At 39.5% G+C, this 144,179-nt stretch overlaps 2 protein-coding genes across 8 annotated transcripts in view; one reads left to right on the plus strand and one right to left on the minus strand.

Moving 5' to 3' along the window:
- Window positions 1–4,332: 4,332 nt before the first annotated feature.
- On the minus strand, window positions 4,333–63,376 carry KLHL7 (kelch like family member 7). 4 transcript variants are annotated; one of them, XM_008686383.2, is made up of 12 exons: window positions 63,023–63,155; window positions 46,674–46,804; window positions 42,021–42,123; window positions 41,019–41,112; window positions 40,621–40,745; window positions 34,722–34,897; window positions 31,585–31,759; window positions 27,539–27,681; window positions 11,559–11,799; window positions 8,534–8,735; window positions 6,554–6,651; window positions 4,333–5,655 (listed from the first exon to the last, which is right to left on the minus strand). In XM_008686383.2, the coding sequence occupies exons 3-12, from the start codon at window positions 42,097–42,099 to the stop codon at window positions 5,372–5,374; spliced, it is 1,617 nt and encodes a 538-aa protein (XP_008684605.1). In that variant the 5' UTR covers window positions 42,100–42,123; window positions 46,674–46,804; window positions 63,023–63,155; the 3' UTR covers window positions 4,333–5,371. The 4 variants fall into 4 exon arrangements, with proteins under 4 accessions (XP_008684605.1, XP_040500130.1, XP_008684604.1 ...); XM_040644196.1 differs by lacking the exons at window positions 46,674–46,804; window positions 63,023–63,155 and adding an exon at window positions 63,320–63,376; XM_008686382.2 differs by lacking the exon at window positions 46,674–46,804 and having other exon boundaries at window positions 63,023–63,312.
- A 62,372-nt stretch (window positions 63,377–125,748) lies between these two features.
- The window catches only part of FAM126A (family with sequence similarity 126 member A), a 108,476-nt gene continuing 90,045 nt past the window's right edge, over window positions 125,749–144,179 (plus strand). For all 4 annotated transcript variants that reach the window (XM_040644197.1, XM_040644198.1, XM_040644199.1 and 1 more), the window contains exon 1: window positions 125,749–125,957. The gene's annotated coding sequence lies outside the window, so the exon portion shown is untranslated. The remainder of the gene's footprint in view (window positions 125,958–144,179) is intronic.

The raw sequence follows: 144,179 nt of genomic DNA on the forward strand, positions 1-144,179 counted from the left end.
TTCTGTATATGTATTAGAAACTATGAGTTTACACTAATAACCTCTTATATCCCAACATCACAGAATTTATTTTATTTTCCGACTGTATTTCTAACTTCCTCCTTTGATAGTGAGAAACTTGGTTCCCATTATTCATACTTATTTTGAGCAATTCCCTTTTATTAGCCAGTTTCTCATAGTGGCCACTGACTTCTTGTCTATGCAAAGACCAACGTGTGTAAGGACTCTGTTGGGATCAAAGACCTAAAATAATGCCAGTGGTGGCTGAAGCTTAAATGAGAATGAGCATGGTGCTGTGTGAAGGTGGAGAAGTAGGCAAGGCCAGATCCCAGTTTAGATCATCTGGGTGGAGTGCTGATGAGACAATGGGAGACAATGGGAGCCTAGGGGAGGAATGCAGAATTCAGTAGTGATCAGTTAGAGCAGGGGTAGGTGGAAATCAGGAGTGGGGTCACAGGAAGGAAACTTCTAATTTCAAGATGGCAAAGTAAAAATAGTTCTGCTCTTGAAAATCATCTCAAAGTAAGAAAACAAGCAAAAACATCATCTTCGATTATACTAGGAGATAACCATAATCTCAAACTACAATTTGTGAGGACTGAGTGCACATGGAGGAATAGTCAGTTACTTAGAGGAGGAAGGTCACATTCCTAAAAGATGCACACTGATGTCCCTAGAGAAGGCTGAAAAGCCTCAAATTATGAGCCACCAGGTGCCATAGAAGGGTAGACTGAAAATCTCTATGTGGTGCAGTTAGAATCTAGCTCCATAAATCCACCCACTGAGGCAGCTATCCCTACCAGATGGGCAATAGGTTTTTTCCTTGAAAAATAAAGGGGGCTAGGGTGGGGACAAGAGAGGCTTCGAGTCCAGGACATCAAGTACAGAAGGGAAGTTATGGTACTGACAATGCAAGCTATGTTTATTCAGTGGTGAAGTACAGTCCTCTGCCTGAGCTCCAGAAATCCTGCAGCCAGCCTTACAGTCCCCCTTTTTCCCAACTTGCCCTCCGCACCCAAGGTGTAGGTGGTTTTGGAAGATTATTTCTTTGAGAATCAAACATCCCAGAAAAATATCTATAGATCTGTTGGATTCCCCAACAAAAGTAGGTGGCCATCCCTCATCATATGATCAAGCTCATTTGATAATTAGGCCCACGTTCACAAACAAAAATTACCAACTTATTCAAGTCTCACTTTAAATATAAGTGTGCAGCCAAGGACCAGAAAAGAGCAAAGCAAACAGAAAAGGTAAACAGAAACACACCAAGTGTATAGAAAATGTTAAAGAATCTTCAGAGAGGATAACATGAAACAGTAACAGAATGCTATATGAAATAATCATTTTTTAAAAAGTATTCTTAGAAACTAAACATGGGTAGTGGAAACAAATTTAACAGACAAGTTAGAAGATAAAATCAGAGAAATCCCCTACAAGAGTTGAACAAACCAAATCCTGAATCCATATTATAGCTGTTATGAGAAGAAGCTTAAAGCTGTGGGAAGTAAAAATCTTTCTAGTTAGTAACATTTCAGTTTCCCAGCATAAACTTTTAAATTTTTATTTCTCCCACAGTAGTTTGAATAGCCTTGCAAAAGAGGAAGTTAGGAAAATTAAATTCAAGCTTTTGAAAGTCTTGAAGCAAATGTAAGAAGACTACTTAAAGGATTTAGCACATGTTGAAGGGTGCAACCTGAAAATGTCTCTTTATATTACCAAGTTATTGGGACTTAGTTTGGTGCCATGTTGGAGTGGATTGAATTTTCTGACATTGTTGGTGTATGTTAATGGTGTCACCTTAAAAAGCGAAATTTCTGGGGCACCTGGGTGGCTCAGTCGGTTAAATGTCCAACTCTTGATTTTGGTTCAGGTCATCATCTCAGGGTGGTGGGATCGAGCCCCTAGTCAGGCTCTGAGCTAGGCATGGAGTCTGCTTAAGATTCTCTCCCTTGGGTGCCTGGGTGGCTCAGTCGGTGAAGTGTCTGCCTTCGGCTTGGGTCATGTCATGATCCTAGGGTCCTGGAATCAAGCCTGTGTTGGGCTCCCTGCTCCGTGGGGAGCCTGCTTCTCCCTCCTCTGCCTCGCTCTCTCACGAATAAATAAAATCTTAAAAAAAGATTCTCTCCCTCTGCCCCTCACCCACTTCTCTCCCTCTCTTAAAAAAAAAAGAAAAAAAAAAAGGCAACATTTCTTTCAAATACTCCTTTATCCTGGCCTAGGGAGCAAATCTCAATTTTTTTGCTCTTCATAGTATATAAGGCAAAAGGAATATAGACTGCTTGGCTAATTGTTTATTAAATGGCTCATTTTTGTGACTCAAAATTTCCCATTAAGATTGTATGTCAGGTGTTTGAAAGCTAGATCACAATTGTAATTAAGTACTGTTTTTTAGAGCAACATTTTTTTCAAGACATTAAACTTTCAAGTTGTGATTTTTAAAAGTATAAACTAAAAACTGCTTTGTCATCAAAATAGTGTCACTGCAAAGGATGGAACATTAATGTATCACATATTTTCTAAAAAGAAAGAACCCTTTATGGAAAGGACAGGAATTTTGTGGGGTAATAAAGGAATAGAAAAAATACTTGCTGGGGCATCTGAGTTTTGGTTTTGGCTTGGGTCACGATCTCGGAGTCTGGGGATAGAGCCCCGCCTCTGGCTGCATGCTCGGTGGAGGGTCTGCTTGAGGAGACTGTCCTTCTGCCCCTCCCCCCTCCTCTGTCGAATAAATAAATAAATCTTAAAGAATACTTGCCAATATATTGTGCCATTTCCCTGGCATTGACAATTTCATAGAATATTTCCAAGGTAGAAAGTAGGTACTAATTAGTAATTACTGAGATTACTAACACCACCTCCCCTAAAAACACCCACAAAACCCCCAAACCCAGGTTTAATCTATATCAAACCTGTCCACATACTTATCATAGTGTGTTCTAGTCAGTTGGTACAGGCTAAAGAATAGGCTAGTCCATTTAAAATATTAAAATATTTCAAACAGTGCTGCACATTCCATATGGGAGAGTATCATATTAAATTAATATGATAAATGGATGTTCTTCCCTCCAAAAAAACTGGACATTTTTTCCAGTGGAGTACAAAATTCAAAACCCAACACAAAAATGTTCAAGATAGGCAAATCTAGAGACAAAAATTTAATGGTTGTCTAGGTCTAGGGTATCTGGGGGATGTAACTGTGTTGGATAATGCCCCCCCGCCCCCCATTCATGTCCTCTTGGAACTTCAGAATGTGACCTTATCTGGAAACAGGTTCTTTGCAGATGTCCTTAGTTAAGATAAGGTCATGCTAGATTGGGAGGAGGGTCGGCTAAATCCAATGACTGCTGTCCTTATCACAGCATATGAAGACAAAAGAGACACACAGGAAACAAGGACATGTGAAGCCAGAGGCAGTGACTGAAGAAGGGGCACAGTTATAAGTCAATGAATGCCAAGGACTGCCAGCAACCACCAGAAGCTAGGGGGGAGGTGGGCAATTTTTGCCTCAGAACTCCAGGAAGCAACCCTGCCAACACCCTGATCTAGGACTTCTGGCTTCCTGAGCTGGGAAAGAATATGTTTCTGTTGTTTTAAGTCACTAAGTTTGTGGTAATTCATTACAGGAGCCACAGGAAACTAATATGGGGGAAAATGGGGAGTGACTGCTAATGAGTATGGGCTTCCTTCTGTGGTGATGAGAATGTTCCAAAATTGTGATGACGACTGCACAACTCTGTGAATAAAGACCACTGAATGATACACTTTAAATGGGCGAATTGTATAATGTGATTTATATTTCAATAAAGCTGTTACATGCATAAAAAACCCTAAATAAAAACATATTATGCTTTTCTAAAAAGATTTATTTTCTAGAGAGTGGACGTGTGTAAGCACAGGGGAAAGGGACAGAGGGAAAGGGAGAGAGTCTTAAGCAGCAGAGGAGCCCCACGAGGGGCTGATCGCACAACCCTGAGATCATGACCTGAGCCGAAACCAAGAGTCGGATGCTTAATCCAATTGCACAATGCAGGTGCCCCATCATTATGCTTTTTATAATCCCTTTTTCATTTAAACATTTTTAGGATTTAAGATTATAACCCCCACATAAATAAAGCAATGAAAATTAAAATAGAAACACAGCTTCACAAATACTAAAAACAACCCCTGCCTAACATTTAAAATGAAGGATTAATAAAACTTAGCAGTCTATTTTAAGTTAAAAAATATTTAATATTATTGGATAAAAACACTGATGGTGACAGCTTTACATGGCTCATTCCATACATTCTGTAATGTGAAAGGGCAAAACATTACTAGGAAAGAAATGAGTAGTTGGGTTTGTAGAAGATTTATTGACCAGATAAAAGCAATTAATACGAGATGACAAACATTTAACTCAAATCATTACAAAACTTTTAGGAGATAACTGGGTCAACTCTGTCTGATGTGTCCTGCTCAGGAAAATAAATCATGTATCTTTTTAATCCAGAAGAAGTTCAAAGTCAACATTGATATTGTATAACTATCAGTGCTATTCTAGTAACCTAGAAATTTGCTATAAATAGCTTTATCTTTTGCTAATCATTCTTACTATGATTTTATTTTATTTAACAGTGAGGACTGAAGAGGCATAATCATTTTTTAACCACTGGGTAAAACAGTACTACTATAAAGTAATGAGGGTGCTAAGCTTGACATTTTGTGTTTAAAAAGATGGAATATATTTAATTGGATTGAATATATTTCATGAAGACTTGGGTACATTTTTAAGCCCAAAATGTGTTTATGAAGTTCTGTGAGAGAATACGTGTATGCCTTGACTCACTCTGGCTTGCTCTTAAAATGAAATAAATTTGGCACTATATGGAACAAATGAAGACAAGCAAAATTAGGTGAGACTAAGATGTTTCATCACAGTTGCCTGTCTTGACTTACAATTCATACTATTTCTTAGTTCTTGACTGAACAGAAACAAATAGACCTAACTACGTAGCACTTCTATGATGTATGAAAATAGAATCTAGAGCTAAGATGAGACCGCTTCACTGATGAGCCAATCCCCCACTCTGCCATAATCATAATTACAAATGTGAAATTCATTCAAGAATTCGTATTTTCACCAAATGCTTATGATTTTTCAAGTTTTCTTGCTAGATTTGTCTTGGTTAAGTGGCCAGCTAAAATATGGTCTTTGAATTAAGTAAGGAAATTCATATAAAAGAAACACCTATTTTATAGCGATCTTACTTTACTTGAAATTTCCTTTAAAAAAACAAAACACCAAACTAAAACTTTGTAACCAAACTCTTGGAACAAAGCACTGGTGGCCATATTTTTGAGTCTCCGATAAATCTTGAAGTCCATTCACTTTTCATGTTTCAAGTGTTTCTTCATTTGCTCCACAAGTATCAACAACACAAATTAAACAACTTGTTACTGGAAAAGCTCGGACTTTGGAGTTGGCGACCCATTTGTCTGTCTCAGTATTATATTCAAGGATGTGCCCTAATCGACCCACACCTTGAAAACCAGCCAAGACATAAACTATAGAGCCAACTGCTGCACACTTCACTGTTACACCCTTCCATGGCATTGGCGAGACCATCTTCCATTCGTTTAATTTAATATCATAATATTCCACGTTGTCCAGACCACCTTCAAAAGAACAAAATAACACGAACAACTGTATTAACAATTCTAAGATCTCTTAAGGTAATAATTCTTTGCATCTTCCCAACATTTTATTATGAACATTTTCAAATATGCAGAACAGTTAAGAATCTTACAATGAATGCCTATATATCTACCATCTATTCTTATTTTTACTTTAACACAATAAAAATTTATTAATTTTTACCTGAATCCTAAATACATATAATTATTTTACAAAATTAAAAATGTTTTATCTGTTCTGGGAAAGTAAACAAATCAGTGGATTTTCTTTCTGAATAACTTTGACTATAATTACTAAAAGTCTTTTATCCTTCTGCCATTTATCTTTTAGCAGTTTATGGAAAACAGCAATGGCAAGAGACAGGAGGAGGGAAGACATTATACTTAAGTAATGCTTAAAGGTACTGACTAAAACGAGGTTTGTGGACTATAGACTCAGTCTAGATTCTCCGTTATTTAAAGAACTAATTTCAGATTTTTTTACTACAAACTATTTAAGAAAATAAGTCAAATTTACTCATTTAAAAAATAGTAATACTGATATTTTCATGCAATTCTTAAAAATGTTAAGGAAACTTGGCCATTCAGGGCCTGTCCTGTCTACAAGTCTTAAAAGTTGTATTTTAAAAGTTTTTAAAAATTCAAATGGAAATGTGTGAAGCTGAGACTGTCACAATGACTGGTGGCCATTACAGGAATGTTAAATGTACTGCAATATTTCATAAAATATATTAGTGCTCAGAAACTATAAAAGTAAGTATAATAATGTATGTGATAAATGCTTGTATTTAGACTTTAAGAAATGTTTAAAAAATTTATGAGAAGGAGGTATCAGCAAAGTCATTGGGAAAGCTGAACTCAGTGAATTAATGTCACATACCCAAGCCATTCTGACCACCGACAGCAAATATCTTGTCTTTTACAAATACCAGTCCATGATTCTTCCTGGCCTCAATCATTGGACACAGCTCAGTCCACCTGAAAAATAGAGAAAGCTTTGAGAGTACTTGTTCACAGGAGTAATGTACTCATACCACTTTATAAGAAAGGTGTGTTATCTCAGTTAAGTGCTCATTTAGTACTCACATGTGTTCACACCCACACCCCACACACACCTTAATGGCTAGAAAACAAAAGTTTAATGTGGTTTTGAGTAATTTATTTACAGGTGGGGTAAATGGGGATTTTATTCAACTCCAAGAGAATATGAGAAATAGAAAATATCTGGAGATTACTAACACATTTTTGGAAGAAATCCATTTCCTAGTTCAGAGTAACTTGTTAAAATAGTAACAAAAAAGAAAGGGATGATACTTAAGAAAATATAAAATACTAATATTGTCACATATGGTTTTAATTAATACTCATGTATGAGTCAAACACAAATTTAACATTGGGCTCTAGCGATCAGCAAATTAGTAGTATCTGTTACTATTCATATGTCTCCCTTCAAATGTATATTTAGAACTTTAGGCAGCACTAGTAACAAAAGTACTGTCATTCTGCAAATTTAATAACTTATTAGCATGTTGTTTTGTTCATGGTCACTAGTATAAAGAGACTGAGCAGTGCCTGGGTGGCTCAGTTGGTTAAGCGTCTCTTCCACTCAGGTCATGATCCCAGAGTCCTGGGATTGAGTGCCACACTGGGCTCCCTGCTCAGTGGTGGGGGGTGGGGGGGGGAAATCTTAAAAAAAAATTACAAGATTGAGAACATAAACGTTGACACAAGTGTTAAAGAATGCTAATTCACAGGTAGCAGCCTCATATACGCAGACAACTGTGTTATTTTTTTCTGTGAGCCTCAATCCCTTCTTTTGCATACAATCCCATATACACGACTAACGTCTGTGATTGTGAAGGTGGTACTGGCGCACAGCTTGTGTCCCAATAGCTAACATAAACCACAAGTATCCAAGCAACAACAAAAGGGTAATCTGACTTCAGTGTAACTCTTTAATATGGCTATTTGTATTTCTCTTTTAAACAATTTACTAAATTTAACTTTTCAAAATATAAGACATAATGATTAACTCTGAAATATTAACAACTGTTTTGTTGCCTTATATTCATAAAATTGTTTTCTTTTAAAAGTGGTTTGACAGTTGCCACGTTAATCTCTCAAATAAATACATCTTTAAAAACATCCAGGGAATGTCTGGGTGGCTCAGGTCATGATCCCAGAGTTCTGGGATGGAGCCCCACATTGGGCTCCCTGCTCAGCGGGGAGCCTGCTTCTCTCTCTCCCTGTCTCTCCCCTGGCTTGTGGTCACTCTCTCTCAAATAAATAAATAAAATCTTAAAAAAAAAAAAGGCAAATTTACTACTGACCATTAATTCTTCCCCCTCCTCCCATACATTTCCTGACCTCAAACAAGGATATTTTATGAATTTGATGAATTCGTCAGACTTGTCTGATTCATAGGCTTTTATTGCACAAACAGGAACAGAAAGAGAGGGGATTCCTCAGGGTACATAAAGTCAAGCCATTTCTTAAAGCACAGAGGAAGGGACATAAACATGAGTACACTGAAAAATGTGTACATATTCTTAACACAAGAACTAAATTCTTCTGTTGGCTTCCTTCTGCTTTTTGCCATCTTCGTCCTCTGAGCTTATAGAATACAATTAGCTATGAAATAAGACTTTTTTTGTTTTGTTTTTTGGTTTATACACAGTGTAGTTTTAATGAGTTATGCATAAGGTTATTCCCACACACTTCTACACGTAAGTTTACACTTATATCTAAATAAAGAAGGAAGTTACTTGAGAGACAAATTATACACAGCATAATGTCACTGAGTTAAGAACAGGTTTATTTCCATATGATTTTAAAGTAAGACTTTCAAATGCATACATACGTTTCTGTGGCAGGATCATAGACCTCACAGGAATTCAGCACTCGCCCAGAAACGTTGTTCCCTAAACTTCCACCACACACATAGATGAGGCCGTTGGCTTCCACCATGCCATGGCTGCAACGCTGAGTCAGCATGCTGGGCTTCGTGTGCCAGCTTTCGGTTCTCGTGTCATAACACTCAAACAAATACAGCGCTGAGTTTCCTGTAAGAGAAAAACACTCAGTGTATGTGTAGGTTTGCAGTGAGCTGACGGTACAGCTGGGTCACTAGTTACTGGAGGGAAGAATTTAAAGTTGTAATCTTTTTGGGGCTCCTGGGTGGCACAGTCGTTAGGCATCTGCCTTCGGCTCAGGGCGTGATCCCAGCGTTCTGGGATCGAGCCCCACATCGGGCTCCTCTGCTAGGAGCCTGCATCTTCCTCTCCCACTCCCCCTGCTTGTGTTCTCGCTCTCTCACTGGCTGTCTCTGTCAAATAAATAAATAAAATCTTTAAAAAAAAATAAAGTTGTAATCTTTTCAACACTTAATTAACAATAACAGCAAAATGGAGGACTAGCTTAAGAAAAAGCTAACCCTCTTTGTATGGACCTTAGAAAAAGATTTTTAAAAAGGATCTGCTGGAGGGACTTCTTTATTGGTAATAAACTTTAGCAAAAGAAATTGGTTTATTTCAGAAAAAAAAATTAAGTAATATCACGTATGTCTTCACACCCAGTTATGCATCATGGGAATTATTCAAACTTTAAATACTTATAGAGGAGAAAAGCATAGCTATTTATAGATGGTAAATCCATACCTTAAACTCTGAGAACTACTATCTGGTAATATTGTAAGGTTTATCATTTAACATTCTATAATAGTCACTGCACCATTAACTAAACTATTCTTCCTGACTACTCTCAGTGGCTTGTGAGTTACGCCCTGAAGTCATGCTGGCACATTCTTGACTATACTCTCAAAGTATCACTGTATGTCTCTGGTGTGCTTTGATTACACATTTTAGCAGCAAAACATACATCCTGTCTTGTAAATTCCGTACATTATAGGGGCTCAATAAAGAGTTTTAGAAATGATACTAATAAAGCAACAAGTGCTTTTTTTCCTACCCAAGAAAAAAGTTAAAATTTAACCAAATTGTATCTCATCTCCCACTCCTTCTGGACTTCTTGATAATACTTAAAAACAACAACGCCCTTAAAATTCTTAATCACAGTCAAGGTCTACAGAAAGCAAAATTCAGGGAGTAACAAATGGAAGAAGCAATGGTCCCGATTAACAATAACTTCTTTTTAACTTTTAAAACATTTTCAACTTGGTAGATTCAGTTGGTTGATACTAAGGGGAAATACACAGTGTATGGCAGACACGAGAAACTACTATTTAAGTAAAAAACTGACTTAGTAATTGCTGAAGATACAAAGTTACCTACTGTACTTTCTACAAAAAGTATTTCTATAGAACAGTTACTTTCTATTATCTTCAGGATTTGTTGTATTTGAAATATGTTGTATTAGACATTCTCTAAGAAAATGCTTTTAAGGGGGGGGAAGGTCATTTCTTGAGTCACATTTAAAAAAATATTTAATTTTTCTAATATTCATTTGACATCTTGTGGGGGAGTAAAAACTTAAAACAGATAAATATGCTCACCAAAAGTAAAACATTTTTTGGCCTAATAAAAAATCATCAAAGAAAATAATTAACATTTGAATTCTACACCTTAGGTTTACTTGGTCTTCCTAGTTTTCTTTATAAGCCCATTATTTAGCTAAAGAAATTATCTGAAAAGGTGAAAGCTATTATGTACCTAGTGTGCACCCAGAATATCCCTTTAGAAAAATTATTAATTTAGAAAAAGACCACCACCAACACTAACAAGTTACCCACCAATGAAAAAGATTTTTTTTTTTTTAAAGATTTATTTATTTATTTGACAGAGAGAGACAGACACAGAGATAATGAGAGAGGGAACACAAGCAGGGGGAGTGGGAGAGGGAGAAGCAGGCTTCCCGCAGAACAGGGAGCCCGATGCGGGGCTTGATCCCAAGACCCTGGGATCATGACCTGAGCTGAAGGCAGATGTTGTTAATGACTGAGCCACCCAGGTGACCCCGAAAAAGATTTTTTTAATAAAGATTTTATTTATTTATTTGACAGAAAGAGAGACAGCCAGTGAGAGAGGGAACACAAGCAGGGGGAGTGGGAGAGGAAGAAGCAGGCTCCCCGCAGAGCAGGGAGCCTGATGTGGGGCTCGATCCCAGGACTCCGGGATCACACCCTGAGCCAAAGGCAGACGCTTAATGACTGAGCCACCCAGGCACCCCCCTGAAAAAGATTTTTTACACACGAACCCATACCCTGTTCTGATCAATAAGCATAAAACACCACTACCAGCCATCATATTAAATGAAGAATAAAAGCAAATGAGAAAGATCATTCTTACTTTTTCTGATACAAAGAAAGAAAAGGTAGTAAGGTATAACAGATTTTAAAAGCGTGAATGTAATAAAGAGATTTTAAAGGGTCTATGAGTGAGCCAAACTCTGAAATCTTTAAAGCAAATAATATTATGTATCTAAAACTAATCTAGGGGCACCTAGGTGGCTCAGTTAGTGTCTGCCTTTGGCTCAGGTCATGATCCTAGGGTCCTGGGACTGAGCCCCACGTTGGGCTCCCTGCTTAGTCTGTTTCTCCCTCTCTCTCTCTGCACAACCCCCCCACTCATTCTCTCTCTCTCACAAATAAATAAAAATAAAATCTTAAAAAAAAAACACAAAAAACTAACCTAGATAGAACTAAAATCCAGATGGTGTGAGAAAAAAATGGGACAATTAACATAATCTAGGAAGCTGAAGTTCTTATAAAATGATTTATTAAAAAAAGGTAAACCTTCAGGGAAATGGGCTCTAAAATGTGACAGAGATGTATTTAAATTAGGTCAAAAAGACAACACCAATTGTTTATGTAAATATGAAGGCCAAGAGAAATACTTGGTAAAACACCTTCCCCAAACAAAAATACTGACCGACTTCAGAACCTCCAGACGTGTAAATTTTGCCTTCTGCGGCACAGGCGGCAAGGCTGTCTCGAGGTGTTGGAGGGCCCAGTTTGGAATACCAGCTATCCTTCACAACATTATAGCAATCCATTCGTTTTATGGGGAAGAGCTGAGAGCCACCCAAAATGTATACTACATTGTCCCAAAACACACATGCTGCGTCTCTTCGTTTCTCAAAGGGGCAGCGGATGTCTGTCCAGCTATAATCCTGTAACAGGAAAGGACAGGAAGCGGTCAGTAATGCAAAAATATAATTGATACAGATGAGGCAAAGATATAGTTGAGAGAATACAAAATACAAAAGTATGTTAATTTGCTAGAGTACATATAGTTTGGCTTGAGACATGATCTGATTCAATCCTGTGTGATTTCCTCAGAATGTTGGTTAGCTGGGGTAGACAGCAAGAGGAAGATGGTGACTGCTTTGGGAGTTTTCTGGCTCCCGATTAAACTCTAATGCATTTGGATGTATCACTACCACCAGTCTTCTATTCCTCTTATTAAAGATGATAATACAAGAAAATTCTAAAATAAGTAGTTTCGTTATTTAGAAAAACATTCAAATGTAAATAGGGGCACTTGGGTAGCTTAGCTGGTTGAGTGTCTGACTCTTGATTTCAGCTGTCATGATCTTGGTGTCGTAGGATGGAGCCCCATGTGGGGCTTTCTGCTGAGCGGGGAGTCTGCCTGAGATTCTCTCTCTCTCTGCCCCTCCCCCTGCTCGCACACACTCTCTCTAATAAATATTTAAAAACAACAACGGTCGCCTAAGTGGTTCAGTTGGTTGAGCGTCTGCCTTCGGCTCAGATCATGATCCCAAGGTCCTTGGATTGAGCCCTGCATCGGGCTCCCTGCTCACTGGGGAGCCTGCTTCTCCCTCTGCCTCTGCCCCTTCCCCTGCTCGTGCTCGCTCCCCCCCAAAATAAATAAATAAAATAAAAACAACAAAAAACCCCAAATGTAAACATACCTATCTCTTTCCTGCCAGATATACAGAGAGATACAAAGAATCATTGTAGGGGCACCTGGGTGGCTCAGTCGGTTAGGTGTGGACTCTAGATTTCAGCTCAGGTCATGATCTTGGGTTGGGGAATGGGCTGTAAGTCAAGCTCCACAGTTGGTGAGGAGATTGCTTGAGATTCTCTCTCGCCCTCTCCCTCTGCCCCTCCCCCAGCTCACACATATGTGCACTCTATCAAAAAATAAAATCTTAAAAAAAATCGTTGGATAATATGAAGCTTAAACTGATGTTAACCTACTGATGTCTAAAGCTAGAAGATATTTTGTAGACTTCTGTGATATTAAATTTTAAAAAAATATTCAGTTGAGCCAGTTTATTCAGCTGGACTCTTAAAGCTGTGATATTTACTATGAAATATTTGAGTAATCTGTTTTGACTAGTCTGGAAACTCACTTTTTTCTTCCCGATGATTAGTAATGAGCACGTATCAGTACTTCACAACAAGGGCTGTTCACGGGATCATTTAGTTTCCTCACTGTATTTGGTACATCCAAGGATACCTTCTTCTATGTAAATGTATGAGGTATCTTGGATCCTCCCCTTTTTTTGAACAAGGAAGCTACAGTGTTCCTGCTGCTTTCTGAAAATATCTGAAAATAGAGGCAGACAGAAATCCAAACAATTCCTGATCTCACTGAGCAAAGCAGTGTGTGTGTGATTATTAATGCTGAGTTCCCTCTGGGAAAATCTGATGGATATCTATCACACTAGTATCCAGTGTTCCAGGCATTCATCAGGCTAGATCGAAGCATCATATAACATAAGGAATTGTCTCAGGAAAAAAAAGAGCCCCTCATTTGGAACACCTCAAGGTGTCAATCCTAGTGATGATAAACATTCTGCTTTTCGGGTGGCCAGAAAAATAAGAGTCTTAATCCTTGTTTTATTCTCAAATTAGGATCTATGATCCCCTCAGTTACTCAGTGGTATACCTACTGGCAGGCACACAAAATTACAGGATAAATACAACATTTTTCCAAAGTTTTACTCAATGGACACTGAAAAACTGGGGAAAATTATTATTTTAAAATTTTATTTATTTGAAAAAGAGAGGGACAGGGAGAGAGAGAGCGCGCAAGTGAGCATAAGCCAGGGGGAGGGGCAGAGGGAGACGCAGACTCACCGCTGAGCAGGGAGCCTGATGCCGGGGTCCATCCCAGGACCCTGGGATCATGACCTGAGCTGAAGGCAGACACTTAACCAACTGAGCCACCCGGCCACCCTCTCAGGAAAATTATTTTTAAAAATCTGTTTTCTTAGAGTTGCATACTACAGAATGAAAAAAATGAGAGAAAATAGTGACCATACTAATGATTCTCTTACATATTCTGAAATCTACTCATAATTCCTACCTGATAAAGTTCATTAGCAGAGAAATACAATTTCATTAATAACATACGCTGTTAACTCAGTGAATTTCAAGTCTTGCCACTCTTATACCCAATTTATTTGATATTGATTATTAGAAAGCAATATGGGAACTTTTCTATACTTTCTAAAGATATCCACAAGAACATTTTCTTTCCCTGCTCCTAACTTCAGGATGAGAAAGTGGGTGATACATTCTTTTGAATGATCTCTAAGACACCCTACTCTTCAAATTAAAAATAACTGCCCATGTAGGAGCTGGGATTAAAAACACGAACAAAATGTTTTCTTTTAGCTAAATGACTTGAACATTTAGACCCTAGGACATGAAGTTCCAAAAAAAGGGGAAATAATTCCCAGGAGTTTGGTAACAGAATAGTTCTAATATTCTAGTACTACTCAAGGGTTTGAGTAAGGAATAAATAAGTGCTCATATGTACCTGTCATATAGGGCTTAGGCTTCAGATTTAAGAATTAGAAAAAACTGCTCTCTTGGAACTATAAGCCCAAAGGAAAAATGATTAGCCAGTGTGTGTGTGTGTGTGTGTGTGTGTGTGTGTGTCTGTGCGTCCATGCATGTGGAACAAGAAAGGCACATGCTTCTATCTACTTGTAATTTGGGCTCTGATTTCCTTAGATATCCTCAAGTTTTTAAATCTTTTTCAACTCTCCAGATACCGTCACTGGTCAAAGTACATGTCAGACACTAAGTTTGATCAATACTGACTACATTTAATATTCTGCCTAATAGTTTATCTTCCAGGCAGATGAAATGACCTTTGTAAGAATTTTACCTAGAATCCAAGTATGATTTCATTTCAGCTAAAATTTAATGTTTTACATTTGAGCTCATTAAATATACCTGTCAAGTGTTAAATGCACCTGTGTTTGAAAACACCTGGCTTTGGTTGTATCCATGTATAGAGGGGAGCTTTTTTTCCATGTGTGTGTATGGGTTGATCTCACTGGAAAGTCTAATTTTCCCAATCTCTACCTCATCCAAAACAGAATACTAAGAAGGTGATTTGATGTTTGCCCTTTAATAAGTTGTTATACTGCCTAGGAGATAACGTGTGTAGTTGAGGAAGCAAGCAGAAAAGGTAAAAATATAGATAAGTCAAACTTTAAATAGACTCCATAGGTATGAATGTCAGGTTTTATCTTAGTGATGGGACTACTCCCAAGCTGGGGCCTGCAGGTAGAGGAAGGCTTGCTTAAAGCTTCCTGAGCTCCTAGGCTACACGTCAAACTAGAGGGACATGCAGCTTTTCTGTCAGCAATAAGACAGACACATTGCAGTACAGTTACAGTGTATGTGTGTAGGCAGAGAATTGTTACTCTAAAAACATAATTTAATTAAGTTCTGAGTATCTATTTCAGGCAACGTTCTGTGCTCGGCTGAGGAGAAGATATGAAAATGGAAAAACTGGAAAGCCTGGAAAAGACAAAGGTAGAAGGAAGTTTTGACAGATCACCCATCTAGTCATCCACACACATACACCTTCATGTATAAAGTCCTGTCTTCCCTCGTCCTAGTTAGCCTTTCTTGTCTTTGCGGTGATACACCACATTCTAGACTTTTTTCAAGCTCAAGGTCAAGGCTCCTTTCCTTTTTGTAGGCTTCCCCGACTGCCTTGTTCTGAATTCCCACCTCATGAAAGTCTGGGCTTAATGACTGAGCGCTCCGGTACATCTCGTCCTGTGTGATTTTCCAGCACCAGGGCTATGCTACAGGACAGTGAAGTGCTTCTTGACATCAGCCTGCTATTTTCCTTGAAAGTAAGGACTGATTTTGTACTAACCTGCATTCTGAAAACACATGTATCTTCAAATAATAGAGATATGCCACAGATGTAGATTTCAATAATCAAGACAACCAAAATCCAAAATAAAAGAAATACTTTTTACTTGTAAGACTTGAGAATTTTATTTTGGATCATTTTGAGAGGAAACCAAGCAAAAATAGGGAAGACACATCTTGGAAAAAAAGGAAAGCAAAATTAACAAATATGTAAAACTTTTAAGATTTCTTGCAGAAACTTCAAGGAGTCAATCTAACCTGAGTTTAAGATGACCAAATTATAAGCACCTTCTGTTAAGCCATTATCTGACCAATTTTAGTTTCTTTTTTTTTTTTTTTTTAAGATTGTATTTATTTATTTGAGAGAGAGCAAGAGAGAGAGCAAGAGAGCAAGGGCGGAGCGGGAGCAGAGGCAGAGGGAGAAGCAGACTCCTCGCTGAGCAGGGAGCCTGCTGTGGGGCTCGATCCCAGGGTCCTGGGATCATGACCTGAGCCGAAGGCAGATGCTTAACAGACTGAGACATCTAAGCACTCCTAATTTTAGTTTCTAAGAGCTGTTTAAAAAATAATCATAGAACTATGGCAACAATCTATATAGAAAGCAGGTTTATGCCAGATGCAAGAACATCCCTAGAAGTAGTTTCATGAAAAATGCATAAAAACACTTCTGGCTTCGTCCATTTCACAAGGTCACAAAGAATGCAGCTCTAGGGAACTGGGAAACATGGGCACTGAGCTAGGCTGTGGAGAAGCTGTGGGGTGCATGGAGTCACTTCACCTTTCAGGGATCTTAGTCCCCCAACACCATGAAACAAAAAGACTGAACTAGATGATATTAGGGCCCCTCCCTTTCAGCCCTAAAATCTAATTATCTTAGGGTCCAAATGATTTAGAAAGTATCCCTGAACAAAGAGCTACTAATTTATTCATTATCAAGCATTTCCCTTTCCAGGAACTAGGCTGAAATATCTTAAAACATTATTTTATTTAATTTCCTCAATAATCTTATGAGGTAAGAACCTTACCTAATAGATAACAAAATCTTGAGAGTTAAGTACCACGTCAAAGGTTACAGAGTTAGAAAGTGGTGAACCCAAGTTTTAAGTCCAAATTTCTCAGACTCCAAAACTGCACTCTTAACTCCTACACTGCCCTGCTTCTCTAAAAATCTTCTTACAGAGCCTCCTAAAAAGAACACTGGATTCGGAATGGAGTAATCTGGGTTCTTCTTGTTCCTGTTTTAAGTCACTCTGGGATTCTGACTGGACATCAAAGGACCTGGACCAGCCTCATCTACAAATCAATCAAATCAGGATGTTGGCAGGATGGCCACTGAGGTCCTCCTGCACGGCCTCCATTTCTTATCACTTAGAAAAGCAATGCTTAAGCACTAAAACCCCAGCTACTCTGAAAACCAGGGTTTCCCCCCCTCTCTTTGTATGGTATTTGGCCTAGGGCTGAGCATATTGACGGGAATATTTCTATTGGGTGTTAGGCCACATTTGTGGAAAAGTATGTCTCATCCAGCTGAGCCACCTTCATTTTATACTTTCTAAAGGTCAAAGACTGCAGATCCTGCACACGGCTCCTAGTTTGAACCGGTTCCTCACTACAGAGCTGCCTTTTAATTACACTGACTCCAAGATGCATCTTGTCACTCTGGTCCCTGGTCATTTGGTAGCTGCACTACTGAGGGACAGGAAACCTGTGACCAATTCACAAACACTACCTAATGTTAGGAACCAGGCTTTTCTTTACTTTTTTGGTAAATCAAAATAGTTTCCATCTTTATCCTTTGCTAGAACAATTCTTCTCCCAGGAATTTCCCCTACAGAAAAAACTGGGACAGTGTACAAAGTTGGCATATACAAGACGTTTCACTGCAGGGGTATTTTAACAGGGAAAAATGGGAAATAGGCCAAATGTGCATGAAGAAGATAAGCATTAAACAAATCACGGTATATCCTTAGATTTATATAAATTATGCTATATCCTTATGTAGCCCTTCAAAAGATGATATTTTCACTGACATGAAAATACCTCCATATTATAAATGCTGAAAGAGTAAAAATAGTTTCTGCAAGACAGCACATATAGTATTAACTCATATATGGAAAATGAGAGGACTGGAATTATGTTCACTAGCTACTGATGACTGTCTTTTGATATTAGGAGTGTCCTGGCTTTTTCTTTTATATCTTGCTATATTTGAATTTTCTACAGTGAGCATGTTTTTTTTTTTTTTAAGATTTTATTTATTTGAGAGAGAGAGTGAGTGAACGAGAGAAAGAGAGAGAGAGAGTGAGAGCGAGAGAGCACAAGCCCTGGGGGGAGAGGCAGAGGGACAGGGAGAAGCAGATTCCCCACTGAGCAGGAAGCCCGATGCAGGGTTCGATCCCAGGACCCTGGGGTTGTGACCTGAGCCAAAGACAGACGCTTAACCAACTGAGCTACCCAGGTGCCCTGTTTTTTTTTTTTTTTGTTGTTGTTGTTTTTTTAAAGTTTTATTTATTTATTTGACAGAGATAGAGACAGCCAGCGAGAGAGGGAACACAAGCAGGGGGAATGGGAGAGGAAGAAGCAGGCTCCTAGCAGAGGAGCCTGATGTGGGGCTCGATCCCAGAACGCCGGGATCACGCCCTGAGCCGAAGGCAGACGCTCAACCGCTGTGCCACCCAGGCGCCCCTGTTGTTTTTTTTTAAACAGAAAAAGTAAATACAACAACCAGGCAAATGGTACCAAAAATACGGTACAAGGAAAACAACTTCTCAGAGCAAATGCTTGTAACAGCGCTAAATGTTTTAACAAAAAAGTGAAAGTAAAACTAATTTAAGGTTTAAAGAACTGAAAAACTTAACAGCTACTATACTACGAGGCTGCATTTCAAATACAGGACAGATCAAAACAGTCTCTGCCTTCCTTCCAAATGGCACACTTACTAGGGCACTCTCGTTTTCAGAAGTAAACACTTGATTGTGCCAAGTAATTTCACAGGTTGTACCCATTTTGAAATACACTCATTTTCAACAGGGTCACACAAATATTTCTGGAAATATATTAACCTCTTAGGTCCAGAAAGGGGTTTAATAATCAGGCCCTAAGAGAAACCACTCTTGTAATCTAAGTTCTTCAAGAAATACAGCATTGTAGGGATGCCTGGGTGGCTCAGTTGGTTGTGTCTGCCTTCGGCTCGGGTCACGATCCCACGGTCCTGGGATTGAGTTCCGCATCAGGCTCCTTGCTCAGTGGGGAGCCTGCTTCTCCCTCTGCCTACTGTTCCCCCTTCTTGTGCTCTCTCTCTCTCTCTCTGACAAATAAATAAAATCTTAAAAAAAAAAAGAAAAAAGAAATACAGCGTTGTAGTTAGAAAAAACGGCTTCCACAATGGGGGCTGGGTGGGGCTGGAGGGGCATGACTGTGCTGTTATAAACTGCTAGATAAAATTAGGAACAGTAAACTTATAAGCGGTCATTTCTCAGCTGTTAATGATTGCTAACATTAGCAAGGAGTCTGAAGTAAGGCCAGAGACCAGCTTAAAGGGAATTACTGATTCAGAATATGGCTGCTTTATAAAGTCACAAAGTGTTCTTCCTTTCCACTCTCAGATGAAAACCATCCCATCAAAAACCAAAAACTCAAACCTAAACTCAGAAATTTAAATATGAAATGAAAATCCAAAAGTGAAACCCGAGAAGGATATTATGTTCAATAATACCGCTTGTCCTCTGAGCAGAAAATAAATGAAATAGGAGGGAAATATCTCTGTGTTAGCACTCTGCCAGTTATCTCAACACAAGATTTGCTTTTAGATGAACCCTGATATGTTATTTTAAATCTTGGCACAGGAAGACATATTACCCTTTAAATGATTATCTCAAATCTCAAAATGCAGTAACATATTTAATGAACTGTCCTCGTCAATGGGACAAACATCTGCTCAGTTTCAGATGTGCAGAGTACAGGAGATAACGCTGAAGGGCACGAGTTAGGGAAGGTGAAGAGATAGATAAAATGAAGAAATGAAGGTGGTAAGCCTTTTTACATTTAAATATAGAAAATGAGGAATCCTAAAGATGCCAGGGAGAAACTGAGTGAACGAAGATCAAAGAAAAGATGGAGTCAAATGAACATAACTGATATTCACACAAATCCTGAGAAGATTTCAACTTTTTATTAACAGATCAGAAAACTGAAGTTTAGAAAGACTAGCTTATTTGCCTAAGCTCATATACCTAAACTTGAAATGCTCTTTCTACAAAAGAGTTGCTTTCCTTTACAAAAAAAAAAAAAAGGAAAAAAAGCCTCACAAAAGAAAAAAGACCAATGGCTTAGTCCTTCAGTTCTTCCACCTGTCTATTTTCTTTTTTAAGGCAGTAAGGTGTTAGAGTCCATTCAATTAAGTAATGCTTTGGAAGCTTATATGAAAAATTTTAATAACCATGCTTATCAAGCCAAAAAGATGCACTCATACTTAGGATTCAATATACCCTTGTCTTTTCTCTTTCTTCCTATCCAAACTCTACCAATAAGTTTTCCTCAAGAAAACCTCCATGAAGCTTCCATGGACAAATCCAGTTCAGGGGGAGCTCTTCAAATCAAGAAGGCTGTTACCGCCTGTCCCAAATTGGGACTTTTCCTTGTTTTTTTTTAAGTAGGCTCCAACCTGGGCGTGGAGCCCAACAAGGGGCTTGAACTCACAACCCTGAGATCAAGACCTGAGCTGAGATCAAGAGCTGGATGCTTAACCAACTGAATCACCCAGGCACCCCTCATATTGGGACTTCTAAATGGCTACTATGTTCAGCAGCCACCTCACTGACCTCAGCCTCTAACTACTTCATGCTTCTGTACATATTCTGTACAATGTGCTCTACTGTTTATAATGGCTGAGGATAATGATCTCTTATACCCGATTATCAATACTCAAGGAAAATAATCACACCAAACCTATTCAGCCACGTTTTCATACTCCTAGGATGACAGATCTTACTGTGCCTCTGGGTCATCATATGAACAAGGTAGCCAACAGAAATTTTCAAGTGACATGGTATAGTAAATCATGATAATGTATTTCCTTCTTTGTTGGTTACCCTCAGCCTGACCCTTACCCCTGTAGCCTGTGTTCATTGCCCACTACTCTCCAGCTAATTCCAGGATGGCTGGAGTCCTTTAAAATACCACCACACGCAGATACCATTTTTAGTTTCCTCATTCCTTCCCACTTACAGCCCTCGCTCAAACACCTACAGCTCTATTTCTGCTCTCTCCCAGCTTTTTTAGGGGACTGATCTGTTAATTTATGGTAATTATGGCTTAAAGAGAATGAGTCTGATGTCATCACTCCTGTGGTTAGTCATATTTCCCTGGGGTTTCTTGCAGATGCAGTGACAAAAGGAAACAGATCCCTGAAGCGGGAACTTCGTGGGATGCAAGGGGTTGTCAGGTTGATTTTATTTTATTTTATTTTTTCTTAAAAGTTATTTATTTATTTGACAGAGAGAGAGAGAGACAGCCAGCAAGAGAGGGAACACAAGCAGGGGGAGTGGGAGAGGAATAAGCAGGCTCCCAGCGGAGGAGCCTGATGTGGGGCTCGATCCCAGAACGCCGGGATCATGTCCTGAGCCGAAGGCAGACGCTTAACGACTGAGCCACCCAGGTGCCCCTGTCAGGTTGATTTTAGAACAAAATTATGAAACAGTGTGTGGTGGAGATGCTTGAAAAGAGAGGAACAGAGGCTCTCGATATCTGGGAAGACATTCTAGGAAGGCAGTGCACTCTGCTAAGAATTTACTTCAGAATGTGTTCCAGTCTCCTCCACCTGTTTAACCAAACTGTTTGCAAACAATCAAGCCTGAGGAACACTTTCGGTGCACAAGGTGCAGAGGACACTGTTACCACTGGGTGCCTATTATAATGACAACTAAGGAAGCTTAAGGGATACCCATGATGACCCACACTCGCATTCCAACAATGCCAGCCCCCGGGCATGTGGCTAAAGGGCGAACCCACCTGGGATGACTGCTGCCCATGTTGGATATTTTGTTCCTGTGGGTGCTCCAGATCATTTTAGCAGTGCTCACCCTTTTACCTCAGTGTACTGCTTCTATAGCACTCTTTCGCTGGTGGCAAGCACTACTGATACTCTCTTACAAAAAGGCTTGTTAATTTTTTAATTTAAGGTTTACACTTCTTTATGCACATACCTTTCAAAATCAAATGCAATGTATAACTGCCCATTTCCACCCTGATCACAGAGTAGGACCGTCTCCTCAGGAGAAGGCTGTGTTAAGAGGTAAGTGGCTATGATACTGTGAGGAAAAAGCACTGCAATACCCATATTAAACAATATTTCCAACAGGAAAATGTGTTCTGAGTTGAAGGTAACTTCATTTCTTTTGATTTAGGGCCCACCGATATTTAAAACCAGTCCTATAAAACTGACAAAATTGTTTGTGAAATGTTACATAAAGTTATACGGGTTTATTCATCCTTCTAACTTGAGCATCCGCACTGGGCCAGACACTAAGCTCAGTGATGGGTCTACTGAAGAGCTCTGAATAGGAAAATGTACTCGGGGTAAACCTTCTAAACCTGATGGTTCCCTGTGATATGCACCATATGGTTTTCTGCCTTTGTAATTTACAGGCTCTGGCCCTTACCCTACTGGTCTTAGTCCTTGTTTTTGGCAGGGAATATGCAGAATTCCTTTTTCTCTAGGGCACAGTCTCCTATATCTCCACCATATTAAAAGTGGTGAGCCAAGTCCTTTACAAAGTTCTAAGCCCCTTTAGAGCTCATTGTTTTACTGACAGGAAGCGACCAAATAAAAACTGGTCCGTCAAGTCAACTTTTATTTAAGCATCAATATCATAAGACATTCTCATTCTACAACTTGAGAATACCAATACTAAGAGAATAGAGCACTGGTTGCACATAAACAACTTTTTTAGTGATCACTAAGCACTTGAAAACTTTAAAAACAGGTACAGATGGGGTAGGGGGGCTCAAAAAGCTTTATAAGAGGACCATAACAAGAATGATATAATTTCAATTTGATACAGCAACCCAAGACTTCTTTTTCTACTAATACTCAGGAAAGAGAATTAAGATTTTCTTTATTATTTTTCAGTCAGCAATTAATATAAACATTTGCCTCTTCTCACCAGTGATATCCAAGGAAAATCTAAAGATAATAGTTTATAGGGATATTGTCTTAATTCTGGATAATTCAATTAAGTAATACTGCTTAAATTGCCCCCTTTGAAGGAGATCGATTCTGAAAATGATAAATTTTTGGCTAGTATAGGACACACACAAATGGGTCCCACTTAATGAAGGTCAAATCTAAATTTCTGAATTCTGAATTCCAATTTCTGAGAAGATTAAGTTCAAGAATTTTAAAATAATTCCTGTATAGAACTTTTCATTAAGCAATCTACTTGAATTGAATAATGAAATAATGTTCACTTAGGTGGATTCAAGATTAATAATAGTAACTTATAATGAAATCAGCCTTCCCAATTATTTTATTAGAATAATGACTAATCAATTTATATTATTATTTACAAAAAATAGTAATGGGTGAAAGTTCCTCAAGATAAAGTTTTATAGCAAAAAGAAGGGAGGGCCTAGTACTTCTAATAGACACATTTAATGAACACTGAGTGGGATTCTAATGGTGTTAGCTTCAGGACATAAGAGATAATTGATGGAAGGAGGATTTTTTTTGGTAGTTATTTCCTCAATTATTTGAATTTTTCCATTGAAAATCTAAAAATTTGTGGTTAACTATACAAAAGAGCAGTAAGTATGTATGGGCCAGTGATAAGAGCAAATAGCAATTCTGAAGTTACAGTCTCATTTCCAGGCTTGTGGAGAATACGTGTTTCTTTTTAACTGTCCAATAAAAAAAAAAAAATCAAGGAAAGTGTTAGAACTACAGACCAAAAATAAAGTGCTAAGAGTCATTCCATGTTTGCCATATACTAGAAACAATGCTTACTGTCTCCTAAATGAAATCAGGATTCTCCTGTCCCTCTGTATATCAAAATAGCCACCTCCTTTATTGTAATGTAAAATATTTTCTACCAAAATTTAGTTCAATTGTCTTTTTAAAAAGCTGAAGTATAGTTGACACACAATGTTACATTAGTTTCAGATGTACAACACAGTGATTTGACAAGTCTGTATGTTATGCTATGCCTGTAAGTATAGCTAGGTTTTTTGCTTTTAACTGTAAAAACCAATACCATAGTTTAGGCTTTGGAAAATAAGAGGGGATTATTATCAATACCTGAAAGCTATAGTTTATAAATTATAAACTCCTATGATTTCAATTTTTGCTTGAAAAAAACCACAATATTTATAAATTTCCTACTCTTGATTCAAAAGGATCCTGAAAAGTCAAACAATACTGAAATTAACTAGGCACTGGTATGTCAAGAGTCTTAACCTTACCTCGTGTGAAATAGATGGGTAGGTGTATCAATCTCTTAAGCACAATGCCACTGTGCTTATTGGATAGTACTGCATAGGCCATGAAGCCTTGTGGTACCTGCTGGACACCCAGTCTTTACTGAGAAAGGAAGCCAGATGTCTTTGTAAGAAAATCAGCTTATGTTCTGGAGATGGAGGAATGGGCCAGACACAGATGGATGAGCTGAGATCAGCCCAACAGGAACAGTCCAAATATGATGGTGTTTAACCAACCCAATTCTGATCCTCCATACTTGGAGAGGTCTTTTTGCTATCTGGCTGCATATCCGCTCTATGAGTCACGGTGTTAAGTATTACAGTAAGCAGGAGAAGCCTTCTTTGGTAAGACCTCCTTCTCTACCAAAATAGAGGAGGAACTGCTGCTTTGTAGAAACTGCCAAAACTGATGCCTCTAATTGTTGTGGCAGTGCCAGGTGTGGTCTTCTTCCTGGACCAGACTGAAACAACTACTAAAACTTGGCATATAGCTAACACTTTGGCTAATGTATATTTCTGTTACTGCCTACTCAGACAGTTAGATGCAATTTCTTTTCAGCTGGCAGGGAAAACAAAATAATTTCATGCTCTGACTTCAAGGATCTCTTGACTGTCTGTATGCTATAATCTAAGCTGCAGGAGACTCGATCCATCTCACTTTAACACAGGTAGTCACATACAGTCTCGTATGTTGATGCCCATAATACTGATCAGGTCTGGAGAACAGGACATGGTAAGACAAGTGCTTGACAGGACAGAAGTTTATCCTAGAATACAGTGGTGGTCACTACAAAGTTCCTAGATGTCCACAGGTCTAGAGCAGCGGTTGGCAAACTATGGCCTACAGACCAACTCTAGGACACTGCCTGTTTTTGTAAATAATGTTTTATTGGAACACAGCCATGCCTATTTGTTGAAGTATAAAAAAAATCTGAAAAAATATATTATCTGGTCTTTTACAGAAAAAAGTTTGTCAAGTTCTGAACTACAGCATGTTGGTATAGCTCCTTGGAAACAAAGGATATACCCTGCTGCCCCAAGTATCTCCTACATATTACAGATGGCATATCCGACAACTAAATGTGCCACTTAAATACTTTTACTGGGTAAAACAAAAAGTTGCCAGTTGCCAGTAAAGGCTAGAGCAGGAGACAGCTTTCTAAGTGGGACAGGCTACCGTAAAATGGCTTGGCCCAATCACAATTACTTTGTGATTCTGGGGCATCAGGATACTGACTAGGATGCTGCTTATAGCTTGGGCCATGTTCTAATATGACCACAGAGCATGATCCTGGGATTCTGGAGCTAGGCCAACCTCCTTTAAGCAGGCATCATTTTTTTTTTTTTTTTTTTTTCAGGAAATAGCTCCTGGCTGGCCACTAGGTCTTGAAAGACAGCAAATGTCTGACATCAAGGGAAACAAGGTAACCATACCATTAATACATTTTGAACAGTTTTACCTGATCTACCAAATCACAAATAGCATGCCTTTGACCAATAATTTGGTATTTAAGCATAACCCTGGGCTTACAGAGGACTCAAAGACAAAGAATACCCAAAGAACTAATCACAACCCTTTCCTAGGAGGTCTTCTTCCTCAACCAGGGTTATATCTTTATAGAGGTGGTCTCTATAAATCAGCTGATAAATTTGAGAGACCCGAACTTGGTTTATTTTTGATAGTATTAGCCAAGAGTAGACTGTTAAAGCATTATAGTCCCTTCAGAAATGGTACTGAGGGACAATTCAGAAGAAACCTTCTGATCTGGCAGAATCTTAAGTAGTCCTTTTATTTTCCATTATACCCTTCAGGAGGGAAAGGCTAAGGTCAGTTTTTATCAATTCTTGACAGTGGCTAATGGTTTACCTAGATGGATGTAGACCTGAAATAAGTAACAATGTAAGACTGTTGACAAAAAATCTGAGGAAGGATAATGTAGATGACCCTTTAGAAAGGACACAAATTTGCATCCCATATGAATTCTTACCAGAGCGCCCACAACTTCAGCAAAATCTCTTAATAAACACATGGATAGGACTGCATCTCTATCTTCCCTCTCCAATCTGAGGCTTGCTCAGTGGTTTTATGAGTGACCACAGCGACAGTGATAGAGGCTGCATAAGCCAGCAGCTATGGAAGCTAATGCACTTCCTCTCCCTAAGGCCAATGCGGCTACCCTCTACTGGACAGCACCCACTTTGTCAGGAATATGGACCGGTCCTAAGCCCTTGATTTGTTACCACACCTTGGGGAACCAGTTAGTTACCTAATGCCAAGCTAACTACACTAGGACTCGTGCATCGTTAAAGGGACAATGTCCTGCCCTCACTGGAATTGATACTGATTCTGGATTTGGATTGACCTTCACTCTGTTTTGCACTCTTGACAACATCATCATATGAGTTTTTATAAATGCTTTGTTCATCACTACTACAGTACTACACAGAACACCTCCAAAGAAATGAGTATCAGATACGTATCCTGATGTCAAGGTGATGCTCGACTCATCAGTATCTATCATCAACCAAAAATGGGCCAACAAAATGATGAAACAGACCATTATATGCTTAGATTCAATACCAGTTACAGGTGCTCTCTTTTACGACTGTGATATTTGCTTAGCCCCAGCAATGCATGTTGTACTAGCAAAATACGGTATTATCTCTTCCATAGCCAAAACACACAGGTCTAAGAAACAAGGGGTAGAAATGTGAGTGGACTCTCTCAAGGTTTTAACTAATAATCTCTTAAGAAAAATTGTGTTTCTAGACCTATGACTCAGGTTTTGCTGGCCCAAATGGCATAACATATACTGGAAAACACATTAAAACTGGTGATCATTTCTAAATGGTTGAGTTAAAGGTAACTTTACCTTTTTTCTTTATTTTCTAGGTTTTCCAAATTTTCTAGAATTACTATGTATTATTTTACATTAAAACATAATTACTAAAAAACCCCCCAAAAACCACATACAGGTCCAGAATATTTTCATTGAAAATGACACATAAGGAAAGCAATGAGTTGCTAACAAAATGAGATAAGATAGGAGAACTAATTTTCCATTTTCTCTGATAGTGGTTACTATGCAGCAATTATGGAAACATTTAAAATCTGACCAAGCCTCAATTTCCTTATTTGTTAAATAAAGAGAACTGTGTATCTCAAAAGATATGTGAAAGGACAAATAAACTGTAACTTCTCTAAAGGCATAAGATATTATTACTAATGGCAGGTGAGTGTTTATATGCTCAGGGCTTTCAAAAGCAAAAACAAAAATTAGTTACCTTTGGGTTAAAATATCTACAAGACTGTGGCTGGGAGCCTCCAAATAGGGCTATGCGATAGTCATGTTTCTTTCTTCTGGGCCTTGTGCCTTCTACCAATTCCTCTCGATCCTCCGGAGACAGCAGATGATACCTCATTCCACCTGTAGAAAAACACATGGCAACTTTTCAAGAACTTCAGGCACAATAATGCCTTAAAAAGGAAATAACTAAATTTAGTGCTTTTATTTCTGTAACTGTTCTTCTATTATCCCTCTACAGCATTTAAGCAAAGAGTCAGGGGGGAAAAAGGCAAGAAAATGTGTAAGGATCTGAGTCCTAACCAATTTATTATTCTCAGCAATCTTTATGCTAAGAACACCTCACCCACTTACTACATACCAGTGAATTATCTGGCTCTTCAAGCAATAGCTGCCAAAATAATAATAATTAAAATTCAGATCTCCTAACCTAGCAGTTCTCAATCTTAGACGTATATTAGAATCACCTAGGAAATCTCTGAAACTACCACAGACCCATCAAATAAAAAATTCTGTTGGTATGGACCAGGTACTAGTATTGCCACTTAAAATGTGGTTCAAAGGCCAGCAGCTTCAGCATCTGGGAGTTTGTTAGAACTACTGAATCTCAGAATCTACCAGGCTTAGTGAATCAGAATCTACATATTTAACAAAATCCCAAGGTAATTTAGATGCACATAAAACTTTGACAAGTAGATGCCTTAGATGATTTTTTGTAAAGATTTATTTGAGAGAGAGAGAGAGAGAGAGAGCAAGAGAGCTAGCGTGCACGAGTGTGGAGGAGTTAAGTGACTGACTCTTGGTTCTGGCTCAGGTCCTGAGCTCAGGGTTGTGAGATTGAGCCCAGCCAGCGTCAGACTCCATGCTCAGAAAGAGTCTGCTGGAGATTCTTTCTTCTTCTCCCTCTGGCCCTCCAGTTTGTGTTCTCTCTCCCTCTAAAATAAATAAATAAATCTTAAAAAAAAAAAAAAAAAAAAGAAGGCCCCAAATGGGAAAGCTAAGGCAAAAAACATAGAAGCCATGAAAAAAAAATTCAGACTTAACTACATAAAATTTTAAGTTAAATTGCTGCATGGCAGAAAGAAAAAAACGAAACAAAAAGACAATGACAAACTAGGAAAATATTTATTAATCATATAACAGACCAATTGGAAAGATACCCTATTAATAAGATTAAAACCAGTTATTAATAGAAAATTCCATTAAGTAACTGAACACAGTTCACCGAAAAGAACTACAAACAACTCTTAAACATATGAAAAGATGCTCAAGTGCTCTAGTTAGAGAAATACAAATTAAATCATACTTTTTCATTTATCATACTGGCCATGATCAAACTGTCTGAGACACAGGGTATAATATAGGTGCGGGGAAACACATACTGCTTCCTACACACTGCAGGTGGGGATGTGGACAGGTACAAACTATATGGAGGGCAATATACTATGATCTGCTCTAAATTACAAATGCACACATTCTTTACTCAGTAATTCTTCTAGGAGTTTATCAACCTAAAGTTCAGTCAGGGAAGTGGTTAAAAATTAATGTATATTCATACAATGGAATATTATATGTGGCTGTTAAGAAAAATGAAAAAGGGTAATATATACCCATGGAATGATCTCCAAAAGCTAATGTGGAGTGAAAAAGCAGTATGTAGCAGGATACACACTATGATACCATTTGTGTTTTAAAAATTTATATTTTATGCATAAAGTTATATAAATAATTTATACAAGTATATGTAAGTAAATGTGTATGCAGACTACCTATGGAAGGATATATAAGATAGTAATAGTAACCTCCAGCATGAGGGGATGAAAGGCGTAGGGAGCAGGGGTACTGAAGAGATTTACTTTTCACTATATACCCTTTTATATATTTTTGAACCATATATGATGTGTAGTATTATTGATCCAAAAATAATGTCAACAGTTCTTAACACATGCAAAATACTTTGTTCATGAGGCTGTGCTGGACCTTTATAAAAGAGAGACAGTTGGAGAAGCTTGCGAGTGAATGAAAATCAGTATCAATATTTAGCATCTCCTTCATTTTGGAGTTTGAGTAAAAGCACTTTGTATCAGAACAGCAGGCAACCTTTGCAGCTAAGGCTCTGGTGCATGCTCTAGGTCAGGGGTCAGCAAACTCTTTCTGGAAAGGGCCAGATAGTAAATACTTTAGGCTTTGCAGGCCACATACGGTTTCTGTCACATATTCTCCATTTGTTTGTTTTTATAATCCCTTATAAATGCAAAGACCACTTTTACCTCAGGGCTAGCTACAGCCTGTGGCATGTAGTTTGCTGACCTCCCCTTCAGCCCTCCCACTTCAGATCTAAGACAGCGATTCTGAAAGTGTGGTTCCCTGACCATCACCAGCAGCAGTGGCACCTGAAAACTTGTTAAAAATCCAGATTACTGTACAGTACCCCAGACTTTGGAGTCAGAAACACCAGGGTTTGAGAGCTACTGCCCTTAGGAGGGCTCCACACAGGCCACAAGTGTACTGTGGCTCCCAAAAAGAGAAGACCGGTAGCAAGGAAGGAGAGCGACAGGAGGGAACTGTTTCCAGGCAGCAGGCCACTGGATAAAAGTGGTGGACTGTAGCCAATGGTGTTGACCCCTGAAGGAAGCATAAGCTGGGGCTTCACTGATAGGCTTTTTCTCTCCAAGGACAGGGTTGGGGACAAACATTCTGACATCGTTCCCTGAGGAGCTCTTTGCTTCTTAGGCTTATTGCTTTGGGAGTTCTTCCTTTGAGAGTTAGGTATTGTCATTTGCAAATTTTAAGTAAGAAATCTGTTGAAAAGATAGAAAGTGCCCAATATAACTTCAAAAAAAAAAAAAAAAGGGCACACCAAGTTACATTATTGTGAACTTTCAAAACATCAAAACATCAGGGATATGAAAAAAAGCTTTTATTTATTTATTTTTTCCGCAGTGGGGGAGGGGTAGAGGGAAAGGATCTTCAAGCAGACTCCCTGCTGAGTGCAGAGCCTGAGGCCAGGCTTGATCTCAGGACCTAGAAGACCAGAACCTGAGCCAAAACCAAGAGTCAGACGCTTAACTGACTGAGCCACCCAGGAGCAACCCCCACCAAAAAAAAGATTTTAAATGCTTACAAAGAGGAATAAAAGAATAAAAGGATCAGACTGACATCAGATTTTTCAAAAATAACACTGGAAGCTAGTTAATAATGGAGCAATGCCTTCAAAATTCTAACTGAAAATGATTTTCAACATAATTCTATACCAAGTTTAAGAATCCTTCAACGTTTTATGGTAAAATAAAGATATGAGATTCATCAAGTCTCCAAATATTTACTATCATATACACTTTCTCAGGAACCTTGTAAGGAAACATTCCATTCAACAGAGAGAATTATGCAAAGGGAAGATCTGGGGTCTAGGAAGACAGTGGGTCTAACTTAGGAGAGTGAAAGGACATCCCAGGATGGTAGAGGAGGGAAGTCTAAGACAAATGTGCCTTACGGTTAGAGTACAAACAGTCCATATTGGAATATGTAGAAGGAAGGCTCTATGAAGGATTTTCCAAGAAATAAAAGAAAAGTAACAGACTGTCTAATTGTACAATTTTATTAAGGAGCACTTTACAGAGGGGTGGGGACGTAGGCTGCAAGTCAAGAAAAACTAAATAAATGAAAAAAATATGGCAGTTATTAGTTCCAGGCCAAAAAAAAAAAAAAAAAAAAGCGATCACGGTAGACTATTTGGTTGAATAAAATAAAAAAGGAAATACTAGAAACGAAGTGCATGAAAGCTGTCATACACAACCGGAGACAAGGTATAAGTAATTTTTACCTTCTATCACACACATCCCTATACGATAAGGGCTGGGGCTAAGTCTCCTCCAAGTAGACAGCTGAGAACCCTACTGCATTGTTTGAAAGAGTTAAGTCTTCAATGTTTCTCCCTGGTGCTGAGTCTGATCCATTCTAAAGGGTTTAAGCTCAAGAGAAACTGGCTACAGGCTCAGGTTATAAATGGACAGTAAGGCAACTTACTTATCACCATCTTAAGGCATTCAGGATTGTCTTGAATAAGTGGTTCCGCTTGTACCGTTTTACTTAAGAAATTCTTTGATATAAGAGGAAATCTGACTTTAGCAAGGATATCAACCATAAATGGCTGGCGATTAGGTTCATCGTATTTCAACCATCTGACAGCAGCATCATAAACCTAGGCGGGGGGGAACAGCATAGTAAGGTTCTTAGAAGGCAGCAACATTTCCAATTAGCTATATTTACTCTTATACTGAAAGTTGGGGGAGGATCTCATGAAGACACAACCACTTATTCCCAATATTTTATTCAGATATTTTCTTTCATTCCCAAACTTTTGCCTGTACTTCACAACAGTTTACCCACTGCTCTAATGATTCTTGTAGATAAGTATTTTTTACGATTACTATTATATAATGTAATCACAGGGAGGATACTGAATTTATGATTTTTTTAAAACAAAATATAACTTCTTTTCAGAAGGAGCTATGATGTACATTTCTACTGAAAGAAATCTACTTATCAATGATAGTTTCAATATATGTTCACTCAATACCAGGAAAAAAGGCTAATTTCCTAAAAGGGCTTCCATCCCAAGAGATATGAAGGTCAGCTATGATTTTATTTCAATATGATATTCCTGAATTTTGAATTGATAGACTTATCTACTTTCCAGAAACTTTATGATATAAAAATTCTATATTTAAAAAATACATTAAAGGATATTTATATAAGAATTGTTTTCAAAAGAGTACTGTAGCATTCATTTATCTTTACCAAACATGTCCAAGTTTATCAACACAATTTGAATATAAATAACTAGGTTTTTTTTTTTTTTTTTTTTTTAAAGTAGGCTCCATGCCCAGGGGCCCTGAGTGGCACAGTCAGTTAAGCATCTGACTCTTGGTTGTGAGATCACGCCCTGAGTTGGCTCTGTGTTCAGTGCAGAGTCTGTTTGAGATTCTCTGCTTCTGCCCCTCCTGCTTGTGCTCTCTCTCTCTCTCAAATAAATAAATCTTTTTTTAAAAAAAATAAAGGAGGCTCCATGCCCAACGTGGGGCTTGAGCTCATAGCCCTGAGATCAAGAGTCCCATGCTGTACCTGCTGAGCCAGCCAGGTGCCCCACAAATCATGAGTTTAGGCACACTGAAAACACACCTATTACTTCATAAACCATACACATCTGCCACATACATGTTTGAGCTACTTAAATTGGTTAATTTAGGGCTGGTGTTAATATGGCCTAGGTTCTGATCTCCATTATGAATTAATTTTTTTATGGGAATTGGCCTATTTTCTTTTTTTTTATTTTTATTTTTTTATTTTTTATTTTTTTAAAGATTTTATTTATTTATGTGACAGAGAGACAGCCAGCGAGAGAGGGAACACAGCAGGGGGAGTGGGAGAGGAAGAAGCAGACTCATAGCGGAGGAGCCTGATGTGGGACTCGATCCCGGAACGCCAGGATCACGCCCTGAGCCAAAGGCAGACGCTTTAACGACTGCGCCACCCAGGCGCCCCTATTTTCTTAAACAAATTTTTAATTTTGGACAAGTTTTAGATTTATAGAAAGGTTGCAAAGATAGTGCAGAGTCCTCATATACCCTACACCCAGTTGTTAAAATGTTACATTAGCATGATACTCTTATCACAATTAATGAATCAATTAACTAAAATCCACACTTCCAAAACTTTGGTTTTTTATCTAATTTTTTTCTCTGTCCCATAATCCTATAAAAGATACCACATCACATTTACTCATTATGTCACCTTAGGATCTTCAGGCCTATGAGAGTTTCTCAGACTTCCCTTGTTTCTGATCACTTTGACAGTTTTGAGTGCTGGTTAGGTATTTTGTAAAATGTCCTTCAATTTGGGTTTGTCTGATGTTTTTCTCATGATTAGACCAGGATTACAGTTTCTTAGGAGGAAGACCACAGAGGTGCCATGCCATTCTCCTTACATTATTTTAAGGGTGCATGATATCAACATGACTTATCACTGACAATATTAACCTATAAGTAGTGCTCATCAGGTTTGATGATCTGCAGGTAGCATTTGCCAGGTTTTCTTCAGTCTAAAGTTACTTTTTAATTCCCTTTCCATAATGCATTAAGTCAGTTAATTTTGATCAAAAAACTGAGGTGTTTTGTTCTGGTGTTTTTTTGTTGTTTTGTTTTTTTTTTTTGCATAGTCAGGTCCTCCAGGTCCAACTTGTCAACTTGTAGACAAATATAACTCATGACTCTGGGCCATTAAGACCAGACAAAAATGGCTCAGTACAAATCTTTTATCTTTAGAACAAAAGTAACTCAAAGCATATGCTCTTACAGTACCTCTGGTAGTTTTCTATTGCTGATGTAAAAAATTATCACAAATTTACTGGCTCAAAATACAGAGAAGGGTGTGGGACTGAAAACAGGGATTAACTGAATGTCTGCATATCAAAGTGTTACTGTTGGTCCATCTAGCTCCCGAATGCCTGCACCCAGCTTACACCTCTGACAGTTTATCTGATAGTTCTGGAGGTTGAGTCCAACATGGGTCACACTAGGTTAAAATCAATGTGTCAGCAGGGCTGCCTGAAGGCTCTAGAGAAGGCATTTCCTTGCCTTTTCCAGAATCTAGAATCTGCCTTCATTCCTTGGCTTGTGGCCTCTTCCTCCATCTTCAAAGCCAGCAATCCCTGGCCACATCACACATCACATCACTCTGACTTTTCTGCCTCCCTCCTCCACATTTAAGGACCCTCATGATTACAATGGGCCCACCTGGGTAATCTCATCTCAAAAATCTTTAACTTAACCACTTCTGCAAAATCCCACTTGCCATGTAAGGTAACATACTCATTAGTTCTGGGGAATAGGATGTGGACATCTTTGGAGGGGAAGCATTGCTCTTCCTACCATGGTATCCAACAGCTTTATTTCTACCAAATGGCCTATCTCTGAGATAGAAGGCCCTTACAAGCACCCAAGATTTACTTTTCCTATGAAACACATTTTGGAATACTCTGTTTAATGTAAAGAACACATTCTCTCCTAATAGGATTCTTTTCCTTGCCATGTATCCAAACATGAAATGTAAGAAGTCAATAAAGATATTTTTACTAAAAAAACGTGAGAAGACAATTTAGTCACCTGATCCTCTGCTCTCACAGTCAGAGTGTCCTGGTTGAGGAGATGTGTAACTCGCTTGACATCAAGTTGCAGAAATTCATCAGTTTTGTAAACTTCAGTAAAATGCTGATGAATAAAGTCATCCGCAGTTGCTTTCAATTCAGGACAATCCAGACACTCTGCTAGCACGCTTATACCTAAATACAGAATAAATGAATAGAAAATCACTTAAAAAAAACCCCCAAACATACACTGGAAGACCAAGTATGACTGCAGAAATATGAGGCTGAAAGAATTTCATAAATTTGGATCCTTTTCTGTTCTACTGATTTGTTTATTCTTATGCCAATACTACACTGACTTAAGTATGGCTGCTTTTGAAACTTTGTAGGAAAAGTTCCTTCAATGTTTTTTCACATTTTTCTTGGCTACTGTTAAATAAACATTTTCTCTTGCAAATAAAATTTAAAATAAGCTTATAACATTCTACTGTAAAAAATCCTGATACAATTTTCATTAGGATTGCACTGAATTTCCAGATTACTTTAGGGACAGTTGCCTGTTCCACAATACAGAAAAGCTCATCTTAGGAACATGACATGTATCTCCATTTATTCAGATTTTTTATGATCTTCAGTGTAATTACACAGATTTTTTTTTTTTTAAGATTTATTTATTTTTAGAGAGAAAGAGAGTGTGAGCAGGGGGATAGGCAGAGGGAGAGGGAGAGAATCTTGAGCAGACTCCCCATTGAGCACAGAGTCTGATGTGGGGCTTGATCCCACAACCCTGAGATCATGACCTGAGCCAAAATCAAGAGTTGGACGCTTGACTGACTAAGACACCCAGGCACCCCTACACAGTTTTCTTTTTTAAAATTTTTATTTAAATTCAATTTAATTAACATATACTGTATTATTAGTTTCAGAGGTAGAGTTTAGTGATTCATCAGTTGCATATAACACCCAGTGCTCATTATTTCAAGTGCCCTCCTTAATGCTTAATTAAGCCATCCCTCACCCACCTCCCTACACAGCTTTCTTTATATAAATTATACATTTCCCATTCAGCCTTTTCCTAGCTATTTTATTTTTTGTTTGAGAGGGAAGTGTCCCCCTAAGTGGTTACTAATATTCTCTATCAGGAATCTGAAAAGTACTGTCCATGGGCCAAATCCAGCCCACAGCAAGCTTTAGGATCAGCAGCTAAAGATACTTTTCATATTATTTAGGGTCATTAAAAAAAAAAAAAAAGTGGGGCAGAGGAAGAAGGAAAAGGAGGAGGAGTGAAAAGGACCACATGTGACATGTGCATGGCATACCAAAGTCTAAAATAGTTACTATCTGGTCCTTTACAGAAAAAGTTTGCCAACCCTTCTAAATAAAACCACTGATTTACTGTGTGTGATCCTGTTCCAAGCCTCCCTTCGGAGTCATAAACTGAATTTTTTTCAGTTCATTATTTGATTTTCCATGTTTCAACTTATGTTGTCTTCAGATAATGAGTTTTGATGCTTTTTTTTTTTTTTTTAAAGATTTCTTTATTCAAGAGAGAGCAAGAGAGAGAGTATATGAGCAAGGGGAGGGCAGAGGGAGAGGGAGAAGCAGGCTCCCCGCTGAGCAGGGAGCCCGACATAGGGCTTAATCCCAGGACCCTGGGATCATGACCTGAGCCAAAGGCAGACACTTAACCGACTGAGCCACCCAGGCGCCCGAGTTTTGATGCTTTTAGATTTATACCATAGAGGTTCTCATAATTGATGTCTGCTAATGAACTTGTGAGATTAACGGCCATTTTCTAATACTAATGCCATGGCATGCTAGATGTTCATGGCAAGCCATCTGCTGTATCTGTATACTTATGCTACCAGCAGGAGATGACATTTTCACCAAGAACCAGTATTCATTTATTAACTAATTTTTGGCAGCTGAATTTATTGTCATTATGCAACCCAATTAAATATCATGCAAATCACTGAAATATGAATGTAAAAAGAAAGTAGTTGTTTCTATGAAAACTAATCTTAAGGTTTCAGACAGACTTGAGAAAACTCAAATTAGGCATGACCAAAATAACGGATAAGATCTGAAAAAACTGCAAAATTTTAGGAGGATTCTTTTTTTTTTTTTTTTTAAGATTTTATTTGAGAAATAGTGCAAGCAAGAGAGCATGAGTTGGGGGGAGAACTGGGGGACAGGAGGGGGTGAGGACAAGCAGACTCCTCGCTGAGCAGGGAACCCAACACGGGGTTTGATCCTGGGACCCTGAGATCAAGACCTGAGCCGAAGTCAGACACTTTACTGACTGAGCCACCCAGGTGCCCCTCTAGGGTGATTCTATACTCAGACTGCTAAGTTCTCAATTCATTTCAAGGAAACTAAAAATTGAAAAAAAATAGCGTATGATATATTACTGGCATGATTTATGTAAGACAAACATGGATAAGCATTGAAATAATAGGTATGGCCTCACAAAGATTGGAAGATTAATATACTTATGTATTACATTAAAGTAACACTTTCACAACAAAGAATATTTAACCACGCACTGTTTTAATGACATTTTATGTATGTACATAGGCAGGTAGGCTCCATGCCCAGCACAGAGCCCAACATGGGGCTTGAACTCACAACCCTGAGATCAAGATCTGAACTAAGATTAAGAGTTGGATACTTAACTGAGCCACCCAGGCACCCCTAGTGACATTTTAATTTTCTAAAAGGTATGTATGTAGGTAGGTATGTATGTATGTATGTATGTATGTATTTATAGATAGATAGATATATAGATAGATAGATAGATAAATAGAGTGCAAGCAGGGGTAGGGGCAAAGGGAGAGGGAGAGAGACTCCCAAACACACTCTGTGCTGAGTGTGGAGCCCTACCTGGGGCTCCATCTCACGAGGTCATGACTTGAGCTGAAATCAAGAGTCAGCCACCTAGGGCGCCTGGGTGGCTCAGTCCGTTAAGCATCTGCCTTCAGCTCAGGTCATGATCCCGGGGGTCCTGGGATTGAGTCCTGCGTTGGGCTCCTGCTCAGCGAGGAGCCTGCTTCCCCCTCTCTTGCTCCCCCTGCTCGTGTTCTCTCTGTCAAATAAATAAATAAAATCTTAAAAAAAAAAAAAAAAAAAGAATTAGCCACCCAATAGGCTGACCAGGTACGCCCCCCAGTGACATTTTAAATTAGCCAACTAACTACTGTTCTGAGTATGCCTGATAAAGAAACTTTTACTGTTACCTTATTTATTTTTTCTTGACTGACTGTATAAATGGAAATCTCCAGCACAAAGTTGCACAGTAGCATGTTTCCATGTAAAGAATATTTGCTATTGGTTCAGACACTTACAGGTTAATTAGATATTCTATTTCTAGTTTAAGAGTTTTTTTTTTTTTTTAAACACAAAAGTGCCTTCAGCATCTGTTGCTATGACTATAGGTATTTCTTTTCTATAGCTTGTTAGTATAGTAAATTATGTTGGATTCTTAAACATTCAATCATCTGGTATTTCTGAAGTAAAACCTACTTGGTCACAAAGTATTATTATTTTAATTAACAAACTTTCAAGTTCCACAGTGATTTTAGGTTTACAGCACAATTTAGTAGAAACTACAGAGTTCCCACATACTCCTGTTCCACACATGAACAACATCTCCCGTTACCAACATCTTACTCCATGGTGGCAAAGTATTATTATTATTATTATTTATTTTTTTTTTTTGGTAAAGCTTTATTTTAAAAAATACATTCATTGATGGGTTCAATTTACTACTTTTTTTTTTTTTTTTTTTTTTACAGAATTTAAAATACAGGGTGCCTGGGTGGCTCATTTGGTTGAGTGTCCAACTCCTGATTTCGGCTCAGGTCATGATCTCAGGGTTGTGAGACTGAGCCCCACGTTGGGTTCCACACTTGGCATGGAGCCTGCTTGAGATTTTCCCTCTCCGTCTCCCTCTACCCCTCCTCCCACTCGTGCACCGCTCTCTCTCAATAAATAAAAAATCTTAAAAAAAAAAGGAATTTTAAAAAAATCATTGTTTCTAAGTGAAACTAAAATTTATGCACACATGTGTTCTTTGTCCAATGCTGGCATCATAGTAATCCTACCCTTGTAGAATGAGCTGGAAAGTTTTCTGTCCATGTTTATTGATTTTTTTTTTTTAAAGATTTTATTTATTTATTCGACAGAGATAGAGACAGCCAGCGAGAGAGGGAACACAAGCAGGGGGAGTGGGAGAGGAAGAAGCAGGCTCATAGCGGAAGAGCCTGATGTGGGGCTCGATCCCATAACACCGGGATCACGCCCTGAGCCAAAGGTAGACGCTTAACCACTGTGCCACCCAGGCGCCCCTGTCCATGTTTATTGATTTACAACAATTTCAATAATACAGAATTACTCTCCTTGAAGGCTTGGTAGAATTAACACATAAAACCTGGAGCAATTTACTGGGAACAGACCTTTACCTTTTCAACATTTCTGAGGTTACTAGTTTTAGGTTTCCAACTTTTAAAGACCATTTTGTCTTTTGTGTTCACACCTTGATGTTTCTTCTTTGATCTTTTCTAATTCTTGTTGTCCTTTATCTTTTTTTTTTTTTTTTTTTTTTTAAAGATTTCATTTATTTACTTGAGAGAGGGAGAGTAAGAGAGAGAGCATGGACAGGGAGAGGAGCAGAGAGGGAGAGGATGAGCAGGGAGCCCGATGCAGGGCTTGATCCTGGGACTCCGGGATCATGACCTGAGACAAAGGCAGATGCCTAACCCACTGAGCAAATCAGGCACCCCTCCTTTTTATTTATGAGAGAGAGTAAGACAGCACACACAGGAGGAGAAGCAGAGGGAGAGGGACAAGAAGACTGCACTGAGTGCTAAGCCTGACTGGAGACGGGGGAGGGGGGGTTCAATCCCAGGACCCTGAGATCATGACCTGAGGTGAAACCAAGAGCTGGATGCTCAACTGACTGAGCCACCCAGGCGCTCCTGATCTTTGCTTCTTGATTAGGCTTGTTAACTCTTTCCCTTTTTACAATAAATTTTGTGAGAATATTTATTTATATAAGGAGAAATAAGTAAAACCTCAGGAACATAAATCTTATTGATGAATGGAGCCCCAAACTATGACCCAGAGAAATAGAGGACTGATCCCAGAATGTCTCTGTTGCACAGGTGAGATTAGAGACTGGTCTTTTTAAAGATTGTATTTATTTATTTGAGAGAGAGAGAAACGCACGAGTGAGGGGAGGCGCAGAGGGAGAGAGACAAGCAGACTCTGTGCTAAGTGTGGAGCCCAACACGGCGCTCGATCTCAGGACCCCGAGATCATGACCTGAGCTGAAATCAAGAGTCGGATGCTTAACTAAGCCACCCAGGCATCCCCTATAGCAGTCCCTTAATTAGTATCTTAATTTATAGTCTAGGATTTTTAAGTCTTCTAGTATGCAATAGTTAGCATATCTGACAATGTGGAGAGGCAACATGGTATAGTAGTTAAAAACAAGATTATTTGAATTCCAACCTCAGCATCTCCACGTACTAACTATAAGACCTCAGGCAATATATACAACCTCAGTTTTCTCATTCAAGACAGACTGCAGCAATCTTAAGTACGTCAACAAAAGTCAAATTCATATTTATATCATATCACACCACCACCAGATGCAATCCTTACTTTTATTCTAGATACACAAAAACTCATTATTAAAGCTATTTTATATTTTAGAAAATGTTAATACAGTATTTAATGGGCTTCTTGCTGCCCAGGTTAATAGGCACCTCCTTAAGCATCTCTTAAAACATATTTTAAGTGTATTTTCTAGTGGACAATGTCTTTAAAATTAAATGAGGATACTTATAGCCACACTTTTAAAAATTAAAATACACATTAAAGTTGTTTTTATTTTACGTAGGAATCTGATTTCTTACCAAGACAATTTGAGGCATCAACTTGTTCTTTCAAAAAATCAACACACATTTTCTTCACAGGTTCAATCTGGTACTGGTTTGCTGCATCTAACAAAGACTGAACGTTGTTGCTATTCACAGAAATTCTGCAAAGAAGTTGAAGTGAATATTAATTTCCTACAATTTTTTATTATTTAAATAATGCTATTGTAAAATGTATCCTACTAGCCCCTGAAATTAAACAGAAAATTAAACTTTTCAGTCCTTGCATCAGTATGGCGTAGGTTCCTCAAACTTCCCCTTCCTTGCAGTTTTTCATGTTGAAGAATTTGGAGCACATCAATTTGTCAGCACAATCCTCTGCCATCGTAGATCCCAACCTTACTGCTCTACAACAGAAACAATCCTTCGTAACTTACCTAGCAGTATAAGCAAATTCCACAAGTTGTTCAATAATGTCAGGTTCAGCATCTTTGAGTTCAACTTCAAAGGATTTTGATTCAAGCATGTTAGCTAAAATGAAGAGAAGAAATATAAATGGTATGAGTACTATCACCAGTTTAACTGAGGACCAGATCATTCCAGGCCATGTTAAATATGGAAAAGAATAATAGGACAGAAATCCCTTTGGAAAAAAAACACCCAGAAAGCCAAACATTCCTATAATAAATGCAAATTAATTCTCCACACTTGAGATGTGCCTTAAATTAAAATAAGCCAAGAAATTAGTGAATTAGTGTGTTTCTTAAAAAAAAAAAAGGCCAAGTAAACATACATATAAAACTAGATTTAGTATTTCCTCAAGTCCTAAAATAATTTAGTAGCTCTCTTCTAAATTGCTATGAGCAAAACTACATCGGATGTAGCTGGCAAAAATCTACAAGAACAATGACAATTATATGTATAGTAATCTATAGCTAGCAAAGCTCTCATTCTTTACTAAAAACTTCACAGGTAGCCAGAGCACCAAAGAGAAAACTTGAGGCAGATATATTACATAACCTGATCAAGTTCATAAAACAGTACTAAGCAGAGGAACCAGGACTTGGACCCAGGTCTCAAATCTAAATCTACAGTTCTTTCTTCTGATATGCTATATTTCATATTTCATTTTTATTTAGTTTAATTGACTAAATAAATCATCCTAACATTTATTTTCATCTTTGCCTTTCCACCTAAGGTTAAGAAGAAAACTGGACATTCAAGTAGAAACTGTATCTTCACCCACAAAAGCCTTGGGCCTGTAGGGGTAATGAAAGGACATTTTTCTTTTGCTCAATCCTCATCATAACCACTTTTCAATCTCTTCATTGTTTTATGGCCTTAACTTCTTAAGTGCTTTAAAAGTAGGAAGATATTTTCATTTAGACTCCACCTCATCCTCATGGAAAAAATATTATGTTCTACTTTAAGATACTTACTTGTGAACATTAAGTTAAAAAAATGACTGGCTGCTGCAAGGACAACTCGATGAGCAGGTATCTTTCTTTCCTGGACCATAAGGATCACATCACACAATGTTTTCTAGTCAAGAGAGAAATAAATGAAATTAAAAGGGGCTCATTGGGCCTGGCTTAGCAAACATACAAAACTGGTGCTTGACAAATGCTTTATCTCTATTTTCTATTCAAATCCAGTCTTTGTGCAGCACCAAATTTATTCATAAGACACATTTAGAAAGGACTTACAGAGTTGCTATCATGATTTACTGTATCAAAATGTGGCACTGAGCTTCCCAGCAGTAAAAACAGGGGACAAAAGAAAAAATCTTTATCATCAGAAAAGGAGCATAGTAATCCTTTAGGGAAATCAATTTTTTTTCTGACACAAATTCTAAGGTATTTCTCATGGTGAGATTTTATGTGGACATTAAATGACATAAGAGCAATGTCCTTGATGGTTTTTCAAAGACAGCGATCTGGCTTTTTAAAAAATTATTTATTCTTGATAAGATCCAAAGTGCACACTGTATTTCCCAAGAGAGTAGCCTACACAGATTTAACTTGAAACAAAAACAATTCAGAATACAGAGTGGACAAACTGAATGACCATTTAGCGCTCTTTCCTCAGTAACACTTCTCTCAAATGTATGTCTGATAGGAGCTGGACAGCAATCACTTTTAAACTGTGAGTTCTGACCAGGGCCAAAATGGTGTCACTCTAGTTTGCTGAAAGAAGGCAGAGTTAGATTAAATTACTTACAATGCTGAAGAAATGAAATGTTAATGAAAAAATCTAAAGTTTACTGGAACTTAAGGATGAATTTCAGGGAGAAAGAATATCTTTTTTGCCAAACAAAATTTCTATTTCTTAATGAAGTTAAAGATATAATGCACAAGTTAATCTCAGAGAAAATTTGGAGCTTGTGATATGGTAGGCACTCTCAGTACTGGGAATATGAGGTAAACAATATTTTCAAAGTAAAAAAAAATCTATTACAAATCTAAATATTGGCTTAGTAGCTCAGAGGATATGGCATTTTGTAGATTTTAAGTATTTACTAAAACTATTAATACAGGGCACCTGGGTGGCTCAGTCCATTAAGTGTCTGCCTTCAGCTCAGGTCATGATCCTGGGGTCCTGGGATGGAGCCCTGCATCAGGCTCCCTGCTGAGCTTCTCCCTCTCCGTCTCCCCCCCCCCCATGCTCTTGCTCTCTCAGATAAATAAAATCTTTAAAAAAAATAAAACTATTAATACAAATTCTAATAGGAAAGTCACTATATTCTACTTTATTACTTCACGAATAAAAATCCAAATGAGATGGTAATGCTCAGTATAAGAAAGGAAATGGGCTTTGTTTTTATTTTATAGTGGGCTAAAAGATGAACAAAATTTCACTTTTACAGCTAGCTCTGTGAAGATTTTTTTTAATAAGGCCTATGGACTACTGCTTAGATATTACATGCAGATTACTTATAGTAAAAGCCATTGTTAATCCCAATAGTGTCTTGAATTTTTAAATTTTTATTTCCTTTGATTTTGTGGGGGAGGTTCAGAGTAGGCGTAGTTCTTAGATAATTTTGCCACGTACCATATCAAAAATACCAGGTAGCAAAACCAGGTCAACTATTTGGTTACCACCAAAACAAGCTGACCTAGTTGCTCAAGAGAAAGAAGAAAAAAAAGAAAGGTGGAAAAAAAAGAAGGAAAAGAGGGAGAAAAATAATTCAAACAGAAGAACAAGCAAGTCAGGTAAGGGAGGGGTCTATGGCTGCTGACAGAAGTTCCAGAAGATGTACAATTATACTGAAATACATCGAAAAACCTTTCCAAAATATATACTCAGCAATAGGGAGTTTTAGTGGCATGAATTTTTATAGGCACTTTAGGAAGTTAAAGAAATCAGAGAGATCTCTACACAGCAATTTAATCTTCTCTAAGAATAATCTCCAGCTGGATATTAACATTATGGAAGGAAGGGGAGGAACCTTTTGTATCCGAATGGTACAGCTGACTGTACTACAGCAGACTAACAGGTTTCAACAAGAGATGGGACTGACTTAAAGAGAGGGGTTCCGCTCGGGAAGAGTGTATCCACAGATAGAAAATGGGAAGAGACAGAGATCTGGGTTACACTGGAGAATATGAAAGGTCCTAAATGAATTGAAGAGAAACTTAAACAAAACTACCTTCTGAACAATACATGTTCAATATATGTTCACTGGATAAAACAAGAAAACCAAAATCAAAACCCTGGCAATTTCTGTTTATATCCTCCCATATTTGTTATATCTTTATATTTATTATTTTCATCTTTTGAATTTTTAGTCTCTTATACATTGCACAGATTTATATGACTTAACCTGAAATTCTCACCATCTAAAATTACTTTGAGTTGGATTTAGATCCTTCATATTTATTACTGATAACTAATGTTTCATCTTACATAGGCCATCTTCTTTTATACAATTTATTACGTTTCCTTGCTGTCTTCTTTTTTAACTACCAGGTGGTATTTTAGTCACATTTTCTTTGCACTTTTTCCTTCTTTTAGGGACTTACTAATAGCTCTGTCAAATATTTGCAAAGTGAATTCAGTAGGGCTATTCATCAAATACTGTTCTAGGAATGCAAGGAGGGTTCAAGAACAATAATTCTTTAATATAATTCAGCATATTCACAGGTTAAAAGAGAAAAACTTCACAGAGAAAAACTTCAATAGATGGCAAAATTAAAAATTCATTTCCTTTTAAACTCTTTAATAAAGAAAATGATGTATCTGTATGCTGAAGGTGATTCGACTCAAAAGCAAACATCACGTTTAATGGTGACACAAAAGAAGCATTCTCATTTAAGTTTGAAACAGAGACACATATGCTGTCACTACTATTATTCAAATATCGTTCTGGCAATTTTAGCCAAATTGAAAATTGCCTCTGCCTTGGCCCCTCTGGCCAACTTACCAGTCTTTAAGTTTAGCAAGCACCTTTAGCCCTCCTGATTAACTAAACCTTTCTTTGTATGGGAACCAAACCCTCTTGCATAACCTCTCCCCCCAACCCCCACTCCAGGGTACCAATACACAACTTTCAAGCACTGCTGTGTCCGTAGCTGGTACCACTGAGTCTGCACAGAATCAAGAAGTGTTATAGACCACTGTGCTCCCCTTTTACTGATTAACTGACCTAAAGTTCCTTTAAAAATCTTTGGGCCAGGCAAAAACCACAGAGTTGGTTTTTAAGACAAAAGTCTGCCTTCTCCCCAGGTGGCCGGCCTCCTGAATAAAGCTCATATTCCTTTCCAATCAAAATTCGTCTCTTAAGTATTGGCTTTTTGAGCAATGAGCAGCTGAACTTGGGTTTTTAGGTAACAAAATCAGTAAGAAAATAAAGATAAATAAACTTAACACTTATAGAACTAAATAAAAAGATGGCTAAACAGAAACAAGATAAATATGAAAAAGCAACTAGCTAACCTGTATGTGAGCAGTAAGCCATAAAGAAACACAAATGAGGAGGGGAAAAAAAAGACAGCAAACAACCCGGCATAGCAACAACAAAATAATTCAATGTTTAGAAATAAACCTAAGAAATGTGAGGGATCTACGTTAAGTAGGAATTTAATATGTGATAAAGATACTATTTCAAAAATGTGGTAAGAAGGTGGAGCACTGGCAATGTTTAGGGCAGTGAAACTATCTCCTGTGGTACTGTAACAGGATACATATGGAGTATACATCTGTCAACATCCACAGAATGTACAACACAGAGAATAAACCCTAATGTAAACCAGGGTTAATAATAATGTTAACAATATTGGCTCATCAACTTCAACAAATGTATCATACTTGTGTTAGCAAGATGTTAACAGGAGAAACTGGGAGGGGGAGAGGGAAAATGGAAACTCTGTACTTTCTGCTCAATTTTTTGGTAAACCTAAAACTACTCTAAAAAGCAAAGTCTATTAATTTAAAAAATGTGATGAGAGAATGGATAATTGAAAAAGCGGTATTAGTGTAACTATTACCCACTGAGGGAAAACATTAGATTTCTCTCTCATAATGTAGTGTCTCTTCTCTGGGGCAAGTTAAGTACCGCGAAGGAAGGTTTGGTCCTTTTCTCCACTGTCACTTGTGGAAGAGGTTCCACAGGATGAGCAAGAATAAAGTAGAGGTCACTGACCACACACTGCCAGGCCTTCTGGTTCATTTTCTTCTGTAAGTCTGCCCCAAAGTGGAACATAACTCATCTCAAATGTTTGGAACCAACAGTGGAAAAGGGCTGCTGAAATCCATATGCAGAGACATTCAATGCACTATAGACAGAGAGAAACTTAGGTGATGTTTTAGTGCCCGCAAATATTGGGGACTTCTGCAATAACAGTCCTTTGGTTAGGAAAGACTGGGCAAGCATTTCAGGCAGCTGTTGGTAGAAGGACCTTCTGCTCTCTTTACATGTTTGCCAGGTAAGACTGCAAAAGGCAGTAGGCTCCATGTAAGCTCCACAGCATTGTATGAGGTTCTAACTTTTAACAATATGTGCTGGCATTACTAGGAGGCATGCAATCAGTTAATTCTATTCCCAAATTCTATCCTTTATTGTATCCCAAGAAGAGGACTAAGGAATGACTAACCTTTGGATTTATGTAGCTTGTCAACAAGGTTCTGCAATCAGTCCCGCCCAGCGTGATTTCAAGTTGGCCCTGGGTATAAATCCCTGAGTAGACTGTAGATTCAACTATAGTTGGGTGGTGGATTTAAATCACTGAAAAGATAAAGGGAAATGGAGCCCTTATTATATGGGGGTAAATCATCTTGGATTGAGATACTAGAAAAGCCTCAACAAAGCCATAATAAACTCAAAAGCTAAGAGAAAAATTAAAAAGGCCTTAGGAATCTTATTTGCTCAGAAAAGCAAGAAAAATAGTACTGGATTTAAACACACATAATCACAATAAGGCAAGTGGGAAAGTGAAAGAAAAGCAAAGTTAGACACCCAGATTAATAGAGGAAAAAGCGTATTTCTTCCTTAAGGGAAACATAACGAGTTAGATAAACAGCTTTAAAAGGCAAAGGAGATACAGTCTGATATAACTGCTCTTTAAAAGATGAGACTAGGGAAAAAAAAGTTATTTTTGCTGTTACTTATCCAAGTAAGGTGATATAAGCCAAAGAGATATACAGAGGAAGAAAAGTAAAATTCAGCAGACTAAAACAGTTCTCAGAAAAAGCCTGGATGGAAGAAATTTTTGTTAAGAGCTCTCTTAAAGCTAAAGGTAAGAAATCAAACACATAATTAGATTGAGACAATTGTAACAGGTGATTACATTAAATTCAGATATGTAAAGTTTAGAAAAGGAAGATCAGCATTAAAGTAGTTCATCCATTATGTAATTTGCAAGGTGATATGGGTGGGAAGACAGGAATGCTACATACTATAGTGGAACACATCTGGGAAGTCTGTGGAAATAAGACGCTAAGGGAGAGTACTAGGTCACATTAAAGGGAAGCCAAATAACCCAGATATAATCTAAGCCTAAGTTAGATGCTGAACCTGTCCATAACTGGAATTACTTTAACTGAGGGTGGTGAAGATTGGCAGCAGCTGAATCAATCCTGAACACATGGACTCTTGATTTCCACTGTTACAGTGTCTATAAGAAAGGCACTAGAGGAAGAAGCAGCAAAACAAACATTTGGGCCCAAAATCAAAAGGAAAGGAAAAGTAAGGAAGGTATTCTGATCTAAACAATGCTAGTTCTATATTATGTAGAAAGGAAAGGATTCAACTTGAACAGGATAACAACTCAGCTGGGGATGCCTAAAAGGAACAGACAGACAACAGAGACACAGCCCATTCTGACACATACAGGTGAGAAAAAGGAGTATCTGCTACCACTGAGTTTCCAAAGCCTGGAAGACTCAAATAATGGGGAAAGGCAAGGTTTTGAGGAACACACTGTAAAGGCCATGTTGGTCCCTATGGGGACCACAGGCTTTAGAGGAATCAGTCAAAGGTCATTCTCCAGCTGAGATAAATCGAAAGGGAAAAAAGACCCCTCTAAGAGATAGGATTAGTAGTAGATACAAGGAATTTCACAGCAGGATAGGATCACAACATGGACACAGGGGTACAGAACAAGCTGGATCAGAACTGTAGAGAATGCAAGGCCACAAACTGCTATGCACGACTGCCTGCTACAAATGTGGATCATCCTTCTCTCAAAAGAAAATACTTTGTCCTTACACAGAACTCAACTATTTCAGCACTGGGTTGCCAAGAACATAAGGTTCAAAAAAGAAATAAAAATTAAGATTTAAATGTGCAGGACAGACAACAGGGAAAAAGGGGGACTCTAGAAGACCCGGCAGTGGGGTAAATCCCCTTGGCAAATTTTTCCAAGAACAAGGTATCCTATGTCAGTGAAGCATTATTACGCACAGATGAAACTCCTTCCCTATATGGTAAGTGTCCTATTAGCTTCTTGATAAGTGACTCCTCTCACCCGAGTTTAGAGTCTGCAAATTACAGCCAGCCAACACAGACTGGCAACCTGTGCAAGCAAAAAGCCCAGACATCCTTATGTTTTCTTTGATGATTCTCTGTTCCCTAGAAATCGAAGTTTCTGTTGTTTTAGTCTGGGAACAACAATGTGGGTTAGGACTTTATAGTAAATGTCAACATCTGCACTATTTATAGTACAGATGGGAGATATGCTTATATCTTTTCAGGTTTGTGGGGGTGGAGATGATGCTGTGCTAATCTTAAGAGTCCTAGGAACCCTTCAACATTCTGAAAACACGTGGCACCAACTACCTTGAAGTTGGAGAAATTCACCTTTCGAGGTGCTAAACTAACTTCATATATTCCAATGGAAGATAGCCGAGGCTGCAGCTGCTGAAGAAAGCTTCCCAGAATCTACCCAAACACTTAAGCGAATGCCTTCTGGCTGAGACTGAGCAGTGTAAGAAACCAAGGAGAGCGCATATTTGGAACGGCCTTTAATTTTAACTTAAAGGGAGATCACAGATGTGGGAATTTAATAATGAGTGGGTTCATAAGAGTCAAATTTGGGGGATTTTATGTTGCTAGTATGGAATTAGATGGGGTGTTTTAACCTGTCATTTGGTTGTTCACAGCAGATAATCTGGAGAGCTAGGAATGAAATCTTGGCTGAGAAAAATTTGAGATGGGAAATAGAAGTGAATTTCCAGTCTGGGGTTAACAGATTACCTATTTAAAAGCTTTCTGGAGTAAAAAATTTAAATAACCTTTCTAAGTGGTCTACAGAGGATGCACAGAACAGTTATTGATAGAGGATAGAACAAAATGCTCCCTGTGCAGGTAAAACAACAACAGCAACAAAAACCAAACAAAAAACCTTAAAAAAACAAACTTGGAAATAAATTCTTATTTATTTATTTGGTCCAGTTACCTTCTGTTGGGAGTTGGGATGGGGCTTTGGTGCCTGAATGCTACTATTCAGCCCTCTGAAATTCTCATCAGGGAGTTTACATAAAGAGTAATAGCCAAGCAAGACATAATAAAACATACTACTGGGGCGCCTGAGTGGCTCAGTTGGTTAATTGGGTAAAGTGTCTGCCTTCATATCAGGTCATGATCCCGGGGTCCTGGGAGCCCCGCATTGGGCTCCCTGCTCAGGGGGGAGCCTGCTTCTCCCTCAGGCCCTTCCCCTGGCTCAAGTGCATGCACGCACACTCTCTAAATAAAATCTTTTAAAAAAATATATAAGAAACCCACACTATTGATAGATGGGTGCATACTTGGTAATTCCTATCTACTCACACCTGTATACCCCAATAATCTAAATTTTGGAATTTGCATATTCATATGTCCTGTAGTGGGGAATAAAAGATGGCTGGGCCCAAATCCGGCTTACAGAGTCCACCATATGACATACCTTACCTATTCTCCTTAGCAGATGGAGATGTGAATCTCAAAAGAATAATCACACCATTAATAAAACAGCAATGTGTTAACTTCTAGCTTAATTAGGTTACAACTTCTTTCTCATTGGGCAAAACTTGTAGGAGAGAGAGAGATATGAGCTCAATACACCTCATTTCCTTTCCTTTGGGTGAGGTGAAGGTCAGACAGGTTTTCCCAGCCCCAGTCCCTTTGCCTGCTGGTCCCCACACCACAGACAGACAGACAGACAGACATTGTGTGTGTGTTCATTCTCCTTCTCCTTTCAGGGAAAAGCCTTATAACAGTGGTTTTCAAACTTTTTAAGCAGCAGAATCCATTTTCAAATGATGTGATTTCACATAATTTACAGAGAAAGGGGGCAGATGGTTTGCCTCAGATCATGATCTCCAGGTCCTGGGATCGAGTCCCACATCAGGCTCTTTGCTCAGTGGAGAGGCTGCTTTTCCTTCTCCCTCTGCCTCTCCCCCTGCTTGTGCTGTCTCTCTCTCTCTCTCTCTAATGAAATAAAAATCTTTAAAAAAAAAGTTTAAAAAAAATAAACATTTAAAAAAAAATTTACAGAGACAAAATGGTTTCTATAAAGTCAGACTTAGCCTGGCAACCAAGGGATGGAAGAAGCTCCTCTATTATGCTTAATGATTCACTCACAAATATTTTGCTTCTGATCTCAGCAATTAGTCTTTCTGGAGGTGGATTCTGCTAGTTTAAAGATATGAGAACCCAAAAGAAGAATGCTTCAACCAAGTGACAGAATAACGTCTTTACAGAATTAGAAGTTAAGAATACAACCCGGGCATTTTGGCATCCTCCTGGCACTGGGTAAAAAGAACAAAAGTTATTATATTTGGTTAGGTGCCTGAACTTGGCCATGAAGGGGGAAAAAAAAGGTTTCTGTTCTCTATGGGACAGAAGATAGCTGGAGCTCAGGGGATCCCCCTTGGGTACCTTCTTCTTGTTGGGAGAGAAGAGTCCTCTATGGTTCTCTGAATTCCTACATATCTTCCTAGACATGCCAAGAAGGCAAGGCCCTGACACTTTTTACCTGGGCCACCACTTCTCAGGGTTATGTTGGCAGCAAGCAACTATAAGGGATGAAATAGTCTTCCCCATAAGAATAAGGAGTAGGCTGCTTACTGTTTGCTACAAAATGGCAGATTCCTTAAGCTCAGTGTTCATTCCGTAGCTACAACACAAACCCACTGTTGTGCATAACATCCATCTGGGCCCCAGCAGGTCACCCTCATAGAACTTGTGGGGCAAGTGGAACTGACACATACATGTGGATGCTCATGATGCTGTGCTGTGAGTAATCAAGTCTGCTGTCTCTAACCCAGGAGTCTCATGTCTTCGCCAGCATCCATTAAACAGCAACAGGCTAACTAATCAGCTTATAAATACCATAAAATCAAATCCCAGGCCCATTGCCTCTACTGCTAAATCTAGTAATCAGTGTTAACAAAAGACTAAAGTGACCCTATACAGGCAAGACCAAAGGTTCAAGACACCTAGGAATGAAGGATTAGGTCACCCCATCAGATAAAGAACCTTAAGGAGTTGGCTAAAGACAAAGAATAGGAATAGGCAGTGAAGGGAGAAATCATGAATACAATGAGTAATATTAACAAATAAATAATAAACAATGAATGTGGCTTCTATTTTTATTTTCGTTCTTGCTCTTTTATTTGTATAAGTTTTAACTATGAAACTTTTCCCTCCACAATCATATAAAGAATCTATTAAGACTTAGACCTTAGAATCTTGAAATGACTATAGAAGGAATGGATATCACCAAGTAATCTTGAATTTGAAGTTAGACATGATAAGTGAAAAAATGTGATGACTTTTTTTGTGGATTCTGGCAATCTAGTATCCAATTTCCTGCCTAGTAGAACCCCAAGCTCCCATTTCTGGAAAAATTCCTCATTATGAACTAGGTTGGTGAGAGGGCAATTCCCAGAGCCTGCCTCTCACTATGGAAGCTAAAAGTCAGTTATTTCTTCTGTTCACTCAGCAGAGCCAAAATCTGGCAAACAATACAAGGCCAGACAATTATACACCTACTTTCAGGATTTTAAATTTTGAGCAAATAGAAGATGGAGGGAAAACTGTCTTTATGGCAGTGGCAGCAGCGACGGCAGCAGCAGCAAGTAGTCAAGACTGTTCCTGCACCATAATTGACTCCAAAGTCTCTGAAGCCTAGGAATGAGAGAATACCAGGGGTTTTGCTTATTTGCCATGCCTGTTCATCTTCCAGCCTGTGGTCAATATCTAAGTTCCTGATATTCTTGCAATAAATTATTCTGACTTCAGAGAGAACATATTTTGGTTGGTGGCAACCAAGAATTCCAGGAGATTCACTGTGATAATAGCAATACCAACAATATTTGACAACACTGAATAATTTATCATGAGTTTTCAGGGGCGCCTCGGTGGCTCAGTTGGTTAAGCATCTGCCTTCAGCTCAGGTCATGATCCCAGAGTCCTGGGATCGAGCACTGGACTTGCTGTCCAGCGGGAAGTCTGTTGTTTCTCCCTCTGTCCCCCACCCCACTCTTGTGCTTTCTCTCAAATAAATAAATAAAATATATATATATTTTTTTAAAAAAAGAGTTTTCACATTCTCTGTCTCACTATCCCCAACATCAGTAGGGTCGGTCAATATAATATTATAATCATTGTTGTGCAGATACAAACATAAAAGGCTAAAGTTGTGACTTGCTCAATGTCATACAGTTAGTAAGAAGACAGAGCTAGAATTCAAACCCAGATCTGTTTGATTCCAAAATCCATGTTATTTTCACTATAGGGTACTGTTTCACACAGCAATGAGTGACTAAGGCAACACTACTAAAAGGAGTTTTATAGAAGATACAAAGCCACTTTTTAAAAAGATTTAATTTATTTATTTGACAGAGAGAGAGCACGCACAAGCAGGGGGAGTGGGAGAGGGAGAGGGAGAGCGAGAAGCAGGCTTCCTGCTGAGCAGGGAGCCTGATAGGGGGCTCAATCCCCCAGGAACCTGGGATCATGACCTGAGCCGCAGGCAGACGCTTAACTGATTGAGCCACCCAGGTGCCCCACAAAGCCACCTTAGCATAATTTTTCATGATAAAAGCTTATAGTGTAATATTAAATTGTGATTCAAATTAAGTGCAATTCAAAAAGAAGGTCTAAAAAAGAACTCATTTTAATCCTGGCACACCATTTTCCAGTAGGCTAACCTGATATTAAGTACAGAATTTACGATATTTAGCACTGATGGCATATTCTTAAGAATGTCTCTCTTAAATATTAATCAACCACATTTTTGACAGTTTAACAGAATATAACTAAATTATATGCTGTATTATTGCATACTAAATTATTTAATATGCCGGCTATTTCAATGATATGAATCTTTGTAGTAAATGTTCACTGGAGCTACTACCTGACTTACAATTCTCCCCTCTCAGGAAATGGCCTCAGTACATAAAATGAGCCTTTCAAGATTATGTTTGTGCTACATGACCTTGTTCTCCTTCGCATAGATAGTTGATTCAAAGGGTTAACACTCAACCCAAGCTAGGTCTATCGCATCCTGTCTATCCAGGATTTGAAACTCTGGAAGAGAAACAGATTAGTGGTAGTCAGACCTGAAGTCCAATGAAGGCGCTGTTCCAGACAAAGGCTAGATGTTGGCATGGTTCTTGTATCTCCTAAATCTTGACGGTCTTTCTTCTCTTCAGAAGGGAATTTTAATACAGTCATGTCTCCCTTAAGATACACTTCTGTAGTCATTCATTCAACACACATGGGGTAAGTATCATGATGGTAGTAGCATTTTATACTACTGGATTTTATTTTTTTAAATGTGGAGATATATAGTTTCTATTTAAATTCCAGTTAGTTAACATACTGTGTAATATCAGTTTAATGTACAATACTCAACACTTCCATACATCACCTGGTGCTCATCACAAGTGCCCTCCTTAATCCCCATCACTTATTTAACCCATTTCCTCCCACCTCGCTCTGGTAACCATCAGTCTGTTCTCTATAATTAAGAGTCTGTTTCTTGGGGGCGCCTGGGTGGCACAGCGTCTGCCTTCAGCTTAGGGCGTGATCCCGGCGTTGTGGGATCGAGCCCCACATCAGGCTTCTCCGCTATGAGCCTGCTTCTTCCCACTCCCCCTGCTTGTGTTCCCTCTCTCGCTGGCTGTCTCTATCGCTGTCGAATAAATAAATAAAATCTTTAAAAAAAGAGTCTGTTTCTTGGTTTGCCTCTCTCTCTTTTTCCCCTCTGCTCACTTATTTTGTTTCTTAAATTCAATGAATGAGTGAAATCACATGGTACTTGTCTTTCTCTAATTTACTTATTTCACTTAGCATTATACTCTCTAGCTCCACCCACGTTGTTGCAAATGACAAGGTTTTACTCTTTTTTATGGCTGGGTTATATTCCATTTGTGTGTGTGTGTGTGTACATGCGCACATGCGCATACGTGTGAGTACACAACATCTTCTTTATCCATTCATCAGTCGCTGGGCACTTGGGCTGTTTCCGTAGTTTGGTTACTGTAGATAATGATGCTATAAATGTTGGGGTGCATGTATCCTTCTGAATTAGTATTTTTGTCTTCTTTGGGTATATACTACTGGACTTTAAAGAACATTAATCTCATCCTGAAAAGCCTGGGCCATAGAGAAGGCAGGTCCCTCTCCATGTACTCACAACTCTGTCCCTCCTTTATTCTCTAAAATCTGCCCCTTCCCCCACCACTCCAATAAAACTTAACTTGCTAAAACCACCAATTTTCAAATCCAGGGGACACATTGACTTTTTTCGCCTCCCTACTACATTTGATACTCCTGACTAGCTCTTCTTTGTAACTTGTATCTTGGTTTCAATGATATTATTCCCTGCTGTCTTTCTTCCTTCCATACCTTAATCTCCTAAGAAACTTTTCTTCCTATCCTTTAAAATATTGGTGCTCCCTCAGAGTTTCATCCTCTGTCCACTTTTCTTCTTACTCTGCCCGCAACCTCCAGGTGTTATCAACCATACCTATGACATCAACTATTTACTTAACAAGTATTTGTGCACCTCTGTGGTAGATGTTGGCAAAACAGCACTGAATAACACAGTGTCCCTGCCCTTATGAAGCGTAGAGCCTAGCAACAAAGATATACGTTAAAAATAAGCAGTCTTTCTTGCCTTTATAGAGATGATCAGTGCACGAACGAAAGGAATGGAGTATATATAATAGAGGTCCTTGACATAATGTAGGGCATTCAGGAAGGAAGTGGCATTAAAGTAAGAACTGAAGCATGAGTAGGAGGGAAAGAGAGTTAACAGGTACTGGTACAACATTTCAGGCTCTGAAGGAAGACAGGTGCCTGGAGTGAAATAGCTAAAAGAAAAGTAGTATGAAACCTGACTGAAATAGTTTGGGATCACATCAGACAGGGCTGTGAAGGCCTGGTTAAGAATAAATATTCATTACAAATGCATAGTAATTAACCTCAAAAAACCTTCAAAAATTCTACTAGCCATTATACCAATTCTACTCTTCACAAAAATTACTTTTATCAACCTCTAGCTTCATCTTCCTCCTTCATTTTAGTGGATGATCTCATCTCCTACTTTTCAAAGAGAACAAAGGCCTCTGGACAGAAACTCCTTCATTCTCCTGATTCCAAAAACACCTATCTACCGATCTCTTTTCCTTCCCACTCTTACGGAAGAGAAACTGTCCTCCTCCCAAGAGAGATTAATTACCTTTAATTGAGATCTCATCTAAGGAATCATCTATCAATTATCCATTCTGTCTCATATACGTTTAAGCTCTACACCTCAAATGAATTATTTTTTAAAAATGTTTTAATTTAAATTCAATTGAATTAACATATACTGTATTATCAGTTTCAGAGTTAAAATTTAGTGATTCATCAGTTGCATACAACACCCAGTGCTCATTACTTCAAGTGCCCTTCTTAATGACCATCAACCAATTACCCCCTTTCCCACTACCCACCTCCCCTCCAGCAACCCTCAATTTGTTTCCTATAGTTAAGAATTGCTAATGGCTTGCTTCCCTCTGTTTTCATCTTATTTTTCCTTCCCTTCCACTATGCTCATCTGTTTTGTTTCTTAAATTCCACATATAAGTGAAATCATACGGTATTTGTCTTTCTCGGACTTATTTTGCTTAGCATAATACTCTCTAGTTCCAGCCACGTCATTGAAAATGGCAAGGTTTCATTCTTTTTGATGGTTGAGTAATATTTCATTATATATATATCACATATCATTATGTGTGTGTGTGTGCTCACACGTGTGTGTATACACACACACACACACACACACGCACATATATCACATCTTCTTTATCCATTCATCTGTCAGTGGACATCTGAGCTCTTTCCATATCAAATGAATTCTTCCAGTTATTAAGCACACTTATACCTAATTTAAACAAATAAAACCAAACGAGCTTCATTTGACTCCCCTACTTCCTTCAGGGACAAATTTCTCCAATAAAGCTGTTTCAATTGTCTCATATCTTACTCAAGACAATCTGACTTCCATCTGTCTCCCCATCAAAGAAGCACTTACTACATTCAGTAATTTTCCTGTGTTGCTATACCCTGATTTCTCAAAGGCTTCAAAATTTGCCATGCTCCTTCTGAGACAATTTCTTCTCAGATTCTGCAAATTCTCACTTTCTTGTTACTCTTCTAGCCTTTTTTTGGAGGGAAAGGGAGGGCCTCCTTATAGGCTCACTCCTTATCCCTTATCCTAGACGTTTCACAGTTTCAAAAAGAAGTTATCTTCCGTCTGCAGATAATCACAAATTTACACTTAAATATTTTTTTAAGATTTTATTTGAGAGAGAGAGAGCACAAGCGCACACAAGTTGGGGGGGGGGCAGAGGGAAGCAGACTCCCCACTGAGCAGGGAGACTGACATGGGGCTCCAACTCAGGACCCCAGCATCATGACCTGAGCCAATGGCAGATGCTTAACTGACTGAGCCACCCAGGTGCCCTTTTCTTCTTTTCTTTTTTTTTAAGATTTATTTTAGAGAGAGAGAGAGAGTGGGAGGAGGGATAGAGGGACAGGGAGAGAGATAATCCTAAGCAGACTCCCCATTGAGCTCAAGCCCGACAAGGGGCTTGATCTCATGACCCTGAGATGGTGACCTGAGACAAAATCCAGAGTCAGATGCTTAACAGACTGAGCCACCCAGGTGCCCCTAAAATAAATTTTTTAAAAAAAGATTTTATTTATTCATTTGAGAGAGAGACAGAGAGAGACCAATGTGGGGCTCGATCTCAGGACCTGAAGATCATGACCTGAGCCAAAGGCAGATGCTTAACCATATAAGCCACCCAGGTACCCCCCCCCCAATTTTTTTTTAAGTAAACTCTACGCCCAACATGGGGCTCGAACTCACAACCCTGAGATCAAGAGCTGCATGTGGTATGACTGAGCCAGCCAGATGCCCCACAAATTTACACTTTTAACCCACAACTCTCCAGATCTGTCAATTCATCATATATACCTTAATGTCTCACGGGCACTGTGAACTGAACATATCTAAAATACAAACTATAATCCCTTCCTCAAAGCCTTGATCCTTTTCCAGTACCTCCTCTCTTAGTGAATAGTGTCACCATCTACCTAGTTATGCATTCTAGAACCCTAGAGGTCAAAACCAAAACTTGTATTGAATCCCTCAGCATCCAGTCAATCACCACTATCATGATAGCAACAAAAATAGCCAACATTTATTGAGAACTTATTATCAGGTCCTGTTTTAAGTTATCTTAATTTGGTCATCTAATTTAGTCATCACACCCACATGTGGAAGTTATCATCACCAAGTCCTGTGGATTTTACCTCCTGAATTTCTTGAATATGTCATCTTTTCTTCATCACTACTGCTGCTATCACCTTAGTTCAAGGGACCCTCTCTTTGAGCTACTGAACTTCCTGTTTAGTTTGCCAACAATCACTCTGAGAACTCTCATTTGCCACAGATCAAGCACCATCTTTTTCAAACGAAAAACAAATACCTGCAGATCCCTCCTCTCTCTCTCTCTCTCTCTCTCTCTCTCTCACATACACACACACACACACACACACACCACATCTGAAGGGGTTTTAGAAAAAAGGCAAATCCCCCTAACTTGACTTAGGAAACTGTGCATGGACAGGTCTCTAGCTATTTCTCCAGTTTCTTCTTACACCATCCTCCCCCTGATGTTCTGTACTCCAGTCACACTGGCCTTTAATCAGCTTCTTGCACTTGCCATTCTATGGTAGAAGACTCTGCATCTGTTTTTCCATCTACCTAAAAGGCTCTTCCTTAAGGTGCCTAATTAACACGTAATCTTATTTCAGCTCTCAGTTCATTTACCAGTTCCTTGGGGAAATCTTCCTGATTTGATGGTCAAATCATCCAATCATACCCATCACTGTATCATGTTCTTCTCTGTAGTAATACCTACTGTTACAATTTTACATTTCTTTTGTGTGACTGCTTGACTAATGTTTTATTCTCCTACTAGACTAAAACCACATGAAAGCAAGGACTGTCTGGTTTTGCTCAACACTGCAACTATAGAATCTAGCAAAATACCTAGCATGCAGTGGGTCCCAGTAAGTATTCATCCAAACAGATGAGTCAGAAAGCCAAACTGAGCTAGAGGAATAAGTCAACAGTGAGCCAAAAAAAGGGGGTGGGGGGCAGTGTGAATCTACCCACGCTCTGGTTTTAAAGGGGGGAGAGAGGTATTATTTATAGAGGAATGTTGAGACTAAGAATGGGTGGACTGGTTTGGATGGTTGGTTTAAAAGCTAGAGAAGTTAAAACATGCCTAAATGCTGGACTCTGGTAGAGAAGAAGTTAAAGATGCTCAATAGTGATGGAATAACCAACAATATAACTTTCCTGACTAGGCTAATATTGAGGGAAGCCAAAGCCCAAGTGAAAGTACTGGCTTTAGATGGAAAAGAGACAGCTTCTTCACTGTAGCAAAATTAAAAACTGTCAATACAGGTGTATAGATTTGGTGGTCGAAATTTAAGAGATAGTTCCAAAATAACGTCTTCTGTTTATTTTTGATATCAAAAGGGGAATGATCTACTGAAAGTGAAGATATATAGAGAGGACTCGTTTTAGAGGAAAACGGTAAAATTAATGTAGAGTAGGGCTGATCACCAGTATTGACAGCTGAGTTGAAATTAGGTCTTACCTGACAAAGAACTGCCCAGTAATGGGATATTTTCCAGCTGTGCTTGGAAACCTTGCACAAAAAAGGTAAATAGTCATCAATGCTTTTTACCGGATGGATGTGAAAAAAGGATGGAAGGTCAAGAAAGCCTCGGGCATTGGAAAGGGAGTGAAGAGAGAGATGATTATCTCCTAAGCGGGACAGACAAAAGGAGAAGACAGCGAAGAGTCAAAAACAGGAAGGTCTGGATGATGGGAGTTGTCAATGGGAGTTGCTGGTGGAATTAAATGAGACAAAGCATGTTAAACACATTGCAGAATGGCTGGTAGAAAATAAATGCTCAAGAAGTGTTTCCATTACTGAGGATTTAATGCAGAAGGTTTAGATGATTCACAAGGGACCCTAAAGATTAATGACTAGTAGTAATTTGCAACCTTGAAAAGATGAACGTACAGAAGTTGAGTAATTTTAGCTTGTAAGTAAGCCCAGCTGACTGCTCAACATCCAATCCTTAAATCAGCTTTTTTGGTTCTCTCACATAATTCTCAATAGGGCTTTAACATAAGCTTTTAAATTCTAATCATGCTTTAATTCACTTAACATGAGGAAACTGTAAGCTGTAGTGGTACTCAGGAAGGTCTCAAAACATATCCCTCAAATGTTAAGGGTCTCCTAGACTTCATTAACACAAGAGCAAAAGCAATTAGATATAAGCAGTAGTGATTATGACCCAGCCTTACTTTGTAGAGCTCCTCTGTAGTGTATCAGGTAATTAAACAAAAAGTTTGGGAAATAAAAAGGTGCTCAGCCTAATTAAATAAGATGCTGCTATATAGCCACCAGAATGGCTAATGTTATAAAGACTGACAATTCCAAGTGTTGACAAGGATGTAGAGTAAAAACCTCTCTAATACACGGCTGGCATGAGCTGTAAACTGGCACAACCTTGGAAACTGTACGACAGTATCTGTTAAAGCTGACTGTAGCATAACCAGTGACTCCACAACTCCACTCTTAGGTATTTCCCAATGGAAATACATACATGTGCACATCTAAAGCCAAGTATAAAATACACAAAAATGTTCAAAGTAGTACAATTCTTCATAGCGCTAAACTAGAAATAACTCCTATGTCCATAATGATAGAATGGATAAATTGTGGCATATTTACATAATGGAATACTAAATACAATGAGGATATACTAGAGCTACACAGAACAACATAATAAATTTCACAAAAATAATGTTAGCTTTCAGAAACCAAGACCCAGGAGTATATACTGTATGATTCCATTTATATAAGTTCTAAAACAGGAAAAAAACAAATCTATGGTGATAGAGGTTAAAACAGTGGTAACCTTTGGGGGGGGTAGTGATTGAGCAGAGTGTAAAGGGCGACCTCTGGTGTACTCTTCATGTTCTATTTCTTGTTGGTGGTAGTATGTTTATTTTGTAATAGCTCATTGAGCTGCATGTTTATGATCTGTATCCTTTTAGTGAATCCTATACTTCATCAGAAAGTTTACTTTAAAAACAAAAGGCTATAAATGACTGCAAGGATGATGAAGGAAAAGGCTCCATGAGAAGCTGAGGCTGCCGGCTCTGAAGAACCTCCATTCGCCACTATGTATAGAGTTGGCTGCTACGCTACGGAGAGATGAAATGACCTAAATCATATTTCTCTAAGATCACAAAACTAATTAATGGTAGAGCAGGAACTGGAATTCAGATATTCTAATTTCACCGTGTTCTCAACTTCCTGTGAGAATGTTTCTGGGTGTGTACAGAGGGGTCCTTTTCATCCACGTACTCATTATTCTGATCCCCAAAGTAATGAGGTCATATGGGGAAGCAAAAATAGTCACAACATAATATTCACTAAAGAACAAGAACACTTATAAAATTGGTTCTCACTCAAACATTCTTCCTCTGGCTCAGACCAGTTTCTCTTTCTGCCAATTCCCATCAACTGCCCTTGTCAGTCATTCTTGGTGAGTCTCTCTTGTGTTATGATGTTAAACAGAACAATACAAATACAATGTAAATCAACTGCAGAGTGAAACTGCACATCTTGCAAAAGATGCAGGATTCCATGAAGTTGGTTAAAGTTCTACTGGAGAATACCCGAATAATATGTAAAGCCATTGACAAGGAGAGAATCCAACAGATTAAGGTCAGTTAACCAATGTGGAAGAGATCCCTGTTTGTTCCACCCGGCATCTATTTTCCCCTTCCTACTAAGTAACAGTAACAGAATCCTGATTTTTTGGTAACTTTATGTCTAGCTTATCCTAAATAAACAGATGTTAATATAGTCTAAAGCTAAGTCTAAGAACTGGATACGCATCAATTTTTAAACCCAAAGAGCTAAACGTAGCTTCAGAAAATCCCCTCTTCTTCAAGTAAACAACTGATGCTGCAACCCAGCTGCACCCTATCTACATAAGGAATGAGGCAATGCTTCACCATGCTGGTGTCAGAGACAAAACCATGTATCTGGGGGGAGAGGGAGGGTTGGTGGAAACGAATCTGAGCACTGGTGAACAGTGTTCACCCTTTACAAGCAGACACTTGTTAAATGCACCAGTAATATGAAGTCACCAGTGTTGTAAATATAAAAAGGTTTACATGAAATGAACTTGAATGTATACATGAAAATAGATACATGAAAGTAAGTTACACATAACACTGAATTCAGACGTTCACAGCTACTTCAGCACAAAAGCCAGGAAAGGTTTAAAGGCATTCGGATAGGTATCTACTGCATTCATGCACCATGCCAGGAGCTGATGAACAAAGACAAGATCCCGGCAGTCAGAGTTTGCTTAAAGAAACCAGAAGCCAGTATCTTCATACAAATCTTAAATTCCTGTACTGTTTTCCCTGTTCTCCTCGGAATCACTAGATAAGCAAACGAGGTTTTGCTATTATTCATACTCACATCCTGCTTTTGTCTTCTTTAAAAACAGGACTACAGTTACAAAACAGAAACATTCTCACATCTCCTTAGATGCGTATTTTTTTAGAAATAAAGCTTACGGAATAAAAAAGTAACCAAGTGACTTTTCTATGCTTTTTGGTATGTTACGGAATTAAAAAAACAAAACAAAAAAACCTCTCTAGTCTACATTCTCCGTCTTAAAATTCATTCTTTTCATAACCCACCTTTCGCCGACGTGAAGACTTTCATTAATGCGCCACACATCAAAGAGAACAAAGGGCTCCTCTTAATAACAGAGGCGCACAAGGGCCTTAAAAGACTGCGCGGTATTTATCCGTGACTGTTTCTGCTCTAAATTAACACGTACAGGAGGATTTGTCTTCAACTAGCTCCACCCGGCTAACACAGAGGAGGGGCGGGGATCCTTATCTAAGAGTAGCTGATTTCAGGCCAGCACTGCTGCTTTTCCCTTCTTTGGGGGCTTCAGGTTGGGCTGTGCCAATGGGCTTCTTCGCACAAGATCTCACGACACCTTAAAGCGGCTCGCCAATGGAGGGATCTTCGCCTCACAAAGAGATAACTAGGGCAGAGCTGTTATACAACCGATACGCGACGCCGAATGCCAGCCCGGGGAGTCCCCCAGGAGTGCGACTTGGGAGCCACAGCATCCGCAGACGAGGAGACGCTTCTCGAGAACGGTTTAACGCGACCCTCTACTAAACAGCAGCTCGGCTGGCGTGCGAAAATGGAAGGAAGCGCGAGGACCGAGGAAGACAGCCGCGATCCACCGGGCGCAGTTTCAGCCCAGGGAGCCAGGGGCGCGAGTCCCGGACCCCCTCCCCCCTGGCGCCCGTCACTCCCACAAAGGCGGTACCTGTTTCCGCATGTTATTCATGACGCCCATGAAGCCCGCCAACAATTTAGCTTCTTCTCGAGCAGCAAGTTTCTTCTCGGTCTTCTTCTTGCTGCTCTTCTCCACCCCGGAGGCTGCCATCCTCCGTCAGCTCGGTTCACGCCCGGGGCTGGCCGGGCCGAGCGGGGGGTTGCACGCTCCGGGCACGCTGCGGCTTCTGTTTACCAAACAGCGCGGCCGGGACTGCGGCTGCAGCGCCCTGCTGCCGGCGCGGCCACTGCGGAAGGACAAGGCCTGGCGGCCCCCTCAGAAACTCACCGGGAGGCGACGTCGCGGGCTCGGCGGCGTCCCGACAGAACCGGAGCCGGGCCGAGGAGTCTGCGCACTTCGCTCGCGGGGGCGGGCGCGCTCGGAAGGGAGCAGGGGGCGAGGCCTACGCGTCACAGCGGCGCGCCGCTCCCGGCGACGCGGTGCGGGCCGGTTGTCTTTGTCGCCGTCGGCCGCCGGCGAAATTTTGACTTCCAGCGGCTCCAAGGGCGTGCATGCCCTTCGGTTTCCCCAAGTCAGGGTTTACAAATTTAGACTATGTGGAGGATTTTCTTTTTTTTTGGATACGCAGGCGGTATCTCCCGTTAGTGTAAGCCCCGGAGGAACCAGGTTGATGTTGTCTTCCCTGCAGCATTACAGACTGGCAAATTGTAGACGCTTAATATGTATTTATTAAATGATGAAAGATTATCACGTACTGCAAGTGACAGGCATCTTACACGGAACACAAGAGTTATTTGCTTGGGATTCATAAAGCAAAACCACACAGTCCCGTTGGTGTCTCCTTGATGTGGAATGCCTGCTTACTTAGGCTGGTTTACTTACTGTTTGAAACCAGATCAGGGATCAGCTCCAGAAATCTTCAGTTAGTCCAGTTAGTCTTCCCCAAGTATTCTACCGGGACACGAAACTCAGTCACCGAACTCATGAAAAGGCTTTTTTTTTTTTTTTTTTTAAGTATAATAATCTGTTCTTTCGAGTGTATGGTAATACAAGATTATTTGAAATGGTACATCATTTACATTCTGAAAATTTTCTACATATCCTCTTGATTTTCTACCCAGGTCTCTACAGGCATATACGGAGACATATTTTATGGAAAATAATTTACACCATTGAAGCATGCTTTCTCTTGAGGACAAACAATATACAATAACTCAAATGAAAGAGCAGGTGGCATATAAGCCTCCATTTTTATGAAAGAGGCATTTATGCCTATGTGCACTTTATATCCTCTTAATCTAGAGGTTCTCAGATCTTCTATTTTAACTAGTCAATAATTTGAGGTTTTAGAGTGGATGCTGGCAAAAGAAACCATTTGTTCCTCATGAAATGAGAAAGAAGGAAAATTTTGTTTACTTTATCAAATGACCTAGAATACTGAAGAATAAGGGTTGTGTTTAAACATTTCTTTTCATTGAAAGGAAGTGGAAATCTTTTTACTCTAAGGCCTTGGGAAACATTAAGGATGCAGGATTCAAAGGCAGAAATGCAGGTGATGAGATGGAATACTATTCTGTAACAAGGCAAAGGAAGGAACAGCAATCATCCTACTTGATGTTGAAACAGTTCTTTCATATATTGCAGAATATACCCCATTTTATTGTGCTTCACTTCATTGCACTTCGCAGGTATTGCCTTTTTTTTTCTTTTCTTTTTTTTTTTTTTTTTTTACAATTTAAAGGTTTGTGGCAACACTTTGCTGAGCAAGTCTATCAGCACAATTTTTCCAACAGCGCTTGCTCATTTTGTGTCTGTGCGTCACATTTTGGTAATTCTAGCAGTATTTCATATTTTTCATTATTATATTTATGGTGCTCTCGATCAGTGATCTTTGACATTACTGTTCTAATTGTTTTGGGGTGCCACAAAACGCCCCTCTATAAGGTGGTGAACTTAATAAATACGCATGTTCTGACTGTTCCACCAACCAGCTGTTTCCCTGTCTCTCTCTCCTCAGACCTCCGTATTCCCTGAGACACATCAGTATGGGAATTAGGTCAATTAATAACCCTATGATGGCTCCTAAGTGCTCAAGTCGAAGGAAGAGTCACAGGTCTGTCACTTAAAGTCAAAAGCTTGAAATGATTAAGCTTAGTGAGGAAGACATGTTGAAAGTAAAGGAAGACATGAGATAGTCCCAAAGCGAGGTCTCTTGTACCAAACTGTTAGCCAACTTGTGAATGCAAAGGAAAAGTTCTTGAAGGAAATGAAAAGTGTTACTCCAGTGAACACACAAACGGTAAGAAGTGAAACAGCCTTACTGCTTATATGGAGAAAGTTTTAGTGGTCTAGATAGAAGAGCAAACAAGTCACAGCATTGCCTTAAGCCAAAGCCTAATCCAGAGCAAGGTCCTAACTCTCTTTAATTCTGTGAAGGCTGAAAGAGGCGAGGGAGCTGCAGAAACTTTAAGCTAGCAGAGGTTGGTTCATGAGAACTAGACTCAGAAGTGGAGCCTGGGGGGGGCCTGGATGGCTAAGTCAGTTAACTGTCTGGTACTTGTTTTCGACTCAGGTCATGATCTCATGGATGGTGAGATCAAAACCCGTGTCCGGCTCCCTGCTCAGTAGGGAGTCTGCTTGAAGATTCTCTCCCTCTGCCCCTCCCCTGTGCTCATGCTCTCTCCCCCTCTCTAAAATAAATAAATAAATCTTAAAAAAAAAAAAAAAAAGGAAGTGGAGCCTGAAGATGTGATTGAATTGCTGCAATCTCATGATAAAACTTTAATGGATAAGGAATTGTTTTTCATGGATGAGCAAAGGAAGTGGTTTCTTGAGATGGCATCTACTTCCTGGGGAAGATATTGTGCAGATTGTTTAAATTACAACAAAGGATTTAAAATATTACATAAACTTAGTTGATAAAGCAGTGGCAAGGTTTGAGAGGATTGACTCCAATTTTGAAAGCAATTCTTTCTTTCAAAGAGCATCACATGCTACATAGAAATCAGCTGTGAAAGGAAGCGACCATTCAGGCACAGCCATCCCAGCCTTCAGCCGCCACCACCCTGACCAGTCAGCAACCATCAACACTGAGGCAAGACCCTTCACCGGCAGAAACGTTACAGCTCACTGAAAGTTCAGGTGATGTTTGGCAATTTTTAGCAATAAAATTTTTAAAATTAGGGAATGTACCTTGTTTTTTAAGACATAATGCTATTGCACACTTAATAGACGTCAGTATAATGCCCAGAGGTTAAGCATGAAACTTTGCCTGATGCCAGTCAAGCACCCCCACTCTTTAGGTGTTCGACTTTGGGCAAATTGCTCAACTTCTCTTATGCCTCAGTCTCTTTGTTTGTAAGAACAGAACCTGCCACATGGAACCGATGTAAGGATTACAAAAATGCGTAGATTGCTGCCACCCTGAGACAAACAATATTACTTCACTGAATTAATAATTTCACTGTGAATACAACTTTGGGAAATAAGATATATGTTCTCAGAGAAAATCCACGATATATTTGCATATGAAGTGTTTGGCAAAGACTTTGCTGTACCTATTGGTTGAACCTAACCAACTTTGCCGTAGTATACTGCCTTTTGAGGCATCTGGTTAGCCCATTCCTATTTTCCATGAGTTATTCAATCCATTATCCACTTATAGTATGGGGCCTAAAGATACACTTGTTCTGTGGGACTTTACTTATACTTGGTACAGCTTATTGGATCAAAATTGGACACCCGAACCAAAGAAAGCCAATTAATAACAGTAGTGGGAAGAGCAACTGGCTTCTCTCTGGAAAATGGACAGATAGATTTTAGTGAGCTGGCACTCAGCAGTTCTACAGGAAATAGTACAAGGGGCTCAGGCAGCCATCTCTGGGCCACGTGCATAGATAAGCAGAGAAAGGCAGTCTGCAGAAACTGCATAGAGAAACAAACAAACAAAAACCAAACCCAGAAATCCAGAGAGAAGTCAAAGGAGAGACCAGGTGGTGTGTGTGTGTGTGTGTATGTGTGTGTGTGATGGAGACAGAGAGAGAGAGAGAGAGAGAGAGAGAGAGAGAGGGAGAAAGAGAGATACAGTGAGGTTAACTAAGCTTAAAATCCAGGATCTCTAACTTTAACAGGCCCCTATCAAGGTTGAGGTCCTAGCAATGTGTTCATATAGTCATTTGGTTTTGTAAAATTTCTGAAAGATATTCTAACCATAATAGGTTGAGTCTGTTGTCTCATTCTACCCTGATTTTACTTTATTGTATTTCTTTTACTATAAAGTGGTGTTGGAGTGGGTGAGGATTTCTTGGGAACTAACCAAGAACAAATTGAGTTGGGGATACATTTTGTGGGGGGTTAGTAGCATATGTTTTTGTGTATCATAGTTATTTCTATAAAATTAGGTTATTTTTAGCCCTTCTGATGTATGTATGATTTCCAAGAATAGTCCTTGTGCCCACTGTCCCAATTCTGTGCTGCAATGCAAAGATGTAGGGCCAGACATCTTTTTGTTTTTTAAAGATTTTTATTTATTCATTCAGAGAGAGTGAGCAAGAGCAAGAGAGAATGCACAAGCTGGGGGAGGGGCAGAGGGAGAGTGAGAGGGAGAAGCAGGCTCCCGCTGAGCCGGGAGCCCAACTCCGTTCTTGATCCCAGGACCCTGGGACCATGACCTGAGCCAAAGGCAGACATTTAACTGACTGAGCCACCCAGATGCCCCTGTAGGGCCAGAGATCTTATCACAATATATCTTACAGTGCCCAACACTGAAAGTGTGTAAGGAGTGGAAGAGACCCAAATTTGAAATATATAAAGGCTGTAGCTGATTTGTGGAGAATTCTTTCAGTCTTCAGATGTGTAAAATTGTAAGCAAAAGATTTAGTACTCATTGAATTCTAGTCGAAAAATGGTAGAAAAATACTTGTCATGCATGTATTTTAAAACACGGCATGTAAGTTACAAGTGTGACCTCAGCTCACAAAATGGCAAAGTAAGGACCTCTGAAAATCCATTCCTCTGTAAAAGTGACGAGAACACTGGGGAATTGTCAAAATCAGCTTTTTTTCTTAAAAAAGATTTTGAGTGAGAGAGAGAGTGAGAGGCATCATGAGCAGGCAGGAAGGGTAGAGGGAGAAGAAGACTCCCCGCTGAGCTGGAAGCCCGATGTGGGACTTGATCCCAGGACCCTGGGATCATGATCTGAGCTGAAGGCAGACACTTAACCTACTGAGCCACCCAGGCACCCCAAGCAAAATATTTGAACAAACACTTCACCAAAAATATATTTATAGATAGGAAACAAACATTATTAACTATCAGGAAAGTACAAATTAAAACCAAATAAGGTACCACTTCACACCTAAAAGAATGTCTAAAGTTAAAAAGACTGACCTTATCAAGTGTGTGAGGATATGGAAAAACTGGTGCTCTCATACACCGCCGGTGGGAACTTAAAATGTATAACCACTCTGAAACAGAGTTTGGCAGTTTCTTAGAAGTACGCATATGACCACTAGGTCATTCAACCTACAGGTACTTACCCCAAAGAAGTGAAAGCATATGTCCTGTAAAGATTTGTAAAAAATGTTTATAGAAGACTTATTTGTAATAGCCTGAAACTGGAAACAACTCTACGTTCAACAGGTGAAGGTATTAAAGGTAAGTGATATGTCCATACAGTGGAGTACTATGCATCAATAAGAAGGAACGGACCTGATACATGCAAAAAATGGTTGAATATCAAAATAATTTTTGCTGAGTAGAAGAGGGCAGGCAAAAAATGATATATATTGTATGAGTCCATTTATTTAATCCTAGACAATGCAAACTAATCTGTATTATAGAAAGCAGATCAGTGGTTGCCTGGGCTATGTGTTAGGATCAGGGAGGGACGAAAGGGAAGGATTACAAAGAGCCATGAAGAAGAATTTCGAGGAGCTTTAATGGTGATGTCAGCAAGATGGCTGAAGAAGACCTCCTTTTCTTGTATTCCCTCCTCAACAACAACCATTTGAAATCCATCCATGAACAAAAGTGCGTTTGTGGAACCTGTAGGATTCAGTTAGGAGATTGTGAAACTCCTATGCAGTCCAAGACTTAGGAGAGCTGTTTTGGGAGGGCCTATACCCAGGCGGCTAACCTACCTACTGTAGCCCCGGCTCTAGACCCCAAACAGCTTCTTCCCCCTGAAGACTTAGCCACAGTCTTGTTTGGCTTTGGTTCTGTTACCAGCATCATATGCCACAGGATCTGAGAAGGCGCTTGCCTACTTGTGGGTCAAGTAATAGACATACAGACCTCAGTCTAGGCTGTGGAGCCTGAAGTAGCTGTTGAACTGGATTCTGTCTCTCTTAGCTACAGTCCAGGAGGTCCTAGAGAACACTGATTTAGGCAATCACCCACAGAGAGCCTTTGTGGAAGTCCAAGGGCCCAGCAGATAAGATCCAGCACACCACTGGAGCCCAGACAAACAGAATTCAAGACTGAATGCACTGGTGAGAGTAAGAGGAACAGTTTGACTCCACCTGCATCAACTGTCCCACAAGGCAGCACAGCTCAGTACTAAGAGCCCTTCTCAGCTCATGATTTCTCCCACAGGGGAAAGTGAAAGCTGGGAGAATAGCAGCCAGGACTCAGAATGACTGTACGTAAGGGACACAGATCCTCTAACCTTGACACGGACTCCATCGGGAGGCTTGCCCATGAGCCACTGGGGATGTCTTGTATGCAGACCCCCCCCCATTGGCCCACAGGTACCCCCAGCACTCTACGTGCCTCACCCACACACACTCCCACCCCATGGCCAGCTCCCTGTGCACACTCCCAATGGCAGTGAGATGGAGCTTTTGCAGACAGCTAGTGAGCACATGCAGAAAGCCCAAATCTGTAATCCTGGGAAAGACCACAAACTTGAGAATTCAGTGCTGCCTTTGGGAAAGCAAAAGGAAGGCTCTCAGCCCTTGACCTGGTGCTTTGCAGGACCCAGACAAAGCATACGAGTTTAAGAATTCTGCCACAAGAGGGAGCAAAAGGCATGAAGCAGGCATATTCATAGAAAGTCTGAGAAAGGCTCAGTTCCTAGCAGGGCTGATGGGAGGTATCGCTCTTCCAGTCAGTCAGTGAAGACTGGAGAAGGTGACTGCCGCTTCAAATGTAAAGACAGCAACATGAGACTTCAAGAAACATGAAAAATAAAGGAAATATGACACTGCCAAAGGATCACAGCAATTTTTTTTATTTTTAATTTTTAAAAGATTATTTATTTATTTGAGAAAGAGAGTGCGAGCCAGCAGGGGGAGGGGCAGAGGGAGAGAATCCCAAGCAGACTTCACACTGAACATGGAGCTTGATGCAGGGCTTAATTTCACAACCCCGAGATCACGACCTGAGCCAAAATCAAGAGTTGGATGCTCACCTGACTGAGCCACCCAGGCACCACCCTTTTTTAAAAAAGTACGCTCCATGCCCAGCATGGAGCCCAGTGCAGGGCTTGAACCCACTACCCGGAGATCAAGACCTGAGCTGAGATCAAGAGTTGAATGCTTAACCAACACAGCCACCCAAGCGCTCCTCACAAAAAATTTTCAGTAATCAACCCCAAAGACATGAAGATCTGTGATTTACCTGATAAAGAATTCAAAATAACTGTTTTAAGGAAGCTCAATGAGCCAATGGAGACAATTCAATGAAATTAAGAAAACAATACATGAACAAAGTGAAAAGTTTACCAAACAGATAGAAATCATAAAAAAGAACCAAACAGAAGTATTGGAGCAATGACTGGAGTAGGGGGGAAAATGTAACAGAGAATATCAATAATAGAATAGAGCAGAGGCTGCTGGGAAGATGGCATAGTAGGAGGACGCTGGACTCACCTCGTGCAGTGTGGCCACCTAGAGAACACCCACATTAGCAGAAATAACCCAGAAAGCAACCCAAACACTGGCAGAACTGACTCTCTGCGGCTGGACATAGACGAGAGGCCACAAGGACGTAGATCTACCCCCTCCAAGAATGCTTGTGGCAAGATCCCATCAAAGCAGTGCCACAAGCCTGACAGTGTCCAAGTAGCCCAGACAAGGGCCAACACCACTCCAAAGTGAGTCCTGCTCCAGGGAGAGGGGAAGATAACCACACACCAGTCTGACTGTGACCCCAGCCGTGGGCTGGGGGCAGGCTGCTGGTCTGACTGCAGGCCTCACCCACCAGTAAAGCTTCTCAGGGAACAACACAGGGAAACTGCCCTGAAGTTTGGTGCTACTTTATCTCTGGCAAACATCTGGTCTGACTCAACTCAAGCCCAAGGCAGCCCCCGACTGGCCCTCTAACACCGCAGGCACCAGACTCTGCCCACAACAGGCAGAGAGCCATCACAGCCCGGGCTGAAGGCAAACACAGCTCCACCACAATAATAGGACACCCCTGTAGCAACACACCGAGGAGACACCCTTGACACACCATTTTCTGGTGAACAGGGAACATTGCACTGTGGGGCACTACGGGACCTCCTCTTCATAAAGCCACTACTTTCAAGTGCGGGAGACATAGCTGAGTTTCCTAACACATAGAAACAGACACATCAATAGACAAAATGAGGAGACAGAGGAATATGTCCCAAACCAAAGAGCAGAACAAAATCATAGCAAGAGACCTAAACAAAATGGAGATAAGTAATATGTCTGATAGGGAATTTAACGTAATGTTCATAAAGATACTCACTAAAATTGAGCAAGGAGTGCAGGACCTCCATGAAACCCTCCACAAAGGGATAGGAGACTTAAAAAGAACCAATTAGAGATAATGAATTCACTAAATGAAAATAAAAATAGACCACCTGGAATAAATAGCAAGTAAGAGGAAGTAGAAGAATGGATCAGCAACCTGGAGGGCACAGTAATGGAAAGTAATCAAGCTGAGCATATGAGAAGGTAAAAAAAAAATACGCAAAATGAGAATAAACTCGGGGAACTCGGTGACACTGTCAAGCATAACAGTTGCATGATAGGGATCCTGGAAGGAGAAGAAAGAAGAAAGAGAGCAGGAGATTTATTTGAAGAAATAATAGCTGAAAACGTCCTAATTCTGGGGAAGGAAAGAGAAATCCAGATCAGGAGACACAGAGAGCCCCCAACAAAACCAACCCAAAGACGTCTGCACCGAGATAGAAAGTACATAAGATGGCCAAAAGTAGTGATAAAGAGAGAATTTTAAAAGCCGCAAGAGAAAGGAAAGCAATTACATACAAGGGAAACCCCATAAGTCTATTAATGGATTTTTCAGCAGAAACTTTGCAGGCCAGATATATTCAAAGTGCTAAAAGGAGAAAATCTGCAGCCAAGAATACTCTATCCAGCAAGGCTTTCATTAAGAATAGAAGGAGAGATAGAGTTTCCTAGAAAAACAAAAATTAAAGTTATTCATGACCGGAAGCAAAACCATCCATGTCCCCATCACACATGATGCCATCGGACTGTGGGTTTCAAATCCACAATCCAGCTGCCCTCCTGCCTGAGTCAGCGTGCGTTGTCTGCCACCTGCTCAATGCCAAGTCAATTCGCCTTCACCTCGGATTGACAAGGGCTCACACTGACACTCTTCCCCTCGAATTCCAGCCCCTGTGCTCAAGTTTGTGCACAAAAGTGGGCATAAGTATAGTAGCAGAATGAAGCAATCCGAACAGTGACACTAATTCTGTGGACTATATAATGCATTAAAGGAGGTGCTAGGCTGAGAACCTCTCCAACAAGCACATCAAAGAACAATACGTATAGCGTGATTCTGGTTACTAAAAGAAATAAACCTGGAAAAATTAAAAAAGTGAAATCAGAGAGGGAGACAAACTATAAGAGACTCTTAACTCTAGGAAACAAACTGAGGGTTGCTGGAAGGGGGAGGGGTGGGGGACGGGGGGGACGGGGTGGGGGGACGGGGGGACGGGGCATCCAATGCCCATTGGATGATGGGCATTAACGAGGGCACTTGATGTAATGAGCACTGGGTGTTACATGCAACAGATGAATCATTGAACTCTACCTCTGAAACTAGTAATACACTATCTGTTAATTAATTGATTTAAATTTTTTAAAAAATGAATGCAATTTTAAGTTGAAAAATAAAATACCAGGCAAAGCAGTTGTCCACTACTAGTTGCCACTAGAGAAAAAAAACTTTAGATGCTTTTTAAAAATACTGAGCAGTTCAAATAACAAAGTGTTTTTGCTCACATGTACACAAAATCTCCATGACCTCACAGTTGTTTTTTTTTTAAAAAACAACTTCACTGAGGTATAATGGACATACAACAAATCGCACATAAAGTATACAATTTCATAATTTATATGTAATCATATTTGTAATATATATATTATATATCACATTATGAATGCTTAAGTTGTTTCCATATCTTGGCTATTGTGATTAATTGTCTCTTAATCTAATAATCTACTTATTAGTCTACTAATCACAATTATTGTGATTGTCTATTTAATTGTCAGAAGTCTTTTATTTAGCTGAAATTTTTATACTGTGTGGAAGGTAATCAAGAAACGAATGAACGTTTATCTCACATTCTGTGTGAGGAATACTGCAGCAGAATTCAAAGAAATATAACATGGTTCTGGGCTCCTTCCACCTCCCCCCAAAAGCTTAGATTCTATTAGGATTATAAGACACCTGAAAGCATCAAAGGCATCATGGTAGCAAGTGAAAATAGTCAGGTGAAAGCTTTGTAAGAATGCCTTTTTATCTATCCAGATCTTCTGCTGCTCTCAGGAGAGAGTGAATGAATGAACATTTAGTAGAAATCGGTTGATTTTGTTGGACCTATACAGTTTTCTTAGCTTTTCTAAATGTCAGAAGACCTCTTTTGATCCCTTTGTGAAGATACCTGATGAATGGAGGGATTATTCACCTGGAGAGAAGAGTCCCAAGTGGACAGAGGAAGCTGGTTGCAAGCTTGTAAACCTTGGGATCACTTTTTCAAAAAGAGCTTTAGATCTGAATTATGACGGTGGAAACTTAGGTTTTGGGGAAACCTTAATCAATATGACAGGCAAAAAAAAAAGTTTTTTGGTGTTATTTTAAAAATTCCTAATCTTCTCATATGTTTATTGGCCATTTGTGTTTTTCTATCGTGGATTGCCTATTTATGTCCTTTGTTCATTTTTGGTCTTTGATTCTGTAAGCATTTTCTGCTAAGGTGAGTTTTAGGCAGATGGAGTTTGAGGTAATGTAAGTCATTGAAGGCGCGTGATGACGTCCCCAAGAAACGACTGCAAATGAGTAAAGGTAGATTACGGATTCGTATAGCTTAAAGAGAAAAAGGGTCCTGCAGAGGCAAAAGAGAAGCTTTCAGAGTGACCTGGAAAAACATGTCCTCATATGATCCTTACCAGCCACACTTCCTTTTACAATACAATTTAGCGCGGCATGCAGGACTGCAGCAAGTCCAGGTTTTTTTGAGTCTTCTTCCTCAAGTATATTCAAGAAGCCCCAGGGGAAGTGATTCATGTCCAGATGTTTGTCATTCCAAGTATTATTTTTTTTCTTAACCAACCCAAAAGTCAGTGTGCCCCCTTGAATCTAGAGGATTCCAAGAGCTGCCCTGATGCTCTAACTCCAGAATGTGCTGCCGATGCAGGGCTGGCTAAGACACCTGGTATACCGCTTTCTGAAATCAGAGCAGTCTGAAGACTTGCCCGGACTAGGCCATGTTCCTGTTGCCCAGTGACCGTCTGCATCATCACTACTGTTGCTGGAGCTGAACCTCAGGATTGCTGTCTGCTGACCTTGGCCAAGCCAAACAGCTGTGGCTCAAGCTGTGGCTCTAATTATGCCACCAAGGATATTGTAGATCCTAGCCCAGACCATGATTGTCCCTCATTGGACAGGGGAGAAGTGCACAATTCATTGCTGAATGGGTTCTCTACCAAATATAGCCCAGCCTTACCACCTTCAAATGCTTATGGTACACGCAGGCCCGAGTTGGCCTCCAGTGACTGTGTTGGGGGCACATTCACTAATGGATCCAGATTTGGGATTGACTTTTCCCAGCTCATCTCTTCATCTGTCTTTCCCCATCCTCATGTTAAATTATCTCCTAGGGATCTTGTTGCTCTTTCCTGTTGCCTAACTTGGGTTGGGCTTTCCAAGTCCATCAAATGATTTTGATTCTTTTTGAACCTGAGAGGGAAAGAAGTTCTCACTTCCATTCCTCCCCAAAGTGCTGTCATGTGTTGAGGGTTCTGACCAACACACCCTCTTTCCCAGCAGCATCAGTAATGAATATGTTTGGGGGTGGGAGGGAACTATTGAAACGTCCCTGGCATTACAAAAGCACCTTCTCTCTCTATTAACCAGGCAAAGTTAACCTGCAATGTTGAATTCCCAACAGAGGTGGGTTGTCTATGATGTTAATGAAGCTTAAGGGTTACTTGCCCTGACTCCTTCCAAGTGACAGGTAGGGCCCTCACCATGTAATCACGTGCTCATATATGTTTGTAAAAATTGCAAAAGTAAGATATTTTTGTATTGTATTTCTTAAAAAGTTTTCTCCTCCCAATAATATGACCATTAGACTCTCCAAAACCTGGATCTATCCCTGACCTCAGGCAAAACGTTTTCGTCGTTTAACTTTTAGGAAGAAAAGTGTCTTAATAGCATCAAGCCAATCTGATTCCATCCTGGCTTCCACTTCTTACCAGCTGTGTAATCCCAGGCATGTTCCTCACCTCTCTGAACCTGAGGTTCTTCAGTCAGAAAGTGGGGATAATAATCTATGTTTTACAGGATTGTTGCGGGAATTAGAACAGCCCGTATGGTGTTTGGCACATCGTAAGTAATCAAAAGCATTGTGTGTTATTATTACTTTGTCAACTGCAAAAAGATCTTTACTTTGGAGGAGTGGGTACTTATTTCCCACATTTCTTACATATCTATTTATTCTCTCTTCTTACCAAGGCCTGATCAAAAAGAGCCTTGAACATGAAAGAACTAACCAGAAGAATGGGGCTCTGCTGCTGAACTCTTAACTGAGTAATTCAATTGCCAAGCACTATTTTCTTTTTTCATATCTCAAATTTGAGGTTTTCTAGGTGACTAGATTGCCTTGACCTTCCCAACGTTATATTACAAAAAAAAATTCATTTCTGATGTAGAAGAGATGTTAGGGTTCGAAGCCAATGGCCAAGAAAGAATTCTTGAGATGTGCAAAAAGGTGGTGTTATTAAAGCACAGGGACGGACACGTGGGCAGAAAGAGCTGCACTGGGGTCATGAGGAATGGCCAATTATATACTTTCAAGTTGGGAGGAGGTTAGGGATAGCATAAGTCTCTAAGGAATTTTGGAAGCAATGTTTGCAGGACCTTGGGGGGGGCTAGCGATTGTTAGGAAAAGGTCATCTATTACCATCTAAGAAAACCTTAGTCAAGACACCCTTCAGATGGAAATCGGTGGGTCATACACTTGGGGGATGATTGCCAACATATTTCTTGGGGATTAGAGGTAAAGGAAGTTTCCAGGGGAATTTTGTACATTAAAGGAGACTTACAGGATCTTGGGGGTTGGGCTCAGATTGCCTTTCGCACTGAGTAAAGTATTAACATCGAAGCAGCTGAGTCCCAGAGGAATGTCACTCTACTTGTTTCAAGGACTTGTCAATGGGTGTAGATAGTAAGGAAATTTAATAATTTTTCCTCTGCCTTTGTTTCCCACATCAATATCTAGGCAAGGAGGCTAGAAAATGTCTTTCAAAACCATTTATTTTGGGTCTAAATCTCAAAGAGAAAATTAGATGTCAAAAGTGTAATTAAAATCAATGATCTTTCAAACGTGATGGGAAATGAACAAGGTGGTGGTCTTCAGCCCATATGCCAATATGTTAATTGAAGTGGCCATGCCCAAGAATACAGTGGTTCTTTTTTTTTTTTTTTTAATTAAAATGCCAAACATATTTAGTCTTCCAATCTAGGTGAGGGGGAAAAAAAGTATAATTTAGTCACATCCTCGGTTTTAAAAAATATGAAATTTACACATAGATGCCTAGTAAAAAAAAGACTTGGAGATGAAAGAAAATATCTCAAATACACTCAAGAAATTATTTGGAACACAGAGGAAACCCAAGGAGATTGGTACATTTCTTATAATTGCTTAATTGACTGTTTTGCCTGTGGGTCACACTCTAATTCACTGCAACCGTAGCTCGTAATTGAAATGTTGTTTTAGTTAAGAAGACAACATGACAGTGAATCCTTCTATGAAAGGATTTCAGCCCAAGGCATTTAATTCTGTTTCAGAACTCAGGTCAAGTGGGTGGAAGAAGCACGTGGCTTCTGAATTCCTTACTCCCGAGCTTCATCATCTTTGCTGGCTTATTTTCATTGTACCTCTGCTGCCTTTTTCTCCCAGTGCACCCCCTTGCCCCCCCCCCCAGGATAGTTGTTCTCTTGCACTTAGATTTATCTTCATTCTTCCTCATTGCCCTCCCCTCCACCTCACAAACGCAAAGGAGAGTGGCCCTGTAAAGTCAGTTGGAATTCTGCTCCCCAACTCACTTCTCACTGGGGCCTTACCGACCAGACATTTAGGTAACACTTTCCAGCTTCTCTAGGCTTATTTTCTATCCTCTTCCCCTCCCTACTTCTTCTACCTTTTCCCATACTCCACAAGCATTTCCAAAAATAGGCACAACAAATGGGAAAATGACAATGATTTTCTAAAACCCCAATAGGTTGAATACGATCCCCAAGTATCGCATTGCTGTACCAACGTTCAAAGTCTGTTGGGAAAATCCTTCATTATTGTGAGGAAATGGTTCAAAAAGACAGCCTCTTGACATGGCAAGAAAGCAGAACATATTGAAAATACATAGGAAATCTGTCTGGAACCCAAATGATAAACTGAACTGCTAATAATGCCTAAATAAAGGGGATGAGAGATATTAGAACAGAAAGAAAAAAGGAAAAAGTATTCTCTTAACTCCTCAATGTAGGCTCCTCTTATTTTAAGTTTTACCACTTCTTTTAGGAAAACAAAAAAGTAATAACAGAAATAACGAATATAAGGAAGTTACAAATATTGCAAAGTTCTTTCAGAAAAGGCCCTTGGGCCCATTTCTCTTGGCACAGAGCTTTGGTATTTTATTTTAATAAGACTTTGGTATTTTATTATAATATGATGAATATACTGGTTATGTAAATAGTCCAGGTCAAGTCCTTCATGGTGGCAGTCAGCTGACGAAACGCTGAGAAGGAGAGGTCCAGGGAGCTGCTGTGAGCAAAAACGTTATCTCTTTCAGGCACAACCACAAAGGCATCGACACTATCAAGAAAGCAGTACTCTGGGGTGAATGTTAAGATGGTTCCCTTCTTCATAGACAGGGTGGGAGCTAAGAAGAAAATGACATAGGTCAAGTACCTGTGAACCTCTGTCAGTCTTTTTTTTTTTTTTTTTAAGATTTATTTATTTGAGAGAGAGCGAGAGCGCAGAGGGGAGGGACAGAGGGAAATGCAGAGAGAGAATCTCAAGCAGACTCCCCGATGACTACGAAGCCCAATGTGGGGCTCGATCCCATGGCCCTGAGATCATGACGTGAGCCAAAAGCAAGAATCAGATGCTTAACTGACGGAGCCACTCAGGCGCTCCTCTATCAGTCCTGGAAAATCAGGTAAATATGTCAGATAATATGTGGAACAATACAGAGATTTAAAAGCAAAATTCTTGAACAGTTGTTTATCAGAATATGCCTAATTTTATTTTTATTTTTTAAAAAGATGTTATTTACTTATTTATTTGAGAGAGAAAGCACATGAGTGGAGACAGGGGCAGAGGGAGAGGGAGAAGCAGACTCCCCACTGAGCAGGGAGCCTGACACGAGGCTCAATCCCAGGTCGCTGAGATTAGGACCTGAGCCAAAGGCAGATGCTTAACCAGCTGAGCCACCCAGGCACCCCAGAATGTGTCTAATTTTAATTTAAATTATTAGTGAAGGAACCAGGAATTAGACAATTAGACAAAAGAGCTGATTTCCATTAATGCTTACACACACACACACACACACACACACACACACACACACACACGTCTGGACAGTTATCAAAAGAAGGCATTACTAATTGAGACATAAAACTGGTTAACATTCTATAGGGCAATAAAACCATGACATCTTCAGGGTTAATTTCTCTAAAAGCTATCAAATCATAACATCTTATCAAGTCCTTCAAGGGTAACCTCTAAATTTAAAGGGCTGTAGCACTGTTTACTCTTTTATCCATTGTGAGTTGTTAGTCAAATATACTTTGAAAACAAAGTTACAATGGCCACTAGGATCAGTTGAGTGTAAACCAGAACTGCATGGCTTCCCTCTACCTTCCCTCTGGAGAGTCTCCTTCTAGTATTATCTGTGAAAGTTCTCAATATTTATTTTGTAAAGGAGCCAGTATTTTCCAATACCAATGATGCAGTTTTGGAATGTTGGTGAGGTCTGGAGCCACAGCCAAGAAAGAATTCTTGAGATGTCTTTGGTGCAAAACGGTGATTTTTATTAAAACTCGGGGACAGGACCCATGGGCAGAAAGAGCTGCTGCACTGGGGTTGTGAGGAAGGGCTGATTATAAACTTGAAGGATGGGGGAGGTAAGGAAAAAGGGAGGTGTTCAAAGGACTTTCATGGGCTAAAGAAGATTTACAGGATACTGGAGGCCTGGCTCTTGCCCAGTTAAGGTTGTTTTTCTTCTAGTAAGCCAATAACATTAAGACAGTTGGGAGCTTTCTGGAGGAATGTTATACTCTATTACGGTCCTTATCAATAGGCTGCAGGTCGTAAAGAAACTTAACTTTGTTTACTTTCCCGATGCTTCTGTTTCCCACATCACTCATGAAGGGAGGGTGATGTTAGAGTTCTAGGAAATTGAGTTATGGGTCTCTGAAAGTTAGGCTATTGATAAGAATGCTTTTTCCTTGTAAGTCACTAAGACATTGGTAAACTGATGGAGACTCATGTTTTGCAAGACTGTGATCTCTCTTAGTTAATCATTTGTTCTTTCCCTCCCTTAGCTTTAGGGCAGCCAGGGGTGCCTGAAGAATGTCACACAGACCCCATCTGGGAGGTGGGGGGGGGGTTCGGGGTGTCAGCTTCTCCTTTGTCCTCAGCTTGCCTTCTGCTCCCTCATCACCATCTTTGCTGGACTTGTATGTAAAGGAAGAATAAACAGGAGGAGCCATGTTTAGGGATTCAACCCATGACTTTCAGTATTTGGAATGTGTGAAATCAGTTTTGGCTGCTCAGAAACCTCTTTTGCTCACCAGCTAATTCCTCACTGAAGTCTATCTGGGCAAAATGACTGTTCCCTTTCTAGCTGCCTTTACTATCAACGCTGCTTCTCTTCAACGCAAGAGCCAGAGAACAGTTTGTAAAACTAGGACCAAGAGAGATCTTGGTGGCAGGGATTTATTTTTCCTCCTTGTCTTTTTTTAAAAAAATTATTTCTTTATTTGAGAGAGAGTAAGAGAGAGAGAGAGAGAGCATGAGCAGGGGGAAGGGGCAAAGTGAGAGGGAGAGTCCCAAGCTGACTCCATGCTGGGTACAGAGCCTGACACAGGGCTCGATCCCACAATCCTGAGATCACAACCCAAGCCCCCAACCGAGTGAGCCACCCAGGAACCCCTCTCCTTACCTTTGTATCCCTACTCCTAACATAGGGTCTGGCACATAGTAGACATTCAGTAAATGAAGTAAGAATATACAAACTTGACTATGATTATGATTTGTCCATGAACTTTATCCAACACTGGAAATGGGATAAATGGAGTTTGTGAATTACCTGTTTAAATTTCAATCTCTTTTCAGAAAGTAGGGCAGTCAGGTATTCTATTAACCTCATCCTCATTATGAAAAATCTTTTATACATTTATTCATTCTCCTGCATTTGTGAAGCTAAATACCTCAGAATTTTGTCCCTATAAATGCTTTAGAAGAGACAGTAATTTAAATATGTTTCCAAATTTGGTTCATTTGTGATTTTTAGAGGATAACTTCTCTTCCTTGGGGACAATATTAACTTCTCAGTGATCAGGTATGAACCTAGCATTTTGTTGTTTCATATTCACTTGGCATTCACTGCTACTTACTTCAGACAAGCAGGGAAGAAGCCCTTGTCAAGAGTGAAATATAGGGGCGCCTGGGTGGCACAGCGGTTAAGCATCTGTCTTCGGCATCAAGCCCCACATCAGGCTCCTCCGCTAGGAGCCTGCTTCTTCCTCTCCCACCCCCCCGCTTGTGTTCCCTCTCTCGCTGGCTGTCTCTCTCTGTCAAATAAATAAAATCTTTTTTAAAAAAAGAGTGAAATATAATATCAGTTGTAGACCCTATAGTATTCCCGCAAAGTTTGTAAAAATCATCTGAGTTTATTCTTTCCTGGGTAATCTGTGAAATAGTCTTAGGAAAAATCTTATTGTAACGCAAGAGCATTTACCTAGTTTGTGTGTGAGTGTGTGTGTGTATGTGTGTGTGTGTGCCCGCGCGCGCATGCATCTGTGGGAGAGAGACAGCGAGCACTTAAATGTTTGGTTTGATTGTTTTTGTTTGAGGAACAATCTAGATTTTTAGAGCAATGTCGCCTAAGGTTATGTGAGCTCTGTGCTAAGGCAAAACCAATCCATGGTACCAGAGCCGTATCCTCTCTCCACCCTCTGGCTGTCTTCCAAGAGAACTGGGAGGATGCTGAGCCCTCTAACTCAAATGTGGTTGTATTTGATGCTTAGATCCCACAGTGTCACATTAGTCATGGTTCCTTGCCCTCTGGGTGGGGCAGGATGGGATTTGTTCTGATGAAATCTGCACCTAAGGGGAGGAAACTCAGTGGGGAATTAGCTGGTAAGAGGAAAACTCTTTTTAGAATCAAGTGATACCTGATTTTCACAGGCAAGCTGAATCTCCCTATCTCCCCCATCCATCGGTGTAAAAAAATTGTATTTCCTGTTTTAGAGAAAGCTCTAAGGGTTTGTAAGCCACAGTTACAGTGTCCTTGGAGAACACTGACTTCTCTGTCATTGCCAAGGAGGAGGTTAAAATGAACATTATACTTCGTCTAGTTTGGGAACTCAGTTTGAACCCAGAGGAATGGAGATTGTTTGGGACAGAATATTTGAGTTGTTGCTCATGGTTCATATCTTGTCCTCATTCTGTCTCATTCTGTCTCTAAAGCAATTTTCCCAAACCCTTTTCCCTTTTCTGGTTGCATGTAAATAACTATCCATACAAGATTAGAGCAAGGAAATTAATGACAATTAAAATACAAACCTTTGTTTTGTAGCCATCCCCCAAATGCTTCCTCTTTGTATCTGGAAACCTATGTTTCTGTATTTTTCTATGGGTTTAGCATCTTTTCCTTTGCAGAAACATGGTAGAAAGTCTCAGAGGTCAGTAAAACCCTGGCCTATAAGAAAAGTAGGACACAGAAACTTCAAATACTTGGGAAAATCAGTGTGAACTCAAGGCTTTATTTTTTTAGAGATTTTATTTATTTACTGGAGAGTGGGGGGAGAGAGCACAGAGGGAGAGTGAAAGGGAGAAGCAGACTCTCTGCTGAGCAGAGAGCCCGATGCGGGACTCGATCCCAGGACCCCAAGAGTATGACTTTAGCTGAAGGCAGACGCCTAACTGACTGAGCCACCCAGGTGCCCCCACACTCAAGACGGTAAAAAGCTGTGTGTTTTCCAGCTCTGGGACTTCTCAAATGCCCCAGCTGCCGTGGTGTTTCCTCACTCACCAACTCTGCTGTGTACGAATGCTCAGATTTGTGTCTTTGATACTTTTCTCCACTAGAAGGAGTCTGGACTCCTTGGACTGCAGCAGTTTCCAAGATTAGAGACAGGAAAGACATTTAAATGGGTCAGAAAATATCCTTCTATTGATAGAAAGCAAGGATTCTTTAAAAACACATTAGTGCCAGTGCTGAAAGGGAAAAGGAGCCAAATTAAAGGTGTTCTATGGACTAAATGTTGAAAAATTAAAAATGTAGTGATAATTTTTATTAAATTCATAGCAATACTCAAAAGAAGTTTAAAGTAAATGTTTAAAAAGGTGAATAAAAGAATGGTGAAGATGAATAGATTTGTTCAATTGTTACTTTTGACTGAAATTAATTCGTAAAGATTCAATTTCTATGTCTTGCTAAAAGATAATTTTGAAAAGAAGGCATTATATCTATGCGATTTTCTCATGTAGATATACAAAAGTCTATGTGAAAAAGTTTATTTAACTCATCAATTAATGAGAGAACCAGCCCTATGTTACCACTTGGTCAAAGAAGAAGGCAAAGGACCACATTTTACAGGCAATAAGGAAAGCTGAAATGAATTTACAGAGAGATGCAAAATGGGCCTATTTAGAGGCAGTAGTAAATTGCCTTCAACTGTTACTTTGCATTTACATGGACAAAAATTATTTGTACTATTATTAGTTCACTGCAATTTACAGAGTTGTAAAATAGTTTGTAGTGGAGGAAAAAATAAATTATTCTTCTACCTTTCTAAGTTCTCGGCTGGTGCCTCTGTAACAAAAGACATTGATAAGAGTTTCTTGACTATAAACTCTTTGTGACAAGAGAAACTTCGTAAGAAAATGAAGGCTTGAAGAAATGGTTATACCTGAGGGTTTTAGTGCTAGGTTTGATGAAGAGTGGAGAGCAGTAGAAAAATGTGATAGGCACACAACTGTACCCCTGAAACAATTAATACATTATATGTTAATTAAAAAAAGAAAGAAAAATGTGATAGGACAAAAAGAGTATGAGCTTAGTATAGTAAACTGTGGTAAACGGGAAGACCTGTTGGTTCAGATTCCTCTTGGAGTCTTGGAGATAAGGATGTTCTTTTCCCCAGTGTATGAGGGGTGGGGAACAACCTGTTACATGAAGTTTTTATGACTTGCTTCAGAAGCTCAGAAAGCCCTCCTGCACACGCCATTGCTCAAATCCCTTCAGCTTAAAATATTCCATATGTCGAGATGCCATATTTTGGGGTAGTATGTCCTGAAGTCCAAAGACAATGAAACTTAGAAAAGTGTGCTAGACGGGACAGCCAATAATTTTTTTTTTTTTGCCTATTTTAAAGTCTTTCACAATTTTTCCTGACAGTCTGTTTATAAAGTATATAAATGTCCTTTTTTTTTTTTTTTATGTCTGCTGTTAACCTTAAAATAAAACTGCCATTATTTTCCAGGAAAATGGGTTATTTGGGAAAAGCAGAAAATTGCTGTCCAGGACAAGAAAGCAACAGCAAGAACTATAGGCAGGTCTGTCAAACAAAGAAACATACTCTTTTATAGTAGAAAGAGGGAAGTTGAGAGGGCTGTTATAAACAAAAAGTCCGGGGCGCCTGGGTGGCACAGCGGTTAAGCGTCTGCCTTCGGCTCAGGGCGTGATCCCGGCGATCAGGGATCGAGCCCCACATCAGGCTCTTCTGCTATGAGCCTGCTTCTTCCTCTCCCACTCCCCCTGCTTGTGTTCCCTCTCTCGCTGGCTGTCTCTATCTCTGTTGAATAAATAAATAAAATCTTAAAAAAAAAAAAAATAAACAAAAAGTCCATTGGAGTAAATTAGAAGTTTGAAGTATAGTGGCTTTTCATTGGCTGAGCTGTGACTGTCTCTCATTGGTTGGGCTATTGGGCTGAGGAGAAAAGCCTTTTTTCCTCCTGCTGGGATAGTAAAGTAGCATTGGCTTCTAAGGTCCATGTCCTCCTGTTGAAGTTGTAATTGACTACTAATGGTAGGGCATGAGAGCTCCCCTGCCGAAGCTCTGGATTCTATTGTACTTTATTTTGTTTTATTATTTTATTTTTTTGCTCCTGCTTCTATTTTAGTGAGGTTTCCCATTATTAATGTTCACATAGTGTATAGGAAAGAACGTATGCGGGGAACATCAGACGAGGTAGATATTGTTCCTAGAAAGAGAAAAACTGACCCAAACCAGCAGCTACGTGGAGTCGCAGGAGAATAGAGATTTGACATTTATTCAGCACACACAATAACCAGGCAGGAAGATAGTATATTCCAAGAAAATAAAGGAGGCAAATTATCCCAAAGAAGAGAATTAACTATGTAGGCTTAACCCCTCACCACCCAGGAGAAGATAACTCTACATCCTTGCTATGCAAAGTATGGTTCAAGGACCAATAATAGCATCAACATCAACTGCAAGCTTATTAGAAACGTAGAATCTCGGGTCTTACTCCAGACCTACTATGCAAAGTTTGTATTTTAACAAGATTCACAGGTGAACCACCATAAAGTTTGCAAAACCCTGATCTAGATATTCTGCTAATTATAACGAGCTACTCATGAAACAGAAGTCTCCAATTACACCTGTAGGCCAGACTATTCTATCATTGTGGTAAGACTATTGGTTAGAGATGCTGCCAGCATAGAACACATGAAAGAATGTATCATTTTGTAGACAGAAACTATGAATCAAAAAATTAAAGTCCATAGGTAAAGCATTTTACTGAAAGTAAAAGTGAGTTTTAACTGTAGATAGTCCCTGACTTATGATGGTTTGACTTAGGATTTTTTAATTTCACAATGGTGGAATAATGATATGCATTCAGTAAAAACTGTACTTCAAATTTTGAATTTTGATCTTTTCCTTGGCCAGCGAGTTATGATACTCTCTCGTGATGCTGGGCAGCGGGATCTCCCAGCAGCTCCCAGTCAGCCACCCAATCACAAAGACCAACAACTGATCCACTTAGAACTATTCTGTATCCACACAGCCATTCTGTTTTTCACTTTCAGTACAGTAGTCAATACATTACATTTAACACTTTTAAAATAGGCTTTGTGTTAGATGATTTTGCCCAACTGTAGGCTAATGTAAGTGTTCTGAGTGTTATAGGATTTCTCAGGCTTTAGTGCCCACGGTTCTCGGTCATGCCACTTGGGACAATGAAGAGGTAGACCAGACGAAGAGTGGTCGGCAGCAAAGCCAAGTTTATTGAGCAATAGTATGAAGCTCCCGGAGAGGGAGGGGACCCGAGAGGGCTGCTGTTGGAGTTTCTAAGTTTAGGGGATTTTTAGGAGCTCCTTTGTGGAACTGTCTTAAGCAATCAGAGTGGGCTGAGTCATGCCAATCAGGACTTCGGTCATGAATCTGTCTACCTATTGGGCTAATGTCTACGTGCTAATGGTTTGCTAACAATTGGGCTAATGTTTACGTGCTAATGGTTTGCTTTTTTGCTGACACCTGGGATTTTATATCTTAACTGCCCCTTGTCCCTGATAGAGATTAATTGTCTTATTTTAGGACATTTTGCAGAAGTCATTTCTGCAAAGGTTGCAAAACAGAATACTAGCGTCATCCTGCCTAAGCTGCAAAACAGGATGTAACTGCTGTTTTATCTTAGCTGTTCTGACTCCATATTTTCTTGTTGGGGACCCTGGTCCTGACTACCTAACTGTCCAACTAACTCCTAGTACGAGTACACTTATTTAAAAAAAAAAAAGATTTATTTGCGCGTGCGTGCCCAATAGAGACACCACCAGTGGGAGGGGCAGAGGGAAAGAGAATCTGAAGTGGACTCCACACTGAGCATGGAGCCTGATGCCATCTCACGATTCCGAGATCACTACCTTGAAATCACAACCTGAGATTACGACCTGAGCTGAAACCAAAAGTCAGATGCTTAAATGACTGTGCCATGTAGGAACCCCTGTTCTGAATATGTTTAAAGTAGGCTAGGCTAAGCTATGATGTTTGGTAGGTTAAGTGTATTAAGTGCATTTTTGATTCATGCTATTTTGAGATGTAACCCCATCATAAGTTAGGAAGATCTGTATAGTAGAGGTTTAATTTAATTACTAGTGGTTTGGGGTAGAATCATTTGGACTGTGATCAGATTCCAAAACCAATTGAGAATCAATCACTTGACTACCCACACCCTGCAGTACTGGTAATCAATATAATATTGTGTGTGTGTTTTGTTTCCAAGTTGTTTGAAACATTTATAAGAACTTGATATGTTAAATTTGTGGTTTTAAGTAATTATTTAGAGAGTATAATTAAATAAGTTTTATAATCAATGTTTGAATACCTGGGAAATTTTAACTTCTTGCATCTGTCATTTGGTTTATCTGTTCTATGAATAGTACGTAAATGTTTAGGATAACGTTGGTCACTTAGCATTTAAAGAAATGCTAAGGGGCTCCTGGGTGTCTCAGTCAGTTAAGTGTCTGCCTTCAGCTCAGGTCATGATCTTAGAGTCCTGGGATGTAGGCCTATGTTGGGCTCCCTGCTTAGCGAAGAGTCTGCTTCTCCCTCTCCCTCTGCCCCTCCCCTCTGCTAGTGCTCTCTCTCTCTCAAATAAATAAATAAAATCTTTAAAACAAAATAAATAAATGCTAATTGCTTAATGCATCATTCAGTTTTCTCCTGCAATGCTGATGTATAAAATGCAACCCCCAATCACTTATTCCATATTCATGGCCTTCAGGTGGGCTGGGTGGCTCTCCTTCAGATTGTGAGTTGAGTTCAGGCATGTTCCATGTGTTTCTACTGTGGGACCAGTGGCTACTCAGGGCTTTTCTTAAGGCAGATGGCAGAAGTGGAAGAGAGAAAAGTGGGAAACGTGACTACCTTAATTCCTTGGCCCAAAACTGACCAGCTCTCTTTTCTGTCCACATTCCATGGTCTAAAGCAAGTCACAGGGCCAAGGCCGGTATCAAAGAGGTAGGGAAGAATGCTTTGCCTACAGTAAACTGTGACAAAAGAGAGAGGGCTGGGAAATTCTGAGCAAATAATGTAATCATACTTAATACCTATATTAGATCAAATATTGGATATGAACCAAAGCACAAATAGTAGTTATCATTTTCCATGCACAAAAGCCTCTCGTAAATAAAAGACTTCATCCACAACAAAGTTCTGAGTAGTGAATGATTATTTATTTTTATGGGGTCAAATGCAATATGATGTGAACTTAACATTATTTGATTTTAGTGTTTTTGAAGCAGGATTGCAAAATTATTCATGAGATAGAAATTTAGAAGAGATTTAGTTTCTTTTTTCTGTCTATAGTGATTTGGTCTTGTGGCCTGGTAAGTGGCAGGAAGGATAAAACAAAACCAAACAAACTCAATTTAATCTAATTTAGAGTGTATTGTGATCCAGTAATTTAAGCCACCTCTTTAGGTGATTCTCAGATTCTCAGATTTCCCACATTTTTACTCCTCACTGCTCTCTTATCTGAGAGTATGTAGGGCCCCTTCTCTGAAAGTACATGGGGAAGGAGTATAGCTTACTGTATTCTTATAGTATGGGTAGGGAGAAGGGTCCCTATGACCTTGTCCTGGTTCTTGACTATGTACAGGTCAGCTTATCCAAGTTTTGGCTAAAAACTTCAGTAGCTGCTAAAGTTGTCTATCTTTCCCTGGTTCAGTCAGGCCTATTTACCCTTCTCGCTGGCTTGGCCCCATTTCAGCTCTCTCTGGCTGTAGACCTTTCCAAGTCTCCCCCCATCCAGCCCCTGGCCAGGGCGTCCAACCTGAATACTTCTACTGTGGGATCACCTCTCCTCCTGTCACAACAGGTCCCAAGGCAGGCTGCTGGCTCTCATTTCTATGTCCATGTTACCAAGGTAGGCTTTGAAGTATGAATTAGGTTCTCCCCTCCCAACTCCCCATTTCTCCCAGGGACCTCAGCACTCTAATTTCCTGATCATGCTGGGGGATCTCATGTTGAGATGAAGTCAGTCAACGTAGCTGCCCCAGAATCCCACAGGTAAGATGATCACGTTGAAACGTGAGTTTCTCACTGTCCATCTTTCCCTTCCTCTGACCCCTTTTTTCTTTCTCATGAGCCCCTGGACCACAAGAGAAAGGATTACTTCTACTTCTCTATCACATTCTTTTTCTACCACAGAGTAGGAAGTTTCTTGGCATAGTTTTATAGGCAAAAGAGGAAAAGCTCTATGATTTGGTGTGCCAAAATCTAGTTTTTAATATGTTAAGTGGAGCCAAAGAAATGTAGAAAATCTCTTTCACCTTGACAGTTTCTCATTGCAAAATCCTAGTTTACATGTCAAAAGCTGACTGCTACTTCTTTCATTCATAATTACCATCCTCCCCACAATAGGTATCCAGTTGGATGCTTTTAGTTTGTTCAAGAGAAAGTCATGATTAGGAAAAGCAAAGGAGAAAAAACATGTGGATGTTTCAAAGTCCTGCTGTTGCACTGACACTTTGTATTTGTAAGGGCTCAAGTTGAATAATATTTCAGGAAATCAGATTTGTTTCTACTTTTAGATCTATTATTTTCTTAGGCAACATGGTAGAGAGGAATCTAGGGTATACATGACATGAAGGTTGATATTCATTTCTAAACAGTCATTAAATTTTTGTATGTGTGTATTGTGGGGGTTGGGGAAGCAGCCAGAGGTAATGAGAATTATCTAGTAGGAAAGAAAAATAAATTACTCATCTCAAAATTACCTGTCATTATAGGTTAGACAATAGGAATCCTTGTCATGTCTATCACTCACCCGATCAAAAGAAGTCTCATTTGCATTGTCATGATGACCTGTTCTCTGTGGCCAGACCCTGGGTTATGCAACTTTGGTACAAAGAACTGCTGCTCTGTGGCATTAAGCACCTCAGAAGGAGATCCCACCTCTTCTCTTGGTTGACAGCCTCTGGGAAGTCTGGGGGCGCCTTTCTAGTAGGAGCCATACATCACAGAATAAATGCTGCCCCTGCTCTTCAGAGCTTTTAAGACATGGAAAACACTTCATGCATATCATTCAGCTTCTCAAATCCTGTCTAGAGTAGAGTTTTATAGAATCTCCTAGAGGAGATTTCAATACAATCCCCAGCTCCACCAGGACTTGCTAAGATCTGGGAGAAGAACTGATTTCTCCAATGAGAAGGAAACACCATATCTACTGCTTCTCTTCTATTACTGTGCTGGCATCCAGGCTAACAGAGACACCTTGATAACAAGACACTTTGATAGCATCACGCCCTGTGGAGTGATACTCTGATATCTTAGTAGAAGACAGTATCTCTCTCAGATAGCTCCCTGCACCTTTCAAATCCTTTTAAAACTCAGAATCATATTGGTATACACTTTATGGGAAAATCCGGACTCTGAGATTGATTATCAAGAGGAGAGCTGCAACTATTTTAGAACCATTCTTGGACAAAGGGAGAAAGAGCATTAGGGATCATTACTGTATTACTAGTCTCTGCAATAGGAACCCAGTTGGCATGAGCACAAGTCCAGTGAGGCTAAAGTTGTATGTTCGGATCTCCAAGATACAGTACCATCCAGGTGCTTTCAGATGAGAAAGCTAAAGTTGAATGAGTTGTCCAGGGCCTACCAGCTGGTTAGTATAAACTCTTTGAAGATAGATATAGGGTCTTAAAAATCATCATAATCCCAGCACATGTCACAATCCAGGTTACAGGAGAGGTTTTTAGTAGAGGATGTTGAATGAATAAATGAAAGTATAACATAGGGACAGAGAAGGCAATGGGACCCAGCTCAGCTTACTTCTAAACCCCTGTTCTTCCTGCTGGCCAGGATCTGGACACACAATTTATACAGAACTTAGAACCAGGGCTGGCTGCAGCTTTTAATGTTCTTTCTGCACTTTTGATGACCAGAGGCGACTTTAGGGCCATAGGATACCTGAGGGCAAACAGGGCTTGGTAGATGCTGGGGTCATCTATCCAGTACCGTGAGGTGGAGTCAGAACTGAGTAGCCGGAGACTTCGTGGCCTGGCTTCACCTGAGGCTGCTGGCCTGTTCAGAGGTGGTGGGATGGTGTTAGGGAAGTTCATGGGTGTGGAGGGCAGTGGGGCCTGTGAGCATGCCTGGCTGAATCCCTGTAGAAGGTGAGTTGGTCAGACTTCTTTCATAATTCACTTATTTCCTTCAGTTGGTAAAACTGTATTGAGTGGTCACTATATATCAGACAATGCTTAGGAGAAGCAGAACCATCTGCGAATGGTAAGTAATTCTTTCCCTGAATACCCCGTCATCTCCATTGTTTCTCCTCTGTTTTTGACCAGGGAAGATGGGGCTTGAGGCCAGAGGCACGGGTCTTTGTCCCACTTCTGTCACCCACTGCCTGGGTAAGCCACTGTGCCAGATTTCTTTGAACGTCCCCTACTGATATACTTTCTACTCTCTTCTATCCTTCTCTTCGCCCTGGGAGGCTAGCCTGGATGGACCACCCTAGAAAGGGCCCCCTTTCTCTCTGGCTTTGGTTGAATTCAGCAAAAGCAGGGCACTGGCTGGAGATAGGGAGGAGGACAGTGAGGTCAGCGTATTTATTCCTCTAAGCCCTTCCGCCCCAAGTGAGCAAAGCTGGCTGGGTCCTTCTGTCAGATAGTCCTTTCCACACAGGCCTCTGATTTTAGCAACTTTTCTCTCTCCTTCAGACCCCAGAAGGTAAAGCTTTTCCATAGATACTGGCTCTGTTGCTTTTCCTAAGCCCTGGTCACAGCTTTATTATAAATAGACAGAGTCTGTTTGCCACGTTTGGGAGAGAAGGTAAGTCCTGCTGAGGGCTTGGATGTGGGCGATGGTCAAGATTTGGGGCCGGGGGCAAGCTCTATCCTACGAGGGGAAGGACAGGGAAGGGGAGAGAAAGGCAGGAAAGTGGAGAAAGGAGCCCTCAAGGTAGAGAGGCCAGAATTAAGCAAAGCTAGCAGAAGTCCATGGTAGCAGCTTAGCCCAGGAGTCTTTTAAGAATGAAGTGCCTAGGTTACTTAAATGTAAACTCTCCCTGTCTCCCCTAAAATCTTAGGTGGAATCTACTGTATTCTGGAATGTTATATGTGGGCGATTTTGGTTTCGATATTGTGGAAACTAAAGACGGTCACAGGTTTGACATGAGAGGTAACGAGTTGTGGGGTGGGAACAGCTCAAGAGGCCACTTGAGACTGGACCTGAGGGGTCCCGAGGTGGAAAGTCGCTGAAATCCTGGAGAGGGCTCCGAGCTTCTCTGGGCCAGGAAAGCAGCAGGAGGGGCTGGGAATACCTTCAGCCATAAATGGCATTGTATGTAAAAATGAAGGATTTAAATAAGATTATCTCTAAATTGATGAGGGATAGACAGAGAGACAGAGAGGGAGTTGGGGGCAAGGAAGGAAGTGAACTTATGAAGCCTAGGATGACCATAAGTCTTGATGGCCTGAATCAATTCCAGTTTATTTATTTTTTTAAATTTATTTTTATTTTTATTTTTTTTGAAGATTTTATTTATTTATTTGACAGAGAGAGAGACAGCCAGCGAGAGAGGGAACACAAGCAGGGGGAGTGGGAGAGGAAGAAGCAGGCTTCCAGTGGAGGAGCCTGATGTGGGGCTCGATCCCAGGACTCTGGGATTACGCCCCGAGCCAAAGGCAGATGCTTAACTACTGAGCCACCCAGGCGCCCCCAATTCCGTTTAAGCAACAAATTACACAGGCATTGAATTAAGGTCCTCCTATGTGCCAGGGTCTGCATATCCAAAGGAGGGATTAAGTAACAGAATGCTTTCTGTGTATTTCTATATGACCCTTACCATGAATGCTACCAGTTAAGTATTGTTCTTTCCATATGACACATTTCAAAAATGAGGCTCAGAGTTGTTAAATAACTTGCTTAAATTCACACTTCTGGTAAGTGGCAGAGCCAAGATTCAAGTTCACACCTGTCTCATTCTATAATTTTTTTAAAGATTTTATTTATTTATTTTAAGAGAGAGAAAGTGAGAAAAAGAGAGAGAGAACATGAGCCAGGGAGGGGGGCAGAGGGAAAGGGAGGGACAGGTTCCTCACTGACCAAGGAGCCTGATGCAGGACTCAATCCTGGATCAGGACCTGAGCCGAAGGCAGGCGCCTAACTGACTGACACCCAGGCACCCCCATACCTGTCTCATTCTAAAGCTCATCTTCTTTTCATTCTTTTTTCATCCTACTGTATGAGGAAATTTGGGGTCGTATGACCATATAATGTTGTGATGACCCTAGTTAGATTGTGTACTGCTTATCCCCCCTAATATATCCTTTTCATAGAGAGCTTTGTAACTCCCCTTACTTCACATGAAATGGGTTTATCTTAGGACCAAAAGGATTATGGCTTGGATTAATTAGGAGGTTGTAAGTAACAGATTATCTGACTAACCATGGCTAAACAATAGGGGTCTTTTATCTAGCATCAAAAGAAGTCTGGAAGTGGGAGATCTCAGAAGGCTTAAGGATGCTTGAGCTCTTGGTCAACGAGGTTGCAATTCTCTTGGCTTTCTCCTCATGGGCACACGATAGCTGCCACTGTTCTAAATGTTCTGCCCTCATCTGACAATACCAGCAAAAGGAAAGGGTTTTCTTCTCATATGACTTTCTCTTTTATCAGGGAAGAAAATCTTTTTACTAACTCCCGGCTGATTTTTCTTCACAATTAATTGACCCCCATTGTGCTGCACACTCATCCTTAAGCCAATGTAAGTAAAGGGAAATGGAAATACCATGATTGGCTTTGGCTGTTTATGATTCATTCCTGGAGGCGGAATCCACCTTGCCTGAGCATATTGCTGTCTGATACTTAAACACCTTGGACACTCTAGTAGTGATGGGGAAGGGAGGAAGAGCGGTTGGACCTACCGTGTCTGTCATAGGATTCTATGCCAAAGGTTCATAATGGTGGATCTGTGTGAGCAGAGCTACTCTGATGAGTCACCGTTCCTCTGTGTCGGAGAAGATCGTCCTTAATAACTAAGGCTTCTCTCTCATCCCTGCCCCATGTTTTAATGCAAAAAATTGGATTCAAATTTCTGAGTTTGCATTTATGAGAAATAACTGCCTTTCTTTGGTACATGGTGCTGTAACATAAAGCACACTATTGTTCCAAATTCCCACTCTTTGCTTCAAATTAAAAAAAAAAGATTTTTTAAAATTTATTTGACAGAGACAGAGAGAGCACAAGCAGGGGGAGCGGCAGATGGAGAAGCAGGCTTCTCTCCGAGTGGGGAGCCCAGATCATGACCTGAGCCGAAGGCAGATGCTCAACCGACTGAGCCACCCAGGTGCCCCTCAAATGTTTTTGAGAAAGAACAATATGAGTCATTTTTCAGGATTGGAAATCCGAGTACTTCCCTTTGGGATCCTCACCATCATGTTTCGTGTTCTCTGTATAATAGTAACAGTGATATATTTACAACAGTGATGATGACGATGATGATGACGGTAAGTACCATTTATCGAATGGTGCCAGCTACTGGACTGAGAATATTTATACACACATGCATTTTTAATTCTCACAATTGCATGAGATAGGGTTGAATATCCTCATTTTACAGGCAAGAGAACTAAAATTTAGAAAGGTTGCAGGACTTGCCCAATTTTACACAGCTGGACCCTAGGCTCTAAATCCTATCTGTTCACTCTGGTGCGCCTGCTCAATGACTATGGTGCGCTGCTTTCACTGAGTTCATGACATCACCTGGTACAGATGAAGAGCGAGGGTGGGAAAAAGGCGGTAGGAAGAGAGATGTTTTCTAATGGCTAAAACTGATCTCCACTTAGGAGGAATTCAAAATACATTTGTAAGAAGAAAATCTTTTTTTTTTTTTTTTTTAGTTTTTATTTAAATTCCAGTTAGTCAGCACACACTGTAATGTTAGTTTCAGGTGTACAATATAGTGATTCAACACTTCCATACAACACCTGGTGCTCATCACAACAAATGCCCTCCTTAAAATTCATCACCTATGTCACCCATCCCCCTACCCACCTCCCCTCTGGTAACCATCAGTTTGTTCTCTATAGTTAAGAGTCTGTTTCCTGGTTTGCCTCACTCTCTTTCTCTGTCCCCCTGCCCTTTCTTATTTGTTTTGTTTCTTAAATTCCACCTATGAATGAAATCATATGGTATTTGTCTTTCTCTGACTGACTTATTTTGCCTAACATAATACTCTCTAGCTCCATCCATGTCACTGCAAATGGCAAGATTTCATTCTTTTTTTATAGCTGAGTAATAGCCCATTTTTTATGGATAAGTAATTTACTACTTCTTTATCTATTCATCAATTAAGGGACACTTGGGCTGTTTCCATAATTTGGCGATTGTGGATAATGCTGCTACAAACATTGAGGTGCACGTACCCTTTTGCATCAGTATTTTTGTATTCTTTTTATAAATACCTAGTAGTGCAACTGCTGGATCATATCTATTTTTAACTTTCCGAGGAACCTCCAAACTGTTTTCAAGAGTGCTGCACCAGTTTGCCTTCCCACCAACAGTGCAAGAGGGGTTCCCCTTTCTCCATATCCTCACCAACACCTGTTGTTTCTTGTATTGTTAATTTTAGCCAGTCTGACAGGTAGTTTTGATTTGTATTTCCCTGATGATAAGTGATGTTGAGCATCTTTTCATGTGTCTGTTGGCCATCTGTACGTCTTCTTTGGAAAAAGATCTATTCATGTCTTCTGCCAATTTCTTAACTTGATTATTTGTTTTTTGGGGTGCTGAGTTTGGTAAGTTCTTTATATATTTTGGATACTAACCCTTTAGCAGATATGCCATTTGCAAATATCTTCTCCTGTTCTGTAGGTTGCCTGTTAATTTTGTTGGCTGTTTCCTTCGCTCTGCAAGAGCTTTTTATTTTGATGAAGTCCCAATAGTTTACTTTAGCCTTTATTTCCCCTGCCTCAGGAGACATATCTCGTAAGAAGTTGCTACGGCTGCTGTCAAAGAGGTTACTGCCTGTGTTCTTTTCTATGATTTTATGGTTTCAGGTCTCATATTTAGATCCTTAATCCATTTTGAATTTATTTTTGTGTCTGGAGTAAGAAAGTGGTCCAGTTTCATTCTTTTGCATGTTGCTGTCCAATTTTCTCAACATCATCTGTTGAAAAGACTTTTTCCCCCCAAGTTGGATATCCTTTCCTGCTTTGCGAAGATTAATTGACCATGAAGTTGTGGATCCTTTTTTGGGTTCTCTATTCTGTTCCATTGATCTATGTGTAAGAAGACAAATTTTGAACTACAGTTTAAGAGAAGCATTGTTGTATTTTCAACATTACCTGGAGTCAAGTCCAAGCTTTACCATTTACTAGTTGCAAATTATTTCAGCTCCCACTGCCTTAGTGTCTTCATGTGTAAACAGGGATAATAATGTTGTCTTCTTCACAGAGCTGCAGGGAAGATGAAACAAGTTAATGGACATAAAGCATTTAAAACAGTGGCTGAACCTTAATGGGTCATGGAAAGGATGTAGAAATAATGTGGGCTTCAATCAGATGGGCTTGTGTTTGAATCCTGACTCTGCTCCTTAATAGCTGTATGACCTGAGCTGAAATTCTAGACTCTCTGTGCCTAATATTTGCTTGAGTTAATAAATGGGTTTTAAGAATATGACCCGCTTGTAACATTATGTCTATAACACTTCCTCCTCCTCTATACTCATTTCTTCCTATTTTGACAGGTCTGATCGATAGCGAGTGACTGGCAAAATCAGGTTGATGCTGCTTTGAGTATAGTAGCTCAGACTCCTCTGCCCTGAAGATAACTAGACCTGAGTGTAGTATCTGAAATTAATGTCTGGCCAGAAGAGTGCCGCAAGTAAAATGCAGAGGGAAATGTTAGGAAAGGCGATAACGGTTATCCACTAGGTATTTTATCTTCTGAATTTCTCAGCTAAGGAATCTGGATACTAAGTAGGAGGCAAAGATGCATGGCTACCTGCTGTTGCTGCTTGTAATAAACATCTTAAAGCAGAATGGCTGCAGCTACGGTGTGTTGACAATCCTCCGAGGGTCCCGATTCTTTCTTCTTCCAAAATTACTCCTCTTCTCTCTTCAATAGATAGATAAGAGATGATTACGCAAAGAAAAGGAAAACACTAATTCAAAAAGTTATATGCACCCCTATGTTTAATGCACATCATTTACAATAGTCAAGATATGGGAATAACTCAAGTGTCCATGAATAGATGAATGGATAAAGAAGATGTGATACACACACACACACACACACACACACACACACACAATGGAATATAACTTAACCATAAAAAAGAATGAGATCTTGCCATTTGTGACAACATGGATGGACCTAGAGGGTATTATGTTAAGTGAGATAAATCAGAAAGAAAATGCCATGATTCCACTTCAATGTGGAATCTAAAAAACAAAACAAGTGAACAAACAAACACAGACTGACAAATACAGAGAACAAACTGGTGGTTGTCAGAGGGGTGGGGGATGGACAAAATAAATAAATAGGGGAGATTAAGAGGTATAAACTTTCCGTTATAAAATAGATAAGTTACAGAGATGAAAAGTAAACCAAAAGAAATATAGTCAATCACATTGTAATATGTTGTATGGTGACTACACTCTTCATGTGTTAATGAGTTGGTTAATGTATAGACTTGTTGAGCCATATGTTGTACGCCTGAAACTAATATAACATTGTATGTTAATTATACTTCAATAAAAAAAGAAAAGAGTATGTGATTTCTTTAGGGCTCCATTCCTAGTCAGATGCTACCGTAGAGGGAAATCTGACAAATGAATTCACCCAAGAGTTTTAGTGACCTCTCTAACTGCAGCATAGAGTGAACAACCAGAAAGAACTGCAATCTACAAAATAAGATAAGGAAATGGATTTCTAACCAGAGTTCAGGCTGACAGGAAACTTTCTAAGGCTCCCCACATCTCATGTGGTCTGCTTCTCTCCCAGAAGCCCCAGTAGACTAGGCTTTGTATACGCACTAGGGTAAGCCTGAGAAAGCTAAGGACAAGGTAGGACTCCAGTGTGGGTACAGAGATTCACTTCCTCTGGTTTTATGTCTTCATTTGGGATGGGGTTTTTTCCTTAAACACAAACCAAGCACCTTTAGTAGCATGAGACCAAAATAATATCTTTTAACCTGAATAATATGAACAGTTACAGCTATGATCTTATCTTACACAATAATTTTTTTCTGTTCACTCACATTAGGCCTGCTCAGTCCTGAAGGCAGAAAGTTGTTATTTTGTGAAATTTTTATTATCAGACCCAAACCCCAAAAAACTCAGGCCAAAAGACAAAGTTTTTTCCTGAGTTTTTTGCTCAAGGAGTTCTTTGCTCAAGCCGTTGCACAAATGTCTACTTCTCTTTGAGTTTTATGGAGATGAATGAAAAATATTTCCCCTCTGGTAAATATCAGAGGTACAGATGAGGGCCTATAGAAATCATGATTTGCCTGACTGCCATTCTGCTTTCTGGGATAAAATGGTAATCAATTTTAAAGCCTAAGACTTTTTACAATGGAACTGACAGGGCAGAAGCAATTTTAGTTTTTTTTTTTTTCACAAGGATTCAGGAAGTAGAACTCCCTACCATACTATTAAACATTTCTTGGCAGAGCCTTGTTCCTGAGAGCTCTTGGCAGAAGCTATAATGGAATCATCCTTTTTCCCTTTATCACCCCAGCAATTCACAGTTGATTTATAGTACTCTCCGAGAAAGGCAGTTCTCAGTCCTAAGGGACATCGAAATGAAAAGCACACCAAATGAAATATTTAATCTCGTCAACCCAAGGATCAAGTAAAAAGTCTTTTTCTCTTTAGGGCTTACAATAGCAAAATAACCTTCTGTTAGAGAGATTGCTTACACGAACACTTATAAAATAAACTCTGGCATAAATTATGTGTCATTTAAAATTGTAGCGGAGGAAAACATGGGAACGTAAACCTCTTCAATTCATTCCTTATGGGACAACATGCATTTTTTTCTGTAACAAAGAGATCCTGTAATATGTCTCGATATGATAAAATTTATTTCTTTTTATCTTTTGAAATTAATAGGCTATTTTGAGAGCAGTTTTAGGTTCACAGAAAAATCAAAGCAGAAAGTAGGGAGTTCTTATATACTTCCCTTTCCTCCTTACCACTCCTCCCCTCCTCACAGTTTCTCCTATTATGAACATCTTGCATTAGTGTGGCACATTTATTACAATTAATGAACCAGTATCGATCTATTATTGTTAAAGTCCATCATTGATGTTAGGGTTCAGTCTTTGTTTTGTACATTCTATGGCTTGAACACATGTATAATGACATGTAACTACCATTACAGTATCACACAGAATAGTTTCACTGTCCTAAAGATCCCCATTCTCCACCTATTCATTCCTCCCTCCCCCTTAACCCCCTGCAACGACTAAACTTTTTCTGTCTCCACAGTTTCGCCTTTTCCAGAATGTCATATACTTGGAATTATGAAGTATGTAGCTTTTTCAGACTGGCTTCTTGCACTTAGCAAAATGCATTTAAGTTTCATCCATCTTTTTGTGACTTCACAGTTTATTTATTTTTTATTTTTTAAGATGTTATTTTTAAGTAATATCTACACCCAGCGTGGGGCTCAAACTCACAACCCCGAGATCAAGAGCTGCACACTTTACTGACTGAGCCAGCCAGGCGCCTTGTTTATTTTTCTTGCTGAATAATATTTCATAGTGTGGATGTATAATAATTTGTTTATCCATTCACCTACTAAAGGACATCTTGGTTGCTTTCAAGTTTTGGCAAATATGAATAAAGTTGCTGTCAACATTCGCACTTGGATTTTTGTAAGAGCATAAGTTTTCAGCTCATTTGGGTAAATACCAAGGACTATGAGTGCTTGGTCACACATAAGATGTGTTTAGTTTTATAAGGACCGTCAAACTGTCTTGTAAAGTGTGGAGGTTTCTCAACCATAAAGACAAAGAGACTCTATTTTAGAGCATTTTACTATTATTATTTTTAATGTAATTAACTTACAATATTGCTCAGATTCCAGGCTTTTTAAAAGAGTAGATTATGGGCAATTATGTTCATGATCACCCAACACATTTTAGAGCATCTTTAATGTGTCAAACACAAATATTAGGCAGTAGAGATAGCTCAAAAAATGCATGATCTCTCTTCTTACTAAATTCAGGCTGGTGTAATGCGGGTTCAGTAATCATAGAGAAAGACCCAAAACTGCTCTGTCATTTTGAAGATTAACCCTGGGTGCTTAGTCCTGGTGGAGCCAGTAGATGTCATTGTAGTGTAGGCCAACTAACTGATCAACTAGCATGAAGACATGGAATTCAGAAATTTTTTTTTTTTTTTGGTCTTGATGCATGATGTACATACATATTAAAAAGGCATCATGTGGATTTTTTCCTCTTACTGACACAGAACTGTCATAAGTATAAAGTTGTGGTTATTTTGAAAGTTAAAGGAGATTTTGAAGCCTAAGTAAAAAATATTTTTGCAGACCAACCAACAGTATAACTTCTAATATATAGTATTGTTGGCAGGTTGAGTCTGTTAAGCTTTCAACATGATCTTGAAGTTTATTACAAACTCCATGTAGAGAAAACCCAATAATAACCGTTACTTACATTTAGTAACATTTGGCTTTTCTCCCATAAAACCCAAAGACGAATCGAATGCTTCTAGTAGCAGTGAAAGATTTAAATTTTAGTGTTTATGACATATATGTTCTTTCAAACAGTTTTCTATTGTGAAATAAGGAGAACTTTGTACAAGAAAAAGCTAAACTAAAAATCAAAAGCCTTGTTTTCATTTTTAGAGTGCTCATTCATTCATTAAATAAATTATGCTAATGTCCAAGATTTTCTAAGCCTTTTAATGAGCATTGCAGACACGAAGGTGAATAAATTATATGCCCTGCCCACAAGGAGATTTTATTCTAGTGAGAGTGAATTTTGGTATTGTTTTTGGAAACAAAAATCCAATTAGCAATTACATAGACCCAGACTCAATCTGATTTCACACGTGCTTTAGCTAGTAAGCCAGTAAGAAATCAATGAGGTACACTAATATACAATTGTGCTGAAGCTTAGAATGTTTCTTTAATACAAAGGGGTCAGGGTTAGCCAGTTACTGAACCAATGAGTATGTCTAGCTTACTGCTTGGCATCCATATCCTAAAAGGGTCTTGCCGATGCACGTTCTTTTTCATATAGGGAGTCACCTTGAAGAGGCTGCTGTGCTTTAAAATGTTCATCAAGTAAGTGGGTGAAAATTGAAAAGCTGTCTAATTTCTAGTGGGAGGGTTGACATAAGAAAATCATTTTGTGAGGTCAGCATTATCCTGATACTGTAACCAGACAAAACCAGTACAAGAAAATAAAAACTAACAACCAATATCCTGCATAAACATAGACCCAAAAATCACCAACAAAGTATTAGCAGATCAAATCCTGCAATATATAAAAAGATAATGCATCCAGAGCAAGGGAAGGCAAGGTGGCTCAATATTGAAACTACATCACTGCAATTCACCATATCAATAGACTAAAGAAGGAAAACTATTTGATCACCTCAATACATGTCAAAAAAGCATTCAACAATATTCAGTATTTATTCATGGCAAAATCTCTAAGTGGAGTAGAAATAGAAAGGAACTTCCTCAATTTAATAAAGGACATCTATGGAAAACTTATAGCTGACGTCATATGTAATGGTGAAAAACTGCATGCTTTCCCTTAAGGTCAGGGACACAGGAGAACTGTACACTCTCACCACTGCTATTTCACATTTTACTGGAGGTCGTAGCCAGTGCAATAAGGAGGGGGAAAAAATGTAAAGATATTGAAAAGGAAGAAATAAAACGGTCTCTATATATAGATGATATGATTGTCTAGATAAGAAATCCTAAAGAATCTATGAAATAGTTATTGGAACTAATAAGTGAATTTAACAAGCTTGCAGGATACATACTCAATACAAAAATCAATGATATTTCTATATATTAGCAATGAACAATTGGAGTTAAAATAAAAAATCACTTAACAATAGGACTGAAATCATTAAATACTAATGTATAAATCCAACAAAATATGGGTAAGATTTGTATGCTGAAAATTATAAAACATTGATAATAGAATAAGAATCTCTAAAGAAGGAAGTATCTGTGTTCATGGATTAGAAGACTCAAGGTTATTAAGACGTTAATTCTTCCCAAATTGATTATTGATTCAGCACAATCTTAATAAGAATCCCAGCAGATTTTTTTAAAAAAGATTTTATTTATTTATTCGACAGAGATAGAGACAGCCAGCGAGAGAGGGAACACAAGCAGGGGGAGTGGGAGAGGAAGAAGCAGGCTCATAGCGGAGGAGCCTGATGTGGGGCTCGATCCCATAATGCTGGGATCATGCCCTGAGCCGAAGGCAGACGCTTAACAACTGAGCCACCCAGGCGCCCCAGATTTTTTTTTTTTTTAAGAGAGAGGAAGTGGGGGAAGGGCAGAGAGAGAAGGAGAGAGAATCTTAAGCAAGTTCCATGCCAAGTGCAGAACCTGATGCAGGGCTCCATCTCACGACCCTGAGATTATGACCTGAGCCGAAATCAACAGTCGGATGCTTAACTGACTGAGCCCCCCAGGCACCCCCAGCAGACTTTTCTTTTATAGAAAGTGGCAAGTAAATCCTAAATGTAAATGGAAAAACAAGGGATAGCCAAAACAATTCTGCAAAGGAATGGCTAAAACAAAGGAATGGTCAAAACTATTTTGAAAAAAGAAAAAATTTGGAGGAATTATACTACTACCTGATTTCAAAACTTAGAATAATCCAGTTAAAAAATGGGCAGAAGACATGAATAGACATTTTTCCAAACACATTTTTCCAAAGAAGACATCCAGATGGCCAACAGACACATGAAAAGATGCTCAACATCACTCATCATCAGGGAAATACAAATCAAAATCACGATGAGACACCACCTCACACCTGTTGAAATGGCTAAAATTAACAATACAAGAAACAACAGGTGTTGGTGATGAAGTGGAGAAAGGGGAATCTTGCACTGTTGGTGGGAATGCAAACTGGTGCAGCCATTCTGGAAAACAGTATGGGGTTTCCTTGGAAAGTTAAAAATAGAAGTACCCTACAACCCAGCAATTGCACTTCTAGGTATTTACCCAAAGGATACAAAAAATAATTACTTGAAGGGATGTATGCACCCTGATGTTTATAGCAGCATTATCCACAATAGCCAAATTATGGAGATGTGGTTAGAGCTAGACAGTATTATGTTAAGCAAAATAAACCACTCAGAGAAAGACAAATACTATATAATTTCACTCATATGTAGAATTTAAGAAACAAAACAGATGAACATAGGGGGAAAGAAAGAGAGAGGCAAACCAGAAAACAGACTGTTAATTATACAGAACAAACTGATGGTTGCTGAAGGTGAGGGGGTGGGGGGGTGCGTTAAATGGGTGATGGGCATTAAGGAAAGCACATGCGATGAGCACTGGCTGTTGTACGTACATGATGAATCACTAAATCTTACACCTGAAACTAGTATTACAGTATATGTTAACTAACTGGAATTGAAATAAAAACCTGGAAGAAAAAAAAGAAAAAAAAAAAAAACCCCGAAAACCTTATAGGCTATAGTAATCAAGATAGTGTGGTATTGATAAAAGGATAGATAGCGATTAATGAAACAGACAACAGTAAGAGTTGTCAAACTATAGCCTGAAGGCCTAATCTAGCTTGTTGCCTATTTTGCAAATAAAGTTTTATTGAAATATAGTCAGGCTCATTTGTTTACATGTTGTCTATGGCCGCTATTGTGCTGTAATGATAGAGTTGAGTAGTTAAAGCAGAGACTGTATGGCTTGGAAAGCCTAAAATATTTCTTATCTGTCCCTTTAGAGGAAAAGTTGTCTAACTCCTAAAATAGAATCCAGATATAGAACAACTCATATATGGTCAATTGATTTTTGACAAATGTGCTGAGGTAATTCAATAGAGAAAGGATAGACTTTAAATACATGCGGCTGGGAGAATATATGCTGGACATATACATATAAAAATAGGAACCTTGACCCATATCTCACAGCCTTTTAAAAATGTAGCTCAAAATAGATCATAGATCTAAGTGTAAAACTTAGACTATAGGGGCGCCTGGGTGGCACAGCGGTTGAGCGTCTGCCTTCGGCTCAGGGCGTGATCCCAGCGTTGTGGGATCGAGCCCCACATCAGGCTCCTCCGCTATGAGCCTGCTTCTTCCTCTCCCACTCCCTCTGCTTGTGTTCCCTCACTAGCTGGCTGTCTCTATCTCTGTGGAATAAATAAATAAAATCTTTAAAAAAAAAAAAAACTTAGACTATAAAATCTCTAGAAGAAAACATCTGAAAATCTTTGTGAACTTGAGTTAGGCAAACAGTTCTCAAATAGCATCCAAAAAGTGCAGACCAGAAAAGAAAAAGCTGATACATTAGCTGTGATCAAAATTTAAAACGCTGATTCTTCAAAAGACACTGCTGAGAAAGAAAAAAGAAGCCACTGGAAATAACATTTACAAACACTATCTAATAAAAGACTGATTGCTTTAATATGCAAAGAACTCTGACAACTCAATAATAAGAAAACAGAGAATCATATTAAAAAAATCAACAGTGTATTTGAACAGACATTTCACAAAACAAGAGCTACAGATGGCAAATAAACACTGAAAGTATCTTTAGTCATTAGGGAAATGTAAATTAAAATCACAGTGACATATTACTCCAATCTTCTTAGTGCTGCCAAGAATCCTAGGCCACTGGATCGCTCATACATTGTGGGTGGAATATAAAATGGTGCACCCACTTTGAAAAAACCATGTAACAGCTTCTTATAAAATTAAAAATGTACTTACTACACAACCTAACTTATCTTCTAGGTCTTTACCCAAAACAAATAAAAACGCATAGGTCCACACAAAGACTAGTAAATGAATATTTATAGTAGCTTTATTCATAACCACCCCAAACTGTAAACAACCCAACTGGTCATCAGCTTGTGAAGGGCTAAGTAAACTATGGTATCCCGGTACTGTGTGCACACGTACTGTGATGCATTCCATACCATGAATTCCATGCAATGCAATACTACTCTGCAACAAAAAGAACAAACTTTAATTGCATTATCCTAACACCCCCCCCCCCAAAAAAAAGCCAGCCTTATAAGGCCACATGCTATTTGTTTCAATTTATATGGCATTCTGGAAAATGTAAAACCATAAGGACAGCCATAGGCTGGGGATTGACCACAAAGGGGCACCTGGGAACCTTTTGGGGTGGTAGAAACGTTTTATATCTTAACTGTAGTGGTGGTTATATGGCTGAATGTATTTGTCAGAATTCATAAAATTATACATCTGAAAAAAGTGAATTTCACTCTATGTAAATTACATCCCAATAAACCTGACTTAGAAACAGCTATCAAGGAGCACCTGGGCGGTTCAATTGGTTAAGCATCTGTCTTTGGCTCAGGTCATGATCTTGGGAGTCCTGGGACTCCCTAGGTCCTCCCTAAGTCCTGGGACTCCCTGAGTCAGGCTCCCTGCTCAGTGGGGTGTTTGCTTCTCCCTCTCCCTCTGCCTCCTTCCCCACCTGACTCGTGCTCTTGCTCACTCTCTCTGCCTGTCTCTCTCTCAAATAAATAAATAATAAAATCTTTAAAAAAATAGCTATCAAGTAAGAAAAAGATTTTGAGTAAAAGTTGAAAAGCTGGCTAACTTGTGCTAGGAGGAAACTCAGCATTCAAGCTAGAAATTTAACTTAGAAGAAATCCAGAAGCCCACATAAATGTTTGCATGTTCAAAAATTTGAATCTGTGAGGTCTCAGGGTGTATACTTTGGGAATATTAAGGATCCATGGTATGTTCCATAAAGTGCAAGTATCTGATAAGAATCTATTTTTAACATAAGAGACCTACGGGCATCCAAGGGAGTCGGTAGTCAGCTCTGTCTAGAGTCTCAGGCAAGCCTAACGGAGATAATGACGTTACCTCCTGAGAGCTTCTTTAAGGATGAGACAAGAATAAGATCGAAGAGACAAACATTCTAGATGGAAGGGACAACCTAAAATACTAAGACTTGAGAGAGTGAAGTACCTTCTAAGAAAGATAAGTATTTTTGGAAGTTTAAGGCACAGTTATTCATTGTATTTCACGTTTATTAACTTTCGTCTCGCTTAATTTGTTCCCTTCATTTATGGCACACATTCCTGAGCACCTACTTTGTGCCAGGTACCAGGTAAGGCTTAGGGAGACAAAGATCAATAATTCATAATTTCTGTTTTCCAGGAGCTCATGGGCAATAGTACACACACACACACACACACACACACACACACACACACTTGTGCACACAGAGAACTATTGTAAGATTTTTAAATAGGGGTATGTGCATGTATATGCAAGTTGCTCAGAGAATAGAGTCAAACTCAATATGGTGGCTGTAAGCAACCAGGAGTGAAAGAGTAAACTTGAAAAACTAAGGATATTCAGCTGAATCTTGAAGTATGAGCAAGATTTGTCGAATAGACTTGCAAGGCGGAAGGAATAGCATATGCAAAGACATAGCAGCAGTACAGAACATGGCACTGGAAGAAAATGATGAGTTGTTTAGTATGGCTAGAGAGCAAAGGACAAGGTGCATTTGAATGCATAGACAGAGGTGTGGCTAGAAAAGTGGACAAGGGTCCGACATGCTGATGGAATCTGGACTTCTACAGATAGTTGGGAGCTACTGAAATATTTTACTCCGAGTACTGACATGATCAGATTTGAATGTTACAATGCCATTTTGCCAGCTTTCTGGAATGTGATTTGAAAAAGGAAGAAACCAGAAATAGAGAAACTGGTTTTACAATTGCTGCAAAAATGTAATTGTGGGATGCTGAAAACCTGGCCTGTGACAGTGAAAGTCTAGATTAAGGGGCACTTTCAAAAGATATGTGAGAGACAAAGCCGATGGACTTGTGAATCAGTTGCAAGTGTGGGGGAGTGAAGGGAGAAAATGGAACTTGGGGTACCTACCGGAGCTCTGGTTTGAGTAGTGAGATTGTGAACCATTAACTGGGTTAAGTTACTATAGAAGAAAGAGCAAATTCTAAACACAATTATCTAATAAGAATCCATTTTTCACGTTGGAAATCTAAAAACAGTATAAATTTGGGATGCCTGGGTGGCTCAGTTGGCTAAGCGTCTGTCTTCGGCTCAGGTCATGATCTCAAAGTCTTGGGATCAAGTCCCACATCGGCTCCTTGCTCAGCAGGGAGGCTGATTCTCCCTCTGCCTGCTGCTGCCCCTGCTTGTGCTCTCTCTTCTGACAGATAAATAAATAAAATCTTTTTTTTAAAAAGGTAAAAATAGTATAAATTTAAATTAGAGAAAGATGTAAAAAAAATATTCTGGATCCCGTCCTCCTCTTCTGCAGTCAAGGACATATTTTTTTGCTCCTTCTCATTTAAATATATACTGAAACAGAATGGAATCTGAGACCTTGCAAACTGTGTGCAATTTACTCCTGAACTGTTTCACTAAAGATACAATGGTTACCTTAGAAATGAGATAAATAGAAAGTTGTTTCCTTTTGTGTTCCGAATAATTGTCTTGTTGCCTAGGAAGATAAGTTGTAACCCCCCGGCTCTCTGTGAAAGGCTACCACCTTTTTCTTTGTTAGTTCACTTCATTCTGCTTTGAGATTTCTTTTGAAATCTCAGAACATGTTCCAAGTTTCTTTTGAAATGCCTGTCTTCAATATTTTCTATAATTATGGTAATAGTTACTGAGTGTCTAGTATGTGTCAGGCACAGTGCTAGGCTTTAGAGGTATTATTTCTTTTAATTAAAAAAATTTTTTTTTCCAGAGAGAGCGAGAGCGAGAGCATGTTGGGGGGCAGAGGGAGAGGGAGTGGAAGAGAGATGATCTCAAGCAGGTTCCACACCCAGGGCAGAGCCCGATGCAAGGCTTGATTTCATGTCGCTGACATCATGACCTGAGCAGAAATCAAGAGTCAGATGCTTAACCAACTGAGCCACCCAGGTGCCCCGAGGTATTATTTCTTTTAATTCTCAGTAGCACTATGAGATACAAGTTAGTTATTTAAAATATGAAGAAGCTCTGTAAGTTTAAGAATCTTGGCCTGTATTCCCTAACTGATTAGTGAAATGAACCACTATTTGCACGTTGATCTACCTGACTCCAAAGCCCTTGAAATTTCCATTATGTCATACTGATCAGATCTCTATATAGAAAAATAAAACTTTTTAATGAAAAAGTTTAAACAGAAATAAAAGAATAGGGGATAATGTAATGAACCTCCCTGTACTCTTCCCCCAGCTTCTCCAAATACTAACTCTTAGCCAATCTTGTTCCATCTTTACCCACCTATTTTTTCTCTACTCCCTCCTGCTACCACTGAATTATTTTGTACAAAATCTCAGGCCTCATATAATCTGTAGATATTTTTGTATGGAGCTTTAATAGATAAATATTCTTTAAAAAACCAATCATAATACTGTTATTACATCAAAAGAAAAAGGCAATAGATTCCTTAACATCATGACATCTGCAGTCAGTGTCCCTATTTCCCTGATTGTCTTACACATTCTTTTTAACGGTTGATTGTTTGAATTAGGATCATCAGAGCTAATTTTTTCTTAAGGTACATAGTTTAATTTAGTTAAAACACCAGCTCATCTGGTCTATCATCGCATCTGCATGCATAGGAACTAAGGGGAACTCAGTGCCAGATTGTAAATGAACTATTGAATCAGTGAGAGAATTGTGGGTTTCTATTTCTTTTTTTTATTGAGATGTAACTGACATTATATTAGTTTCAGGTATACAACATAATGACTTGATATTTATATATATCATGACATGATCACCACAGTAAGTCTAATTAACATCTATCACCACAGAGCTACAATTTTTTTCCTTGTGATGAAAACTTTTAAGGTCTACTCTCTTAGTTACTTTCAAATATACAACGCAGAATTATTAACCATAGTCACCATGCTGTGCATCATATCTCCAGGGCTCATTTATTTTGTAACTGGAAGTTTGAACCTTTTGACCCCCTTAATCTATTTCTAATATAGACCAAAACAGACAAGGCTGGAAGTCAATCCCATTTGTGATCTGTGTGAAATGAGTCATTACTTTGACACCTTAACCAACATGCAAAGTTTCACAGTGTTTGACCACCTATGACAAATCAGATTATCTTCATTTCCTTTGCTAACTGCCTCAGAAACAAGATGAAGAATTGAATAAGTGCAGAATTTTAACGTAGATCTTCTGTCAGATTAAAACGGCACACAATACAAAATGTAAGAGCTGCACGTCTTTAGTTTCTACACCACCTCTGGTGATGCCCAGGTATTATAATGTGTTTCATGGTGGTCAGGGTTTTGGAGAAGATAATGTTTGTGTCTAGTACCTCCTTCTCTTTGTCCTTCTTTCCCAGTTCCCTTTTTGCTGGAGTCCATGTTTCCTTATGTCTTCCTAGAGACCTCTACTAAAAACAGTTAGGCTTGATCTGATTCCAAATTCACTCATTCTCTAAATTGCCCATTCTTAACCTCATCTTCCTCAAGGAAAAATAAATGTCATGAGCAGCCTGTAGGCTTTGGAGTCAGACAGGAATGAAGTGGAATCCCATCTCTGCTACTCCGTGACCTTGGCCAAGTTGGTCAACCTTTCTAAACACAGGTTTTGAGATTAACCATTGGGTTGTTGACAGGCATAGAACTTCCAGGTAGCACCTTCAACCAAGCGCTTTTTTGTATGATGAATCAAAAAGATTGGTCCAGGTCCCAAGCCCTGGTGCTCAGTGGATATACAGACTAATGGTAGAGACTCAGAAGTGGGCAGACAGAGGACATGCTGCTAACCAGTCTTTCTTCATTTTGCTTTATTTTTCACTTTTACTTTTATTTTTAAAATATTTTATTTATTTAAAAAAATAAAAAATAAAAAAAAATAAATAAATAAAAATATTTTATTTATTTGATGGGGGGAGGGTCAGAAGGAGAGAAAATCTGAAGCAGATTCCGCATTGACCATGGAGCCCCACGCAGGACTCCATCTCAGCACCAAGAAGCCATGACCTGAGCTGAAACCAAGAATTGGTCGCTTAACTGACTGAGCCACCCAGACGCTCCTTGTTTTGTTTTTTAAAAAGACCAAGATTCATATGCCACCTACCCACAACTACTTCCTCAAATCACCAAAGCAAAGTAGGTCAAACTGCCCTTCCTTGCTCCACACACCCCGTTCAGGCTCTATGTTGCCCTTTTGTGACTTGTAATCCTTTTTCAGATCCCTTGGGGGTTCCCTGAGACTGATTTATCGGCAGGAGGATGGCAGGGAGCAGAGCACATGATATGGTTTGCTTCATTTCACACCCATCAGAAGAGGCCTTGCTTAGAACTATTCATATCAGGAATTGGAGGAAAACAGTCTTTTAAATATCCAGTTACTTGGTATTTCACAGCATGGCCATGGGCAAGCAGAAGTCATCAGGGGCTGCCTGAGGGGAGTTGTCTATTGTACGATTCAGCACATTGTCCTGGGGCCCTTCCTAGAACCTTTGAAATAAGCCTTCTTCTGGCAGCCACCAAGCAAGATAACCAAGTCTGCTGACATCTGACAGGCAGATTTTAAAATGGTGCTCTGGGAAGCCCTAGAGTTCCAACGACGATGGAGAAGAAGGTAGGAGAGCAGAAGGGACTGCAGCACTCCATTTCTGTTCTGTAAGTTCTGCTTTGCTCAGTCTTATTTATTCAGTCTAAAGGAAATATTTGGAGAAAGGACAGAGGTTGCTACTAAACACACACACACACACACACACACACACACACACACACACACACGCAAACCAGTCTTGGATATTCTGTTCAAGGGGAAGTTAAAGAAGGATAATGGGGAGTGGGAGCAGGCAAGGAAGAAGCAGCAAGGCCTTGAACTTGTCTTACTATGAGATGATATTACTAGTATTAGGTGTTCCCAATGAAGTTAAGAAAATATATGTGTTTGTGTTCATGTGTGGTTGGTAGAACCTTTTGGGTGGTTCCCAATTCTGCTGGCACATTGTGATCACCTGAGGAGCTTTACAAAAGAATGCCAGTGCCTGGGTTTCACCCCACAGAGTCTGATAACGCTTGGTTATTAACTCACCTCTGGTGTCTAGTAATTAAAAACATATATCTATATTGTAACATTTGAGCAATTATATACAAATAAATATATTATATATATTGTATATATAATAATATAGTATATAAAAATACATCAATATTATATATAAAAGTTTTATAGGGAAATTTGACACAATTATAGAGTTGAATTATTAAGAATGACTACTGATAATGATATTTTTGGATATTCTCTCAATTTTATATTCTTCTCTGCTCACGAAGACACAAGATAAATGGCCATAGGTTTCCTGGCATTGTGTTAGATAAAGAGAGGCCATAAAACAAACTTTTATCATTTTGTGTTTTCTTTATCAACCAGAGGGATAATAACATACATTCATCTTCATGATCTATTCCTGCCTCCTGGTTACAATAAAGGCATTTTAGAGAGTTATTCTCTGGGTGAATTATCTGATGTCAAACATTTGCTTCAAAATATGACTATAAGGGGTATTGGTCATGGTCTTGGAAAATACAAAGCCATAAATGTCTACTCTACTTGAATAATGTTGCAGGAAAATACAAGCATTAAATAAATTCAGAAGCCATTTATCATAAATTTAATCCAAAACTCTCTGTTATTTTCAAGATGGCAAAATTAAACAGCCCACAATGAACCATAGCATGATAATATGAAGCAAACGTAGGTGCTTCTTACTTTTCAAGTATTTGAAAAAGCTGTTTCCTAAATCTATTACTTTTCCCTATTAAAAATGATGTGATGATAGAACCATAAAACAATTTATCCTGAAGCATCCTTTAAACCTCATGGGAGTGAATCATAAAATATTTACAACACATACCCTTCTGAACTCAGAGAATAAAATTCTTCTCTCCTTAATGTAGTTGCTTTAAAGGGAGCATTTTCCTTGGGAACCATGGCCTTTGTTGTCATTAGCCAAAAAACTTCCCCCGAACTCCGTCTGTGGGTTCTCTTACCCCTCCATTGCAGGGCAGGGGGTGGGGGGGGTGGGTAAAACCTGTGAAAGGCTGTGAAAGGAGAGAGTGGACTCCTTACTCCATAGAGACTGTTCTATTTTGAGCTTAACACAGATTAAGAAAAATAGTTCTGAAATATGAAATGTTCTTCTAAATTCAAATGTGGACCTGCATAGCCCACGTGAAAAAACTCTGGGAAGAGATTGTCAGGAGAGCATGAATATGGGGGTGCTGATGGAAGGTCTAGGCCATTTGTTGTCTGTGACTATAAGCAAACAACATTTTTGTCTGTGATTCTGATGCATTTCTATGTAAGTCTTCTCTGTGTGGAAGGTTATTTTCTTGTGGCATAATCAGTTGGTTCCCTTTCAGAAAATGTATGTTACCTGGGGATAGAGCCGATCTAAGTCTTGAAGTTATTTTGAAGGGGGCCAATAACAAATTTCGAGTTTTTCTGTTTTCTCTAAACCAAAGATCATGATGAATAGTAATAATAGCATTTGTTGCTACTTACTCTGTGTTAGGCACTGTGCTAAGGGCTTTACAGGGATTTTCTTATTTCATTCAATCATTAATTCATTCAACAAACACTTGCAGAACACCTAACATTTGCCAGTCTGGTGCTACAGACCATTTCCAGCAAGAATGTTCATCAGGATGGAAAAGAGAGCAGTCTGATTTTGGATCCTGGGGCAAGAGTCACATTGCTTAGGAGGTAGGAGATGGAGAGGACAGAAATCATACTCTCTCAGAGGTGCCTGAGTGGCTCAGTCAGTTAAGTGTTGGACTTCTGGTTTCAGCTTAGGTCATTATCTCAGGGTCCCAGATCAACAGGGAGTCTGCTTCCTCTTTTTCTCCCTCTGCCCCTTCCCTGCGCATGCACACACTCTTTCTAAAATAAATAAGTAATCTTTAAAAAAATCATGTTCTCTCCTTTTTATTCTGAGTTTTTGCTCCCACTGCTATATCCCATGTAAGCAAACAAAGTGTGTTCCTTGATATTTCCACAAGAGAATGATAAATAGGTATTATTTTAAAAGTTTCCATGACCAAAAATTTTGAGGAGAAACATGGGAGTTCAACCATGAAACACAATTCTTGACTACAGAAGTTCTCTATCCCTTTAATATGCTTTGGGGCTATCCAAGAAGGTGCCACATTTTTCTCATTATGTCCCAAACTTATTTGACCATAATCCCTTCCACCTCTACCACCAGAGGAGGCACAGTGTTAGGGTTCCACGGCACACATTTCAGGAGAGGCTGATACAAGCTATTTTTGCTTTTAAAAGTTTTTTTTTTCATTCCTCTCTCCGCATCCAAGCTCTCTCATGCTAAAAACCTCCACAGTTGCAAACTCCCCACCCTCCTGCCAATCTTCTGCATCTTCAACACATCTGGTTTTCAGACCTCACAGACATTTCTAGTTAAATTTGAGATAAGTATAGTAGACAATTCACTTCTCAAATCCCTTCCTTCCTGGATGATATAGTGGCCTTAATCCACAATGACTAGGGGAGGAAGGAAGAAGAAGACAGAGGGAGGAAGGTTATAACCAGGAAGGAAAAAAATGTACATTTCAGTGAATAAGTGAAACTTGGCATGGCCCTTCTGAAAATCTGCCAACTCCTGACTGAAACCGAAATGTAAAAAAATTAAAGTCATGAATTGTGTTTACCCTGGATGCAAAATGAAAGGGAAAACTTGGAAACTGCCTGCTTAATCTTGTCATGTTTCAAAGTCAAGTCCAATAATCCTTGGAGGAGGAGGTGTGAGAGGGAGGAAATGGTCTTTGGAACTTGGATCATGTAATTTGGCATTTATGCTAGCTAAATAACTTAACCATTTCGAAACCTGGGTTTCTTTTGTGTGAACTGTGTGGCTGCACATTGTTGTGAGTTGCTGTGCTAACGAAGTCCATTTGGGAAACAGTAGGGTAAGTAACAAAAAAAAGGAAACCTCTTAACTCTGGATACTTTTTCGTCCTCAGAGTAAATACATGCATCAGACCCCATCACTCTCTGGAAATGAGAAAAAGGGTAATAGCATCAAGTCAGGGAGAGGGGGGACTTGTGAAGCTCTGTAATTCATAGCTTCCTTTTTGAAGAAAAAGTTTTTGCAGGACCAGGAATCTGAGTAGGAAACTGAACTCCCCATCCAAAATCGTTCATTGGAAGAGGTTTTTGTAAAGGGAGTATTTACAAGGATGAGGGAGCCAGCAAGGATGTTGAGGTACCCAGGGACTAGCAACAGTGAGAAGCTATTACCATTAGTAGGTCTGAGAGGGCAAGGACAGCAAAGGTGTTTGCTGCAGGAGGGGCCACCCCATAGAAACTGGACTTGTAAATAGAGGACACCAAAGCAGAAAGGAGGCAGGAAGAGAAATACCTCTCTCTGTCTCTCTGTCTCTCTTTCAGCCCTCAGTTCTCCTGCAAGTATCTTTCGCTGGCCAAACCTAGACAGAACTAGAACCAAAGAGCAAAGGAGGCCAGGAGATGTAGTGTGAATAGCAAGACCACTTGGTCACGAGAGCAAGCAAGGCTCTGGGAAGGAAATAGAGAATAACCAGGCCTCTTTTGCCACACTTCTAACCTCTGGGTAAAAACTCTGAGCAAGTCCCCAATATGTCAATAAAGAGGAAATTTTACTTTTGAATCAGTCCAATCCTCTCATTTTATAGATGAGAAAACTGAGAACCACAAAACTTATTCGAAGTCACACATCTTACAAGATCAATGTAAGCTTTCAGCCTGATCGTGACTTCTAGCTTTGTAATTCGTGTTTTCCACTCTCCCACTCTGCATATTTCAGACCCTCTGTGTCTACTTCTTATTTTACTTCTGCCTCAAAACTCAGTTTCTCACATCTCCTGTGCCTTTTAGAGAAGGGAAAGTAGAGATGAAGACTTCCTCTCCAGGCAGACATATGCCACCAGTGCTGGGCTATTCACCTGGATAAGGTGCACAATGCACAGAAATGAAAATGTGATTATATTCATGCCCAGCTACACCTCTTTGGGCCAGCTGGATGGATAAGAAAAAAAATGATTCACCAGGAGAGGTCAACTTGATTCTTCCAAATATACTAAGGTGTGTTGTGTGACAGTTTGAATGGGTAATTAACATGGTCGAAATGCTACATCTATGATTAGGTTCAGTGGTAGATCTGGCCTCCCAGAGAATGCAGGACACTTTAGGTTTCAATATTTCAGGGTCAGCCTTAGGGAAAATTGGGAAATGGTTGATCTTTGCCTTAAAGTTACATGGTGCCCACTCCTTCATCCAAGGTCCCTTTCTTCCTGTTGTCAGGAGCTAGTTCCCAGGTTAGCCAGGAGCTGGTCTTCCCCCCTTCCACCTGCACCTTGAGCGTGGCTTCCTTGAATGTGGCTCAGCATTTCAGACTGTCCTTGGCCCTTTGCTCAGTCAAAGCCCATCTGTCTTTTATGGTTTCCCTTTCAGTGAGATTTCAAAAGATCTGCTACACAAAGCTGTGTCTAACTGTCCAGAGTTGTTACTTTGTGTGTTAATGTGTTACCCTTCTCAAATACTCTTTCCATTTTCTCATTTCTGGCCACTGCTTCCACATTTAGAGATTCTCCACATTTAGATAGAGCCCATGATGGGGTAAAGGGGTATTTATAGACTCCAGTCAGCCTGTAACAGGGACAGCAGGGGGAGATCATCAAGCTACCACCTCTTGGTTGAGGTGCAGAGGATGGTAATTTGCAGCGCCCTCCCCCCTCCTTTTTTTAAGTAGGCTCCACACCCAGCATGGAGCCCAATGTGGGGCTTGAACTCAGGACCCTGAGATCAAGACCCGAGCCAATATCAAGAGTCGGACACTTAACTGACTGAGCCATCGAGGCGCCCCTTGCAGCCTCTTTATAAAACAGAAAAGAGCTTCTCATCAGCTCCTGTTGCCAATCAGAAAACAGGGAAAAAAAAAAAAAACCCTCTGCCAGGTAGAATTTGAGGTCCTTTAGTCCTCAAAGAACACCATGTTACTAAGATTCATCCACATTTTCAGAGAACCTGTTCTGTCTATGAGTCATTTGAAGAAAGATCTCTCTGGGAGATTTTGTTTCAGAACGACTAAACACCTGTTAAAGTTCACTTTTCCCTTGCTTGTAAAAACGAATATTATCTGTACCAGTATTAATCATCATTATATTTTATGGCTGATAGCTTAAGTTATTTGGTTGGAGAAACCCCCATCAACTACTTTCAAGCTATAAAATTTGAAAACCCATCTGTTTTTCACTTCTTGTACTTAACCTCTTTCCCACCCCTCTGCCCCAGCCTCTGTTGGCACATTCTTTTCCCAGTAGTCTTATCTCAGTAACGTTACTGACAATATACCGGAGCTAAACAGCGGGACTGACCAGAAATCACCTAGTTCAGAATCGCTTACTGCCACTTTCGGCCATGTACACGTAGGTAATTAAGACATGTAGTCTTTGGTTCACAGTAGGGACTTAATAATTGATTGTTGATCTTGCAACAAGCAGACAAATAGGTCTTGGAGATCTGATGCACAGTATAGTGAATCTAGACAACAATACTATATTATAATCATCAAACTTGGTAAGAGTCTAGATTGTAATTATCCTAACCACAAAAAAGAAATGATAAGTATGTGACATGATGGAGGTACTAATTGTAGCTACAATGGTCATCATATTACAATATGTAAATATATCAAGTCAACATGGTATACACCATAATCTATATGATATTATATGTCAAATATACCTCAATTAAGAAAAGATTGTTGATTCTGAGTAAAAATGTGGCTGAGCAGTGATTTGCAATGAAACAGACATGCAGGGATGCTTGAAAATTGTAGAGCATGAAAAAGTCTCCATTAGTCATCAGGGAAAGGCAAAGTGAAACCACAGTGAGATTACTTTTACATATCCACCAGAATGGCTAGAATTTTTTAAAAAATTTATTTGTCAGAGAGAGAGAGAACACAAGCAAGGGAAGCATCAGGCAGAGGGAGAAGCAGGCTCCCCGCTGAGCAAGGAGCCCGATGTGGGACTTGATCCCAGGACCCTGGCATCATGACCTGAGCCAAAGGCAGACATTAAACTGGACTGAGCCACCCAGGTGACCCTGGAATGGCTAGAATTTAAAAGACTGGTAATATAGATATTGACAAGGATGTGAAGAAACTGGAACTCTCGTACTTCACCGATGGGTGTGTAAATGATACAATTACTTTGGAAAATGGTTTGACAGTATGTAAAGAATAGCATATGCTGACCCTAGACACAATAATTGCACTCTTGAATATATATCACAAAAGTGTACATACATGTATACTGAGGTCGTGTACAAGACTGCACCCAGAAGCATTATTTGTAATTAATTGTCCTCCTCTGAAAACAGCCCAAATGTCATCAGCTGTAGAATTGTCAGATACATTATAGCATATTCATATAGTAGAATGCATACAACAATGAAAAAGAATATAATTATAACAAGAAATATGGATGGACTCTACAAACATAATATGGAGAGGAAAAAGACTCAAAGTATATATTCTGTATTATTCCATTTATACAAAATGTAATAGGCATAGATACATTAAAGCAATAGGAGTCAAAACTGAGGTTGTCTTTGGAAAGGAAGGAGGGAGTGGTAATTGGAAGCAAACCCAATGTAAAGAACAGGATTGTTGTCAACAATCTTTTTTTTTTTTTTTTAAGATTTTTTATTTATTCATCTAAGAGAGAGAGAGCGAGCACGAGTGAGGGCAGGAGCAGGGGTGAGGGCAGGAGCAGGGGTTAGTGTCATTGGAAAGGGAGAAGCAGACTCCCCACCGAGCAGGGAGCCTGACATGGGGTTCTATCTCAGGACCCTGGGATCATGATCTGAGCTGAAGGTAAACACTTAACTGACTAAGCCACCCAGGCACCCCTGTTGTCAACATTCTTTGTCTTGACCTGGCTCAGTGGTTGCAGGGTTCACCTGTTGACAATCTGCTGATGTAATCATGTATTTGTTTTATCTATTTTCATCTATTTTTCTATATGTATGCTATGCTTCAATTAAAAAAAAAATACAATTGTGGAACTGGAGGACTGATCCAAGTTAACAGAGCCTGCCCCTTCTTGACCCTTTTAGCATCTCTTATTTCCTACGGTAGCCCCTCTGATTGTTTTCAGCTCCTGAGACTGTCTTTCTGCTCATGGTCTCCAGAGTGAGGGACCTTCCTAGGTATTGTCCCAGGCTCAGATATTTACATCCTTCCCTCTGCCCTCTTCATTTTCTTTGCTAAGCCTTGCTCTTTTCTTGGGGACATGATCAATTTTTTCTAATTTTCTGATGACTGATATGACTTCTCTTCCTGGTGAAATTTAAATTTGAAAAAAAAAAATCCTTAAGAGTGATTTTAGGGATTAGTACCATGGTTCAGCCCCTAGAAGTAGAGGGTTTTTTTTGGGAGATAACACCCTTTAAACAACACAGCATAATTGGGCCTGGACATGTATCCCAAGCCTGTGCTGAGGACTTGCCTCAGGTGAGCAGAGAAGTTCAGACAAGGTGTTCCTTGGTTCTGCCAGCATAACAGGTATCAAGACAGACCAGCTTAATGGCAGGCTGGGTCATTTCAACATGGTGCTGGAGAAAACAGGTGTTGGGCTTGTCCCTACTGAACATCAGTGATGATGTCGAATTTGCTCACTGGATTTTTTTTTTTTTTTTTTGGCATAAATATCAGGGTGTGGTGATGATGACTAAGTAGATGAGGACAAAATTGAAAAATGGAAGTATTACTCATACATTGGACTCTCTAAACCCAAGAGTTACAGACCAGAGTGAATGGACTGGCAAAAGTCTTCGGGGCTGTGCCTCTTCCTGCTGTTCCTTTTCATCCCTCTCCCTGCAGCTGGGCTTCAAGTTCCCAGGCTCATTTACCCTTGAACCAGTGCTTGTGCTTGTTGAATTGCTTCTGGGGTACCGCTTGGCAGGCAAACCAATGAAGTAGCCCAATTGCTGTCTCTGCTCTCTGGGTGAGAGGTTAACACATGGGAAACAATTCTGGAACTATGCAAGGTGATACACAATGAAGTGTTACATTGAATATGACTGAAACACTTTGCATCTGATGAATACAGTGAATGGTCAGAAAGGGGAGAAATCATGTTTCCATTCGGCCTATGGAACCTGAAAATGATTCATAAACCAAACTGAGACTGGCGAAGGAAACTGCCAACTTTTCATGTTTGCCTTTAACCTGTGTTTCTGAAGTTCCTCTATGGGCCAAGCAATTTCACTATTGCGGGAGACCCAAAGATGACAAAACACAGTTCCACTTCCTCTGGGGGGAGGGGGTGGTGGTGGGGAGAAAGAGGGGGGACTGTCACACTTTCTCACAGTTATCTTTAGATTTTTTTTCTGTGTTTTTTGTTCTCTGGGTCTCCATTTGGAAGAGAAAAATCTACATATAAGTTTGTGCTTTTATACTAAATACTAGTTTGGTCTTTTGCTTGTCAGCAGTAATAAGAGCTTCTCTGCAGAATTTATGACAGCACTTTAAAGAATTTTGAATAATGCATTGGCTACAAGTAAAGGGAAGAATGTTTGAGGTTTACTTAGGTAGAATTAACAATAAGTGGTGTACAGTTTGCTGCCTGTTCATCTTAAAAAAATAATGTGTACTTTTTTTTTGGACATAAAACTATACCTGTTTTATGGTAGAAGATTTGGTAAATTAAAAATGTGTATGAAGAAGAAAATAAAATTCATTCATGATTTCTCTTTGCTTACGTGTTGCTGATATATCCTCCTGACATGAACATTTGAAAATTGTGACCATGTCATATATGCTGTCTTGTAACTATCTTTTTCATCTTCTTCCCACGTCATAAAATATGTTTTCAAGAACATAAGTGATAAAAGCTACATAACAAGAATCTCCCAACCATAATTCTTCTAGAAGACATTGGTTAATAAAATGTCTTAGGAGACATATGTGGACGTTTTTTACTTCCAATCACTTGAGTGTAGCAGCTAGTCATAAGGTTTTCCACCCCTACCTACCTCTATGGCTTTCTCGTAAATATGAGCCTGATTGGTTCCGCTAGTAAGAAAAAGAGAAAGGAGACTTTCTCCCCTCAAAATATCTGTTATAAAGATATTGAAATTTCAATTTTAATTTACGAATCTTTTTTTTAAGATGTGGAAAATGTTTTCTTCTTTCTGGGATGCTATTTCTAGAGAAACTTGTAACCAGCCTTGAAGGATAAAGTTCTCTTTGCAACATGCAATTGATCTGGTTTCTTTCACTTGGTCCACAATTCTGAGAGTCTCTTTATTGGCTTATACAAGAGTGAAAGGTACAACAATTTACTTAGAATATCTTAAGTGATGCAGATGGGAATCTTAACACTCTGGGAAAAGCTGGGACCTCACGGATGTTGAACACGGATGGGAAGTGGTGTGATTCAGTGTAGCTGTGGGAGTGGGTTATCTCATTGTCCCCTTGACAACAGGACTTCATCGATCCCTATCTTTATACAGTGACTCTTTCTACTCGGGCTCCACTTCTACAGTCCCTTTGTTACCAATTGCTTCATCCTCTCTGTCTCTTCTCTGCCTAATGGTGTTAGTTTATTCTTAACTTGCCCTTCTTAGGGCTTCTTAGAGTGTCTTTCTACTACCTGACTTTTTAACTTCTGCTCCCACCAGGTGATTGATTTTCTCTTCACATTTCCAGTTCAAATTCTTGAAAGAGAATGGGCATAGGAGGCCACCACCATCCCTGTTTGGGTGGATTGTTCTTACTGGGTCACCTTTTAGGCCCGGCTGCCTCAGGTTCTATGGTTCTACGAAGGGGGTTGTAACACGCAGATCATGCCTCAGCCTGCTGCCTCAGCTGGGGACGGCTGGAGTAGCTTTCTTAGAAGGGTAATCTGGCAAGGCAGGACAGAATGACCACTGAGGCATACTCTTCCTATTTTGAGTTAAAAATTAAAAAAAAATACACCACTTAAGTAATATATTTTTTATTTTTTTTTCCCCAAGACAAAATTCTCTTGACTCTTCCATTTTGAATAGTCATGTTACATAGAAACAAAGAGTAGATTGGTGGTTGTCAAAGGTGGGGAAATGTCGGTCAGAGGGTACAAACTTCCAGTTGTAAGATGAATAAGTCTGGGCCTATAATGTACAGCAGGGTGACTATAGTTAACAGTATTGTAGTCTTGAAAGTTGCTGAGAGAGTAGATCTCAGATGTTCTCACTACAAAAAAAAAAAAAAAAAAAAAAAAGAAAGAAAGAAAGAAAGAAAGAAAGAAAGAAAGAAAGAAAGAAAAAAAAGTAATCATGTGAGGTGAAGGATGTGTTAACTAACCTTATTGTGGTAACTATTTCACAATATATTTTAAATCATCATGTAGTACCTCTTGAACTTATGCAATCTTATATGTCAATTATATATCAGTAAAACTGGAAAAAAATAGTCATGTTACCTAGCTGTTTCCCAGCTGACTCTAATAGAAATATATTTGAGCTAAATCTTTCTTAAGGTGTCTTAGGGGCGCCCGGGTGGCTCAGTCATTAAGCGTCTGCCTTCGGCTCAGGGCGTGATCCCAGCATTCTGGGATCGAGCCCCACATCAGCTCCTCAGCTGGGAGCCTGCTTCCTCCTCTCCCACTCCCCCTGCTTGTGTTCCCTCTCTCGCTGGCTGTCTCTCTGTCAAATAAATAAATAAAATAAAATCTTTAAAAAAAATAAAGTGTCTTAAATTTAATACTATGGGGAAAATGTTTATGCTTTATAATGTTCAACTGGCATTTTAATAAGCTTATTTGCAAGAAGGTAAATGCATTTTAGTAGTTAATATAGAATTGTGCCTACAGATATCAGAAATTAGCAAAGATGGGTAGGGAAGTTCTGGAATATGCTGACTTTCGTAAGGAAGGTTAAAAACATTTCCCTTTTGAAACAGAATGTTCTCAGGCATTTTCCTGGCACTTTGCTGCTAAAATATAAATGGTTATGTATAATGGTTAACTGCCGACTGTTATTGTTGGAAATTATTTTTATATGCACGAATTGTGATGGAAAGGAGAGTGGATTGCAAACATAAATTTGTGTTTTGGTTTTATTCTGACTTAGAAGGCAGACTTAAATCGTCTTCTATATCATCTCACCACTGTAAAACGGGAAGTGAAGTCAGGCGAAAAACTGCTTCCTGTCTTCTTGCAGAAAGGAAACAAATACGTAAATATGCATAGGCAGCCTTCAGTCTCTCTCTCTACTCAGCCCATCCTATGCACAGTCCTGATTTAGCATTAGTAAAATATTATGATGTCATCCCCCTATTCTCAACTCTGGCTGTATGTTAGAATCACTTGGAAAGCTTTTAAAATAAACCCAATTTCCAGGCCCCACCCTCCAGTTTTCTGATTTATTTGGTGTGGGTGTGGTTTGGGTACTGATATTTTTGAAAGGCATCCTAAGTAATTCTAAGGAGCAGACAGGAAGCCACTAGGCAAGAAGACAGAATCTGAACATCTGCATTTGTCTTCAAGGCAAATTTTATATTACCAACCTCCCTCCCCAGCTTGCTAAGCGCTGGCCAGCTCAGCTAGCCTCCCATACCCTTTCTACATTGCTTGTGCTTCCCCTCTTCTATTCCTTTTTCAGGCATTCCAGGAGTTTCCTCCTCACACATATTTTCTGATTCAAATTCCCGCCCATTTTCAAGATTCAGCTCAGTTTTTACCTCCTCCATGAAGCCTTCGCTGACTGCCTTGTCTAGAGGTCTTGCTCCCTCTTCTGAACTCACAAAGCAGTTATTGCCTAGAAAATAATCTAAATAATGCATCAGTCATATTCTGCTTTGTGTCTTCTCTTCTACTGTGTTAAATAGATTAATCTCGGGGCGCCTGGGTGGCACAGCGGTTAAGCGTCTGCCTTCGGCTCAGGGCGTGATCCCGGCGTTATGGGATCGAGCCCCACATCAGGCTCCTCTGCTAGGAGCCTGCTTCTTCCTCTCCCACTCCCCCTGCTTGTGTTCCCTCTCTTGCTGGCTGTCTCTATCTCTGTCGAATAAATAAATAAAATCTTTAAAAAATAAATAAATAAATAGATTAATCTCACTTTTCATGTTTGTTATCCAGCTGCTTACACTGTAAGCTTCTAGCATTACTTTGTATCTTTGACAAGCTGAATATCTTGCACAGTGTAGGAAGTCAGTTGATATTCTCCCCTCCCTTCCATCCTCACTTCCATAGGTGTGGTTCAGGCCTTCGTTTCTCCTGGAGTCTCGTCCTGGTCCTACTGTGCCTTTCTGACGCCAGACTTTTTGGCTCTTTAAATTAGGGCAATGCATCAGTGGCTCACATGGCCAATGGCTAGTAAAACTAATTGTATGCTTGTACTCTGCTCATTCTTGCTCTCTTCCTATTTTTTACTCTACATGACCTTTCGGCTTTCTTTTCCCTTCCGTCCCCTCACTCTTCTACTCCCTATTCTGCTAAGATTTGATGGCAAAATTCAGTTTCTCAGGTTTTGACCACTTATGTTCTTTAAGATGTCAGAGTATAACATACTTTCTGGATCTTCCTGTCTGTATTCCTTTGGGCAAACACTTCCCCTGGCCAGGCTCTGACCCAGCTGACCTAAATTATTCTGCCCGCACCCTGGTCTGATCTGTCAAGATGCCCCTCAAAGAGAACAGACACTCTATACACTGTTTTTAGGATTCTCACCCTTTAGAAGAAATCTGATTGAGTTGTCCACATGGTTAAAAGCTTCTGTTGGTCCCTTATTGCCTGCAGAATAAGGTCTACACCTGAGATGTCCAATACGGGAGTGATTACACCCAGATAAAAAAAGTGAGTTCCTGATGTCAGAACAATCTGGCTATGACATCTGTCATCCCATTGATTGCCAGGGTTGATTTGGCTGATCTGTCTGGCTGGGTGGTGTCCCCTTCCTCTCTCACAGTTCCATGTGTTCCCCTCCCGAAGCTGAACATAGGTGGAAGAGGACAAGTTGCCCTGATAGAGGAAGATCATTCCTCAAGGAGCCGTCCTCCCCTGCTAGAACCTACAAACAAACTCTCAAGGTCCATTTGTAGGAGAAGGTAGGGTAGTCAAGCTTCTAAGACTCCAGACACATCCAAATGAGGTGCTGCAGGTGGCAGTCTGCCTTTCTTTAAAAAAAAAAAAAAAAGTTCCTCAGCTATGCCATATTGTAAGTGGCCAGTGGCTATTATATTGGACAGCACAAATACAGAACATTTCCCTCATTGCAGAAAGCTCTGTTGAACAGTGCTCTTCTAAATACCTTAGTGTAGCTCCTGAGATCTTTTACAATCTCTCAAGCTTTTGCTCTACCTTAATTTTTGGCTGCTACTTATCTTCAGTCCTACCCACTTTCTCAATGCTCCCCAAACCCTCAGCGCCCTTTTACAACTCTGTGTCTTTGAACATGCTGTTCCTTTTTACTGAAATGCCCTTTGACTTTCTTTTCTGGCAAACTCCTGTTTACCTTTTAAGATCCAACTCAAACAGTACCTTTCTTGTGAAATTCCTTGACCTTCCTAAACACAATAATTTCTTCCTTTGTGTTTCCCTTGCTCATTGAACCTAGCTCTATTGCCCTATCACTGTATTTTGTTATCATTTGCTTATAAATGTGGCTATGCTCTTGGAAAGGAGATGCTGACTGCCCTAATGGTTACCTGAAATTGTTTGCTTGATGCCTGTTTGATATCGAGTATTTTCTTATTTATGTGCTTGTTATTCATATATTTGGCATGGTTAAAAAGATCATTTGGTGCTTGCTTTGAAGTCCTTCCCCTTTCTGGTATAAACCCAGAATGACTTCCTGTCTTCCAGGTGGAAGTCCAATTCTCTTCTAATTAATTCTACTGCACTTGAGAGGGATGTGATAGGAGCAGTTGACAAGGTCAAAAACAGAGGGACCATATACGTAGGAGCTGGTTTAGATGTGCTCAGGTTCCGGTAGCCACACAAAATATTTAGTATGTGTTTAGGAGAAGAGTAGGAAGGCAATACGGAGAAAATAAAAACAGCCTATGGAATAAAGTTGGGGAATTGTGCTTGATTTTCTCCAGGGGAAGGCCAAAGGCAATGTATAATAAGATGGGAAGAGTTTTTATGACCATTTTGCAAAAAAGTACATTTTCTTCCCTCCTGGTATTTGATAAGATTTTAATAAATTCTTGTGACTCAAATTACTGGGAAGTAAATCCCCCTGACCAAGAAATTAAAATATATTACGGGGCGCCTGGGTGGCTCAGTCGTTAAGCGTCTGCCTTCGGCACAGGGCGCGATCCCAGCTTTCTGGGATCGACTGGGAGCCTGCTTCTTCCTCTCCCACTCCCCCTGCTTGTGTTCCCTCTCTCACTGCCTGTCTCTGTCAAATAAATAAATAAAATCTTAAAAAAAAAAGAAATTAAAATATATTAGTTTATCTTCTGTGATTATGGTTAACATCTATCCAAAAGGCTTATTTTCTTCTGAGAGGGCTGTAAGTCCTCTTGGCTCAGGGTCTGAGAGACGCTGGCTGATCACTCTCACTAGCCCTGCCGCAAATCCTACGGTCAATCATTTTCCCTTTGGCGCCCCGACCACGCCCAGTGCTCAGACCACGCCCACCCAAGTCGCCCTCCCTCCCACCTCAAGGCTCCGCCCCAGGCCTAGCAGAGGAAGATTCTTATTGGTGAAGAAGTTGTTCTGGTCCCGCCCTAGGGCACGGCGATAGGCCGAGCCGAAGTGGGGCGGTGGTGGTTGGCTTCCTGGGGACGGGTCCCTAGCCGTGCCTGTCAGAGTGGCTGGCGGCAGTGGCGGCTCTCGGGGCTGGGTTGTCAGTCAGTGAGCAGAGGGGGAAGATGGCTCGCCGGGACCCGTTCTGTTAGGAAGAAGGGGGGCAGGTGGTGCTGCTACTCGGGAGAAAGCAGAGCAGCCGCTGTCGCTGTCGCTGCGAGTCAGACAAGTCGAGGTTCTGGAGGTGGAGCTCGGGGAGCCGCTCTGGTGAGTCCGACCGAGCGACCCACGCCGGGCCCCTAGGGCGGCCGGCGACCGATAACTTTTTTGTCAGGGAGGAGCCGGGGCGAGGCGGCGGCGGGGAGGGGACCGGGACTTTGTCCCCGGGGCGGCGCCTTCGTTGGGGGTAACGGCTCCCTCGCGAGGCGCCGCGGGTGGGCGCGAGAATGCGCTGGGCGCTAGGGGCGTCGGAGGGGCCGGAGCAGAGGGGTCGGGTGAGTGGGCTGCGGCCGGCGGCTGCTCGCCCTGAAGTTGGGCGCAGCCCGTTTGCTGCCTGGGCGGCGGCAGCTTTGTGCGCGTGGACTCGGGTCTTTCTCTTTCCCAGCAAGGAGCAGTCCAGACTCCGGGCGTGCCCAGGGTGCAGCCGCCTCGGTCGGACCCGCCGCCCCTCTGCGGGGGCCCTCCACCCCCATTCCGCCGCTGTTGATGCTCCGGCCTGGCCTCTCCCACTCCAGGGAGGTTACCGCTATCCCTTAGTCTAGTGACCAAAATGGTCACCGTCGACACCCCCCCTCCCCATCTTTAAAAGCAGCGTTCGTCTGGGTCTTTGGTGTCTCTCGCAGCACGGTGAGATTCAGAAAGCAGATACGATTCCTTCCTTGGTTATTACACTGGAGATCCCCTCTTCAGCACTTGCTCCCTTCTATGAGTTATTCCTCTCCTGAGGCTGATTTTTAACGTACTTGGGAATCGTCGGGGTTTTGTCTGAAAATGATTGCAATTAAAAGATCCCAAGTTTGCACGCTTCAGCAAAACTGCGTATCCGCCCTTCAGCGTGCACAATTGTGCTCTGTACCCCTAAGTTTAGGCACTCCTGAAAGATTTTAATTTTGCCCTAGTGGTTTCATACTGCCCAGGATCGGGTCTCTTGATAAATACACTATCACACGCCCGGCAGCGTCTCCGCTCTTCAGGTAGGGGGAGTTTGTTCCACAGCCAGCTACTAATTTCAGAGACAGTACCATGGTCAGTAGGACCAAGCTGTCCTATTGCAAATAATTTGTCCTTTGGGTCACACAGTAGTTTTGGGAGTCGATATACCACCTCCTTGGTTCATGTAACACTTGACAGTTTGAGATTTTCAGCTTTTAAAATCTTATCTGCATAGAGTCATAAGGATCGGTGTAACCTTGAGTCAATGTGATAGACCCAGGAGGGTTGTTTTCCATAAGAACGTTCTCCTAACACCCACAGACTGGCTGGCCCTCCCTTCAATTTCTAAGCATCTTTTCTTTGGGCTAATACATTTTAAGGTTTACAAGATGAATCTTGGTCCCAAACACCATTTTTTTTTTTTTTGAAGTGCAGGGAAAGGCAAGAAAGAAAGAAAAATTTTAGGATCTGCTTGGCCAATAGTAGTTTTAAAATCATTTATTCAAATAATTCATTTACATAAAGTGGCTACGGGGAAAACCATCACATATTTAGATTAAAAAATTCTGGATTTGGCTTCTTTTATTACTTTTTGATTTACTACAATTATTATCATAGAGGGATTATAAAACCTCTTAATTGTCAACATTAGCAGTACTTGGATATAGACACCCCCACAAGGTGTTGGTTATGTCAGTATGTTATTCCTGCTATGCTTTCTTTGTTGTGTTTCTATTTTATAAAATCTGATCTTGGTTGCACTCTTTAGAGTGGTGTTGTTTTGACAGAGTTCAAACATATCTTACAGTCAACTGTTTTATTCAGGATCCTATTGTGTGATATTTATTTTATAATGAATATTTTAAAACTTTGAAAAATGTTAGTATCAGTACCATATTGGGGGTATCAAGTTTACATTTTGTAAATAATTGAAGTTATGTCCAACATATATTTATTTTGCACTGCCCCAGGCTGAATAGGTTCTAGGGCAGAAATGAATGTCATAATTCTTGTCATCAAGAAATTTACTCTCTGATGTACAAGACAGATCAAGTAATAGTTATAATACCATGTGATGAATCTGAATAGAGATATGCATAGTGTAGTAAGGGAGCAGAGTAGGGGATGGCTAATTCAGTGTGGATGTAGGTAGAGTCAGGAGCACACAGTACAGTTTTGAAATATAATTTAGCCAAGTGCAGGAGGTCAGTAACTTTCCAAGAGGAGAATAAGTGAGAAGGCAAGGGGGGATGAGAAACTATGGCAGCTTAGAGAAGTCATTGTCAATGACAAGTCCAAAGTCAATAGCACTGACATTAACATAACTTGAATGCTGAGGTTAAATAAGGAAATGGTGGAAGATGAGAATAGTGAGGGTGGTAGAGCTCCAGACCAGGGCAAGGTTTCCTTGGCTATGGGTTTTGGATTGAAGGTGATGAGTAAGAAGCCATTTAATGAATTTTTGTTTGAGACCCTCACCCTGGCAGAGTGAGGTAGGATCTGATAGGTCTTGTCACCTTTGGAAAGAAAGGAGGAGGAATCAGGACCCTGAGGATTTTACTTGATTCTAGTAACTGGAAGTGAGGGAAGGTGGACGGAAGATGGCAAGTTCTATTTGGGGTTTTTTGAATTTGAGGAAGCTGTGGAGCATTCAGGTGAAGATGACAATTAGATGTTTGGATCCATGGGCGTGGAACTTATAAAAGAAATCAGGATTACAGGGCAGACTGGGTGTTGAATTGAAGCTGTATTGACTTGGTTATATTGAAATGATTCAAGGAAAGCTTTTAGTATGATCAAAGCAGCAGCTGGAGAACAGACTGATAAAAAGCAGAAATGGATAGAAGAATAGTGTGAAAGAGAAGAGTAGTAGTTAGAAAGGTAGGAGGAACATCAAGAAAGATGCTAAGGAAGGAGAGAATTTCAAGTAGAGGCAGATGGGTCAAAAATTTTGAATGCTGTAAAGAGGTGTCAAGTAAGGAGAGGACTCCTGGGACCAGGGAATTGGTCAGGATTCCATAGGGGACTTTAACAAGTACAGTTTTAACTGCATAGTGGTCTTTGGAAGATTGAGAAAGAATGGGTAATGATAAAGTAGACATACTTGAGTGAGGCATTTCAAGAAGACTGAAGAAGGAAGAGAATGATAGCTATAGAGCAGTGGTTCTCATTCCTAGCTGCACATTTACAATTATCTGGAGAGCTTTTAAGAATCTTGATTTCCAGGGGAAAGCCCATTCCAGGGGTTGAGGTGGAACCTAGGCATTATATTTATTTCAACAGCTTTGTTGCAATATAATTGGCAAGTAATAAGCTACACCTATTTAAAGTGTGCAATTTAATGTTTGACATAGGTTTTCATTTGTAAAACTATCACCACAATCAAAAAAACGAACATTATCTATCACCTCTAAAAGTTTCCTTGTGTCCCTTTGTAATTTCTCCCTCTCATCCTCAGGAAACCACTGATCTACTTTTTGTCGCTATAGATTAGTTGCACAGGTACATTAAAGTTCCCTGGGTAATTCCAATGTGCAGGCAAGGTTGAAAACCGCTGAAGACGGATATAGGTTGAAGGAATGTTATGTTTGTTTCTTTACATGCATAAAGAAAGTGAGAAGTAAGAGATAGGAAAAATGACATATTTACTGGAACTGAGTCACTAAGGAGATGGAAATGGATGAAATTCAGAGCTTTGACAAATAACAAAGGGAGACAATTTGAAAGAAACAAAGAATATGATGTTAAAGATAGCACATTTCTTTTGTTATCAGCATCCAGGTTGTCATCATGTAGTATCCAGATTGATTTTTTTGAAGTACTCATCTTAATCTTGTGGAAATGGATGCCACTCTGGAAAACTCCTTAAATGGAGCCTGGGACCCCTGGCGCCACCATGTAATGCTTTGTCATTTTTTGGAGGGGAGCAGATGGAATTAACAGTTTGACTATTGCTTGTTATTGAGAGCCAAGTATTGCCAGAGTCTTTTTGGTCCTATTGGAGTTAAGCTACATATCTGCACTGAGAAAAGAGAATATTTAACATTTACGCTCAGAAGAAATCCTGTTTGCTTGCCCTTTGGATATATGGTTTTTAAATACATTGGAGGATAAAATTATTGTTCTGTCTCCCAAATGAGACTGAGAAGAGTTGTGATTAGAAGTTGTCAAAGGCCCATACTTTCTATCCTGAGAAAGGTAATATTTATATTCCCCCACTCTCTCCCTTCCTTCCTTTCTTTTTAATTTCTGGCTCAGTATTTGGATGTATTTATTTTTATTTTATTTATTTATTTTTAAAGATTTTATTTATTTACTGTCAGAGAGCGGGCAGGCACAAGCTGGGGGAACGGCAGAGGGAGAGGAGGCTCCCCACAGAGCAAGGAGCCTGATGTGGGACTCGATCCCAGGACCCTGGGATCATGACCTGAGCCGAAGGCCCACGCTTAACCGACTGAGCTACCCAGACGTCCCTTGATGTATTTAAAAGTTGAGCTCTGCTGGCTCCAATGTCCAGGGCTTATTCCTTACTTTGGATTCTTACCTTTGGGAGGGGGCCGAAAGCAAGTGGTTAATTCTAAATATTATTAGTCATTGTACTCAATCATAAGTAAACATGGAGCGAAAACTTGTCTGATTTCTAAAGTTCTGAAAATTTATTTCATTTTGATTAGAGTATCAAAGTATGATCTAACCTAGACAGTAGGCATCCCTAATTTTGGTGCAGCCTAAAAGAGTGGGAATATCAATGTTAGCATGATTTTAGATACTGTTGTTACTATAGCGACAGCAATTTTGTAAACATTCTGTATTTTCCTATTTACTAATGTAAGATATGATAACTGTAGGAAATTTGGAAAATTTAGGAATGCATAAATGATAAATAACATTTATAATGCCTCCATCCAGAGATAATTATTAATACATTAGTGAATATCTTTATAGGTTCTTTTTAATAGGTATTTACTTTTTTTTCTAACAAAAAGAAACCATACTGTATGTACTATGATTTCGTTTTTGTTTTTTGTGTATGCTGCCTTGTTACTAGCTTATTTTCACTTAATTGAGTGAATGCTTATCTGAGTCAATAAAATATTCTTTTATGGCAAAACATCATTTTAAATCTATGGTTAATATTCCAGAATATGGATTTACTATCATTTATTTCAGGTGTTGAAAATTTAAGCCCTTTCCAATAATTTTGAATGAATATTGTAGCATTTAGCTTGATAGTTTAATCATTGCCCATATCATTATTTCCTTAGGATAAATTCTGACATCAAAAGGTATGCATATTTTAATTATTTTTAATTAATAGTAATAGATTACTTTCCAGAAAGGCTTAATATTCATTTTTTAGTTATGCTTGAGATTGCTGGCAACTTCTCCATTTTTAGCACTATGAATAAAAAAACTGCCATTTTGAAATGAAAAGTTTTATTTTCTGTATTTTTAAAATTCATTGATTATTAGTGACATTAAATATTTGTATTTCTTTTGTGAATTATCTATTAGAGTCCTTTGTTTATTATGATATTGGAGATTTTAAAAAACTGAGTTATGAGAGTTCTTTGTGTGTAAAACTATTAGATCTTTGTCAAATTAAATTGCAAGTAATTTTTCCAGTTTGTCATTTACATTCTCATTTTGTTTTTGGTGTGGATTTTTCTTTTTAAATAGATTTTAAACATTTTTAGTGTAGTTAAATATATCAAATTTTTCTTTTATGGTAACTGCCTGCTTGGAAAGGCCTCCCTGCACTCCCAAATTATATAACTATTTACCTCTGTTTCTTTGTATTACTTTCACAATTTTTAAAAACATGTACCACTTTAGTCTATTTGGAACATATTTGGTGTAGAGTAGCAAGTCAATTATTTTAACACTATTGGGCAATTATCTTTTCCCAGAGGTTTTAAATGTTATCTATATTATATATCAAATCATGGTTTACATGATTTACATAAACATATATATATTTAACATGTGAAAATCATATATAAAATCATATATTAAAATCATATACATATGATTTTTTCTTAGGCTTTCTATTCTGCTTCGTGGGGCTGTTTATTTTTTGCTCCAGTGATTTCAGTCTTAGTTTATTGTAACTTTTTAATGTATCCTACTATATGATTGTGTGAATTTCTATTATCTTTCTCAAAACATTTTTAACATTTCTCATATATTTATTTTTTCAAATTACCTTTAATTCAATTTATTAAGATCTCAAAAAACCCCCAGTGGAATTTCAAATTAATTTTTTGAGATAGCTGTGATATCTTTACAATATTTAAATCATTTTAAACAAGTTATTTTCTTATTTTTTAAGTATACTCTACCCCCAACGTGGGCCTTGAACTCACAATTCTGAGAGCAAGTCACATGCTCTACCAACTGAGCCAGCCAGGTGCCCCCAAGTCATTTTTAAATGACTCAGTGTTTTATAGTTTTCTTCATGTGGTTCAGCCTATTTTTGAAATAAATTTTTGATATTTTAAAACTTGCTATTGCCAATGGAATCTTTTTTCATTGTGTTTTAAAGAGGATTGCATCTTCCCAATGGAACATAGAAAAATTGGTGCTTTAGGTATACTGTTTTCTAACTGGTCATTTTATGAAATTCTTAATTCTTATAGTTTTTATTTATTTTTAAAGATTCTTTAAATTTATTTATTTGAGAGAGAGAGAGTACACACTAGTGTGGGGATGAGGGGCAGAGGGAGAGGGAGAGAATCTCAGGCAGACTCTCTGCTGAGCAGGAAGACAGATGTGGGGCTTGATCCCAGGACCCTGAGATCATGACCTGAGCCAAAGTCAAGAGTTGGATGCTCAACTGACTGAGTCACCCAGGTGCCCCTTAATTCTTAGGTTTTTTTGGACTTTGTAATACGGCAGTTTTAGCATTTGTAAATAATGATAATTTCATCTTGCCAATATTTAATCCTTATTTCTTGTTTCACATTAAATGTCTAGAGTAATGTTAAATTATATTAGTGAATAGTGAGCATCTTTGGTTCATTTCTCATTTGAGTGAGAATGCCTTTAGGGTTTCACAGTTGTGTATTCTTTCTGACAACTTTTTTTTTTTAGCATGTTAAGAAAATAGTCTTCCTTAATTCCTTTTTGGAATTGAGATTTAATTGGAAAAATATATTAATTTTTTTAAAAGAATTTATTTATTTATTTGAGAGAGAGCCCAAGTGGGGGTGGAGAGGGGGAGAGGGAGAGGAACAAGCAGACTCCCCACAGAGCAGGAAGCTTGACACGGGGCTTGCTCTCAGGACCCTGGGATCATGACCTGAGCTGAAGGCAGCCACTTAACCAACTGAGCTACCCAGGCAATCCAGGAAAAAGATATTAAATTTGATCACACACCCTCGTGATGTACGTTGAGATGATCATATAGTTTTTCTTCTTTTACCTAGTGGTTGATGAATTATGTTAGAGGACTTCCTAGTAGATTTCACCAAACAATTGCTGTCTTTGGAGTAAAGGCAACTTGATAAGAGCATACCTCTTTAAAGTAGTGCTAGATTTGATTGCTATGTAAGATTGTCTTTAGTATTCCTCTTATATTTTCTTTTTCAGGTTTTGGTTTCTGAATATACTAGTTTTGCAAAATAAAAGAAGGGAGAAGAGTACCTGGGTGGCTCAGTTAGTTAAGCTTCTGACTCTTGATTTCAGCTCAGGTCATGATCTCAGGGTGGTGAGATTGAGCCCCACATCCGGCTCCCCACTCAGTCTGCTAGAGATTCTCTTCCTCTCCCTCTCCCCCTTCCCTCCATGCATGCTCTCTGTCTCAAATAAATAAATCTTTAAAAGAGAGAGAGAGAGACAGAGAAAAGCTTTCCATCTTTTTATATGCCCTGGCAATTAATTTCTTCTTCAAGGTCTGAAATAATTTAGCTATAAAAATGTCGAGGCCTTTTGGATTGAATGCAATTTATTGAGATTTTCCTATGTAGTACTTTCTAAGTACTTTGCATAATTAATTTCATTTAATCTGTGCACAACTTTATAAGTATTATTATCCTTACTTTACAGGTAAAAAACCTGAGACTCAAAGAGGTTAAAATACTTGTTCAAGGGGTGCCTGGGTGGCTCAGTCATTAAGCGTCTGCCTTTGGCTCAGGTCGTGATCCCAGGGCCCGGGGATTGAGCCCCATATCGAGCCCCAAATCGGGCTCCCTGCTCAGCAGGAAGCCTGCTTCTCCCTCTCCCTGTCTCCCTGCTTGTGTTCCCTCTCTTGCTGGCTGTCTCTCTCTCTGTCAAATAAATAAATAAAATCTTAAAAAAAAAAACAAACTTGTTCAAGATCAGCAACTAGTTAGTGGTAGAGTTAAGCTGAATTCCAATCTGATGCCATAGCTCATGTTTTTAATCAGTACCCTAATTTTTTTTCCAATCACACTCATTCCTTAGTCTCAGTTACTGAGAAATAAATTTAATTATTTTATTTGAATGTCTTATTGTTTTCCTTTTTGCCCAATTAATTTCAGTTTTCGGTAACCCTATCATTATTACTGGTCTGTCCTAGGTGATATCATGTCTTCTGCTATTTTAACAAATACATCCAAGTATGGTTATGGTAGAAGATCCCGGAATGGGAATGGGATGATAAATGTATATGTACCTTATATAATTTACATTTTAATTTACTGGGGACTCAAGATCAATCTGCATTCCTGAATCCTGTTTGTACCTTGTAAAGAATGTTATGTGCAACACAGATAAAAGATCCAGAAGTTGTGGAAATAGTACTTTTCCATTTTAGTTTAAATAGTTGTCATTATTGAGGCTTGCATCAGGATAGCCCTTTAGTAGTAAATGTTAAGTGGTATTTGTTTGGTGTGTGTTTTCCTGAACAAAGAGTCTTTTGATTAACTGATGAACATTAGTTGCTTTCTCATATAAATGCATAAGGATTCATTCAGTTATTTGTACTTAGTGAAAACCTTGTATATGAGTTCTTAAACTGTACTATGAAAATTATTTGAGGCTTCAGCTATTGGAAGATTTACATTTACTCTTTCATAGAATGATGTTTAGACTTGGAAATTTGAGAGAATAATGTAAGCCTTTAAAGTGCTTAAATTGGGCAAGCAATTATGAACTCTATTTTTTAAAAAATTCTTTATTTATTTGAGAGAGAGAGAGAGAGCAAGCGGAACCATGAGGAAGGGCAGAGGGAGAGGGACAAGCAGACTCCCTGCTGAGAAGGGAAACTGACGTGGGGCTTGATCCCAGGATCCCAGGATCCTGGGATCATGACCTGAACTGAAGGCAGATGCTTAACTGACTGAGCCACCCAGGTGCCCCTTATGAACTCTATTTTAATCTTTTTGAGCTTGCCTAATTAAATGTAAAGAACATTTTTTTAAAAAGATTTTATTTATTTATTTGACAGAGAGGGACAGCCAGCCAGATAGGGAGCACAAGCAGGGGGAGTGGGAGAGGAAGAAGCAGGCTTCCAGCGGAGGAGCCTGATGTGGGGCTCTATCCCATAACGCCGGGATCACGCCCTGAGCTGAAGGCAGAAGCTTAACGACTGCACTACCCAGGTGCCCCTAAATGTAAAGAACATTTAATTAATTTAGTTAGGGTATTGATTCTAATCAACATACACATCCTGTGTACCTCTGCCCATGGGGGTATAAAAAGTTGCCGGTCTGACCTCTTTAAACTTGCCAGGTATATATATTTCCTTTTGAACTAAAAGTTCAATGTTTCTGCTGACTTGTTAATCCACAGATATTACTGTGGTAGATGGAGTGGCAACATAGCCCCCCAAGCAGTGTATACTTTAGTAGTGTAGAAGAGGAAGAGACTATTTTGGGAAATTATGAACCTTCAGGTGGGTCCTGATTAGGGAATGGAGGTGGAAGTATTTTCGAAATGGGTTGGAGAGAGAAGTGTCTAAGTAGGGAAGGTAGGAATGTGTACATTGAATGGACTGTTGAAGAAGTACAGAAAGTCAGGGGCGCCTGGGTGGCTCAGTTGTTAAGCGTCTGCCTTCGGCTCAGCGCGTGATCCCGACGTTATGGGATTGAGCTCCACATCAGACTCCTCCACTGGGAGCCTGCTTCTTCCTCTCCTACTCCCCCTGCTTGTGTTACCTCTCTTGCTGGCTGTCTCTATCTCTGTCAAATAAATAAATAAAATCTTAAAAAAAAAAAAGTACAGAAAGTCAGAATGGTTATGTAGGTGATAGAACCAGAATACTGAACACAGTGAGGTCTTCTTAGAGTTTTGGAAAGGAAGATGCTTGTGGCAAGGTTAAAGAAAAAGAATATTGAGGGGAAAACCCCAATAGATTTGTCATTTCTAAGTTGATGGTAAGTATATGATGAGAACAAAATACATACTGTAAAGGGGGTTAAGGAATAAATTGGTGATGAAATACTTGGAGGCAATGGCAATAGATTAGGCTACTAAATCAGAAAGTTAATTGGTGAAGAATAAATAATGGAAGTAGCTGGAGAGCATTAGAATCTAATGAAGCCTCCCTCCTATCCCCAGCCCAGCAATCTCCCCTTTTAGAAACTTCTGAAGTTTAAGCTTCCAAAATGCATTCTCAATTGTCCAGTTGATAAAATATTTTGTTAGTGATAATTAGACCTATTATTATTGAGCATCTATGGTGTGACCTTGCTTTATTTGTATTATTTTTCATCCCTAAAACATTCCTGTGATGTAGACGTTATCACTACTTTTCACAGTGGAGTTAATTGAGATTGGAAAGTTTAATTTGCTGGAAAGTGAGGATGAGTTTTTTGGACTCTTTGTTGTACCATGTTCCTTTTTCTATTTATTGAGCTCTGTTAAAATATTAGAGGGGAAGGATGCAAAAGGACCTTAAGGTATGATTACTCTCTGAATAGAAAGGAGTGGAGGAGAAATTTTAGCTATGCTTGCTGTAATTTGTTCAACTGCATTTTGTATTTAAAATGTTAAAAGGCTTCCTTTTTTTTTTTAAAGATTTTATTTTACAGAGAGAGAGAGCGAGCACAAGCAGTGGGAGCGACAGGCAGAGGGAGAGGGAGAAGCAGACTCCCCACTGATCAAGGAGCCCGACATGGGTCTTGATCCCAGGACTCCAAGATCATGACCTGAGCCGAAGGCAGACATTTAACCAACTGTGCTACCCAAGCGCCCCCCCCTTTTAAAAAGATCTTATTCATCTGTTTGAGAGAGAGAGAGAGAGAGAGAGTGCGAGGGCACAAGTAGGGGAGGGGTCAGAGGCAGGGAGCCAGCCATGGGGCTCCAACCCAGGACCAACCCAGGACCCTGCGATTATGATCTGAGCTGAAGGCAGATGCTTAACCAATTGAGCCACTCAGGCTCCCCAAAAGGATTCCTTCCAATAAGCTTCTCTACCATATGTGTAACATTTAATTTTTAACAAGTTCCTTTTTTTGGGAAGATCAAAAGCTTTTTTTATCCATGATAATGATAGGTTGGGGGGAAAGGAAGAACAGGCCAAGAAAGGTGACATCAAGAAAAGTAAGGGTAAAACTTGTTCTTTTCACTATGAGAAATTCAGATATGCTACACAGGTGTATGTTTTAGGTAGCACTTCAGGAAGGCCAGCCTCTTTGTGGAAATGGTATTGAACTGGTCACTGATGTTATCAGGGCAGATACTTTACGTGTCAACATATTATAAAGCTCCAGAGTTCATAGTAATATAATGTGATTTATGGCACTTGGATTCCATTAGTCAGGAGTTGGTTATTGGTGAAAGGGTCCAAACAGATGTTTAGTTTTCTGTTTTAAATCCTTTCTTCAGAAACAATGCATAATTGAAAAAGAAATGCTTAAACTACTTTAGGGATTTTAAACATTCTTATAGGACTTTCAAGTACTTGTGGAGGAACCAAGATAGAAATTTTTGTTGTACTACTTTTAGTTTCATATTTAGTTGCAAAGCAAAACGTAAGTTATATTTTGTTATACTTGTATAAAACTTAATATTATTAAAAACTTTATTTTTTAAAAATGTATAATTCAGCCTCTGCTAAAACAAATTGACTGTTACCCCAGTTAATATGAATCAGCATGATCATACTGAACTATTTATTGCTGCTTTGCTTCCTATAATTTTTAAATGAAGATAAACAACTATTTTAATAAGATCAACTGAGTTTCTGACTAAGAAGAATCAAACAGAATTTTGTAGTACAGTCAAGATCTATTGCTTTTATTATTATGGCTCTACTAGTACACATTACCTTCCTTAACTGTGTTTACTTGCATTTTCTCATTGCACCCTCCCTTTGCCCCCATCATTTTCGAATTGAACATCTGAGCCTCTATTGGCAGACTTTATTAATGGTTAGGAGTTTCATTCCAATTTACGAAAGGGCAGTGACTCACTCTAAGACATCAACTCAACCCACAAGTCAGCTGGAATTTGGTTCTCTTAACATTTCTGTCTTCCTTTGTTCCCAACATTAGAGCAGGGAAAACTGCCACTTAGAACGCAAAATGCTTTAAAGAAATTAAAGTAGAGCTGTGCTTTGGAAAGTATATTTCTATATGCTGTAATTTTGGGGAAAGAGAGAGGAAAAAGGGGCAAGTGAGAGGAAAATGATTGCAAGATAAAATTTACATTGGGCTTTCTTTTACATCCCTCCCCATTTCCTCATAACATTTGTTTCTATTATTTTATTTGCTTATACTCTGATTTGCCTTGTTTTATTTCAAAAGGGATTAAAGGACACTCACTCTTGCTATGTTTTGGGTTTAACTTGTCTCCCCTAGTGGACTGTGAATCCCTCAAGTCAGGGACTATGTCATATTCAGCTTTGTAAACCTAGCGTCTAGGACATAGTAGACACTCAATAGTTTATGAATAAATGGATGATATTTAAACACCTCTACTATAAGAAAAGAGAGTGGGATTACTTGCTATAACCCTAGTTTATTGCAGCTGAATAAACTCCATCATGGGCTGAATCATGTCTTCTACCCCCTTTTTATATGTTGAAGCCCTAATACCCAGGACCTAAGAATGTAACCATAATTGGAGATGGAATCTTTATAATTAAGTTAAAATGAGGTAATCAGGGTGGGCCCCAATCCAATATAACTGGTGTCCTTATAAGAGGAAATTGGGACAGGACTTGTACAGACTGAAGATGATGTGAAAACACAGGGAGAAGATGGCTACAAGCCAAGGAGAAAGGCCTGGAACAGATCCTTTCCTTATCACTCTCAGTAGGAACCAACCCTGCTGACACCTTGAGCTTGTACTTCTAGCCTCCAGAAACGTGAGCAAATAAATTTCTGGTGTTTAGGCCACAATCTGGTACTTTGTTATAGCAACCCTAGCAAACTAATATGGAAGACTTGTCTGTTTGGATGTAGCAAAATCCTAAATACCCTTAATTTACCTATCCCCAAGGAATAGTTTGCAGTGCTCAATGACAAAACCTTATAACTTTTTACACTTCCCCCTGGCAAGACATGGGAGAGAGAAATTTGGGTGGCTCAATGGAGAAAGTAATAACCATTCGTCTCTTTTCATCTCCCCCCACAGTACAGGCGATGGCAAGCAGCTGGCTGATTCTTTAGTTCAATTGAATTTGTTTGGTTTGGCAAGGAGAAAGTGTTTATGGGGTATTTGTGTTCTTAAGTGTTCAAGAGCCTCTGCCAATAGACCTGGTTGCTTTTTCAAAGTAAAAACTGGAAGAAGACTGAATAAAATACTTTTTAATAGCATGTTAATTTGAACTAATTGCTTTTACATAATCTTAGCAACATTACTTTGCCTGTGTTATAATCAGGGGCAGAGCAGTGTATCTTTTGGCTCATGCCTATTGCTTTGATAGTTGCCATACCCTCTGATCATCAACCAATCATACTGAGTTGCCTCGGTTATTGTCAGCATTTTTCACCACATGCTTTAGCCATAAGCTAAACATATACGCATTTTTTGCCATGTATTTCTCATTTTTTAAAAATTGGACTACACATTAAATAGTGCTATGTTTAGTCAACTCCTTTATAGTGTTTTGAGATACTTTGCTGAAAGAGAAATTTTTGAACATATACAAAAGTAGAACACTTGCTCTTTCATCATTTAGAAGCAGTTATCAGAGTTCTGAGAATAGGGTAAACTAAATTAACTAGTGAACTGTGTGTCACCCTGCTAAAGATGATTTTGTTTAGCATCCCACAATGCTGTGTGTGTCCATCAGTACTAAATTCTGACCAATGAGCTATATGAATCTATGTGTGTATGTGCTGCTGAAGCAAACACTGCTATATGTGTAAGTTAAAAGGGGCTCAGGGAAGGAAGACTCCTTAAAAGAAGGAAGACATCCTTTTTCCTCCTTAACCTTTTTCCTGAAATGTGAGTAGGATAGCTATGGTAGCCATCTTGAAATGTGAAGTAGCCTTGAGGGTGGAAGCGATTTTGCTAGGATAGTAGAGCAAAACAGACAGCTGACACCATACCAGCCCTGGATTGCCAGCCTCTTCTCACTCATTTTTAATGAGAAGGAAATAAATTTTGTCTTGTTTAAGTCACTGTTACTTGGATTTTACTATGATGTGCACTTAATTGATTTCTAACCAATAAAATCACTTAAATTATAGTAATTAGTGTGGTAGAGATGCAGGAATAATAAAAAAGGTCACTGAAATAAAGAGTCCAGAAACAGACCCAAGTATATGACAATTTAATATATATTAAATGTATCAATTCTTACTTGTGGGAAATGATTGAATAAATAGTGTTGACATAACTGGCTATTCATTTGGGGAGAATAGGTTAGATTCACACTGTGTGTGTGTGTGTGTGTGTATTTAAAAAATCCAGAAGTATTAATGATTTATCACATAAAAAATAAAACTATAATAACTCTAGAGGAAAACATTGGAGAAAATTTTTATGAAGCAAAATTCAGTACTAATAAAGGAAATGATTATTATCAGGCTCTATTATGTAAAAATGTAAAACTATCTATACAATGAAAATACCAAAAACAAAGCTAAAAACAAATGACAAAACTGGGAAAATATTTGTAACATTAAAAAAAGATAGTCTGTGATAAGCTCTACAATATATTTATTTTTTTATTTATTTAAAATCAATTTAATTAACATACAGTGTTTTATTAGTTTCAGAGGTAGAGTTTAGTGATTCATCAGTTGCATATAACATCCAGTGTTCATTACATCAAGTGCCACTCTTAATGGCCATCACCCAGTTACCCAATCGCCCTACCCACCTCCCCTCCAGCAACCCTCAGTTTGTTTCCCATAGTTAAGAGTCTCTTATGGTTTGTCTCCCTCTCTGATTCTGTCTTATTTTATTTTTCCTTCCCTTTCCCTAGGAACATCTGTTTTGTTTCTTAAATTCCACGTATGAGTGAAATCATATGGTATTTGTCTTTCTCTAACTTATTTCGTTTAGCATAATACCCTCTAGTTCCACCCACATTGTTGCAAATGACAAGATTTCATTTTTTTTGATGGCTGAGTAATATTCCATCGTCTATATATACCACATCTTTATCTATTCATCTGTTGATGGACATCTGGGCTCTTCCCATAATTTGGCTATTGTGGACATTGGTACTATAAGGTTGAGGTGCATGTGCCCCTTTGAATCACCATGTTTGTATCCTTTGGATAAATACCTAGTAGTGCAATTGCTGGGTCGTAGGATAGCTCTATTTTTAACATTTGAGGAACCTCCATACTCTTTTCCAGAGGGGTCGTACCAGTTCGCATTCCCACCAACAGTATAAGAGGGTTCCCCTTTCTTCACATCCTCACTAATATCAGTTGTTTCCTGAGTTGTTAATTTTAGCCATTCTGACTGGTGTGAGGTGGTATCTCATTGTGGTTCTCGTTTGTGTTTCCCCGATGCCAAGTGACATGGAGCATTTTTTCATGTGTCTGTTGCCATTTTTATGTCTTCTTTGGAGAAATGTCTGTTTATGTCTTCTGCCTATTTCTTGACTGGATTATTTGTCTTTTGGGTGTTGAGTTTATAGATTTATAAATTTGTATCTTCTCCCATTCTGTCAGTTGTCTTTTGGTTTTGTCGACTGTTTCCTTTGCTGTGCAAAAGCTTTTTATCTTGATGAAATCCCAAGTTTATTTTTGCTTTTGTTTCCCTTGCCTTCTAAGACATGTCTAACAAGAAGTTGCTGTGGCTGAGGTCACAGAGGTTGCTGCCTGTATTCTCTAGGATTTTGATGGATTCCTGTCTCACATTTAAGTCTTTCAACCATTTTGAGTTTATTTTTGTGTATGGTGTAAGAAAATGGTCCAGTTTCATTCTTCTGCTTGTGGCTGTCCAATTTTTCCAACACCATTTGTTGAAGAGAACGTCTTTTTTTCCATTGGGTATTCTTTCCTGCTTTGTTGACGATTAGTTGACACCATTGAGTTGAGGGTTCATTTCTGGGTTCTCTATTCTTTTTTTTTTTTTTTTAAGATTATTTATTTATTTGACAGAGATAGAGACAGCCAGCGAGAGAGGGAACACAAGCAGGGGGAGTGGGAGAGGAAGAAGCAGGCTCATAGCGGAGGAGCCTGATGTGGGGCTCGATCCCAGATCGCCGGGATCACGCCCTGAGCCGAAGGCAGATGCTTAACTGCTGTGCCACCCAGGCACCCCTGGGTTCTTTATTCTGTTGCATTGATCTATGTGTCTGTTTTTGTGCCAGTACTACACTGTCTTGATGATTACAGCTTTGTAATAGAACTTAAAGTCTGGAATTGTGATGCCACCAGCTTTGGTTTTTCTTTTTCAACATTTCTTTGGCTATTCTGGGTCTTTTCTGGTTCCATACCAATTTTAGGATTGTTTGTTCCAGCTCTGTGAGAAATGTTGATGGTATTTTGATAGGGGTTGCACTGAATGTGTAGATTCAATGGGTGGGGGGCGGGTGGAGAGGGAATGGAGAGGGGTCTTGCCAGGCTTCCTGCCTTTTGCTGGGCCCCTGCTGAGATAGTGGTCGCCCTATTGTGCCAGGGTTTGTGGTTTATGGCAACACTGAGCAGAAAGCCAGTGCCTAGACTTGCAGTTTTTAGTTAGCTTTCCCCTTTCTGATGCTTGGGAATTCTGCCTCAGTCAGGCACTTCCGTTCTTTTTGTGACCCTGGGGATCCTGAGACCACGCTGTCCCACCTGGGGTTCTGCCCTGCTTAGCCACCTGAGCACCTTTAGGCCATGGATGTCCCTAACTGTAGCACACTTTTAAAAGTTCCGATTTTGCAGTCCACTTGTTATAATACTTTCCAGTAACCTCCTTATGCAAGCTCCCTCCCTTGGGTTTATCTTCCAATGTATTGCCCTGATACATGTCTCTGCACCTCCTACCTTGCAAAAAGTGGTGGCTTTTCTATTTGTAGAATTGCAGCAATTCTTTTCTCAGATCTCTGATTGATTTCACAGGTGTTCAGAATGATTTGATAACTATCTAGCTGAATTCCAGGGACCAGATGATATGAAGGTCCCCTACTCCTCCACCATCTTAACTCAGAATGTTCAGAATGATTTGATATCTAGCTGAATTCCAGGGACCAGATGAAATGAAGGTCCCCTACTCCTCCACCATCTTAACTCCTCACCTACAAATACATTTAAAAGAAAAAAATAGACAAAATATGAGTAGGCAATTTACAGAAGAGGAAGTAGAAGTAATCAATAAACATTTGAAAAGATTTTCAAAGAAATGCAAGTGGAAGTCTGCAGTGTGGTTTTTTTGGCCCATAAAATTGGCAATAATTAAGAAGATTAATAATATCTACAATTGGGTAAGGTGTAGGGAAATGAGCACTTTCATCTATTCTTAGTGGAAGTATAACATTATATAACCTTTTTGGAGGGCAATTAAATTTCAATCACAAGTATCCTTTGATACAGCATCCTGGGTCTATCCTATAGACGTACTTGCAGAGATACAAGAAAGTTTATTACAGCATTGTTCAAATAGTGATAATCGGAAACAACTACTTTAAAGGACTGGAAAAAATTTCAAAAATGGGTAATAACCCCTAACTTAATAGATTTAGCTAAAATTGTAATATTTAGAAGTTTTTTTTTCCAAAAGAGACCAATTTCTCTCTCTATTTATATGGTATATTAGTTAACTGTTGCTGTGTGACAAATTACCCCAAAACTTAGAAGCTTAAAAATAACACAGATTTATTATTCTTGTGATTTTATGGGTTGACTGGGTTCAGCTGGGCAGTTCTGCCTCTGTATAGCTGAAATCAGTCTAGCTGAAATCACTTGTGCAGCTACAGTCATCCGGGAGCTTACATGAGGCTGAAATCCCCTAGATGCCCTCTCATCTTCTAAGATCTTTCTC

This window comes from Ursus maritimus, unplaced genomic scaffold, assembly GCF_017311325.1.
Source record: "Ursus maritimus isolate PB19 unplaced genomic scaffold, ASM1731132v1 scaffold_3, whole genome shotgun sequence".
NCBI lineage: Eukaryota > Metazoa > Chordata > Mammalia > Carnivora > Ursidae > Ursus > Ursus maritimus.

Coding starts and splice junctions, on each gene's coding strand:
- KLHL7 (XM_008686382.2), bottom strand. CDS start 63,142: ATGGCAGCCTCCGGGGTGGAGAAGAGCAGCAAGAAGAAGACCGAGAAG. Junction 42,124..63,022: donor TGAATAACATGCGGAAACAG/GTACCGCCTTTG, acceptor TCTCTTGACTAG/AAAACATTGTGTGATGTGAT. Junction 6,652..8,533: donor TATGATCCTGCCACAGAAAC/GTATGTATGCAT, acceptor TCTATTTTTCAG/GTGGACTGAGCTGTGTCCAA.